Here is a 137,438-nt window from a genome sequence, read left to right on the forward strand (position 1 = left end):
ACTACTAATGTAATCGTTAACCTAGCATAATAAACTAATATATCGGGTTCTTCTTAATTTTTGTAGGTATAAGATAATTTAATGGTTCAGAAAAACATTTTGAATCATAATAAAAAAAATACAATTAATAGTTTATAAAGTCAAATTTCTTTTCTTAAAGTTCGAAATGTTTCAAAAATTTTTTAGAATGTATAGTCCCAAGAAGTGGATTTACGGGAAAGATATTTTTAAGGATTTTTTTTAAGTGTAGTAGTTATAGTGCACACACCCAAAATGGGCCCAAAAACGGCTGCTGTTTCTGCACCCCGAAAAGCATCTTTGTTGAACTTTTTTAGGGGCGGGTGGAACTGAGGGTGTGGCAATCGCGTATAGCGCGTGCTTAAGTAATGGGGCCCGAAAAAGAAGAAGACATCCCCAAGAAAACTAAGAAGTCAGCGGCAATTAGAAGACAAGGAAAACGAAACTGGCAACGAAAACCAAAACGATGACGAAGGCGACAGAAGAGTGAAGATAGAAGACAGAAGATGACGGTGACGAAGTCTGAATTACTCGAATCATTTGCCGGTGGGCGTGGCACTGATTGCGCTGACATGGGCATTACAAGGGGGCGTGGCATCCTGCCCTTTAACAGCGGTGTAAGTGCATGTAAAGGTTAAGCTTTCAATTAACTCGAGTGCAACTGGAGAGAAACGACTTAAGAAGCCAGAAAACGCAAGCGATTCGAACTCAAAACTAACAAGAATAAAAAAAGAAACGGAAAGAGCACAGAACAAATATAAGTATGGGGAGAAAAAAATCATCAAACTGACCAAAGTAATAAAACGAAATGAAATGAAACGGAAATGAAACTTAACGGCTTCCAAGTAAATACACAAACAACAGGCAAAGGAGAAACTTTTCACATACCGTTGCCATGCAACCGTTCTCACTACCAATTTATAGTGCTGCCAACAAATCGCAGGTCCTGAGAACTCCGGTCTTTAAAAACTTTAAGCAGAAGATTAAAGTTCAGAACAACTTTCTTAAGAAGAATGTGAAAAATAGTTGTATTTTTAAATATATGTTTTCAATTAACTCTAAAGTATATGCCCTTACTTGAATTTTGTAAAAATACTGTTAGTTGAAAAACAATAAATAGTATAAAATAATAAATTTATACCTTCAAAATCTTTTCAGGATTTTAAGTATTTTACCTTAGATTAAAATTTCTATTGTTGATTTAACAAAAACTTAACATTGGTTTTAATTATATTTCGATTAAAACATTACAAAACTAAATGATATGAAAATGTATTCAAAAACTATGTAACATACATAATACTTGGCCGCATTGCAACCAAATTGGCATCACTGCTCTCGTGGCTTATTGCATTCCATCAGCTTCTTACCACTTTATGCGTGAGTGTGTATTGTGTTTGTGTTTGGCGCTAGTTAAACTTTATCAGGGCGAAAGGACTGGGGTCGGAAAATCGAGGAAGCACAAGGAGATACAGCGCCAAAGTTTGCGCTCAAAACAAGCAAGGATTCCTCCTGCATTTCGCAGGACCTTTCCCCTCGCCGCCTTCTCCATTTCGCATAAGTCCTCTTCGGGAGTTTTCGACTTCTCAAGTTCAGACTACTATCCCCATCTCGCTCGCGTTTAATGCCAAGTTTTATATTAGTAAGAAAAACAGAAGCATACATTGACTCGCTTTTTACTTTCGACTCCATTTTGCCATGTGTCCCCATACCCATTCCCCATCTCCATCTAAAAGTCAAGTTAACTTTAGTTTATTTTATTCGATGCAACACATATTTTTCTTCCTTGTTTTTCTTGCCTCTGCTGCTGTCTCTAGTTTGGCAAGAGTGCGTAAATTTTGTTGGCGAGTCCAAGTTGTGCCATATAAAGTTGCTAATGAATTGAAAGGTGCCACAAACTCGGCCAGTACAACATATAGTTATCCAGGCACAGGGAACATGTACAAATTTCCCCCTCTTAGCCCGAAGCAAAAACGGAACTGATATTAAAAGTTCATAAACCAGTCAGGTCTCGGATAAGTTCACAAAGAACTTAATCGAATAACCCTTAACGCATTTTAAGTAAATTTATTAAGAATAGAGGAATAAAAACATTATGTAGATAACTTACAAGTTCAACAACAAACAAACTTGTTAAAAAGTAGATTTAGTTCCCTATAATCCCTTTAATTAATTTAATCTGTTTCCGACGGCTAATAAAATCAATTTTCACCCATATGCAATATTGAAATCTATTTAATCTCCTCTCCCACAATAAAAATTGGTTTTCTCAGTTACAAAAATGTCCATGTGTGTAAACACAACCGACGAATAATTGTTTAATATGTGCTTCACACAACTAAAAATCAAATTAAATACTTTATTAAATTTATTATTCAGTATACCGAACAATGACAATGTCATTTATTATGCAAATCGAATTTGTTGTAGATTGTTAGACAATAAAACTTCAAAGTCAACAAACTGACAAATGAAATTGGCTTTTAGCTCAGTGCTTCCGGTTTCTCCACAAAGAAAAAATACTGTGGAGAGGAAATTGTTTTCAGCTAAATTTGCATGTAAATATTGCTCGACTTTAAATGCTAATAACATTATTGCATTTTATGGTTTATTGTAGCACAGGCGCTTTTAAACCAGCATGTAATGCCAGCGGTTTCTTGAAATATTGTGGTTATATTTCAGTGCTTAGTGCACTAATGTCCATGTGTGTCTGGCTAAAAATAAACTGGGACCAAATGTCAGTTTATGGGGCTAAATCCACTCCACAATGCAGCCCCAAAGTACTGGCCATTACTTTGGACCAGGACAGACCGGAGATGGTCGGTTGCCTAGCTGGCCAAGATTATAGCACACTTTAAAGGGCCCGCTAGCTTATATTGCACTTAATAGCACATAAAACTAGAACGTGATAATGCAACGCACCATCCAAAAGTGGCCATAACGTGAAACGAGATGAAAGTAAAACCAAAACAAACACAAAATAGGTACACCCAGGAAGCTGGAGATAAAAATTCATGAGTTGAGCAGGGCGGGAACTAAGATTGTATATTCCTGCGCATAATTGGAGTTATTAACATACAAGTTATGGCTTCCACTGCCAGCTGTTTAAAGTAGATAAAAGGACGCAAACAAGGTTTTGTAAACAGAGACTTATAAAGAATATAAGGTACATTTTAAGAAATAAATTCACAACCATAAAAATACGAATTTTCAATTGATAAATTAGTTTAATAAAATATTGATACTGATTCTTGACCAATTTTAATATTTTTAAAATACCTTAAGAACTCACTTTATAATATAAAAGTGTATATAGATTTTTCTTGTAAAAGCACAAGTAGTGCAAGCATTTTAATTCATTTTATTTGTTTCAATAAATCAAACACAACATTTTTAAATGGTTTGTAAATTCTTAAGTTCAACAAATTTCTTTACTCACTCAACCCGCCATTGCCACCCATTCTGTTGAGCTCAAGGAAGTTACATTTTGTAAGCTATCAATTATACCGCTACCAGGATCTTTTAATTTACCCAAGTCAAATTGAAAAATCCAAATGTAATCCTAATCCTTGGCCAAGCTCAAATTTGAAGCATCCACTCACTCTGATTAGTTTGCTCTCATTCCTTCGATGGTCGTCAGCCACAAACAACATTTCATAGTCCTTCGGGGCAGTCTTTTTTTCCCGTTCCATTTCCCAAATAAATATATATATATCACCCATCTATCATCGGTTGTAAGCCCTGAACTTTGGCCACAGCAACCACATCATTCATTATTCGGGCTGCCGATTTCGAGAGTGTCCTCTTTTTGCTTAATTGACAACTATTTCGTTTTTTGTGCTGCGCTGGTGCTTAAAACTTCCACTGCCATGTCAAATGTCAAAGTGTCCAGTGAGGGGAATATATGTAGGAATACGCAGGGGTAAAAGCAAAAACAAGAGCTAGCAAAACAAATTGTCAGCCAAGAGCAACCGCAAAGAGATCGAAGTAAACAAAAGGACGGAAATCCAAGACGCATTGCACACATCAGCAGTTCAAACAGAGCTCAATTGAGCGTAAATTATCGGCTGAAATGGGCCCCTCCGGCCACGCCCACCATCAATCACGCCCCCACACTTTGAGGGACTGGTAAATACACATACAAATTGGTCGTTTCGATTGAAATTTTTGCCACTTGCCGAAAGCAAAAGTTTTGCAAACAAACAAGTGTGCAGAAATGACCAAAATCAAATCAATTTACGACTTGAAATCTGGTAAACATTTCACTCCACAACAATAGCTTTGCACCTTCTCGTTCCGAAGACTTAAAGAGGTCTGATTGTCAGTTAGTCAGTCCATTGCAGTCATTTCCTCATTCACTCAGTCAGTCATTCAGTCATTCGGAGTCATTCGTACGTTTTGCTTCGAACCACAGACACAAAAATCATTCGACTCTTACTACCCATGTGAGCACTTGTGTCCATCCTGCATTTCCTTTATGAATGGATACTTTCCCATTTGTCTGCTTTAAAATTGCTGGTTTGGTTGTGCTTTTCTAGTGTTCACTGTTCTATATCGAGCTGAAAAGAGTATAGATTTCTGTCTGGATTTATTCGTCAATGCGATGTTCTGTGCTTCATTGCATACTTTCTGACACCGTAATAAATTAGAAATAATCTATTATGGATAATGAATATATCAATTGGATAAATATAATAAGTGCAGGGATAATAATAATAAAGATAGTACGAATATGGCTTATGACAATAAAAATATATATAACCACTTTTAAGTTTATAAACCATATTACCGTTTTTTTCTTACACAAGCAGGGTCTTAAACAACGATTTCAATTTTACATCTGGTATTCTTTCTCAACTACCCTTAATCTCCACATAAAACGGAATCGGATTTTAGAGACCCTCACGAAATTCATGGAATATAAAATGCCAACTTCTCGCAAAGTTCCTCTGGCCCCTTCCATGGGGATTTTAATTTTTCAGGTTACAATACAGTTTTGTGGTTTAGCCCTTCCATTGTTTCACCCAATTGCTTTCGGGTGCACAGACCCAATCCCTGCGATGTGTGACAAAATAAAGTTTAGTGGAATGGGGATGGGGGATGGGCTGGGGAAGTGGGTTGAAAATCCTTTAATTGACTTTGGTGTTTTGTCCCGAGCATTTGGAGAGAGAAGATGAGTGGCAGCACGATTTCTTTGCCGAGTATCCATCGATGAGTCCCCACATTTTGCTGTTCAAACTTTGCCTTGATTTTTTTATATTTTTTTTTTGTACTTTTGCTTTCTGCCTTGGCAAGCATTTTATTCTATTCCAGTTTATTTTTGCATAATCGATTAGTAGTATCTGAGCGAAAAGCGGGACTAAGCCAAAGCTGTCAGCTTGCCATGACACATGGAAATCGTCATCAGAAGGAGCTCAGCATACACAGCATCCAACCCACAATAATCATCATTCTGCGCTTCCTACCATAATGACTGGCCTGAAAATCTATGCAAATTCCGGAATTGGGTAACATTTGTTGACAATTATAGATACTCACAGTGATGGGCTGCATTTTGGGGGCTATAAAGATAAAACAGAACGGGATCCGGCATGAATATGCCGAATTTGTATTGCAGGGGCGTCGTAGAACAATGGCAGCCGCAAAATGTTGGAAAATTCTGTGCCTCATTGTTCGCTTGGATCCGAAAGTGTTAGAAAATACAGCAGACATCAGATAAATATATTTTTGATAATATAAAGAAATAAAATATAAGAAGATATATTTTACAAAAGTAAAAACAAACCAAAACCATTTTAAAATGGTTGTGTTAATAAGTTAAAAATTATTCTATTTTGGTGCCATCTTATTTAAGCAAATTTTGTTAGAAAATATTTATGTTCTGCTCAGGAAATAAATTACATAATAATATTCAAACACCATTTATGCTTTTATTGCTGCAGCTATACATTTATGCCTTGAGCTGTTTTTAGATTCACCCACATATGCCTGTATTGATAGGGTTTTCCTTTTCATGCCTTTTGTTTGCCCCTCCTAACGTCGTTCAGGCTAGCTTCTATTTCTAGTTCAACCTTTTGTTGAACAGATTTGCTAAAGGATTCCTAGCACTTGGCCCCTTAATTTATGGGGAACATCCTACACTTTTCATGACCCAAAAATAGAGTGTTTTTTGTTTGGCAAATGGTGTGCTCGTCATTAGCCAGTTTGAGTTATCGTGAGGTCTACGGATGAGCTTTCAGGTATTTCACTTTTGTTAAGTAGATATTACACACAAATAGAGTAAGCCTTCAAGTAAATTAGACTTAACTTAGAGGTCAACATTGGTTTGTTTTACTATTTACTTAAGTAAGTGTCTGCGTCAATTATTTTCGCAGTGGCTTAACATAATTTACAGCTCTCTCTCCACTTGTCATTAAATGGAAAATATTACTTAATTAAATTACAATTTAGTATGAAATTCAAATTGATTAGCACTCCACTTAGTTGGACAGCTGCTTTGCATAATTCATATATATTGCATTGCAATTGCTCAATTATGTATACGCCATGTTGGTCTGCAGTTTATTCATAATTTTCGCATTAAATGTGACGAGGAAAAACGAAGAACATAAAGAAACGGATCAATAATTTATGAACAAATAAAATACATTACCTGTGACAGGCGTTTCACTTTCAATTCAATTGACAACAGGCAAAACGAAGTCACTTAAATCGTGAGCACAACATTTAAATCAATTAAAGTTTATACGAGGCATACAGTGCAAGTCAAGGAGATAAGATAGCCTGACAATATTCAATGAGCCAGCTTTTTAATTAATAATGGAAAGTCTCAAAAATAATTTAAAAATACATACAGAATTGCATCTATAAAAATTAAAAAAAATATTTAAGCACTTTAAGGACTAGTTGGCTTATGAAACGTACTGTTTTGTGCAAGTGACAGGCAGCAAATTGAAATCAAATACAAAATTTCGTCCTGTTTCGCTTGGAAAAATTAATAAATAAGTCACTTCAATTGGCCAAATAATTGGTATGTACATGGACACAAAAATAAACACAAACAGGCACGTGTGCGCTCACACATTAAATAAATATACATTTAAATAAATAATTGGACAGGATTTATTGCAATTTTTTTTAAGCCATTTACAATCCACTTTCTAAATATAATTGGCAAATGTGTAATTTTAATAGCAAACTGCTGTATGAATATTTCTGCGGTTTGTTTAATTATATTTGCATTTCAGCGGGTATTTTCCGCGAATGTCAAACTGTTTTTTGGGGTGTGGAAATTGCAGAGCACAAAGTAAATCAGAATTGCTGCGGAAATAGTGCTAAAAAGTTGCCTGTTCAAATATTTTTAATGGTTATTTAAACATTTGTATGCATTCTTTTGTGGTAATATAAACATTTGGCGGAAATTCATTTGATTTGGGGTGAAAAAATAAAATAGAATTATGTTTTAAGAGTGCTTAACATTATTTCGGATTTCCAACGACTTTCATAGGTTTAGGTTTCATTGATGTCATACTCATACGAGCTCGCTTCTTTTGTCCAATTCACCTCATTGTTAGAATTCGGGTGAGCTGAATCCTTTGCAATTGGTCAGCTTCTGGTGGACTCCTGCAGTTTTTCACTAACTTTCCTTTTGAGTCCCTTGACATATGATCCCTGTTAATGCAAGGGAGCTGGAACTCAGCAGCAGGATATTGAGGCATGCCACTCACTCAGCTCGATGTTGGGGCGAGTGACATTGATTTGCCTAATGAAGTGATGCATGCACGTCCTTACATGGCCATAAAGGATTCCGCTGTATTCGGTAATAATGCAACAAGGGAGTCGCCAGAGCCAAACCTAATCTAAGGCCCCGCGAATATTTGCATGCGTTGCTTTGAAGCCCCGCTAAATCCTTGCGTAATTCCAATAACTCCGAAGCTCATTGGGCCAACGCTACACTGAACTAAAAACAAAAATTTAACAATGTACTTGGCTTATATGAAGTGGGTATATTTACGTACATATTAAATTTTTAGCATGCCGAGGTTCCTGTTCTAAAAATGTTTAAATACCTATGGATATACATATATATATATATATGTATATTATATATTCAAAATGTTGTTAAGTAGAAAATTGGAAATAAATTATATATGTATACAATTTGGGAAATAAAAAATTTTAAGTACATACTAACTTATTTTAAAAATATTAATATTAATATTTTAATAAATAGTAATAACTATAATTTATCCAATTACTAGTAATTTTTTCAAAATGAACTTAAGTCTATAAAAATTAACACTTATACAAAAAACTCTTATTAGAGAACATTTTACTTTTGTAATTAAGATTCCACTACTTATTGTTTTGAGTGTGTCGGTGGACATGTCCAAGGATAATGAAATTGACCGCAACATTATTCGGCCGAGTGTTGCATGTGGCAGGTGGCAAGGGTAGAAATCGTATGGGGGATTTCGGCAGGTGTAAGTGTAAGCTTATTGCGGGCTTTGCCTCCGTGTGAGTGTGTGGGAAAAGGGGCGGGGCTGGGAGGAATTTCGGACATGTAATGCAGAAGGGTTTTGGGTTTGGGTCCTGTGCGTGCCGCTTGACAGAGCTAACATTTTAATTGTCATGAAATATTCATTTGCGGAAGTTGTGGGTCGTCCCCTAACATGGAAATAGTTTTTGCAAGAAATGTCAAGCTTTGCTAAAAAATGGATGGGTTTCTTTGTATTTCTTGAAATATACACAAATTTCTTTACATTACATAAGCTTTAATTTAGTACTAGCGTTTAAAGTCAAAGGAAAAGATTTTATGATTTAAAAATTCAGTCAAACCTTTAAGTAACATGTAAAAATATTTACATGTAGTGTATAAAGTATAGTAAAAATGGAAACTACTTAAAAATATTTAGAGGATATGTCAATAAACTACAAATTTTCTAGTTAATATTCAAGCTTTGAATTAAGGACTAAGAAAAATGTGTTTCTAAGAACGAAACAAAGAAAGAAATCCTGGAACTTTTTAACCTCCCCTCTGGCTGACATTACTCCCTATTAACTATTTAAGGCGTGACAATAAAGGGGAGTCGGCATGTTCATAGCCGAATAGCCGAGGAGTCTTTAAAGTGACTTTGGGTCGCCATTTAAAACTTAGGACAGGCATTATCTTCCCCGCTCCCGACTTTCCTCCATTGTTGTTATTGCTGTTTATGTGGGGGCGTGGCGTCTGCTTTGTTTGTCAAGCGATTAAGTTGTAATTATGCGATGCTACGTGTCCAAGGGACTTGCAATGGGTTTTTGGTTTTTTGATTTTCTTTTCTCGGTCTTTTATTTGTTTGTTGGTTTGTCCTTTTCGGAATTCTAGGATGGGATTATGGTCGGCGATGCCTAATGAGTTGACATTAATGGGTGAGGCATTCGAATTTATTCTATATGAACAGAATAATGTCAATTGCTCTGGTTCAAAGGTGAGAAGAACTTAAAGTTCGTAAGGGGAGAAAAGCGTAGAAAGAGTTTAAGGACAAAGAAAGGCTTGTTAAAAGCCAATTAGATCTGGTGAATGAAAGGGAAAGAAAAAACAGAATGCAGAGCCGGGGGAAAAAAGTGCCACTGACATCCATAAGTCAAAAACGAAGAGTAGACCAAAAAAAACCAGATAGCAAAAAACACGAAATGGAGCTTAAATAGACAATGGAAAAAATCTTGTAACAGAGAAGCCAATATGAAAAAATGAATAAAAACTTAAAAAGAAGTCGATACTAAGGGTTCCAAACCAAAAACATGGTTTCTATATTTAAACACCCACATAACTCGAAAGCGAAATTTAAAACTAAAAAAGTTTTAAAGTAAATATAATATTTTAAATTATACAACAACAAAAATAATAAAAAGTTAAGCTAATTATAATTTACGATAGAACTACACATATGCTTAGCTTTTGCTTTACGATAGCCATGAGTGAAAAAATCCCCAATTAAAAGTGGGAATCAGAAACATGTAGAGAAATCAATGCACCATAGGGGATAATGAAAACCAACCTAAAGAAGAAAACAAAGAAAACTGAAAAGAATCATTAATTAGTTGCTGTCTGTAACAAAAATCGTAGCATACTTTTTGGGTATTTGGCCCATTTGCAAGCAAATGTTGAACATACCACGACAATTTTAAAACCCACAACCTTGCAAACCCTTATTATGGTGTAAATATTTAAATTTTGTATTTGTATGAACATGAAAATCCGTTTATCAATTATACAAATTATTCGCATTTAAACCGACAAAATGCGGACTAAATAAATACGAGTATTTGCGCTTAAATCAAATCAACATGCCTCCTGTGTTTTAGATTAAAAGGTAAATAAATAATACACTGGCTAATTAACATATGGAAAATGTACCTGATAATAGCAAGGTTGATGATTTTAATGACAGAAAGAGAGCTGCTAACTGGCTTTAAATTTTGAGTAAACAATTTGCGCAATTAAATATGAAATCGGCTTAATGCCGGAAGATTAGGCGAAATTATTTACATTTTTCAGGTGGGAGGGCTTGTGTCTGCGTCACGTTTGGCAAATTAAGATATCTTCCCAGTCGTATGTGTAAATATTTAATGTGCTAATTTTTCAGCCATAATTTCCTGCGTGCAGAAAGAGAGGGGGAGCTTAGGTGCAAGTGGGATGGCAACACACGTGCTGCTCCTGGTGGCATTTTCCTGCCGACGCTGCTCCTTCAGCCGGATATCCTTTTGTTGTCGAGCGTCTTCGACTTTTATCGCTGCTAATAGGCCACGTCACCTGCGAAAAAGCGGAAAGCAAAGGTGAGGCCAAAAAGCGTGGAAAATGACTGACGAGAAGGGCCAAAAAGAAAAGACAATAAAAAATCAACTGCTGCCTTGAGGGCTCAAACTCAACAGCAGTCGCAACTCAGTCAGCCCCACAAGGAGATAACTCAAGCAAAAACAACAGGCAAAAAATAAACAGACAACAACTGGGAACAGTGATCGCATTAGGTACAAATAAAACTAATTTTTAATAATATTTTTGTATTTAATAAATAAATGTTTTCTTTGATTTATGAACACTCAATTAATACAAGCTTTTTAATTTGTCTTTTATTTTTATAAAATTTAATTAATATATATAAATAATAAGGTATTTTAAAATTTAATAATATTTAACAGCTTATTTTATTTTTAATAAATAAATTTGTGTCTTATATTTACAGATATTAAACAGATTATTCAACTTAAAGTAATAAATTCTTCAAAATTGTTGTAATACATTTATATTTATGTATTGAAAATACTTCAAAGTTGGTATTTAGTTTAGGAATCCCTGCAGCAAATTCCATGCATGCAAACTGCGAGTTATGATTGGCATATTTAAAAACTTTTGAAGTATGAAAGTGTAAAAGAGGAAGCAAGGTGGTAAGTTCAAGTTTATGGAAAAACGCATTCACATAACTTGCAAATTCCCGGGTAACTTGCAGAATCTTTGTAGCCCAACTGGAACGAGAGTGAGTTCAGGTATTTCAGGGACTTGTCTTAACACTCAACTATTTAAAGCTGCAAAAATGCTCGTATATTGCCCTCACATAATTAGTTGCGCTTAAAGTTTTGTGCGTCGGTCCTCGTTTTTTGTTGCGTTTTTAGTGGGTGCTCATTCCTCGAGAGGATGTTTGGCATGTAGGTCAGGGGGTAAGCTACGGTCTGCTTTTGTGTTTTCTTTTTATATTGTTTTTGTTTCTGCGGTGCGTGGTCTCTGTTAAGTTTGAAGTTGCCAGCTCTGTAAATCCAAGCCTTACGATATTCATCTTACGATATTCGTTTGTTCTGTTAGCTATGTTTGGTTTATGTTAGTTAACAGTTTGATGTTGCAGAATGTTAACATGGCTATCTTACGATATTACATACAAATTAGGAAGTCTAAATGTTAAACACTTGTTTTTTTTGGAAGTATTTAGTAAATATTAGACTTTAAATGTAAAAATAAGAAAAATTAAATAAGAGTATAGATATTTTTTATATATATAATATCTTTCTAATCAAAAATTTATAGATAAGCAATATCAAATATTAGTATATTAATCTAATGTGATATATTTCTTAATAATATTTACAACTGGTTTTATTTAGATGTCGATAAATATTAAAGTAGCCAATGTAAATAACTAAATAAACTTAAGGCCACAGTAGCTAAAGCTGCAATAAAAGAAATCATAGGTTATAGGTAATTTTTTCAATTGCCTTTTAACCTGAGAATAAATAAATAAATAAATAAACTAAATAAGAATTGAATCAAAAATTAGTATATATAATTTACTAATTTGGAATCATTTTTTTTAATTAACTAAAACTATTTTTTTACAGGCTAAAGTGAGTCTTTAAATACTTTTAAAAATCACATAGTTGGTAGTGGAAGTATCTTTACTTCCGAGACTTAACAACTGCTTTATTAACATACCATTTATTTATTTATAGCCTTATTAATTTTGCATAATTTCCAAATGGCTGCCCAGCGGCTTCCTACAGCCAAATTATTACCAGCACTTTGCTAATTTTGTTAGCTAATTGAAAGCCAATAAATTGGCCTGCATGCCTGGCCACTGAAGCAAGGCGAAAACGGACTTTTAGCGAGGGTTTAATGCACCCCCGAAAAAGCCGAAAAAAATTAAGGTATTAACTTGGCATGCAAGTAATGCCTGTTGGCCAAGTTAGCAGAGGGTTAAAAGCCGGTTAACACCACAAAAACCCGAAGTTCCTCTGTTGCGTCGCTGCATTGGCTTCGGGAAACGTCGCTGTTAGGCGTTTACAGTGGTCAGGGCTCGATTTCAGAGCCCCGATTCTTGGCTTTCAGTCACCTGTTAAGGCCCAAGCGCTACGAACGTCGACGGAGTTTTTCCGGGAAAACGCAAGAGGGAAAAATCACGAGAGTGCGTACGGTTTTGTGTGTGTGTTTGTGTTTATTTCTGCATGCTTTTCCGCTCTTATCATTTGCACTTGCAAACATGCATTCTATGCTAACTAAGAAAAAAAAAAAGAAAAATGATGTTAACACCAAAATCCTGTTTGAAAACCAGTTTTGTATTATTTTGGCTTTGATTTGGCGGCGACGGCGGCGAACAACGGTTTCCAGCTGGTCTGGTCCAGAATTCTTGAACGCGCGCCGTGACGTCGCCGAGTTCTATGGTGTGGATTTGGCCAAGAAGACTCTATGGCCAAGAAGAGACTCTATCAATAGAAGTTTTTCATTTGGTTTACCGTTAGGCGGCGGGTCTAGTTTGCTGTTGTTGTTGCTGCTCTCGAGTGGGCAGCGCCAACGGAGCGTGCATCATCTGGGTTTAGAAAGCCAGAGAATCCATCGTATGGTACACATATACACGAATACCTAGTCTCTCCATCTTTGGCTCCTAAATAAATCAAGAGAAAAAAAAGAGTCTTAGAAACAAAAACCAGTAACAGCAGTGGAAGGCTTAATTAAATTTAAAGCACACACTTATGGCCAGACTTTTACAGATTGACCGACTTCTTCTTGCAGCGAAACCATTCGAAATGTATTAAATCCGTTAATTGATTTGTTTATTTGTTGTTTAAATTGTTGCGCAAAATTGGATAAACACTTCAGTCAGAAGAGTAAATAAAACGAAAAACCTTTGGCGGCTTGTTTGCATATAATTATGTGGCACAGAGGAATTGTATTTCTCCGTAATTGAATGCCTATAAATTAAAATAATATTTTAATGTGTGGAAAGTGTAGATTTTTGGCACTGACATTTAATACTTATTTATTAGTAGCATAAATTAATGGTTATTTATTTCGGAAATACGAAATGCATTTTCATTATCTTTTAACTAAATTTTAGGAATTGTTCTTGAATTATTTAGCAAAAGCAAAGACAATAAATTTGTTTGAACATATAATCAGTTTTAATGACATTATTGTGTTTAAAATATTATTTAAAAATGAAATTACTGTGTTGAAAATGCAATCGCTTAGTCCTTACAAAAATATTTATATTTGTTATTTCCATATTAAATTATAAGTTACTTTTATTTAAATTCGCTTTGCATTGATTTGCCTAACTGTAAAAAGTGTTAAATTGGTTTAATTTCATCTTTCTATTTGCATTCATATTATGCCAGAGATAATCAAAATAAAAACCAAAGCTGAAATGCAACTAAAAAATTCGCTTTCATAAATGCTTACCAACAAAAATATTGGTTTATAAATTAAAGGCCAAAAAAATGAGAGCGGAAATTACTAAAATTTTCGAATGCAATCATAATTATTACTCGCAGCATTCCTGCCGAGTTTTCATTCTTTGGGAAAACCACACGAAAACATTCCGGTGGCAAACAGGTTGCCATAAACCCGAGAGCAGCAACAACGCCAAAAGGGAAAATCAAACACGTGCACAGAACGGAAAAGGTTACCAACACAACAAAAAACAAAAAAACAGCAAACAGCAGCGGTAACAGCATTAAGTTTTTACCTTTTTTCCCTTCATTTTGATCAAACACAGAGAAATAAACCAAATTTTAAAACCGCGCGATAACTGAAAAAATTCAAATATAAAACGGGGGGAAAATAAAAAAAAAACGGATATAAAGGAATTTCAAGCGTTTGGCATTTTGTCAACCAGTAAAGGGCCAAGTGACGAACAAAAAAAGGAAAAAAGCAGGGAGAGGCGCACAAGTGGCTGCAACAAAGGGTCTGCCGAACCACCGAACCCGCGACCTCTGACACCCCTCCTAAAAAAAAAGAAAGAAAATCTACCTTTTGGCCGGAAAACGCTTGTTTCAGCACGCGAACGAAAGAGACAGGACGACTGCGTGGGAGGGAGACAGCGAACAAGAAACAACAGCAGCAGCAACAACAAAACAAACAGGTGAGAAGGAGACTTGCATGAATGAATGAATGAATGAATGCTGGGGTGAGGGAATGAGGCATTGAGGGAGGGCGGGTGTGTCGAACTGAATGAATGAAAGCCGCAACTGAGTATTGCGGCCCGGTACAGTGATCACTCGAAAATCTGGATTTTTTAATGGGATTTTTCTAATACCAATAAAGGATGTTAAAAAAACTGACCAAGTAATTTTCAAAGTGTTAATGAATATAAAGATTGATATTTAGAGGAAAAATAGTTTAAGTGTTGTAGAAACTAAATTGATATGATATCATAATATTGATAAATATGTACATTTAACATTATTCTTAAAACTGTTGTGTAACATGTTATGGAAAAGCATGTTTAAAAAAAATTCACGTTACTTTAAAATTTGTAGAAATTATATTTCCTTAATAAAATGTGCCTAAAATTCAAAATATAAAATAAATGTATTTTAAACATTACATAGACCTTCTAATTTTACGTTTTTGGTGAAAGTATAGGGTCAAAACATTAAAAAACGTTAAATAAAACATTTTAAACAGCATGAGAACAAATGAGATCAATTGTTTGATGCGTTTTACTTTTGAAAACTTTTTAGCCCTGTTTTTGCACATACAATTTTTGCAAGTTTTCCCTGTGTATGATTAAATTTGTTTGTTACGTAAAAAATTCTTAAGTCTCAAGAAACCAACACCAAGGTTACTTAGGGAGTGCCCACTGTTGTTTTTTTAGTGCAGGGTGCGATGGAGTGATTGAAACTGATAAAGAATTATAAAAAAGGCTTTCCTCGTGCAGGAGGATTTTCCCAAACAATTCTCTCGCGCCGCGGTGGTTTTTGTTCCATTTGACTTCCCCCCTTGAAAACAGGGAAGCCTGCTCAATAAGCAATTAATATGCACAAGTGTCTGCCCAGCGAGTTTCTACCGAAATCTCCGACTGGAAATGGGCGCGAGTTTTGTCTGTGTGAAAATGGGAAAAGAAAGAAAAACCGAGCCCAGCGTGGCACATTGTTTCGGTTTTCCACGCAGTGTTAAGAGCTTAATTTAATTCAGAAAAGGTTTTTTCCTCTGGATGAAAATTGAGTTTGGGTCTGTCAAAGAAGAAACAGAGAGAAAGAATACACAACTCTTTTATGATTCAATAATAAAATACATTTAAAACATATTTATTAAATCTTGTGTGCGTTGGAAATTAAATAACATTTTTTCCACCAATTAAAGGAAAATGACTTCCACGAATTGAAACCATCCATGTGCTGCACTGCCATTCATTTGAATCCAAATCAGTTCTTATTATCTCAATTGAAATTTTCCTTTGAGTAATTTGAGACCAAATTTGATTCTCTACTCAACGGTGACTTCCATTTTCCGCTGGTATTCCACCATTCTTTCAGCTTACCCCAGTCACGATTGCAACTTTAATCTATGGCAATTTATATTTGCTTTTGTTGGTACTAAGCAAATTCACCCTGAAACACACACAGAACTATTATGGCGAGCAGGAGCGTAGTAAAAGATTTTTCTTGAAGGGGCTTTAGTCCAAAGAAATTACATTTAAAATAAATCTGAGCATGCAAAGCCATATGTTATGATTTTTAGCTGGTAAACATAAAATATGGCCCCTTTCACCGCGCCTCTGACCTTGGTGGAAACTCTTCCTGAAGTAGCGCGTAAAGTTAACCAGGAAAAGTTGCAAAAAGCATCAGAAGGAATGCCAAAAATACGCAAAACAAAAGAAAAACGAATTTCGAAAAGAAAAACAATGCCATGGAAGAACAGAAATAATGCGCAACGTATTGTTGTAGCCAACTCGATTCCGGCGAGACTCTTGTGAAATATCGCACTTTGCTTATAGAAATGGTTATCTATGCTGGAAATAGAAATTCAGGAAAAGTCCGAGTAAACAAAAACACAAACAGTAACAAAACGTATGGCAAACAAAACGAGGAAAACCAACTCGCACAGACAAAAGTAATGTGAAACACAATAAAAGTGTCTAACTGTATGAAGAAATGAAAGTCAAATGTGTGTGTGTGGTTCAGGGAAGGGGGGTTTCTTATATATATATATATAGTATGTATTAAAGGGGTCCCCCATTTCCGCTTTACTTCTCACATCATCTTCGCCGGTTTCATTAGCGGCCATAGAGTTTGTATTCTCTTTCGTTGATCTTGATCGTGAACTCGAAAATATTTAGAAAATGTGTTAAAGCCATGGCCAAGAATTTGAAAAAGACGTGTGAAGCGTGCGGGGGGTTTTTCGAGACTCGTGTCTGGGTTTTGAGAAGAAAGCGTGCAAATTATGGTTTCTAGGAAACTGGGTGCCTGACTGATGAAGACGGCCTACCATGCCACCACCTGTTCCATCGAATTTCGTACTCCTCGGGTACAGTGGTTGATATAGCAATTAATGGTTGAATTAAATTTTGATTGGTGGGTAATTATATTATTTCTTACTAAAGTCTACGCTTTAGAGTACTTCTTTCTCATTGGTTTGAATTGCAATTGAAGGGGAAATACCACTTATGTATTTGGCCACGCTTATCTCTTGAGCATGAAGCTTCAACAATATTTTTTCTATTTAAAAAAAATGAAAAACACATTGGTTCAGATTATTTTCAAGAGTTAGCCAACTTTTATTATAAGTTTTAAATTTTTTCATTTTAGAAATCTTACAACCGTATTATAAAGAAGAAATACTATCTTTATAAGATACAAACTTTTGAAAATTTATATAAACTACAGTTTCATTCTTTGACTCTCACAATTTATCATTTTGTTCTCCAGCATTCTGAGAATTTAACAATCCATCTAGCTATAAGTCAAAGTGTTTCCCCCAAAAGTCATAAAGCATTTCCTTTGGCTAACTTGGTCACCAAAGCCATAACCACTTCCTCGAGATTTTTCCCACTGTCAGAGGGGTTCCCTCACAGATAATTGAATTATGATCGGGGAGTGTGTCAGGTGGGGAGAAGCGGGGCTTACAAAGCTAATGAACACAAACTGAAGGGTAGTCGAGTGAGTCAAGAAGACAGGGCCAACAGCGAGGTGATAATGATTTAGGTGTTCATTATGATAATGATGATTATGCTGCCACTCAGAAGCGAATGGAAAATGTTTGAGAGCAAGAGGAGGAAAAAAGAATAAGTCGCGGCAATGAACTCGAAAAAGAAATGCAGACAAACAAACAAAAAGAAATGGTAGAAGAGGCATGCATAACTAAGTAACTGCCACAAACAGCGAAAGAAAGAGACGGCAACAGGGCGAGCGAAAGAGACGGCAGGACACGCAGCATGCAACTGCAGTTGTCAGTGCATCATTATACAGCTGAGATTTCGGTTGGCCTATTAGAAGGATGGCCAGGGGCAAAAAGTTTTCATCGCTGCAGCTGCAAAATAATGCTGGTCTACACTGAGAATAATGTCCTTTGATAACATTATATAAATTTATTAAAAATAAGACAGAATCTTAATTACATTTTAACAAACATGTCGGGAAAGAATCAGTTCCTCTTGTTAGTTAATATTATCCTTAATCCAATTGCAGTTGATAACTAGAACTATTATCATATTTTCCTTAAGTGCACCTTTAAGATCCATCTGTATCATCTGTTTTTGACTAAAATGTAGTTGCTAGAAGAAGAAAAGAAGAGTAATATGGAAAAAGAGAGGTCATTCATCCAGCGTTTACCACGCTATGCTATGCCCAACCCCCACCCCCTCGACTTTATTAACATATTTCTCTTTCCCTTTCTAACCACCTCCCTTTTTTTGTTACCAAGTGTTGCTATGGCCTTAGTTGGTGTTGATCTTTGTGTTTCTCATCTCTTTGTTGTTAGTTTACTTTTATTCACTTTTTTTAGACTGTCTAGCTATTTTGGGCAATTACTTAAAGTACTTTGCTTAGTTAGGAATACAGAGATATTAGGGTTGGCTTTAAACGTCTTATGAGAACCTTTGGCTTTATAATAAATACCTGGAATAGGACCAAATTAGGAGTATCCCTTGTTAGCTTAGTAAGCTATTTTTAAGTATTCGACCACTTTTGTAATAAGACCAAAGTTCTTGAAGGGTATTCCCTGGGCGAATCCTTTTGACTGCCCCTGTATTTTGCTCCCTTTATTCTGCGGTTTTATTCCGTCCTCATTTCCTTCGCTGCGCCCACCATTCACAGTGGCTTGGAAAAAGGAAAAACGTGGCAGGAGCGGTGGAAGCTGTCGGGAAAAGGGTCCAACTTGGGTCCAGAATATCCCCTGACCAAACTTCTCACTGTCGTTCCACGCTTCTTTTACTGCTGCCGGTGACGCTTGCTTTTATGCATGCCTGTTTTTTCTGCCATTTCTTTTACTTTTTTCCATTTTGGCCTACGGTTTTTGGCCAACAGGAAATAGCCGACATTAGACTGGGCTGGCACGTGTTTATGTTGCTTTGCTGTTATTCTATGCTCCACGCTGGGGCAGGAAATGCGACAGAAAAATGCATTTTCAGTTGCCATGGAATTTCCATCCTTTTATTCACGAAAAACTGTTGGCAGTTTCGCATCTGCTTCCATCTCTCATTCTCTGCCTGCCTTTTTTTATTTTATTTTTAGCTCCCAGCGTTTTTTTTAAGCGATCCATGTTTGTCTTGCTTTAGATTTTATTTTTATTTCGGTTTAATCCAGTGGAGAAATATATCTTTTATATGTGAACAGAGTTCGAGAAAATTACGCTTTTATGCTTCACCTACCAAGCCAAAATAAATGAACGGTTTAACTTATTTTTTTATTTTTCAAACGAAATTGAAACTTTTATGGTTAATAGTTGCCATAAAAGCAACTAAACGGTTTTTTTCTTGTTAAATTTTTAATGCTTGGGAATAGTGTACTTAAGCTCGCTTAAGCCGGTTTAACAATGCATTTTTATAGGAACCATAACAAAAGCATTCGTAGTACTTAAGGCCATCAGGAATCCATTTCTAAAATGTAATAAAAACTAAACAAGATACAAATGGAATTGCAGAATGTACAACTAATAACATATTAAAAAACTAAATTGCCTGTAATATTTTTTATGTAATATTAATTAAATAGGTTTTAAAATTTCTACTGTTCTAATATTTATTGTCTTTTATTGTTTTGTTAACCACTAATTTAAAACAATAGTGTTATCTAAAATACAACTTATTCCAACCCTCTGACCATTGATTTATATCACCCCCCACTCATTAAGAGAAAAGTCTATCGCCGGGGGCTATTTCAAAAGTCACTCTTTCCGAAAAAAGTGCAGCTGCATCATCCATTTATCCAACTATCCATCTAGAATGTGCTGCAGGGCATTTTCCTTCATCGAGGTAAGAAAAACAAAAAATGGAAACAAGAAAAGCCAAATGAAAAACTTTCTAGCTTTGTTATCTGCTATCTCTCTTCTGTTTCTCTGCCACACAGTTTATATTGTTGCTCATTTGCATTATTTTAATTCATTTCATTTTGGATAATCGCTAAAAGAAAACGGGGAGAGTGGATAAAAGAACTTAAAATTGGTGGTCTGTATCAATAAATCAAAATGAAAATGAAAACGCTGAAGTGAAAATTGTTACGGTTCTTGGGGAGGCAGTCGTTATGCAGACTGCATACACTTAATTAATTTCCAAATAAAATGGAACAGAAGACCCACAAAATTGTAGGGCTGCAATCCATATGGCAAAACTTTCAACTTACAATTCAATTTATTTTTCAGCAGAAAAACGATAAAAAAGAACTGAAAGCAGAACAAGAAATAAAGAAAAGCAACAAAGGCGGCGATAGAGCAAAGGTAAAAAGACAAATTGCAACTTTTGAGGCACAAAAATCACAGTTAGCAGATAGTTTTACCCTCAGTTTTTCCCCAACCACCCACTTTTCCACTTCCTCCAAGGACACAAAAGCATAAGACGAAACTTTGTCCTGCTGCCAGGACACTTGAAACAAATTGCAATTTGTGCCTTTGCCTACGAGGCGGGGTTAAATGGTTTCCCCTTTGGTTTTCGCTGGGAGGATGTTCGCTTGGGGTCTCCAGTGTTGCCTATAAATTAAGTGCAGCAATTAATAATTAAAAAAGCGTGTTAATTAGAGAGCCACACACAGGGCCAAATGAAAAAAGAGGTCGAGAGTGGAGAAAGATAGAACCCATAGAGTGGAGCTCAAAATGTTTCAGCTAATTGCGATTTCAATTAGCCGCATTACGAAAATCCTTTGGTAAATTCTATATAAACTAAAACGTATTTTAATGGCTTTTTAAATTTGGATATAAAGGTCTTTCAGTATAAATAAAGACATACTTAGGAATAAAATAATTAGAAATATTACATCTTAAAATCCTTTTAATTAATCATTTCTTGTCATTTGACTTAATAATCCACAACCATAAATTCCCTAAATTAACAATATAATGAATGATCAGTCAACAATCTTAGTATTAAATTCGTGTGAATAAATTGAGCTTGTCACATCAGCAAAACTAACTCCCTTTGTTATGCTCACTTATCCATGTTCATCGCTTTGTCAGCCCGCATACAGTCGCTCGATTAAGTTTATCTCCACTTGCAGTGCTTTCCAGTATTTCCTTTCAAGGTGGCTGGGAACTCTTGGCCAACACTGTGTGCTGGGTGTTTTATCATTAAGGTGGCCATTTCGCCTTCCTTCCGCTTTGTTACCACCCGTCCTTGCGCGCCATTTCATAGCCAAAAAAAACATTTTTCGCTGACAATTCGCTTGGCCAAGTTAACGGGGGAATCCCCGCACTCATATTTCATTTCATTGTGCCCCATTTCTCCACCACGGGATGGATATGGATGCACCCAGACAGAAATGGCGACTGCTGACTGCTTAATATTTCACCGGACTTTGCTGGTTCTTTTATTACATAACTCGGATTAGATTTGGTCAGACGAAGAAGAAGAGGGGACTTACATACATATGTGCTGTCTGAAATCTAAAATGCCCCTCACGTCCACGGGCTTTGCCTAATTTAGTTATGCATCCAGGCACTGTACATACAGCCCCACCGATTCATAACCACCGAACCATTGATTATTCACAATCAATCAGCGTATTGAGCCGGGCCTATTCCCGTTACGAACCCATTTCCCGTTACGCCTCCAATTCCTATCCCATTTCCATAACCATATATCTCTCTATCCTCTTGGAGGCCACAATTAGCTGGCCACGCCATTCTGTTCTTCGATTCGCCGAATTGCAATTGGATTTGGCTGTGCCAATTAGTTAATTAGCAGATAAGTGAAATAGGGGGTCGAGTGATGAGAATAGCCAATAAACGGAGGAAACAGCTATGCTAATAAATTAGCCAAAAATAATCTACAATCTAATGCACATTGGATTTAGAGGCATATTTTTGGAAACGATGAAGAAAAGTCAACACAATACAACAGAAAAAAAATAATAAAACTATTCATTAGAATAATTTTGCGGGTTAATCAGGTTTAAATAGGTATAAAGCCAAAAAAATAGTCAGGTTCTTCTATATATAATTATATAAAATCATAAATAATTCCATGCCAAGTAAATCATTTTTGTGGACTTTGTAATTTATTTTATATATGATTTATACATAAAATAACTCAATCTCTTAAATTACCATGTAAGTTAAGAAGTCAGATGTTTTTATTGGTTGAGTTTTTTAACCACTAAATAAACACTAAAACCAATCACCTGAGGCAACTAATAATTCGCAGTTATTATGTGCGAAATGGCCAATAGCAAATTGCTGACTTGTTCGACAACCATTTAATATGTAAAGACCAACTGCAGTTAACTGCATTCAGTATTCATAAGTTAAACCAACGACATTTAATCGAGATCCAGAACAAAGCACAACAATGCCCAACGCAAATCGAAACAATCCAATACCAAATACCAACCGAATCGACTAAAACCCATTGCAATTCACAGACCAACAAACAAAATAAAACAAAGGCTAAGCGGCTTTGGTTGAACCCCAACCTGAAGTGCATTGTGCAACCCTGCGTATACGCAACAATTAAGTCAGCAATTCTCAGTGGCTTTATCGTATTTAATTTATTTCCTGGCTCACCTTGCCACATACTAGAGTCGAGCAAAAACAGATTCATTTTAATGAAGTACAAATACCAAAAAGTTAGCAAATAAAACAAACTGTTGGCCAAAGTCTTAGATTAAAACCAATTTAAATGAGTTGAGTTGGTTTTTAGAAAATGAAAAACAAAATAAAAACTGCCCGGAAAAATTATGCGAATCCAAACTGACCCAAATGGAAAATCGCTGAAAACAGCAGCAGCGAAAAAAAACCACAAAACATAGTTTCTAATGAGGCAAATTAAGCAAACGTCAAACAATTAAAGCAAAGCCAACAAATGAGCGTGTAATTATTTTTTAATTAAATTCCATTTAGCCAAGACTCAGGTCTGCGAGACCGCGACAGTTGGCCTATGCTGGCCTGAAAATTTGTGTAAACTTTTGTTTGCACTTAGTGTTTGCAGCAGGTGCAACAGGTGTAAATTACGACAGCGGCAAGCACACAACTACAAAAAAAGGGTGACAGCCAGTAATCGCAGCAATCAACTCGAAAAACAACAGCGAAAACAAAAGCAACTCAAAATCCGTTTCCGCCACTGAAAATTAGTGAATTTTGTCAGCGTCAGTGGGTCAACAAAAAGCCTTTTGGACAACTTGACGGACAGGGGTCAGTAAATGGTAAAAATAGCAATGGGTTAAAAAACAGAGACGGCTGAAATACAAAGTTATGAAATGCAATTAGTGAGGGGAAAAAGGGAGACAATTTAAGTTTTATTAATAAAAAATATGGAACTATCTAATACTCTTGCTAAGATTTTTGAAAAACTGAAAATATTTGTAGAGTATTTTTCCTAAAAAAATTCAGATTTCCTTTATTTTCTAATATTTAAAATCCTATATCAAGTCCAAATAAAAATATTTTAAATTTGTACAAAATCACCTTTTAGACCATATTTGTTGGACATATTTAAAAGTCATTATAGGTTACGCTATGGCTTTCTTTGCAAAATCAATCGTGCGAATAGTTTTCCATGATACTACGTACATGTTATAAGAAAAAAGCAAAGTAGAGATGACCAGACCACGTTTTCAAGTCAGGGATCAAAGATGATCGTGATTTCGAAGACTGCCACGAGTCGATGGCGAGCTAAATACTGAAAAATAGAAAATATAATACATCACCTTTACTCTCACTCTTTTTCTGAACCAGCCTTTTTTTTGTAAAAATCAAGCTACTCTCTCCAAATAGAGTAGAGCAATTAGGCAGCCCGCTGCACTTGTTATTTTTCCCTCTGTTGTGTTTATTCTGAGCTGGCAAGACAAAGTTATAATTTGTAGTATTGTTATTTGCAGTCTGGTTGCCAGTTTTTTTTTTCTTTAGCAATCGAAGCTTGCTAAAAATTGGTGAAAGTCAGTGGAGAGTAATTTAGTCTTTCGCAGTCGCTCGTATGCGTGCAGCGATTTTAGTTGTATTTTATTTCAGATATTTGCCGCTTGTTTTATTTCGTTTTTTTTCTTTCTCTTGGGTTTATGCCTTGTGGGAGGTGCTGGCACTCGATTGAGCCTTCTAGAGTGGAGTGAACTAGTTTCCATTTAATAGTTATAGCCCAAGAGGCACTGGCAAAGAGAGCATGAAATGTGCAACGAATTGTGGCAGCCGCACAAAAAGATTTATTGAAGCCGTTGCTGCTGGTGCAGCTATTAACAAAATTACTTAACAAGCGGCCGAAAAAAAAAATAAAGAAAAAATACTACGTCCAGCAGCAGCCGCAGAAGCAGGAACTCCCTGAGTTATTGCCAGTCGGCTGAGTTTCAGTTTTGGCCAGGCTAAAAGGCTAAAAGGGTGGGGAGTGTGTGCAACCACAGGAACTGGGCGACAGGGAGCAGGCGACCTTGTGAGGCGGCGATATATTCTATTTAATTGCATTCGCGGTTCAGACCAAAGACCAACGAAGACCCGACCATAGGAGACTCTAAGCCGTTGTCAGTATTTTCGGGGCTGGAAACTCGGATTCGGGTGCCGCCTTCACATGTGCAAAAGCAAAACTCCCAGCACAGTGTGGAGAATGTTAAGCCCCGGATTACAACGGACATCAAAAGTGGGCGGCAACTGGGCGCTTTGATTTATGATTGCACAATAGAAAGATAGAGGAGCGAACTCTCACATACGATTGTACGAGTGCCTGAGCAAACGTGTATTTAAGCCCTCTATGGAGTGCAATCCGGGGAGTTTCAAGTGAGGGGCTTACTAGAAGAGGCCCTAAAAGGTCCAATGAAATTTTCACATTAGTGTTTTGTAGAACTACCGAAATATTCAGTGCATAAAGCAAATTAGGTACTGAAGCTCCAAAAACTGGTATTCCCACTAATCAAACATAAGAAAAAGTTTGACCAAAGAAGTAGATTATATTTTAGTTCTATATCTCAGCTTATAGAAGACCATCATCTGCCATATAAATTGGTTATAGAATGTTTTCATATTTAGAAACCATTTTTTTAAGGGGTATTATTTACATGCCTTTAAAAACAAGTTGCCAGAATTTTAAGAACATTTTTATAAATCATTTAATTAACCAACCTTTTATTCAAAATTTATATTTAGCAATGGTTAAGAATAATTATGGAAAATATAACCAAAAAACATTAATAGGAAATTATATAACAACATTTTAATGAATAAATAACTTAGCGAGGAGAGTTTTAATCGATTAGATATGGGAAAAGATATAATAAATGAAACATTTAATTAAACTGCGGTTACTTCTTCCGCCCATTTAAATACCCTAACAAATCTGTAAGCCCAATCGAATTCCCAGCAGATGATCGGGCAAAGAAACCATTTCCTGCACCCCACATTTGCCATTGATTGGGATTTCGCCGCCCATCGAAACCCTTTCCAGTCCGCCGCAGAAATGTTATCGCCGGCTTGCCTTTTCTATGTTATAAATTTTCGCTAACGACGCCCCTGGCACTAAGAGGAGTTGCTTTGTTTCGCTGGCTGTTTTCTATTTGATTCCCCCCTTTTTTTTTTGGGGAGGGGGTAGCGAGAGACTATCGTCCAGTCGCAGCTTTGGACAGCAGCAACATCGCGGCGACAGCAGCAATATCGCAGCTACAGCAGCAACATTCAGCAGCAGCAGCAGCAGAACCAATTGCGGTTGCCGCCTGCCAATCGGCAAAAGTTGACGACCGCAGCGCAGCTATTGAAAGGCAATAAAAACAGCAAAATCAAGTCGGAAATGAAGGGGGCCAGAGGTCCCGATTCCCCTGGTTTTGAAGGACACTGCCAGGCGATGCAATTTGTTATTTTGAATTTTGCAATTTTCGAGTCGAAACTATTTTTCGCACAGCAAAAGCAATCGGAAACGCGGGGCACACAAAGCAATGAATGCGCATCCAGATTTTTTCCCCTTTGCTCTCTGTTATTTAATTAAATGTTTCGCGAATTTTTGCCAAGGAGAACAGGAGTTGGTAATTCGTTATACCTTAAATTGAGGAGTGGGCGTGGCAGCGGCTTTGGCAGCTCTATTATTAGCCACAGGATTGTTAATGATTATTGGTTGCATGGAAATGCAGAAATCAGCCATTTGCTTCCAACTATTTTTAGTGCCCATCATCATATTTCCTTTGCTTCACCACCGCAGTTGCACTCACCTTTCTTGAGTGTCTGCTTTTTTAGTTGGTATTCCTTCAAGGACAAGAGAGGGACAGGAAAAAATTCTAAAAATTCCCAAGTCAAGGGCTAAATAAACTTTGTCGCTCGGCCAAAAGAGCAAAAGTGTTTGACAATCGAACACTTGAAAAAAAGAATGTTTAAAAGACCAAAAAAATATATTTAGCAGTGCAAGCACTCTTATTTAGCCATAAAATAATTTAAAGAGACTTACTTTTAAATGTGAGATATTCCTTTTTTAATAACATTTTTTGTGAGTCTAACAGGTATACTTAAATATGTAAAACCAGAAAATTATATCTAAGCAACGACTTTAAAGCTTTTAGCATTTTTATAAATTTTAAAAACCATTTTAACAAGATTTAAATGTCTACTTAAATCTATATCTCAAAGTTCCTTGACCTAATAGTGCTTTCTGCAAGTTAAAAGCGAGCTTACATTTTATATTTCAATTTTTATAACACAATCATCCTGACAATCAACTTCCGAAATGGATATTTTAAGTACCCAATTCCTGATTTTTATTCCCTGTGCAAAGCAGCTCAGAAAGTCGCATCCCACTAGAAGCATCTATCGCCTTTCCCCGCTCGCTACATATAGATGTCTATCAATTTGAGCGCTGCTATCCTTGTGCATATCCCTTAGCCATAGCTCACTGTCGGCAGCTTGTCTGCCCCCCCTTTCAGCGCCACCCTTGCCTTCTGCTTTTCCCCTGCCTGCTTTCTGTGTAGGAAATTTATTGAATTTAATATGCATATTGCACGAAAAATTTATGCATTTTTTTTGTTTTTGCCATATGCCGGTAGCTTTCTTCTGACGGAGAAAACTCTTACCCTTTTGTCATTAAGTGTTATGCAACGTCAAATTGTTTTTATTGTTGTTGCCATTTTGAGCCAGAGATGGAAATTTCAATTTGGATTTTTGATGGAAGTGAAAAACGCTTGAAAGGCTAAGGCAATTTTTATGTAAATTTTGGGTCTGTTTTAAAATTTATAGAACAATAGAAGATTTTCGTTAGCATGGTAGAGTATTGTTTACGTTTTTAAATTAAAACAAAACTATGCTAAACAATTTGCGAATAAAAAATAAGGGTGTAATAATTAAGATTTAGGTTTTCAATATTCTTACTAATTTTGCTCTCATTCTTTTCTTCTCTTTCTAGGTAAATTTCTTTAAGCAGGCAAAAAAAAATACAAAACATATAACAGGTAAACCCTCTAAACAAGTCCATTAACTTTGAACCAAAATGTAGGAACAATCTCCACATTGACCCAAACTTTGACCCACTGCGATCCCAAAGAGATTTCAACTAATTACGAGTGTGTGTCACTTTTACAAACTTCTCTCAAATGACCCATTAAGCTGGACCATTAATATTTAGCCCAATGACCCTGCTAAGATGGCGAAAAAAAGCGAGAAACCCGAGAGGGAAACCAAATTAAAATTAGAAACATTTGATCAACACACTAGTGAAACACTGAAATTGCGCATAAAACAAAATAAATAACCAATTAAGGCGGCGACGATGACGGGATGTCGGGGAAAAGTCCTGCGGAAAAGCCTGTGCGAAATTCATTAATTAGCCATAATGGTCGCCCAGCCGCAGGGGGCGTGGCGGAATAAGGGGCCGGAAATGTCCATTGGCTATTGGCATATCAGAAACACATGTCGCTTGTCATGTGTGCCAAATGTGGCATGCAACATTTAACTGCAGAACAACAACAGAAGCTGCGTCAACGGCAAACTGGCAACAAAACAGAGCCATAAACGCGGCTAATTGCCAGAGGAATGCCGCCAGAAGGTCAGGTCATGTCAGTGCGGAATGGCACTTGGGGGTCTCTGATTCGAATACGGGCTGTGCTACATTACACTGGAAGGAAATTAGGAACTTAAACATTTTTTTAAATGTAAAAAACAAATTTTTCGGATTACAAGTGGTCAACATAAATTTTTGATATGCAATTAAAGAAATTCGGGTAGATATTTTCAAGTCATTTAATAATAATAAGATTTTATTCGATTTTCAAACTCATGAAAAAGTTCTAACTGTATATGTGATATGTATTTTATTCCAAATTTTTAGAATTTTTTAGTACTATTCTACATAACTTAAAAAACATTTCAAGAAATATTTTTTTCATGTAATGACTTAAGTATAATTGTACTATACCATCATGGAAATTTTATTTGGCATACTAACATGTTTTTCTTATAACCTGTATAATCTAGCAATTTTCATTTGCCCCATTATCAATTTTGTTTTCATAACCTGTATTGATCTGGTCAAAATCAACTTCCACAATTAAACCTGATAAAATCAATTTGAAATGCTTTCGATTTTCCCACCAATTTTCGCCTCTTTCCTTTCCTTTTGTCGAGTGTAATGGGGCACGCACATAAGTAATATAGTTTGGTATGTGACACGGATTGGCAGATTCGACCGGCGTATGGCGCGTAAATTGCTGAAGAGCCCAGATTAACCGTTAATGGCCACGAGTGTTGGATGCCACCGATGTTTTTGTGAAGCGTTGTTGCCACGCTTTTTGATTTTCGGTATTTTTCGGCATTTAGTTACGCTTCCCAGCAACGTTTTCAACTTGTTTGTTGGTCAGTTGCTTGAAGCCAAAGAGCTATCCAATTCCCCAACTCTATTGACTCGTTCGAGATTCGGGTTTTCTTCTCTTTGACTCGGCCAAGACATAATAATGATGTTTGATGATGCGGTAACTGAGATGAGATTCCGTGCCGCCGTTTACTCCATTGGCAATTTGCCGATGTTTATATGCCTATTTGAGACCGTTTTTCAACTTGGCTTCATTCTCCGATTCCAATTTCAATTGACTTGTACAGTTTGTACAGCCATTGCAAACGCAAGTCGAATGTATAAACCTAGTTGGCCTGTTTGCCTGTCTGGGGAAGTTGGGGCATTTGGAACCTGCAAGCCGACTGCACTTATTTCTGTGTATTTGGGCCATCGGGGACCCAAGGGGCGAACATATTCCGGAACGAAATGAGCTGGGGGAATGCAATTTATATGGCACTCATTAAGGAGCAATTGAAATGGACAACAGGCGGGGAATAAACAATGTTAGGAATTAGAGAAACGTGTGCTACATACAATTGCAACTTAAATTGTTTCAATGTTCTGTGAATAAATAAGAAGAACTTACTTACAGTTTGAAGATTTGCAACTAAAATTATTTGGCACAGTAATTGAATGAATATTGTTAAATAGTACAAGTCAGTACAAAAAATACAATCTTGTAAAACTATAAAACACCATTACCAAAACATATGTTAAAATAGCCCTATTTTAATAAAACATTTGTAAACAAGCCGGGCTATTTACTTTTTTTGTTATCATGAATATTGTTTTATATACATTTTTTTTGATAAACTAATTTATTTTTCCTTTAGTTCAGTTTTGAATTTATATTTTCCGACCCAACCTATTTTACATAATCCAATCAACACCAAAAGGGCTTCCAACACTTAACACAAATGCGACAGGAGTTACAACATACTCGTAAATAAATAACAAAGCCAAAGCTACGAAAATTCAAGCTGAAGTCATGCGTATTAAATACCATGGAAAAACGAAAAAGACTAAACCAAAATCAAATGCAAGGGGAGTCGAAAAAAATAAAGACCGAAATCGACGAGCACGAACTAAATTGCAGGCAATCATTTGGAAATACAAAAGCAAGGCACTAAAAAATAAAGAAATAAAAGTAAAAAATTCCCAAAACAAACCGGAGAGTGTGTGCAGTCACGATTAAAAGTTTATGTGTATGCATGGGTATAACTAAGCGTAAACGATTGCAGTTAGTGATTCATGTTACTAAATACAGCTATATTAGAGCCGGCACATTTATCGCCATCGATATCTTTCACTCGCGAAATGGGGGGCAAAAAATTGTGCCACTTGTGTAATTATTCCATTTGACATGAGCCATTCGGAGGGGGACAGGGACACTCTTTGATTTACGGCGATCAGCCAGCAAACGAAATCAGTGCAACTAACAGTGCAACCTGTTTGAGCCACGGAAAACAAGTCCCCAACTGCAGCAGCCTGAAAATTGGCCTGCAAATAGCCAGAGAAATCCCATCACCCCTCTTGTCTACCTCTTAAAATCTTTTTATTTCTTCTGCGAATACACAGAGGAAAATACTTATTTGTGGGATTATTCTTCACTTTCATAAATCCTACAATTTAACCATATTTTAAAGTACTTTTTAAGATCTAAGCCACTAGACTATAATAACTATATATAACTTCATCGTTTGTTGGAATATAAAGTTTATATTTAAGGAAATAAGACTCTAAAATAATTTTCTACTAACTTATTTATTTATTTAAAAAATCATAGAAACCTACAGCTCAACAATGTTTTACGAATTTATATATTAAATCATGTTAAGGCTGCCATGGCTTTTTATAATAAATGCAGTTAGTCATAAAAAAGCAAGTACCATAAGGCGTTAATTTTATTTCACCAATCTTTTGACAAGAATAATTTTAGACTACTGTTGATAAAGTTGTATTAATCTTTCCTGCCAGACATATAGACATTTTCAATTTAATTAAATTAATCTGTAAAGAACGTAATTTGTCTTGTTTATTTGGACAGCAAATAGAGTTTCTCCATGTGTTCTCTTCCTGAACTTCCACAGCAGCCGCAGTCAGCGAACGGGATACTGGACGTTTTGGCCATTGACAACGATTAAAAACAAGTTTCCCCCAACGGCCACGCCCTCGTGCGCCCGCCGCCCCCTTTTCGGGACCATGGGCACCGGCACTTGTCCACCCAAGTTCCACTCACTTGTTTGCTTAACCGTTCTCGGCCACAGTCGCTGCCTCAGCCGACGTCGACTGCTCTGCTGACCCACATACAAAAGACATTCAATCGAACTGTTTTCTTTTTAACCCCCTCTCTTTCTGCCACAATTTCGCCCCATCCCGCTCCCACTCGACCGTCTCTTTCGTTTGATGGCCTTGAGTGGCCGAAGTATTATGATTTTGATGGAGAGCCGGGCTCAAGTGGGTCCAAAGGAGCACTTCGAGGGGCAGCTAAGGCACTAAAATGATAACTTTATCTGCCTGGAACTTAAAGTTTTCTGGTCAAATACGAGTAGTTACCGCAATTTCAACACTTTATTTAACAGGGTTTTTCATAATTTCAAAATAACAAGTTACATTTGCTCTTTTACATTTCATAGATGCTAGAGGCCCAAAAAATTCTTATAACCGGCAAATTGTATTTAAAAGCATACTTCAATACAACTCTGGTCACACCAAATTGGTGAAAAATGGAAAATCTTTCTTGATTTGCTCTTTGAAACTTTACGAAACCATTTACATATACAATTCTAAAGTGTTCATTTAAATAAATAATTTATTAATGTTGTCATAATCAATAATTTTATACAAAATTCTGTACAACTTTTTAAAGTTTTTTGGGCAAGTACGAGTAGTTACCGCAATTTCAACACTTTATTTAATAGGGTTTTCGTAATTTAAAAATAAAAAGATACATTTGAATTTTTACATTTGAGAGATGCTATTTACCCAAAAAAATTCTTCTAATTGGCAAATATTATTTAAAACATACTCAAATATAACTCTGGTCACACTAAATTTGTGATAAATGGAAAATCTTTCTTGATTTGCTTTTTGAAACTTTACGTAATATATATATACATATATATTTCAAAAGTGTTAAATATAATTTAATATTTGTTAGAGTTGTCATAATCACTCATTTTATAAAAAATTCTGTTAAACTCTTTAGAAGAGTATTTTTGGTTCGAATTTTCCTTCCTTTTCCCCTTTTTTTCTTGGTATAAATAAACATTGACCTGTGCCGAAGAGCATGTAAAGGTGATGGGGATAGTCGGTGGCAGCTGGCGAGTTTTGTCGTCATCAAACCGCGAGGTTTGCGTGTGTTTGCCAGTTGAGTGTATGCAGCTCTGTGTGTGTTTGAGAGTGTCTGTGATGATTTACCGTTGTGGCCTCCTCTATGCACATACACATGGCCATTCTGCCGCTGAAATAGAGCCAAGCTTCGAGGGGGTTTTCGGCCAAAAGTGGGAGTCCGACTATCCTCCTCATCCTGATTCCAATTCTGCTGACATTGCTGTAGCTGCAGTTGTTGTTCTTGTTGTCTCTGTGTGTGCCCATTTGAACGTTAGCTACACATAGTTGGCTTGTTAGCCAGTTGCAGAGTGTACGGTACTCTGCTCACTCTCAGGTGCAGAAAATAAGAGATCTGGCAAAAAAAAGGGGAGAAAAACCCCAAACTCTCTGTAAAAGCAAGAGGAGAAATGTTTCAATTTCTAGCCAGAAAAAAGAGTTCATGGCGTAATGGCTTAACTAAGAGGATTTGTTAACACAAACATAGCTTTATTCATGAAGGCTCGTTTCTAACGGCACTCCCTAAAATATAACCTTTCGGTCACACTGATTTCTTGAAGTTTAACATTTTGGTCACACTCAAACCGTTTTCAATTTGGTCTTTTTTTTGTATCCATTTCCACTTAATTACTCTGTTGCCTTCCATTTTCATAATCTGCTCCTATCTTGCCTCTGGTCACTCTAACTACTCCCTAAACTCACCTGAGTCTCACCTTTGGTCTTTAATTCATGTAGAAAATTTTCGTTGGCTCCCTGAAAATGATTCTGATGGACCATTTGGAGTCTTCAAACGACCGCAAGGGGAGCCAGAGCAGCCCCATCTTTCACAAAAGAGCAAGTTAGCGAAATGAATAAAATGGGAACACGCACAAACAAAACACACACACTTTAGCTGGGCCGTTGAATTCTCATGTGTTTGCCACGCCCACACAATACACCGGAGGGCGTAAACAATAGGTAACAGCCAAATGAAAAAAGTATGATGATGATGATGATGATGATGTGAAGCCCGCAAGTCATTGCAGGTGAGGGATTCATACATATGAAAAGGGGACGTTCGAGGGGTCGGAGTAGCCCTAGTTGCAACATAAGTATTAGCTTCATTTTTGCAGCATTTAACTTGGCCCCCTCTCTTTGCCCGCCTCCCCACTCGTTACCCTTTTGCCTTTGTAACTTTGTTTGCTGTTTTCTTCTTCTACTGCTGCTACTGCAATTTTTTTTGTGTGCAGTGCCGAGCCTCAAATGAATTGAATGTGAAAAATTTAAATGCAAACAGCCGCAGTCGACGCAGCAAAAAGAAGAAGCTGCCGGAACACTTGGCTAAAAAATGGAGTCAATTAGTGAATATAAAAAATAGTTCTGAAAAAAATATTAACGTACCATTTTAAGACGTAAAAAAGAACTAAGCAAACAGAAAGTGAGAAATTTAGGAACACTCAAATAAGACTCTGGTCACACTTACTTACCATAACCTTTTTGCTTAGCTCTTATCGTTTGCCTGGTCACTCTAACTCCTTGAAATACATACTTTTAACTTAAGCCAAATCTAAAAATGGTACTTGCATATTCTTTGTATTTTTAATGATTATTTTTCTCAGTGCAGGCTTGCCCTGTTCGCGTTTTTCGCCCTTTTACCCCCCGTTTTCCTCTGTGATGTTTCTGCTTGCCTTGCATTACACAAGTCGACAAGCCTTACCGCTCCTCCACCCAAAACCCCCACCAAATCTCCCACTCAGCTCAGTCTAGCAAAGTTCATTGTACCATCTCGCTTAGTTGAAGAGTCTATGAGTCCAAAACAAACGATGCTTTTGATTGCCAACGAGAGGGTGTACTCAAAAAGGGGGGGAGTTGTTTGTTAACGCCGCCAGAGATCGGGTCAAAGACTCGGCGTTAGGCCTAAGTTGGGGCTTTTGGTTGGGGCCAACGCATTGCTCTGAATTTTATGTTCCCATATTTATTATGACTTTTTTATCTACAAATTATTCAGGTTTCTCACCTGGTTGTTGGAAGTAAAGAGATCTCATTTCGTTCCTTTTTTAAACGCAATTAAAATTGTATAAATTTTATAAAGTTGTTATCAAATGTAGATAAAAACCCTTTTCTTAATTTAAATATCGGATAATATCTAAAAAATGATAATACAATGTTGTAGTTTGCCTCTCTTAACCTTTTCTAAACACTTTCCTTGAGCAAAAACCTTCATTTGCCAATCAAATTAGTGAAATCTCTTTGAAGACATGTTGTCTACCAGTTGACAACCAAAGATCTTTTCAATGATCTTTTACTGTGATGTTCATTAACAAGACATTTTTACGCTGAATAGATTTCATTTCGTTTCACCTCGCGAATCTGCTGAGCAAACATTTCAGGGCGAAGTCTAAGCACCTTCACAACGATTTGCTTTTGAGAGATTTTTGTGAAACTTTCTCAAAGAATTGTGAATGGCCACACAAAGTTGGCCACAAAAATTAGCACTTGAAGATGTCGTCAAAGTGCAAAAAGAAGATCTGCAAATTATAAACTCGCATTCCACCTACTCAGCGGCAAAGTGCGTAGCATAATTATACATTTTATATAGTACAAATGGGATTTACCAAGGTTAAATGTTCGTGAGGTATTGTAAGGATTTTATTTTGCATTTAAGTTACCTTTGCACGAGTGTGTTCCACTTCAGACTGACAACTGTTGGCAAATAATTTCCCTCTCCAGTTAACCCAGCCTCCCCCTTAACCCACTAACTATATCCTCGAAACTCTATTCATTATTCTGAGCACGCGTACGCCATGAGTTTTGTGGCTGGGTTATCTGGGCACCCGTGCTCTAGTCCTAGATAAGGACCCTCTTGCAGCCCCGTCCCTTTTGGCGTATTTACTTTATTACAATGTGTGACCCCAGTGAAAACGCGACAGGATTCCTTTATGGGTCGCCAGTAGGCCATTCATAACTATTAAGGCAAGTGTTGGCTTTTGGAAACTAAAAGATTTAGGCAAAGCCCCAAACGTTTGAGAAACTTTCTTCTTAATGATCCGTAAACTTAAGTTTGGTGATAATTGTAGCTATACTTAGTTGTGGGTGTATTTGTTTTAAATTTAGCAATTTAGGAGTAAATAAAATTTAAACATGAACTAGAAATTGGATATTTTATTATGATTTTACTGTGTCAATACGCCATGTTCTTGTTAGCTAGTGAAAGTCCTTGCATAACGCAATTTCCCTCTGCAGTTTTTTGTCCAGGACATGAATAACGTATACGCCGCATTGGACCAAAATCTCTTTTTCCCCTCTCCCTCTTTGTATTCCCTGCACTATATCTATCTGCACCCTCGATTCCCCCATTTCCCAGCATATTCCTTCAGTCATTTATCATTTCTCCTGGCGTTGACACTTTCACTTGTTTCACACAATAAACTGAACCACAACAAGAAAAACGAAACTAGGAAAATAAAAAACCAAAATGAACCATTGACAAGTCAATTTTTGTATAGGTCTCCACCCGACAGAAAGCTCGTTATGGCCTGTCAAATTTATTAGTTTCAATATAATTTGACATCGAGAAAATTTGTACGTTTACATTTACCTAGTTTGGTCCCAAAGGCATGGACATTTATCATAGCTATTGACCTCTTCTTGACTTGCCAGCTTTGTTTTATGCTCTTTTCTGCACTTTTTTCCATATTTTAAATGTTGGCTCTTAGCTGAAATTTATGTTTATTGCACGGTGGCCTTGGCCAGAAATTATCATAAATTGCACTGTCATTACAGCAGCAGCAGCAGCAAAAACAACGAAAAAATGATGCAAAATGGTACCATAAATATGAAAATACTGTTATTCAGCGTAATTGCGGCTTACTTTGGTTCATTTTCGGTTCATGGCAGTTCATCGCTGGATCAACGCAGTTCATTTTCAGTTCACTCCAGTACATTTCACTGACATTCAGTGAAATTTTGCTTTCATCTTCGAGCCGCGGCGGTAAAAACAAAAGTAAAGCAAGAAATTAAAGAGCAAAAGTGAAGTCAAGACTCTGTCCATCTGCTCCGCTTTGTATTTCTGCAATTTTCACTGCCTTCGCATCTTCTTTTTATTTTGCTGTTACATTTTTGTAATGCTTTTTGATGTCTTCATTGTGCGAGCGCACTCGCTTTTTTTATTGGGTTATTATTTTTACGTTGCTGATGAACTTAATTAACATTTGGCACGACTTTCAATGTCAATGGCAATGGCAATCTCACAGTGCTCTGCCGCACAAATGCCAGCAAATTAGTTAATTTCTTTGATCGCCAGATAAAAGAAATAGTTTGCACTAATGATCCGACATAAGTGCGGCAAATGATGAGAGAGTTTGCAGATTAAAGAAAGTGATTTAGGACATGCAAGTACAAATTGCACTATCTTTTTGAATAAATGCACAGGTGAAAATTAACAGAGGTGCTAAAATCAAGATTAATGACTTATATCAGTAAAACAAAATGTTTGTAATAATAATAATGGCTTTAATAATTATTAATATAGCTGCAAACCTCTTATAATACTTGTAAGTCAAATTATTAATTCAATTTTCTTGTCCTTACATTTGCTCAATTTGTTTCCTTGCTCACTTCACTCAATTTGTGTGTCATCAATGACACTTACATCGATGTACACTCTTACGCACTTCAGTAGCAATTTAGGAACTGCTAGACAGACCAAAATACAACAGCTCCCCCAACAAATGAACCCGAACGCATTCCCAACTCTAAAATATCTACGTACATATATACTTTACATTTAACAAGCACTCAAGTGAAGCTGAAGCTTACGAGCCAATGCACTTAAGTTTATTTGCTTGGGGACAGGACGCCGACCAAGATGGAATAAAAAAGAGTTGGAATGCTAGAGGGATAGATATGGTGGGGATCCCGAAAATAAGAGGAACTGGAGCCCAGCCCATTGGGCAACATCAATCCCACAATGCTACTTATCATAAGCATAAGCGACAAGGTATGCACATTTGTTTACAACTCACTTGGCTGGTCACACTTGACCCGCCATCCTATCTTTATAACCCACCCCAAAACCCCATTCCCATCCATATCTTCATCGTCTTGGCATCTTCAAGATACACGAGAGTCGCTTAAGTTTCCCTCTCAAGAGGTTCCACTCAACGGGCAGCATAATTTATTTGCCGTTTTCGTTGATGCCTCTACAGTCTTATATTGATTAGTTGTCAAAGATGCTGACCTTGGCTTTGTCTGGTGATCCAATCGATAAAAAATTTGAAAACTCACGTTTTAAGCACTTCCTCGTAATATTTTCGGGTACAGTGAGAGCCATAATTTTAGGATTGATAGAAAAATGCTAACTTTCATTTGTTTTGACCCGGAAAAAAAATCGATAAACTTTTGCAATTGGACCGATTTGTACGATAACCACATTTTTTTATATTTTGACTTTCTTTAGCTTTAACATAATATTTATTATTAAAAGGTGTTTATTGTCAAGCTTATAAAAATAAATTTTATGGGTTCCATATCGAATGTTCAAATTTTTTAAATCATAAAAGTATACTTTTATTTATATATATTGGCCTTAAAAATCTGAAACTCATTGTATTTACCTATTTCTTATGATCTACCCACATTTTTTCGGTTCATCATCGAAACTGACCAGCATCTCAACCATCCAAAGCCCCATCTTATTTCTAAGCATTAGCATCACATACCGGAATTCGTGCCATTTTTTAGCTTTTTGGTTTTTGGTCAACGTTTTAATCCGTTTCTGCGGCTTAATTAATTTTGTGTTTCTTTCTATCTCTCTTAAGGATACATTTTACGCTACATTGTAGATGTTTTTCCATTAACATTTTTGTTGTTTGTTTGTGACTTGCTCAACTCTTCGACATTAAAAGTTTCTGCGATTGCCCGGCAAGTTTTTCGCTCGCTTTTTTTATTAGAACTCTATGAGTTCCGATTGGGACAAAAACTTTGTCGGTTGTGTTGCATAAACAGGAAATCGAATGCCGAAATGTCGATTCGATTGCTATTGCTGGTAAACATAACAGTCTGTTATGATTATTTATCATTGCCTGATTTGTTGGGACAACATTTGTATTGTAATCATCTGCTGCGGGTTTTGGGGTCTGACTGGTTAGATGCTCTGTTTATTTATAGACGGATGATTATGATGGTATTATGCATAATTTGGCACGAAACTGCTTAACTGACGGAAATCGGACATCAAACAGTGATTGGGTCTTGATGTCTAAGGCCATCGAAATGCTTAAGATGGAACGGCAGAGGCTGAGATATGAAATTCTAACTTTATTTTGGGGAACGTTAGTTCTTTATGGTAACTGCTGGTTGTTAACTTTACTGTTATTTATAGCAGGGAAATTTCATCGTAACATGTTATTTGCATAAACTTTTACTTTTCAATAGACTAGATAAAGCGGGTCAGGTTTTTAACGGGTCAAATCGTTACAAACTTGTTCTAAATGGAAGAGTTTTGTGAAATGTTTTTTACTTTGGTTTAATTTGTTGTTATTTGTTCGAATTTTCTATGATAAGCCAATGAGTTTTACGGATTCTACATTTACTACTTAATTTTAAGCTTCTTGGTTGTAATTATGTTTTATGCAGACGTAGTGCACTTAGTTTCTATCGATTGGCTTAACGTTGTTACCATACATGAATTACAAATACTCGTACTGTAAAGTTTACAAACTGAAATCATGATTCCCCCAGGGATCTAATTAGACCAACACCAAACTACAGCATCCAATAACTTATTCATTTATTCTGTTTTGCATGTAGCTCGACCAATGCCCAAATAATGCATCTTCTGTCACATTCCCTACATCAATATAAATCATCTTTGGCTGTCCATGAGCTGACAGCAAATCTCTTAATGTATACAAATCATATTTTCCAATTCTAGCGCTTGTAACCTTCATCTCCAACCGAAAATAACCCATTCTCCCTAGATCCCAAAGGCATCGCCCAATTCACGTAGCAAATCACTTTACAACTGTCAGACAAACAATGCCAACAACTGATGGCCAAGAGAGGATTGAACAGAAACTGTGGCCAAAATGTTTGAAAGGGAAAAGGGGTGGCAAAGGGCATGGGGACAAGAGGGCGTGGCAGATGAAAGATATCTCTCACCGGATCCTGTTCAGGCATTTGACTTTATCACGCAAATTGATTGCTTTGACCCGAAACGATTGACGAAATTTGATTGATAACTTATTAAGTTGCCCATTGTCTCTTTGCGTGTCTGCGTGAGATGTGGGCGGGGAACGCCCCTATCTAATTTTTGCATGCTGGCAAAACTTTTGTGTGCTCGTTTTTTGATTCACGCATGAGTGAATGGCTAATAAAGATAAATATTCAAGATGCCAGCTGGAAGACTTCCCCCAATTTCGCCTCTCGTTTTATCTGCACTTGCCCAGCAGCAGGTTTTCGGTTTGAAAAAATAACAAAAACACAGATTTAAATCCACGAATATATCACTTTTGTGGTGGCTGACATAAAAAAATATGACAAAAAAAAAACCTTTAAGTTAGCTCGTTGAAATATATATTTTTTTAAAACGCCCAAAGGCCAGACAAAGCACCAGAGATGAGAAGCCCAAAGCCAAAGAAATTATTGGCCGGACCTGAACACCCTAAAAAAAGAAGAAAAATAAACATCAGCATCAACAACAAAAAATGCTAATTCAAAACAAGCAGATTTTGCGGTTTATGCAAATGTCCCTCAGACCAGAAAAATACCCAAACAAGTCATAACAGCAGAGCAACAGCCACAAAAATGCCTCTCGTTTGTATATCTTTGTGTTAAGAATATAGAAATAAATAAAGATTTAATGGACCTACGAGTTTAACTACAAGGCGGTTGAAATTTTTTAGAAATTTATAAGGAATGCAGTCCAATTTGTATAAACCAGAATGCAGGTCATGTATCCTTAGGTAATCTTTTAATAATAGTAATAAAATGTAAAGATGAAAAACATTAGATTTTGGTTTGGGCATTTAATTTAAAATTTTATCCACAATCTCGTCATAAATCATATATCAATCGATTGCTTAGGTAAGAGTTCGTATAAAACGAAATATATTGGCAAGAAAACAAAATAACATTTTGCAGAAAATACAAGCAGACCTTAAGTAAAATGTCTCTCAGCTGCGTCAAACTGTGCAGTTCAAGGCTATTTCGTCTTTGGCCCCAAGTCATTTTACTTTAGGCCACAAAAAAGTTGAAAATAGCAGCCAAGATAATGCCGAAAATGCCTTTCTTTTCTACTTTTTTTTTTTTGGAACTCCTATGTTTATTTAACACACTCGCACACATACGCACATAAAAGCCCAAAATGAGTTTGGCCCAAGAGCAATAATTCATTTTGACTTCCATTCTCGGCTGCCTCTGATGGAAAACCTTTCTCCTCGTTCTATTGCCTTCAAATTGAATTCCAACTTAAACATCATTTGGCTATTTTGAAATGGAAACGATTTCGCATACGGGAGAGTGTTTGTGTTTGCTTATGTAAGCCTGCCTGCTGAGCTGCGATATTGATTACGTTTTTTACCAGCCAACTTTGAATTTCTGTTCATTAGATTGGTTTGATTCATTTTCAATTTTCTATTTTGTTTTTCAACACACGATGTGTGAAGTCCTAAAAATGTATATTTACTTTTCACTCAATAAATGAAACAAAAATTTAAGTTAAGCTGATGATTTGACTTTTACACAAAAGGGAATTGAAAAGTTGACTTCTATTTGATTTCTTTTTTATCGTGTCAATATTCGCTGTTATATCAAAGTAATGCATTAAAGAAGTATTTTATTTACAGTCCCTTGACCGATTCAATGCAAACTTCTCCATTACAAATATTTGACTATTTTGCTTTGGTTAACCACAAACATTTTGCACAAATTATTTGTCTTTTATTTTATATTTGTTTATCACGATTTAGTTACAAAAGAACTTTTCTATCGGGCTTTGTGTAGAAATGCCGGAATTTTGTCGCAAAACTTTTCCTGTTGCCGGTTTTTTTTTGGTTGTGGGGAGGGGAAAAACCGCAAAATGGAAATGCGGGCAACATATTTTCCACTCTACCCACAATTTCCATACAGCTATAAATAATTTTCAAGCGTATCTATTGTTTTTTGATTTTTAGAATAGCAAATCAAAAAGTTGCCATTACCCACTATTAATATTAATCACACAAAATCACTTCTTTTCTTTTTAGGTAAGTCTACAAAGTTTTAAAGCGCCAGCAGTTATTGGAACTTGGGAAATCGCACAAAGATAACAGAGTGCCGCAATCTAAGTTGGTTATGGGGTAAGTGAGACGTGGAAATTGGCTCAACAATTTGGCTCAAGCTCAACACTTTCCCCAGCCCCCATCACCTCCCCCATTTTCCGCCCACTCCAAGTGTGACCTTCAAAGAGCGACAACAATGGCGCATCTTCTTCTCTTCCCATGCTTTTTTTTACCGGCGCGGTGTCTGCCACTTTTTTGGGTCATTTCCGCGATTTGATTTTTGGCTTTTGCTTTCCACTATGTCGAGATCGAGAGACTTCCGTCTTAGCCTTGCACTCAGACCCCAATCTGAAGTGTTTACTGTTTACACTCATTTTCGTTTAAATTTGCATTTTAATTTATTTATCCAACGTCTTTGTTTTTCTCTCTGTTTGTTTTTTTCCTTTCTCGCCTTCTGCGGTGTCCATTGCACAATTCATGGAGTTGCAGTTGACTTTATTGCCGCTTTTGTCTAAGACGTCTGTCATCGATGCACAAAAAGAATGTTTAGATCATTTAGGAAACCAAATGCTTCAAAATTTAAATTGCTTTCAAAGCATATAAAGCTGCAGAGTGACCATGCGGCTTCAAAGAATTTCAGTCACTATGCAAGGTCACACTGCGCCAGGCAATTTAGTTCTCTTACAAAATGGTTTTTTCGCTGTGTAATGCTGCTATTCGCTGTTATTTCTGCCATTTGGCAAACTTAGTCCATTTCTGTTTACATTTCGCCTTCCGGCTTCGCCCGTTTTACTTGCAATTTATGCACTGACCTGTTTTCATTAAAATTTCGTTGCCGTTGTCTCTCTTTCTCATTCTGCTCACATTGCAGCCTCTAATTAATTTGCGCGTTCACTTATGTGGCCTTAGTGCCAAGCACTTGTTTTTACCATTTAAGGGAACTAAAAACATCAAATGAAAGTTGTTTTTAGCAGTCAAATGGTTTTATATAAATGTTCTTAAAAGGCATGCTAATTTATACTACTTTTACACCGATTTTAAAGAGTAACTATATTTTTCATGAAGAAAAAATTAAACGACGAATAAAATTAAACATAAATTCTTGCATCACAGATATGCTGTTTAAATATTTTCAATTCAATAATTCATGTTTAACATGTAAATGGCATCTGACTAATATGCTGAATAATTTAAAATTTATGTCGAAGGAAGTCCGCTCTTGTAGTTAACATTTGAATAAAGGGTAGATGACAGTTTTGCCATATTTGCGGTGTCCTTTTTTTACATTCCTGCCAATAACCTTTAACCAAGCAGGGCCAGAAATGTATTTATATTTATTCCTGTCATGTTTTGTAACCGTTTGCTTGTTTCAATTTATGGCAAATTTATGCATTTAATCGTTAGCCCATTAAAACGATCCCTGACAGTCCATTCAAGTCATTCATTTTTAGCCCAGCATCGGATGCAGAAACAAACTCACACCCGATCTGGACAATAAAAAATGTTTATCAATCCCTGCCACAAGCATGCTTCGAATGCTGCAATGCGAAGCCAAATTTAAATGAGCCGCAAAGCGAAAATAAATGTTTTAAAATATATTTCCTCGCATATATGTATGCACACATTGGCTGTAGGTAACTGCGTCAATTAAAACCTCACAGTAAAAAGTGCAATCAATGATAATTCCAAAGTGTCGCACACAGCCATGGAAACTTGAAAATTAATGCTCTTGGCCAAAAAGTCCATTAACATAAATCGCTTACAGTCAACATATTTTATTTAATTCTCTTATGGAATTACACGGTGATGCAATGAATATTAAAGTGTAGTGTTCTTGTGTGTTCCGAGATTAAAATATGTGATGATGGGATCTAGAGCAAGGGAATCTGTGCATATTCATTATTTTACAAGGCAAATCTTTTGTCGTCAATTTTGTAAGAGTTGTGTAAGCTGCAGTTGGCAGGAGAACTTATAAAACATAAATAATGCATACTTTGCAGGAATAAAATATTTCTGAAATGTATTCAGTATTATAAAGGCTTTAAACATTTTTTTGTATTGAATAGAAATTAAAATCAACCAAAAATATGCTAGCTATGAAACATTTATTGAAAATTCATTGTCAAATTAATTGAATGAAATTCAATTAGTAAAATGCAATGAATTATATTTAGATTCAAATATTCATGGTGGCTATCAATTAAAATCCTAATTCAAGTGGCATGCATAAAATCATTAAATGTTTGTGAGAAATGTTTTTAAATCATCTTTTTAAGAATACGCTTTTAAAAAGATAAGCTGTACCCTTTTTAGTTACTTTTTAAGCTCCATTAAATACCCATTTTACTGATTTTAACACTTTAATCTCTTTAATTTTGTTCAGCTGCCAAATAATAATGATGAGATAATTAGTAAGTAGTTATAGGGTAGGGTCCTATGTCCATCCAGTGTTCTTCTTGGAGAGCACGACCTTCTGCATGTGCTCATCGGCGGTGTGGGTGGTGTGACTTCCGCCCGCATGACGCGGAGTGCACTTGACCATGGGAACACCGGAGGCACCTTTGGTCCAGGCACTCGTCGAGTGGGGGAACTCGTCCTTCCGATAGTAACCCATGATGCCCGACTTGCGGATCTGGCCCAACTCATAGGTGACAATGGGACCCAGACCGGTGGAGCCCTTGGCATTTGGCAAGGAGGGTACCTTTGATCGTTCCACCGTTCGCATCACACAGGTGGTATCGCAGGCCAGACAGGCCAAATCCTGCATGACCTTGACCCTTCCAGCAGCCGCAGCACAATCATCATTGGTCATCTCCATGTACTTCTGCAATGCCTCGGCTATCATCTGCACTCGCCGCTCGATCATCTCCCGGAAGTCCTTCAAACTCAACTCCAAAGCATCAATGCCCAAGGTCATACGCAGATTGTCGATAATCTGCAGGACATTCTTCTCATTCAAACTCACAATGTGCCGCACTTCGCAGAACATCTGCTCCAATCTGGCCTTGTACTCCTCGAGCTGCTCCAGCGACACCTTGGTGGCCAATTGCTGGAAGTCCACCTTCTCGGCCAGCAAAAGTTCCACCTCTGTCTTATCGATCTTCACCTCATCCAAATGGGCAGAGGACTTTTTCAAGATTTGTATCTGAGTCACGCAATCATTGAGGCGAATCAGCATGCCACTGGTCACCTCCTTATTGCTGGCCATATAGAGCTTGATGTCCCTCACTGTTTCCCCTAGATCCTTCATCATGTCCATGAGTCTCTGGGAGTCCTGTTTCAGCAGGGTAGCTGCCAGCTCATTGACCTTATTGGTGAGGGCACAAAACTGGGACTTGAGATCTAGGAGCTCATTTAGCATTTTCTCAGGGGAATAGCAAAGGGGCTGTTCCAGGCCAAGTTCCTCTTCCTCCTCGGGCTTCTCCACTTCGGTGGGCGCACTGGACTCCTCCTGGACCTCCTCCTCCTCCAGGCACTCTTCCTCCTCGGCCCCCACAATCTCACCACTGGACCAACTAACCGAAACCTCATCCCCGGTCGTTCCCATCAGAACCCTCAATTGCTTGGCTATGTGACGAAGTATCTTAATCCTATGCGGATTCGGTTTGCGATCGATCAGCAAATGGGTCATATTGTTCACCTGCTCCATGGTGATCTTCAGTTGGCCGGTAAGATTGCTCACAAATTGTTGCATCTCCATGGCGGCCTGCTCCTTTTGCAATTCGATCTTGGAGAGACGTCTTTCCAGACGGGTTAGATTATTGGTCAGTGAACCATCAACTCTGGCCTTTTCGCGGGTGGAGGATCTGGAGGAGACCCGCGAAGCCTGTGGGACCAAATCTTCTGCCTTGGCCTCGGCTGATTGCTCCATTTGGACTTTTGCTGATCCTGTTTCGTGTTCAGCAGCCGGAGGTTCATCGGGAGCTGGAGTTGGAGCTGGAGTGGGCTCGTGGGTGGAAGCCACTGCTTCTGGCGTAGGCGCTCCAGTTTCCACCGGAGCAGTTTCAGCCGGAGCTGGTTCTTCCGGAGCGGGCTCCTCTGGAGCAGCTTCCTCTGGGGCAGGAGGCGCCACAGGAGCCTCTTCAGCGGGCGGCGGTGGAGGTGGAGCTTCTGCCTCCTCAGCTGGTGCCTCATCCGCTGGCTCGGCAGCGGCTCCTTCTTCGGCATCCGCGCCAGCAAAAAGGCGGAACTTCGAGGTGTTATTCAAGGTCACTATGAAATTAATAAAATAAAATAATAAAAAATTATTTTTGAGTAGCCTTTAACATTAAGTTTAAATGATATTAAATACATTTTATCCATTTCGATTTTTATTAATTTTATTTACATTAATATAACAATTATAGTAAATTTAAAGACAAACAATTGATTTTAATAAAAAATTATTTGTTTTTAACTATAAAATACTTACAGAAAATATGGCTAGTATATAATCTAATAATTTCTACCTGGATTGAAATATTTTCATACTGAACTATGCAAATTAAATGCTGTGTATAATATTGTTTGCAATTTAATTAGTAGATATTCATTTTTTAAATTCCATTTTATATCTGTATACTCAACAGTTAAAAAAATTATTCTCTTAAAACGATAAAAAACCTTTCGAATAAAATAAATATAATATAATAAATATAAAAATCAAAATGTAGTTAAAACACTACACAAAACACACACAAAAAAAAAGATTTTAAAATTCATAACATTTGTCTACAAGCCTATCTTGCTAACTACTAAGAATAGTGACTATCTAGAGTCCTTTCTCTACTCACATAAACTGCTTTGCAAGCGGACATTGGCCGCCATATAGTCCTCCTGCTCGACGACCTCATCCAGGACCTCCAATCGCTGGGCAAAGCACGTGAGCAATACGTGCAGTGCGTAAAAGTTAACATGTCCCGATTCCGGGGAGCCAATGGCCACGTCTATAAGTTCCTTGTAGGTGAAAGTCATTTTGGGCGAAAATGTTCGAATTTAGAGGCAGTTCTCTCAATGAATTTTTCTCCTTTCCGGAAAATTCCAAATAAACAAAATGTGAACTGAACAGAATGAGCTTGTTAAGTGGAATACAAAATTATATAAAGAGTTGATGGAAAATTCAGAGCCCTGTGTTTTCGGAGCAGTTAGTCTAAGGAGTTTACTGGTAAATATGGTGAACTGTTTCAGAATATTAAATTGACATATAAAGCCAAATTTGATGTAACATTTTTAAAGGAATCATTTTACCATTTTCTAGCACATCCCTCAAACTATTTAACAAAATGTTATGGGGGTAAATCAAAATTACTTTACTTTAAAATATTGTTATTAATTATAGACGCTTAAATTGGGTTACTCAATCTCCGGTAAACTCCGCAGAAACGATTTAAATTATGCATTATTAGGTCGGTGTGGGTAAATACGAAATGCGTTTTACTCAATCTCCGTTTTGTGGCTGCGAAAAAATGCTTCACAGCTATTAGGGCTCAATTAATTTTTACACCATTTTGTGTTTAATATTTGCTGCGCGGGCAGTTATTATGATTACGCTCGCTTAATGAACATCATCAACACGGTTAAGTTTAATTTTATGAAGCTGCTTCTGTTGTTTTTATTTTTTTCTCTCGTTTTTGGAACCAGCGGCAGCAAACAAAGATGCAAAATGATTGCGGTGTGTGAGTGAAGATGATGCAATTAAGTTGAGTCGTCGAAAAGTGGGAAAGCCTTGGGCGGGCAGCCAAGACAATGTCTTGCAAATTGTGATTGTTCTCAATCCGATTGAGACATTTGGCCAAAATTAATGTTTCAATTAGTGGTAAGAAGGCCAAGAACACACAGATTTATGTCACTGGAGTGGGAATCCTCTACAAGAAAACCAAAAATGTAGCACATGTGCGATAGTTCGGGGGTAGAATTCCCATTTGTCATGCCTGCAAACGCAAACCATTTTCCCTCAATGTGCGGGCCAATCGACAGCCCTCAAATTGGTTGGTAGTCAATGTTTGTGGCCTCGTAAAATCTAATTTAAATGCAAACGCAAATGTCAAAAATTGTAGAATTAAAAATCACATTCGGTTTGATTCGGGCAGATAGACAGGCTACACATTCCGGCGCATCCAGTTCAACTATTGCTGATAGGGAGTGTATGTAGTGGCTGGCGGTAGACTGGGCGTATGCGCAACATATTTTCAGCAAACTGTCACATCGCGTATACGCAATCAGTCGGCAGTCAGTCAACAGGATGCCACATATTGGTAAAAATTCACACGGATAGTAAAGTCTAAAAAAAGAAAAAATCAAGTAGGGTGGAAATGTAAGGTGTCGTTTAAGGAAATACCCTGTTATAAAGCTATTATATGAACTAAATAAAATCAAAAGTATTTTTTATTGTTTTTGTTGCCTTTCAACATGTGTTTCTTTTTTGTTTGGATAAAACATTTATAATTCATAGTTTATCAATCTCTAAATCCAATTTGGTGTTACCCTTTGGCCCACAGGGTATCATGAAAAATGTCGAAAATCCCTGGTTATCTGCGAGATGCGTTTGAAAGGTTTTTACATCAAACGTCAACCATGTTGATTGAACTGCCTGAAAGCTGTACACCCCTATAGCCCAATTCCTCATCACATACATATATATTTACCCATTTGTGTGGCCATCAAAAATAACAAATTTTTTACCAATGGCAAGCTAAATTTCATCAATATCAAATGCCGAACGACCAAAAAAGTCTCAGCCCAGTATTGAAAAATATTAAAAAGTGTCAGGTTTTTGCTGTCATCAGATTATAAGCTTCATGATGTCGGACAACCGGTTTAAAGTTGAGAAGTTATAAATAAATTTTTGAGCAAATAACTCATGGTTACGGCAAATATTTCATTACAAATTGAAATTCGTAAAGTTTCATTTATATGCCATGCGGTTATTCTGTTTAAAGTATGCCTTTAATTTATGCGCAGACATCAAGCGACAGGAAGGCAGCCGAAATTGCAGCTCAGGTCGCAAAAAGAGTTGGCAAAAACGTCCAGACAGAATCGCACACATACATACATATAATGGCTTTTATGCAGGAAACGGAAACGGAAATATGCGCAATTTCTCAACAAGACAATGTCTGTTGGTAAAACAAAAAGAGAGTAAGAGCGAACAGAACAGGAACTTCTCCTTGTCATTTTCATTTCTTCAACTTGCCTCAGAAACTGCTCAAGTTTTCCTCACTGTTTGAGTTTGCCTCAAATGTTTCTTTGTCTTGGGCGAATTTTTAATATTAAACAGGATTTGCCGAATGGAAAGTAAGTCATAGAGAAACTTTGTATAATTATGCAAGTGTCTGATAAAGCTGCTGGAAGTGTGTGCGAACAATTTATGCATAATTAAAACTTGATTATGCGGTTTTCCGGCCTGGACTGCGTTGGAGTTTTCCTTAATACTTTTTTAAATGAGTTTTCGAAACTGTTTTGTTGACTCTGATTAAGATTTAAAGTGCTGATTTTATTATAAAATCTATTTATCGTATGCAATTGGCTAGGACAGCAGTCTTTTTGTATATCACACTCAATTGTTGGCCCTTCCACATGAGCAAATTAATTTAATTTGTCAATGGCACTCCTGCTAAGGGTCTACGATTTTATGTTTCTGCCAGCTAAGTAAATCTTGTGCTTTCAAGCATTTGTGCAATAAATAAATTGAAAACCATATCTTGTCAATTACTGTGCAGCAATGACTTCTTCGGCAAAGAGATGAACAATTAGAGATGATTTGCATTTGCCACTTGGGTCAAATGCGCAGTGAAGAAGCTAATTCCCGATCTGGTTTTATGTTTTCACCAGCTTCTTCTCCACCATCTATCGTTACAATGGGTCGTAAAGCCAAGTCAAACGACTTGACTTTCTGCCTCACAGCAAGTAGCCCAAAAGCAAGGCAAAAGCAAAAGCAACTTCAAGTTGGCTGGAAATCTCAGTTGGTGGCGAACAATGGCCGGCGATAAATGGCAAAGTCGCAATAACATTAACCGTTAGCCTGGCCCACCCCCAACCCCTTTTTCCCGCCCCCATTGCGCTTCCTATGCTTCTTCTTCTTCGGGCCAAAAATGCGCCAGTTGACCCAATTCGTATTGAAGCGCGTTCCCAGCCAACTCAACATCAACTCTTTCAAACGGATCGGATTCAATCGCCACAGCAACAACAACGACGGCGATTCCATTTTGTCTCTGCTCCCATATTTGGAGCAGCACACACAGACATGCACAGAATGTTGGGGAGACAATGCACTGAGAGAAATTATCAAGAGCTGGAAATATAAATGTCTTCTAAAATCGTATTTTTAGCTTAGGGCATCCATTGTACATTATAAAGGGCCAAACTTTGTTTAGCTATATTTCAATCACCAAAGTTAAATTTGTATATTTAAAAAAATCGTGTCCTAGCACCATCTTTCTTGAAACCGTTTGAGTTATATTCTTTCCATTATAAAAAGTCGTATACACAGAGAAAATTCTGACGTTCTCGTCTGACTTAAAAATGTTCTTAAAAATAGAACGACATTTTTAAGTTGAAAATGGTTTTATTTTGCTCGAATTAAGTTAAATTGGCTGTATTTATGTACATTGTATATCTCAACAAATAAACTATTAGTTCAGTCCGTAGTGTATACTTAAAAGATGTTAAATAAACTCAATTTAACTTTTCTTTAAGAACGAATGTTCTCAATTCAAGAGCAATGTTCTTGGATATTTCTTTCTGTGTAGTCTTGTATATCATAGCATCATAATAATTTTTTTAATATTTCTGGATCACACTCAAGAAAATGTATAATAGTCCTCAAATATTATTAAATAATCATCACTACCTATATGATACTGAATGAATTACTAAAATGATATAAATGAAATACCAAAAATACTATTATTCAAGATTAATATTCTGATATATTAAGCAATTTCGTACATGCAAGTGGAATTAACTTCAGAAAAGTTCTAAATTTTTATAATGTATTTCTCTCTGTGTAGTGTTGTGTGTTTTAAGCAGCCCATGCTGGCACTTATTCCACATTGTCTACTACTCCGCTTCTCCCCCCGTCCACTGTTTGTGCGGCAAGCCGCTGACGTAATTTACTTGAACATCGCCAAATGCATTTCCTATTAGAGATGCCCAAGTGGCTCAGGCAAACTGGCAGTAGTAAGGTGCGTTCGGCGTTACGCAAAAACTTAAATGGCAAAAACTGAAAATGGGTCAGTGAGGGAACGAGTTATGATGCGATGGTTTCGGTGGAAGTGGGTCAGCGTACTTTTATAGGCTTTGATTGATGGATTGATTTGAGTTTAATGTACTGCTTTTTACTGTTTTCTCTGGCTAATTTAGAAATGCCTAAGGAATTAATTGTTATGCACAACCATGTTTGAAATGTTGAAATTTCTAAGAGCAATTCAAAAATTTTTATTTTGTTACCTTTACCAATTTGTACAAAAGTTTAGGATAAGCCAAAGAAGCCAAAGTAAACCTATATTATTTTTAACAATTTAGATTACCTACTTTTTAATTGTATTATTACAACATTTTTAAAATATATATATATATGTATATTTGAATAGATGCTTAAATTATTTTTAAAATTTATTTTCCCTAATAACAAACCCACTCCCTTTCCCATCGCTATTTAAGAGCAGTGTAACCCAACTCAGTAGCCGAAAATCCGACCGCAGTTAACTTGGCGCAAATGTTTGCGAGGCCAAGTGTTCCCCTAGCCAACACTGCGTATGTGTGTTTTTGTGCCAGTACGTAACTAACCGAGACTCTTTATTTGTCTACTGATGGAGTTACTGTTGTTGTACAGCCCTTCCAATTGGATTTCCAATTTCCTTGACCATTGAATCGTTCCATTTTTCATTGAATTCTTGGCGAAAGAAATTTAAACTTTTCCACTCCGCTTTCGACGTTGCCAATTTAATTAGCCATTAAAAATGAAGAATCCGCGTTGAACCGGCAAAAAAATCAACGGACACGCGCCGCATATTTTTCATAAATATTTTGTCTGCTCCACTGGCACACACTTACAATATTTTTTATCATTAAAAAAAGCGATGCCCGTCTTTGCGGGTAATTTATATTTATGCCACATCGGTCGGATGGTAGCGAAATTTACGCAGATTTCTTTGTGCCTCGGCGCTCGACACTTAAATTTATTTATGCTGATATGTGAGATTCGCTTCATCATCATTTCCCCCCTACTCACCACCACCCCAGAATCTGCCACTTAACACCTTTCTGGCAGCATCTGCCGCCACACCCAAGCCATGTTAATAAATGTCTGCGTCTCAGCCTCCGGACTTTGGCCACCCATCCGCATACCATTTTCATGGCAACCTCCTGACAGATGAGTTGATCTGCGTAGCCTTAACTTCGTCCTCATCGTCTGTCTGGCAAGAAGGCGAACTGGATATTACAAACTTTTTAAAGCTTTAAGTTGAGCGAAACAATTCCCATCCGAATTGCAAATATTTGCTTCAGGCGAGCAGGGGGGACAACAAAAAAACATCAACCCAACAAACAAACAAGCGAACAAGGTTTACAAGACTCATATCAATAATCCCATTTTGGCAGATACTCTGGTTTTCACTTGAGCAACTGGAAAATTGGTTCAACACGAGAAAAGTAATATTTCCCCAGCAGTCAAACCAAATTAAATTTGTTTTGCTCTTGTGCTGGCATGACAGAAATAATCGAGCGGAAAACTTAATGACACTTAAATGGGAGCTTGATATATGAAGCAGCTTATTATAATCCAATTTCAACCACTAACTGTTAGGAAAAACAGTAATGATTAAAATATAAACAACAAATTTGCCTTATATTTAATATTATAACTAATATAAAGGTGACAGTATCTTAACTGAATTGAATATAATTGGATTATTTTATAAATTTTTATCTGTCAGCAATATCATTAAATCCTATAGAAATCGGTTTAACAACCAACGATTAGTCCCATCCCCACATAGCACATTAGTTAAGGTCACTTACTCAAGCGGATGTTGCTTCAAAAATATTAGTAACCAATTTATATTTTTTAATGGCCCAACCCTGATTAACATATTGCCATACAAAGAGATGATTTCATCGGAGCCACAAAAACTGCTTGATTTCAAAAATGAAATGAAGGCGTTCATCCGCTGCCCCCACAAAAATACCCATTACGTTGCATACATCATTATAGATATATCCAGCAAAAGGGGCTAATTGCTGGCAAACAATTGCCGTCTTCAATTACAATTATTTACCATCACTTTGCAGAGCTCAAGTGCCAATAGTCTGGCAGGGAATGCGAAAATACGAGGGCAGGTGAGGCACTTGAATTCGCCTACGAGTATTCATAATTTAAACTCATCTTCATCGCATACAACAACTGAAAATTTGTAATAAGCCGCTTAAGATGCGTGCTCCCCCAGATTGCAGTCACAAATATACGAATTTACATACTATATGTATACGAAGGTATGTTCACAGGTGAGACGGGTCTGCAGTTGACAGGAAAATATGAAAGAAGACATCGGGTAATCCCACCTGCCTTCACCTGAATTTGTCGCCACTTTTGTTGTTATTGCTGATGGTGCTCTGCCAAGATTTGAGCTTAATTTTCCATTTAATAGAATATTTTCAGGCATGTGTGGCTAGGGGTTTTAAGATGAGGTTCTCTGATATGGGGGAAAAATATTTTAAATTACCAAAAATTTTTATCTTTGATTAAATCATCTTAGTAATTTGTAATTTTTTAATATTATTATTACTTTTTTAGGTATTATATACTACTATACTTAAATCTGTTAAAAAAAGACTTATTTATAGTTTTGCAAATGTAATCCTCAAACGTAAACAAAAATGTTGTACTTATTAATATTTTTCAAGTTTTTAGCAACTTAAAACAAATATTTTAGTTATTATTCAATAAAGTTTAAACGCATTAAGGGATTTAAAAGCAATTATCTTTTGAATATTTTAACTTTAAGTTGTCTCTTTCTTTACAATTTATTATTCATATCTTCTTTCAAATCAAAGAGTATCTCAAAACTCCACCACTTGTTGACTTTTTTTCTGTTTCTCAACGCGATTTTCTTCTTTTATTACTCACTTTTAATTATTGAGTTGTGAAACTTATAATCTGCGGCGATTCAGCTCGGCTTTTTTTCAGTACGCTCTTCTGCAATGAATATGCAAATTTGTGCAGCTTAGCGGCGATGGTGGATGGGTCTGGGCTTACTTTGCCGGCTTTTCCATGGATATCTCACTATGCCCCATTATTATTTAAGGTCTCTGGCACTTGGCGAGGCTTTTGCATATTTTATTGTGAATTTCAGAGAGAGAATTTAGAGCTAAATTATGGTCTGTGGGTGGGGCAGTGAAAGAGTGCTTATCATTGCAGTTTGTTGGCTGAATAATTCATGTCCCGAAGAGAAATGCAATCGCCTTCGTTGCTCGAAAAAGGACTTGAAGAGTTTTACTTTTATGATTTTTTTTTTATATATTCCAGATGTCTTTCTCCGTTTCCCAGTCGATTCAATAGAAAATTGAAAATCTCAGACCGAGTGTGTGGGTGTATGAGTTTGCTATAATTCAATTTTCTGCTCGAAATAAAAAAGGGGAAAAGTTTCATTAAAATTCAACTGCATCAGCAAGATTGTAACATCCACATACAGGCAAACAGAGGTGGACCACAAAACCGCCAGCAAATCAATTGGAAGCGAACTTCACTTTTCACCCACTCCACCCCCTTTCAAATCAAACCATTTCATGCCAAATTGAATGCAAGAATTTAATTAAGCCTTCGCTTTGGCTTTTTTGCAATATTATTTTATTGAATATACACAAAATACATATCTGGCTGCCTCACATATGAATATCATTACAAATATGTTTGGCTGACTACTGCATGCACAATTTATTCTTTGATTTATTGAATGGCCACTAGCAACGAATTCGCATAAAGCAGCCAACAATAAATTCATTGATTGTGGTCCTTCGGTGGATCGATTGATGGCGTCATAAAATCATTGGCAAGGTGTCTCACTGGCAGAAAATGGCTAATGTGACAGGGGAATTTGAGATAGTAAAGATGTAATAGTAAAGTAATATTTATGCTAAATCCAAAATAAATTATTATTTAAATATAAGCAGTATAAAACCAATAGTAATTTAAGCTTTTCTAAAAAAACTGATATTTAAAAAGCCATTTTATTTATGTAATATTTCTTAAGACCTAATAAATTCAGCCATAATAGTTTTCTGCAGTTTCGAAAAATATCCAACTCGAAACTACGTATTTCCCATAAAACTCACACGAAATTTAGAAAGCGGTAAGTTGCAAAGTTAATCTGCATCCCACATCCTATTACCAACAACTTTAAGCCTTTAAATGGATGCGAGCGTGGAATGTGGAAGCCAGTTGGTTTGAGCACTAACATGCTGCAGATCCCCTGCATTTAAGCACCGGGGCAAGTGCCCCGAAAAGCCCAGGCACTCACATAATTCCTGCCCTCAAATGCAGTAAATACAAATTTATTTTACACTCTTACATTTTTGGTTCGCCAAGGAGGCAGTAGTTTTGGCGGCGGGAATAGGATAGTACGGCTGGCAACAGTGTTGCAGGCTTTACGAGGCAACAACAGGCGGGCACAACAGCCGACATGTACACAAAACAATTATTGCCCGTAGGTAATTTAGTGGAGAAAACATTACCAGCAAAACCCGAGGAGCAAACGACTAGTAGAAATGTTTTATGTCTGGGTTTTTGGGTCCCTCGATTCCGCCCCTTTCTCCAGCGGTTTCTTGGCCCGCCTCCTCCTTTTCCACTTGAAGTGTGCGCTTAAAATAATTCCAGTTAAACATGGCCCACAATTTGCTTATGGCCCAGACTGGCATTTTCCTCGCATTTCGGCAATTGCCTGGCCAAAGTTTGCTGGTTCAAGAAAAGTAGCAGAAGAGCTTTCCTCGCTTTCCTTGCCTGTCATTCAAGTCGAGTTTCCATGCGGATTTCTTTTGGCCTTAAGACTTGCGGCTGCAGAAGTGATTATGTGATTATATGTGGCCCAAGATCTCAGAGGGCGATTCCTCCGAAAATGATGAGCGGAGATGAAGGCTAAAAGATTGTGAGATTGTAATGTAGTTAACTAAAAATATTTTTATTTCCTTTCTATAGCACCAATAACACCAATTTAAGTAGCATAATAAATATTTGATTTTAATATTATTTTTTTAAAAAGTATGTGTATAGTTCTATTTTTTTGTGTGGAACTTCGAGAAGCAAATGCAATTTTTTCCAGCTTATTTCGTTTTAACATTTGTAAATTTCCGTTTTGATTTTTATTGCTGTCTGCTATACCTTCTTTCTTAAAATCTTCTATGAAGTCTTTTTTTTTTGGATAAAACTATGTCCTGCTTTGCTCTTCTAATTTGATTAGTTCTTTTATAGTTTACTACTACATACTTAAAAAATAAAAAATCTATCATTTCTCCAGTGACCGAAATAAGTCTTAGACAAAAGCTGTACTTTCCGTAAAGGCTCCACAAAGTCTCAGTTTCTCGCCCGTGACAATGGCCCTCATGAACTGCGGACCCAGATACAATCCCTTCTCTGTGCTCTTCGTATCCCCATCCAATCTAATAATATAATCCTTGCTGACCAGTCGATCGGCCATATCCTCCTCCAATTTGGGTATGAGGATGTCGTACAAAGTGCCATCCCCAGCTGCTGTCAGTCTTCGATTCACAATCGTACAACAGTTCTCATTGCGCAGGATCTCCTCGAACTGAAGTTTCACTTGCTGAAGGGAGCTCCTTTTGGGATATCCCGATAGGCGTTCAAAGCACTTAAATTGATAAAACCGACGTTCCAACTCGGCAAGGTCATCTAACAAGGGTTGTATTGGAGGAAGTTGATCCGAATGAGAGCGTGAGAGGCGGCAGAGATCGGCGAGAAGTTGCTCAATCTGAGGGCTAAATAAATCCTCCAGTTTAGCATTGCTTAGAATGTCCTGTAAGAAAAATAATATACAATTTTGTAAAGAATGATTTAAATTTAACTCACAATTAGTTTTAATATTGCTGAATGCAGCAAGGGAACTATGGTCAGATTGTAGATCTCATGCATTTTTCGAGTCTCCATATAGTGAAGCACCTTCAAAGCTTCATTAGTGTCATCAAAGAGTCTTTTTTGTCTGCTTATAGGAACTGCCTGAGCCTGTTCCCAGACTTTTTGCCATGTATTGCCCTCAGTGGTCATCCGAACACTTAACTGATGATGCACCTGACCCAGTTCTGAAAGAAAATGTTGTATAGTAAACATCATTTTACTTATTCAGACTTAAATCTCTTACCATCAGTGACCTCCTCCCAATCTTTGGGACTATACCAGCGTATAAAGTCCTCCATGGCGCCCCTGGGATTGGCAGCCTTGAAGGCTTCCATATCGGAAAGCAGGGAAGTACACATCATTTGGGTGGTCAAGCCGGAGCCAGGTCCCAATTTCAGCATGACTTCGGCATCGTCCTGCAGCTGATCTTCGGTCTTTGGAACCGGATCCTGGGTTTCTGGTATATAAAGATACTCCTCAGGTTCCTCCAGTAATCGCTCATCGTTCAAACGCCTTAGTCGACCCTCGGGTTTCAGACTAAGAACTGATTTCGTTGGAGAACCAGAGCCGGCAGTCAGATCATCGCAGTCAAAGAACTCGCCCTCGTCGTCGTCCTCCTCATCTTCATCCTCCTCGGAACTGGCTTTTCTCATCAGACCCTCGGATTTTCGTTTGCTATTCGCCTCCCGTTGCACGCGACGTTCCACGCAAACGTTGAGCATCTGTAGTTTCTGGTGGAGCAGACAGGTGCGCGTGTCGGGAAAGCCGGCGGAAATTCTGGGGGAAATTCAGAGGAATTGGAGGTGTTAGCATGTTGAGCGGAACCAGAGGTGTTGATACATTCGCTTAATTAATTAGGCTTATGTTGTATTTTGGGGGCTATTTATATGCCTTATTTGATTTCAGTAACTAAGCAACTCTTTAAATTAAATAACTCTGTTTTATATTGAGTTAACCTATTGATAGAAACTACCTGGTTAGATGGTTTGCTACCATTTTCATATTAGCTATACACTTTATAGAATTCTGTGTGTTTTTGCTTTTTAACCTTATACTCACTTATAATAACAATCTTGATTATATTTTTTCTGAGCATCAGAGTTGACTTATTCTTTGAATCACCGTCTTCAGGTTGAGCATTATACGTTTAAGATTTCATCTGCGTCTTAATCGGTGCTTTTCATGACTGCCTGGGCTTCCCCCCACCTGGGCCAAGTCTTCCTCCGCCCTTTAAACATATCAGTCACATTCTTTGGGGCAATCTCAGACTGTGCCTTGACAATCAACCCGACAAAAGGCGGCTATAAGCGAGCTCTCGGCCAAGTTGCCATGCATATATCAGGCCAAACTATGGGAGTGTATACATATCTATGCCCCCGCTGCTCACCCTGCTAAGCCAATTGATATTCACGCTCATCATGGCTGTCAACGCGTGCGTGGCCCTCTGGTCTTGCATAGCCAATGAGCCCGAGAAGTGGTGGTGGAGGTGACTCAGCCAAAAGAGTTCGGTGAACTTTCGGAGCACAGTGTAGAGTGTACCATGGCTACATGTGCTGCATTAAGGGGGAAGTGAGTTATTTGGACCACGACAGCGGATGTTGGCCAGGCCAAAAAAAAAAAAAAGAAGAGGAATAGGGAGCCAGAGCCCTGCAGCTCCTGCACTTGGCATTTGCATAAAAGTTGCCTTATTAGTGGCTGCGTGGACAGCTGCAGCAGCAGGAAGGGAGCAGCTGCTTAAAAGGTTTTTAAAGTGGCTAAAATTGCACTCAACATGGCAGCAGGAGGCCCATAGCTAGCTGACAAATGGCTCTTGGCTTTTATTGACCTAATGCTGGCCACTTGACAATGCCCAATCTCTAAGCATTTGGCCATCTTCTGGACACTTTCATTTTAGTTGCAGTAAAATAAAAACATCAAATGTGCTTCAAGTCATTAATTCTATGTCTATGTTTTCTGGGCCACCACCCCCCAAACAACATCATCGTTAAAATGGTCCAATAAACTAGCCAGAGTTACGTTTATTTTTGTGTGGCCAACAGAACAATTTACTGGGCTGCAATGGCTAGAAGGATAAGCTGCGGTTAAATGGAAATTGTTTGTTTTTTTGCCTAAGCACCAAAATGAGACGACAAAAGCTGGAATATTTAAAAGGGGATTTAGTTGGGGTTATTTATTTAAGAAACCAAGGATTTTCAAGGAATTTATGGGATAAGCCAAGCGGTCGGAGATGTTTTGTTTCCATAAGCTTTTATAAGTGTTTACTTATTTTTTAGCATTCTACAAGCCCTAACAAAAGACGCTTTAATATTCATTATTTAAAAACGATGTCCCATAATTGGATAACCCCAAAATACCTTTCTAACCCCTTCCAAAGCCCAGGTAAAAGTTAATTCCATCTTAGAAATCCAAAATTAATATGCCCTAAAAAGGGCTTCAAACTTCATCGGCTCAAGCTCAAACGGCAACCCAATTTTTGGTGTTGGTCGCCATTTAATTCCTGTGGCTAAGCTGACCCAAAATATGATCAACCTACGCACTCACACCTAAGCCACACTCCAACCCAAATAAACCCAAGCAGTTCTATATATAATCCCATCTATATATAAACTTTTCAATTGACAACTTTTCCCACAAGAGCTAACCAAAAAAAAGAAGCAAATTCACTTTTTTCAACCTCAGAAATTCTAATCCACTTAAATGCTTAACAGCATTATGTGACCTTAAGCCCACAGCCGCCCCCAAGGCCACGCCCACAAGAAGTATGCCCGGCTTTTGTTAAATAAAACTTCAATTAAAACATTTTTGTGCCTAGAGGTGTGTGATGGGAGCAGAAGATTGCCCAACTTGGACCGAAAGGCAGGTGGATGAAAAAAATCAGGCAAAACAAAAACAGAAAGAAAAAAATTAACCGCTCGACCATTGTCTAAAAATGCAAATTTGCCAAGCCACCGACCACCAAAAAAAAATTTAAAAAAAGAGTGAATAATTAAGCGGCCACAACAAAAGAAACAACAACACTGACTGAGAGGGATAGAAAAATCATTTGCACCTTTCAAGTTTTTGGGTGAGAAAACAAAAAGTTGAGTTTTCTCTAAATACCCTGGGGAAGAGTTTAAAAATGTAAGAACAAAATGTTTAGGGATCTTAGCTTTTGCAATCAATTTAATTATTTTTGTTTTTTAAAAATAAAATAAAACAAAAAACATAGTTTGTGATACTAACATATGAATATTTCTTTAAAAAAAGTTTTCTTACTATGTATTAAAAATATAAGTATAATAGGGCAATTAGGAATGATTTGGAAATTCATAAAAAGTAAATTAAACCCAATTATTTAATTTTTTTAAACAAAAATATAATTTCCGTTTTGAACCCATTGTTTTAGCTTAAAAATACTGATACTGTTTTCATTAAAAAATAAATTTGCCGAATAATAAAATTAGTTTTAAAAAAAATTATAGCAGACTCATTCTTCTATAACGTCTCTTTTTAAACCAATTTTTATTGTTAAAAAAAAATATTTTTTTGTTTAAAAAAATAAACAAACCTTTAGATAAAAATATTTTTGTGGCTGCCTTTTTGCTGCGCAACTGTACTCAATTGTTTTTCATTTTTCATTTATTCACTCGGCCAGTAGTTGGGCTGCACTTCTTCCTTTGTTTTCCAGCTGCAATTTTCGCACTTTTCGCGCATTAAAAAATTTAGTGATGCAATTAATACGCAGAAGAAAAACAACAAAGGCGACTCGGCGCGAATAAAAGAAAGGGAATAAAATGGTGCAAGAATTTTTTAATTAAATTTGTGGCCAGACAGTTGAGTGAGAAATGAGAAATGAGGAACGAGAGCTGCAAAAGTGTGGAGTGCACAGTGGAGCTTGAAATATTTTTCTGCCTTCTTCTTTTATTATTTTTTTTTTTTTTGTTCGGATTTAGCCACGTAATGCAATTTATAAGTTGAATTAAGGAAGAGAGACAACCCAACAAAAAACCCAAAATGCCATGAAAAATGAAGTCAGGCGCATCGGACAATTGAAACATCAACCTCAGCAGCCTCCTCTCCCTGGGGGAAGTATCTTATGGATTCAGGGAGGCGTGACACAGCTGCCGAGATGAAGAAAAAACTATCAATCAAAAGACAAAATGTTGATTATTATTTGGAATGCAGCGGAGCGTGCAGTTTAATTATTATTCTGCGGTTTATCCGGGAGTTGCAGAGGAGGCATAAAAGTGGTCGCGGAACTTAATTTGCAATCGAGTAAAATCTCCATAAGCTTTGGTTTGAATTCAAATTATACGGGAAATCAAGTACAAATAGATTTGATTGATTAGGGCACGAACACTTAAATGAAACATATTTTCAAAATATTTTTTTACTTTAAAGGTTTTTTTGTGTACATCTTCGACAATTAAATTGATTAATTAAACTGAAAATGATTTATGAAGCCTTTATACCAGACTATCTTTATTTGTTATAAAAAAAATCAACTAAGGTCCATTCACCTGTTCTTTTTCTGCTTGAAATCTCATAATATAACAATGACCAGCGAGAATAAAAAATTGTCTCAAGCAATACCAACCGAAAAAGAGAAAAGTGTGTGTCATTATAACTCATGATTATGCAAAAAGGTCAACAGCTTCTTTGCTGACCCTTAAGTCATCACCTATTGTTTGCATGGTGGCCAAAAAGGGGATGAAAAGGGGGGTTAAAGGCGGGAAAAAAAGAGGGGAACGTCACGTGCTTGGCTTTTTTATGAGGCGGCCAAATTAAATTAAATGGCTTACAAAAAGCTACGCCGCGTAACACTTTTTTATTTGGTACGTTTGGCGGTTGGTCCTTTTTTTTTTTTGGTTTTTTGAAAAGAGCCCCTAAAGGGATGCAAAGGATTTACTCACGCTACGTTCATCATCCCCGTTTTTATGCCTATTTTATGGCCCAAAGGAGGAGCCGGAAAAGTGACTGGGAAGTGAAGCACCTCGTTTGACAGGGGCAGCCAGGCGGACGGGCAAATTAATCAAAACTAAACTGCCCCAAGGATCAGATCACGGCAATGGAAGGGGGCGCTCCTTTCACGCACTGTTTGTTGTCTAACGAGCATGAAAATGAAATTGAAAGTAGCCTGCCAAAACTGATTGATAAAGCTCGTCCACTTGCACTTTCCATGCTGAGAAAAAATATAATAAATCATGGCTGAGTTAGTAAAATAATTTATGATAAATATAATGTTATGATTGAAATATTTAAACACACAGAAAAATATAAATTATGATCTTTAATATACTTGTTGCTATCTACCTATTATTTGGAATGTTCAGAGCTTTTATGCTGATCACTGAACACCTCTTAAATAATTTTTCAAAGAGGTTCTGCTTTTTTTTCTGTGTATTTCGTGTCTTATACATTTACCCCCATACCAATCCTTGACCAACTGACCAATGAAAGATACTAGAATACAGGGGCGGAGATTTGCCTGCCAGGCGACAGTATTAATTGGGTAATTTATGACCCGACTGGACCAGACAACCTTCACTTTTTCATTGAGCCCCCAGATTCACTCTCTCTAACTGAAACTACGTTTCTCCTGTTTATTTGCAGCTCTATGCCGGCACCAAGATGAGACCAGGCCGAACGACAAAAGCTATACCAGCAGCGACCACGCCCCTGCTCCTGCTACTCCCACTAATCCTGGGAAGGGTCGGATTGGCCCACGCCCAGTGTCCTTGGCAGAGGGATGTGCCCGACCTGCAGACGAGCTGCATCTGCGCCTACAATCTGGGCAGGGAGCTATCCGTGCAATGTGATCAGGTGAGAGTTGATTCGTTATCCCATATAATGATATTATAGGTAAAATATCATGTTTCACTGTTATTTATTATTTAAATATTTAAACAATTATATTGCCTTATTTATTTACATAAAGATACATAATGTCTAAAGATTTTATGATATTTAAATTGATATGGCTCGGTGAAATATGTAAAAATAATATTTTATTTCATATTATATAGTAAAATAATCCTTTAAAATAATTAGAAAAACCTTTAATGGCTTTTAATGGCCAGAATTTAAGAAACCACTTCAAAATCCTTATAAATTAAGAACATAATTCCTGTACTGGCACCATAAAAAGTATAGCTAAGCCATAACTTATAGACCATAAGCAAGGACTGACCTCGGGCACTTGAACTTTAATATAATATAATGTGATGATTTTATCGAATTTAATCCCTTTTCTAGGTGGACTTTCTGCAATTGCTGGATGCGATGAACAGCCATGCCCGCCTGAAGCCTGTGGATTTGCTGTACGTGAATAACTCCACGATAACAGAGTTGCCCGAAGCCATTTTCAGCAATTTGAGCCTGCACAATGTGCAACTCTCGAGCTGTGGCATCCAGAGAATAGCGACGGGTGCCTTCAAGGGCCAGGAATCGGTGCTGCGGAATCTTAATCTGCAGGATAATCTCCTGGCCGATGTGCCAGTGGAGGCACTCAAGGTCCTGGGCAAGCTGAACCTGCTGGACTTGTCCAAAAATCAGCTCAGCCACATTCCCGACGATGCCTTTGTGGGCCTGACAAAGCTGTCAACCCTCAAGCTGAACGATAACAATGTTACCCTGGCTGCCAATGCATTTCGGGGACTCGAACAGAGTCTGAAGAACCTCAATCTGAAGGGAACCAAGCAGCGAAAGGTGCCGGAAAGTATTAGGGGTCTGAAAAGCCTGGCTTTTCTCGATCTCTCACAGAATGGCATCAAGAAACTGCCCGGTGCGGGTGGCATTCGAGTGTTCGATGGTCTGGACGCGTTGACCGCCCTGAATCTGGAAAGGAATCTCATCCAGAGCATTGGCGAAACGGCATTTGCAGGTGTACGAAAAACACTGAGCTCACTGAGTTTGCTCAACAACCTGCTGGCCGAATTTCCCATCGGTGCTGTGCACTCGCTGAAGGAGCTGCGTGTCCTGGACATTGGCTTCAATCTGCTGACCACCCTGCCGGAGGCCGCCTTTCGGGGAAATCCGGGCATCACGCTGCTGGCCCTGGACGGAAATCCACTGAGCAGCGTGCCCGAAGGCGCCTTCGCCCATCTGAATGCCACTCTGCGTGGACTCTCCCTCGGAGGCAGGTTCCTTCACTGCGATTGCAAGCTGCGATGGGTGGCCGAGTGGATTCGGAATGGTGACTTACAGGTGAGTGGATGCGGGATAAACTGGTGGAATTGCGCTCTACAGGGTGGCATATCTGTATAAACCAACTTCCAAGCAAAAAATCCCATCTAGGTGCCACAGAAACAAGAATATTCCTAAGCAGATCATGCAAATGGGTTATAAACTTATATTTTTATAAACATTTTTATAATAACAATTTTCCCTATTTTTTTTTATAAGGACAAATTAAGTGATTTAAAAAAAAAAATATTTTTATCCTACATTTGCCAACTTAAAATTCCTACAAAACATAAATAAAACATATTAGACCTACCCATAATTGCAATAACTTTTTAATTTACTAAACGTCATGAAACTTTCTTTAAAAAAATAGCTTAAAGTTATATATATAAACATAAATGACAGATGTTAGCCTCTTTTCCGTAGCAGACCTTAGCACCCACATATTTTTATGACACCCTGATAAAACTCGTTGTCAAATGGCCCATTTCCGATTGGATCTTTTGCTTGGCAAACTTGCTAACGTTCGTTTCATTAACTCGGCAACTGTGTTTGGGTTTGCTTTTTCCCAACCCCAACTCCCACGCCCACCCCCAGGTTACATCACGCGAACGGAACCCCCAGTTTTGTGGCACCCCACCACGTTTCCGGGACCGGGGCTTCTACTCGATTCAGCCGGAGGAGCTGAGTTGTCCGGACATTGCCGATGCCGCCCTCCGAGGACCCGTCGGCCTGGCCGACAACCTGAAGCCAACTCTCTCCTCATCGCCCGATTCGGTGGAATATGAAACGGGCTTGGGCACGGGTACAGTGGGTACGGGTACAGTGGGCACTGGCACTGCTGCCTCCGCTCCGGTGACCAGCAGTGTGAGCAGCTCCACTTCGACAACGACACCCACAACAACCACAACGACAACCACACCGGAGCCAACAACCAAGAGGAGTACGGTAAGTGGGCAGGTGATAAAACCAGGAGGCATCGTTAATTTAACAATTGGGGGGGAAATAAAATAAAATATAAAAAGGGGGAGAAATATATCATGGTGGCGGTTCCTCAGCGACACTTTGTCAAATAAATCAAGAAACATCAAGCGGGATGTGTCAGTTGTTCACTTTTAAAGTCGTATATTAAAGAAAAATGTTGAAAGCCTTTAAATCATTTTAATTAATTAATTATTAATTATGGAAACAATAAGTTATGATATCATGTATTCAGTAAGTTAATATTTAATATTCATAAATCAAGAAACTTTAAGCGGAATGTGAGCAAAAGATTATTAATGAGAATTTTAAAAGTTCAGCAACATATTTTAAAAAAGTTTTTAAAACCTTAATGTTTTTATGGAGAATACATAAATAATGATATCCTGAATTCAGAAATTAAAAATTTTAAATATCGGGAAAAACATGTTACTGTCTTAAGGTGAATTATAATTTATGTATGATTTAAAGCTTTATAAAATTTATAAACATAGGTATATTAAAAACTAATAGTTCAATAAATTCTATTATTGATCTCCTATTTCTTCCCAATATTTCAAAAATTCCCCTTTACAGACTCGTCCTCCGACCAAGTCAACTACAACGATATCGGCCACCACAGCGACATCTCCCACATCGAATCTCTCTGTCAACGGAACCGGCACAGTTCAGGCCACCTCCATCACCACCAGCAGCAGTTCCTCCTCCTCATCCACATCCACCGGCCATGGGAATGGCAAACAGGCTCCAGGATGGCGCCAAGGAGTGACCAATGGCAATGGCAATAGTGCCGCAGGAACTGGAGGCCTTCACAAGCCGCAGAGGCCACCACTTGTCCTGGGCTATCCACCCCAGAGGGGAACTCGCATCGACGATGCCAACGAGGTGCAGGTGAAGCACGCCTTCCGGCAGGATAGTTCCGTGATCATCCAGTGGGATTCGGATACGGCGAATATCTTGGGATTCCGGGTGGTCTATCGACTGTTCGGCGAGAAGGCCTTCAAGCAGGGACCACCATTGGAGTCCAGCGAACGTGAGTTCAAGATCAAGAATGTCCCCGCCCAGGAGTGCATCATTGTGTGCGTCATCTCGCTGGAGGAGCTCCATGTGACCCCGGAAACGGTTCCCTATCAGCAGTGCCGAGAGGTCCGCACAGTCGCCTCGCAGGCCTCCAACATGGACAAGATAACGATTGCGGCCAGTGCGGCCATTTGTGGCACCATCATTGTGGCCGTGATTGTCTTCATTGCTGCCAGCAGGTGCGTCCCTATATATAGCATATATATATTTCAGTTGTTCTTTAAGCGACTTTCCCCTTTCCCTTTCACCAAAGAGTTATTACCCAACAACTGAGCCACGGACAAAGCCAATTGCTGTGCAAAGTGGCTGGCTGATTTATCGCAGGTCCTTAAGTCGTTGCCACTTTTCTATACAGTCTATTTTGGCCCCATCGCACTGCGTAGAATTTGCTACGCTTTATGCTCTCCATAGTATCTTCACACTTAATCATCTCCAAGTGCAACCCCATTGTACTCTTGTTGGGGATAGTGTGATTTTTACAGGATGTTTATTATAAATAGCCATGGGTTACCGAACAAAAAAAGGGTGGAATTTTTAGAATTTTAACAAAATACAATTTTTTTAGAAGGTAACAAAAAGTTCCCAGCTTAAAAAATTTTCCTATAAATACTTTTGACAAAAATTATACTAGAACCCAATCAATCGATAGTTAATACCACATGTTATTATTCCCATTCCACAGATATTACTTCTTTTTCCAAGAAATATTATAAAGAATATTTCCCTTTATATGCAAAGTTTTATTTTTTAAAAACAGTCCCCAGCGTAAAAGATTTCGGTCCAATAACCTTACTTATTTCAGAGATTTTTTTAATATTATCAGTAAAATTTAAGATTTCCAGGGCATACCTGTACAAATTTCTTAAATGGATAACCCACTTTTAAGACCCTTAATTAACTGCAACAGACATTCCGTTTTGTGGAGCATTAGTATATGTTTTTTCTCTAATTGTTACAAGATAAACGATGCAATTATTGGTTTGGCAAGGGTATTTAGGACCCCTATTTCGTTCTAGATCTCATCCTTTCCCTATCCTATTTTTTTTTGCAGACGCTCCCGCAAACTGCAGAACAGCCAGCAGAAGAGTCCGCTGCCAATTGGAGGTCTGCCCGTTAATTGCTGCGGTCCGACCGGTTCACCGGGACCACTTGGCTCCATTGCAACGCTATCGGCATTTAACAATCACAAGGTGAGTAGTTCCCCCAGACACTCCACTCTACACCACTCCACTCAATAACCCCTTGGCCTAACTGGTGGAGGAGCTTGCCAAGAAATTGTTGCCACTTCTGGCTCCCGACTGGCTGGCTAACTATATAACTGGCTGAGGGGCTGAGGGGCTGACTGGCTGTCCGGATTGTCAGATAGTTGGCTATCTGGGAAATGGAGAAGTAGGGGACTGGGGATGGCTTAGACCATGACTACGGGAAATTGGCAGCGATGCGATTTGATGACTGTTGATTGTATTTATGGGGGACAACAAATTAAATGGAGCGCGGCTCAGATAAATACTATGGAAAGAGTGCACAAAGTATTTCAGATTTGCCATCTTCTGTTTTGAGGTTTTTTGGCAAGGCTGCTTAGCCAAATATATTAAAGTAAATAATTACTGATTAGTGGAATTGGCGGGAAAAAATTCTTAATTTAGTCTGGAAATGGAAAGCTCCTTGAACCTAAGCATGGAAATAAATAGAAAGTAACTTAAAACTTTAAACTGCAGTCGAAATTTGATATGATAATAAAAGTTAGGTAATAAACTGATTGGCCTTTATATAAATTCAGATTGTAATTGAGGGCATTAAATGGTTTTTGTTAATAATTTTTTTATTTTTACTATATGTAATTCCTTTTTTGCGAAAAGTAACGAGTAATATAATGTATAATAATAATATAATATTTTTCTATGATCTCTCACTTTATCACAAATCAATAGATCGTTCTGTATAAAAATATAAACTGTCATTAAAAAGTTTAAATGATTATAGTAAATATTTTTATTCTTAATGATGATTTATAATAAAACATTTTTTTATGAACCCTCACTTTATCAGGAATGGGATCAAGTCTCGGCCTACAGTGGTCGCTCGATACCGCGTCCCCGGATTTATCCAGTGGAACAGCCAGACGATATGCGTAGCCATTTCTCCGGAATGCCCGGCAAAGTGGGTAAATCAAGGTGAGTAACCCATTTTTAACCTTCCGCAATCCACGGCGAACCAAACATTTGCTTGCCCTGCATTCCGAGCTTCTTGCATTTTTTACCAAGGCCTTTATTTTCCATATTATTTATTCCGTTCGTTTCGATTGTTTCATTGTTTGATTATGAATTATGCATAATGCATCATACACACGCCCACGAAAACCAACATACAACGCACACACCAACACACACATTCAACTACAGTAGATCCCTGGCGGATGGACAGTCGCAGCATAGTTTCTCGAATAATTCGCATCGTGGCTATTTGGGCAGTGCCTTTCCCTCGAATCTGGTGAATTCCCGGCCGGAATTACGACAATCCCGGCAATCCCTGGCCGCCGCTTCGGAGCGAATGTCCCGTGCCTCGTATGCGGGATCGATTCATGGGGGCGGAAACGGAGGAGGCGGTGGCATGGGCGGCAACGGAGGCGGCGGTGGCGGCAACGGACTGCCCGTGAGCAGCCTGATGGCCATGGGCGGCATGGTGGGCGGCGGCGGACCGGCCAGCATCGCCTCCAGCGCCCGAAGATCGAGACCGCGTTCCAGATCCCGCGAACAGCTGAACACCACCCACATACATAACCATCGACCAGGAAGTCGGTAAGTAGAACGGCCCACAGGAAACCCAAATATAAACAAACAACCTAATTAAAACCACTTCGCACCCACTTCAAGACGATTATCACGGCTCACAAATCACACATCCTAAATTACACTTTCAGTTCTTTCTTTTATGTTTCTTGTTTCTCAACTTTTGCGTTGAAAGTTCTTTTTTTAACTCATTGGTTTACAGCTTTCGTTGCTGATTAATTTAATCAGCTTTTTTATGCATTGGGCGGGGCTTTGATTTATTAGAGAACGTCTCAGAAAGATTTCAATGTCAAGCTTCAAGATTTCTAACGACGGAAAGTTCTCAAAAATCGTGGGAAAATAGACAAGTATTGATTAATGGCTTTGTGGTTCCTCTTCCAACTTTTTATTTAATCTTAACCTTGAACTTTGAAATCATCAAAGCAGATGTCTACTTCTAAATATTTTAGTAATGATTTATGATTCGAGAGATAGCTAAAATAATAAGAATATATTTTATTCAACTGCTTGTTTTTCACAGAAATCGATAAACGATTGACCTGTTTTAAAGTAATTACAATTCCCATTTAGTTTTCAATCCGATGCAGTAAATGACCCATTCATTCGCCAACTTTTCCAACCCAAACCAAAACACTTTCGAACAACTTCCTCGCCGAGCTTTATGTTCAGCCTTGATTGGCAACTATCCATCGCCGCAATCAAATCAAACTTTCATCCATGTACGAAAAAAATTCTGTAACTACATTGTGTACATGCATTCCTTTCACCACTAACCCAAAGTCCCCCGAAACCCCCCTCCTAACACACCCCTTGTATAAATTTTCCACTGATTCCATTAATTTTAATTGCGTTTCGCTTGGATACGAGCATTTTTAACTGCACAAAACGCATGGGGCAATGCGTTTGTGTGGGACTAGTGAATCTCTGATATAATCGATACAAACAACTGGTATGGTTTGCTATAAATCCCATTGCAGATACTCGCAGGCGGGATCGACGCACACGCTGAACAACTATTGCGATACATCGGACAATTGGACGGATCACGACATGGACATCTATATGGCCCGCAATCCGACGACGCGAAACGGTTTAGTGCCATTATGAGGGCGACTTACGTTGTCCTGATATTTCAATGTTGTATTAAACTGGGACGGCATCTTCTGACAATATCTGACGCCGGCCATTGAGGGGCAAGGGGGCAGGGGGCATGGTCGGCGTCAGCAACAGCAGCAGCAGCAACAGCAGCAGCAACATTTGCAACAGCAGCATCAGCAACATCAGCAGCAACTGCAACAGTTGAGGAATGAGCGACATCAACAACGACACAGAAACAATCAGCAATTGGAGCAGCCATATCAGCCAGCACAGCAGCAACATCAACGATTACACTACTATATGCCGCAGACAGAGCGTTGCACCTCGCCCCCCGATGTGGTGCCCCGGGCAGCCAATTTCCATAATAGCAATACCACAACTACTGACAACAGCAACATCAGCAGCAGCATCAGCAACCAGCAACCATCGCCGCTGGCTGCGTTGACAGCAACGCTAGAAGATGCAACAGCAGCAGCAACATCTAGCGAGGCAGCAGCAGCAGCAGCAGCAACAACAGCTAGTGGCATTGTTGTTGAGAACTATTTTAACGAATATGAACGTCAGGAAATCATTTATCATCATCCCACAAGCAACAGTAGCAAAAGTAGCAACAATAGCAGCAGCAGCAACAGCAACACGGCAGCAACACGCCAACTTCCCCGCAGCAATGCCTTCCGTTTACAGTTACCCGCAATGGCAGCGGCAGCGACTAACAATATTTTATATAATATCAGTAATAACCATGATGCAACCGGCAACATTGGCAATTATAAGGCGCATACGTTTAGTGATAGCTGTAATTGTACATGTAATTGTAGTCTAAGCGAGGAGGAGATGGCACCTGTGACAACAGCAGCAGCAGCAGCAGCATCTCGAGAGGATGAGGAGGAAGCCGGCTCATCCTTGGCCAGCACCTCGGTGTCGAGCATAGAACAAGTGCAGCAGCAGCACCAACAGCAGCAACATCATCCCAAGGAGGAGCAGCAGGAAGTGTCCTTGTCTCTGAACTTGACATTGGCTGACACTGGGACAGAAAGTGCACCAGATCCAGCAGACACATCTGCAGACAGGGCCGGGCCTTGAGTGCAGCTCCTTGATGTTGCTGCTGCTGTTGTCACCGGGGCCTCTCGGAATCTGCATAATGCATAACAATCGCATGGGCAGACGTTAAAGTGTAGACACAGAGGAGAATAGATATTTTTATATGCTGTTTAGAGTGCAATAAATACAACTTTCCCTAGTTCTTTCTTGCAATCTCAGTTGGAACAGAGATATAATGTTGAGCGATCAAAGAACTACAACTTAAGTCAATATTGGTACTAATTATACTTAATAGCTATTATATCGAATTAACTAATGTGTAGCGTGTAAGGAGGCAAGGTCGTTTAAATGCTGGGATAGACAGGCATAGAAGTCGCTGAGAGAGCACAAAAAAAGCAATATGTATATAATTTAGAATGAGCAAACAAAACCAGTCCTATAAGATGTAATTTACACAACCGTAATTCAAGTTTAAAGAGTTTCAAGATAGTTAAGAGCCAAATAACCAGTTGTAATAGGTCAAATCAATTCCTCACACACTTTTAACATTTAAAGCATTCCCAACAACATTCTCTAGTCTGGACCTCTTTTCATTTCCCCAATTCATTTATATTTCACTCTATGTTTGTCTATCCCAGCCTTAGGGCTGCTTACCCATTCCAGTAGTTTTTGAACCAACCAAAACCATTTTACTGCCTAAACAGTTTTAATTTAACTCATATTGAAGTCCGTTTCAGTTCGAAATCGATTTTTAGTCTCGACTTGTTTCACTTCGTTTTGTACAGAAGCTTCAATCGAAACATTTGCGTGCTAAGTTCTATCTTATGTTTATGATTTCTAATTTTTAGTGAGATTTTAATAAAACAAATATATTGAAAATTTATCGTTTTATTTTTATTTCTATTTATTTGCTTCCTAGTCGAGCGCCTGTACATCGTTGTATATAGAAATTCGTAGGCTTAAGCGTTTGAAACGATTTTGGTTTTAGCCTTATCATTATCATTATCGTTGGAGGGGCAAATCCGGACAAACAGTCCGGATAAGTCCGGGCGAAACACAGTTGACAGTTAACAATATTTAGTGCCCGTGGACAGGATTTCGCAAGAGATCCACAACACGTCCATGTCTGGCACTAGATACTTAGTGATGTAAGCTAATATCTACTCTATATTTACTCTATACTCTATCCCTAAGAAACCCAGTTATAGGCAAGGCTTTGAGCATTAGTACAGTAAGCACAATTTAGGTGGAAAACGGGAGCAATTATTTAGAACAACCAGTAAACAAATATTCCAATACAACGTAGGCAATAAATTCAAAGAAATTTTCCGTTAAATGTTTCACTTGTAAAGCAAGCAAAGGAAAAGTAGAGGAACAAATATCCGACACTAGTGTAAGAAACTTTAAATCAAATTTAGTGTTAAACAATTAAAACTTAATTAAACTGCCTTAGCACATTGAGAACGATGAAGAAAAAAAACGAAAGCACGTGCTTCAATTTAGTTTAGCTGCACTTGAGAAAAAAAAACGAAACACGAAACCAAGAGATGAGTAATATTTTATGATAATCGGAGACACCAAAACTGCCAGCCAACCAAAATAAAATATATATCTTTAAACTGGAGGTAGGCATAGTAGGTAAAGGAGCTCATCTCTGACATCACACTGAAAACGAAGACACCAACCGATTTTGAGGAAGACAACACCACCAACCCACAAAGTTAGACTTATAGTACACGATCCCATATTAAATGTGCGTTATATTGTTAAATATAAATCCAATTCAAGTGTTAACTTTGCGGCTTCACAGATTAGCAAACTAAATTTACTAGAAAATTTACGAAACAATTTGGTTTTTGGTTTTTAGTTTGTACGCATCAAGTTCCAAATAAAGCATATTTTTGTTACTATCTGTTGGGGTGATATTGTGTTTTACTTACCCTGGTACGGTTAGGGAGTTATCCCACAGCAATCGCAGTTGGCGGGTAAAGGCCGCCCACACTTGAGCCATGCCCTCAACGCTGCCCAAGTGGGCGTGGCAGGTGGCCAGGAGACAGCTGAGCCGACAGACCAAGGAATCGGGAACAGCGCTCTTGATTCGCATGGGATCGAACTAAGAAGTGACAGAAATAAGGTAAAAGGGGATAAGTATACAGCTTTTTATTTGATTTATTTTATAATTTCTATTAATCCTTATTATTATAAAAGAATCGAAGTCGATTTCCGTCTTGGTCCTTCCGCCCTAAACATAGCACAGGTGTGCACTAAGTAAGGATTTTATGAAATTTCGTTCCAAAGGATTTCCAAGCCCTCTTCAAGATCGCAAAATATTGATTTGAAATTTGAATTACCCACATTATCAACCATTAGAGTTGATTTTATGAGCCTTATGTGGATGGAATGGATTAAGTGGATTATGATATGGGAAAGCTATTTACTTGGTTATGTTTGTGGTTGAGGAAAATTATAACCCCCACTCACCTTATCTTTGAAGCTCTTTTTGGAGTAGGGAAACAGCGCCATTTCGGGATGCATATCTGGGAAAAGATAGGCCAAAAGTTCGCTCAGTTCGCTTTCGGTCATGGGACCAGGCAGTCGTTTTGTTAGTCCCGCCTGTGAGGGCAACTCGTAACTCCGTTCCCGGCGTGTAGTCAACTTGTGTTCGGTAATGCGATCTAGGGGATTAGAACCCGCCTCTGCTCCGCTGCTCATACCCGAGAAATTCCGGCCCACAAAGGACTCCAGGGATCTAGTGACCCCGGCTACAGGCTGATAATCTCTCAGGCAGCAGGAAAGATACGACGAGGCCTCCACGGAGAGGTAAACCTTACCAAGCGGCGCCTTGGAGGGCACAAAATCGCTTCTCTGTTCGCTGTCAAAAGCCACGTGTTCGGATAACTCTGGCCAGGTGTAAACCAAATAGATTTCTGTGCAAGACTCGGGTGTATATCCGTGGGGCAGAGAGCAAAACTGTTGAACTTCCAGGTGCGAGACCTCTCCGTCGACCACTATATCCTCGGAACTGAGGCCATGATCGAATGGCACATACATGGGCATGCGGATGCGCATGGTGTCCAGAGCATATGTGGTGCAAACGGAGATCATGGCCGCCTGGGGATAGGAGGTGGGCACCTTTTCCCTGAACAGGGTGAGCAGACCCATCAGGAAACGGCACTCGGGCGGGGCCTTCTCCAGTCCAATGAGCCGGAAATTGGTCCTCAGTGCGGGAGCTAAGGCCACGCCCGTGTAGAAGTTCCATTTGGGATCGTAGATCTGCACAAAGATGGGGACCACACTCTGAACCTCTGCGGACACGACGGCAATGGCGCTCAGAAAGAAATTGAACTCCGAGGTGGACTTCATGTAGTTGAGATTAGGATTGACGGGATGCAGGACAATGAACCGCCTGAGTCCGTAGATCCTGGCCAGAATATGCAGATCCTGGGAGCTTCTTATCGGGGGTCCAAAGCTATTCCCATTGGCAATGAGGTCATGATGGCAATTGGTTCGCTGCAGACAGGTGTTCTCCTTGACCTTCTCCTTGGCCAGTTCCTCGTCCGGCAGGATGGCCTGATGGTGCTCCACTTGGATGCCATTTTTCAGCATATCCAGCGTCTCCTTCTCCACTTTCCACTTGCAGTTGTAGATTTCCTCGGCTTTGAGACACCTGCCCACGTCAGATTCGGCGGTCACGTCCCATTTCTGGAGGATCTCACCCAGCTGGGCATTGAACACCTCCCAATCGGAATCGGCACTGAAGTTCTCCCGGTAAAATTCACTATCGTCGATTTCCTCGGCCATTTTTAAAGGATTTTAAGGAGCTTAATGCGTATATCAACAAAAGACAACAAACTAAAATCGTAGACAACAATGGACTAGTGTTGCCAGATCTTTGGTATTGGCTTAAACAGCTGATTGCTACGGCAGCCCTGGAAAGTAGTGTTGTAAAAGGTTTTTTATATTTTACATATGAAATTAAATTTATATTTAAAGATAATTGCATTATATTACAATGGTAATTATTTTAGGCTATTAAATGAATGTGAATAATAGTTTCTTCTTTCTTTTATAATTTAATATGTTGCATAGAATTCAAGCGATGAAAATTCTGGTTTACTATGGAGTTACCTTGACTTATCATTGTCCATTCCTGTGAATATATTAACACAACGTGGCAACACTGGCATAAAAAAGAGCAGACGTTTGTTTACAAAATTAACTATTCAACAATTATCAAACAAAGAACGATTTACCCTATGAATTTCCCAAGAAGTCGTGCCAAAAACTTCACCCCAAAAGAGGAAAGGATTCTGGAAAACCTAATCTTTTACCATAAAGACGTGATAAACAGCAAACAGAATGATTCGAAGATGTGGACCAAAAAAGCAGAGGCCTGGAAACAAATTGCCAATGATTTTGCCATACAATCGGGAATGGAACGTCCTTGGCAGGCTTTGCGGGAGAAATATACGAATAACCAGCGATTAAATAGACGAAGGTTCCTCAATGTAAGAAGCGAAGATGGTTTACTGGATGATACCAAGGGTTACGATGGAAACCTAACCATCGCAGCAGTTTCTACGCTTGTGGGGGATCACAGAGAGGAAGAAAGTAAGTTTAGAACTCGGAAAAACCCTATTATAAGGCACAGAAACAGTTCCCAAAAAATGTTCTTATCTAAATTACACTTATCCCAAAAAATAATTGGCAATGGCAACTTTCATTGATAGATCTTATCCCTAGAAGGCAGTGGTTCCATCTCAAAACCCATTGATATTAAAAAATATTTTTTAGATTTCAATCAAGGTTCTAAAAATAAAGTTCCTATATATCATTAACCAGGTAGCACCGATTTCAAACGCAGTGGTTCCATCTTAAGACCCATTAAAATTAAAAATACCTTTTACATTTCAATCAAGGTTCTAAAAATAAAGTTCCTATATATATTATTAACCAGGTAGCACCGATTTCGAAGGCAGTGGTTTCATCTCAAAACCCATTGAAATTAAAAAATATTTTTTAAATTTCAATCAAGGTTCCAAAAATTAAGTTCCTATATATTATTAACCAGGTAGCACCGATTTCGATCCGGAATACAATCGCAGTAACACCTTATCGAGCACCTCCAGCGATCATCAATTCCAATCGGAAAACTTTCTTCACTCAGTTGTGAAAATAAAAGATGAGCCAGCCCACGATCCCATGGATTCCATCCAATCCTTAACTTTTCCGAGCGATGAAAAGCTTAATCTACTTCAGCTGCAACAGGATTTTTACAGATGCGAAAACGCCCGGGCAGCCGAGAAGCATAAACTTGGTATGGAAAAATACAAGTTGGAGCTGGAGCAGCGGAAAATCGAGATAGAAAAGTATAAACTGGATGTGGAGAAAAATAAGGAGGAACTAAAGGGTATACGCCTGAAAAACGAACTTCTTGAAATGGAACTTTTGGAACGACGGGGTAAATTCAAGGATATTGCCCCTAACTAAATATAACTATATTATTTTATACAGTAAGATGGTTTAATGTTTAATTAATTTATATAGTATATACTATATATCTAGTCCTCACATAAGATATTAATTACAGAACTCGCAAATTAATGTGTTAATCAAAGGGAATATTTTTGTTTTTGATATCTCCAAACATGGTTCCATTGTTAACAATTTAAATTTAAGCAGCTCCGTCGTATCCCTCCTCAATTCGAATGAATTCTGGTTTTATGCTCGGCCGTTTTGTTTGGTTGTTTTTATTAATTTACATCGATCCATTCACTATGTTGTCTGGGGCTTAAACGATAACAGCGCTATGTGTGTTGCTCCTCTAGCCGACAATCAGGAGGCCCTCGTTGGGGAATTCGTGGGTGGGCACCTCCAGGTTGAGGGGCGCCGGTCCCTTGCGGATTCTTCCAGAGGCGTCGTAGTGGGAGCCGTGGCAGGGGCAATAGTAGCCGCCCCAGTCGCCGGCATTCGCGATGGGCACACAACCCAGATGCGTGCACACTCCGATGACCACCAGCCATTCGGGCTTGATCACGCGTTGCTAAAAGGGGAGGCGGAAGACAATATTAGTAAAGTGATCATAGTTTATGTAACCATGATAGAGGAGGTAGATGTTCCACTCCATGGTACCTACATCATCAGTTTCCGGATCGCGCAGCGTGGATGTGGCCACTCCTCGCTCGGTCTCGATTTCCGCGGGGGTACGATGACGGATGAACAGCGGCTTTCCGCGCCACTTGAACGTCACCGACTTGCCCTCTGGGATGTCGGCCAGCTTGATCTCGATCTTGGCCATGGCCAGCACCTCGGCGGAGGCGCTCATGGATCCAATGAAGGTGTTGACCAGACCCTTGGCCGCATAGGCACCGCCCACGGCTCCGGCTCCCACCAGCAGGTAGGAGAAGGCCTTGCGCTCCTCGGCGGTCTCGTTGCGGCGACGGCTGTCCTTCACGGATTCCCGGCGGTATGGCGAGAAGTCGGGCACCTGCAGGTCGGTGTGTGCCTGGCGGTTGGCTGGAAAAAAAGAGGGAATCATTATTTATCCTTGATAACATGAGAGAGGGATTATTTGGTCTATCTTCTGGGGCTTCACGAACTATTTTGATGTTTATACCGACAAAAATGTACTGAAAACACGTAAGGGATGTAGTATTATTAGTTTGTAGTGCAGTTTTCTCAGTTAATTTGAATAGTCCTTGCTTGTTTTGATGGTTCCCAAGATTAATGTACCTTATAGAAAATGTTTCTATATGTATTCTATAGTTTTCTCAGTTAATTTAAATAGAATTATTGAATTCTTGCTCTGAATGATGTTCTATTGTTTGTTTTGATAGTTCCCAAAACTGCTGTTCCTTATAGACGTAGTGTATGTAATGTATGTAGTACTAGATTATTAGATTGTTTTCTGTTTTTCATTTCATTTAAATAGATACAATGAGTTCTTGCTCTGAACGATGATTGCTGTAACATGTAGTTTATTATATTATAAGATTGTATTATTTTTCTCAATTAATTTAAGTAGATACAATAAATCCTTGCTTTGACTAAGGTTATATTGATGGTTTTGATGGTCCCCAAGATTGATGTTCTTGATAGAAATTGTTTCTATATGATATTTGAATAGATTCAATGAGTCCTTGTTCTGAAAGATGTATGATTGTATGTTTTGAAGGTTTCCAAGATTACTGTTCCTTATAGACGTAATGTATGTAGTACTGGTTTATTAGATTGTATTGTTTTTCTCAATTTTTTTTAAGTAGATACAATATGTTCCTGCTTTAACTAAGGTTATATTGTTTGTTTTGATGGTTTCGAAGATTGCTGTTCTTAATATAACCTGTTCGAATATTTTAGGTGTCCCTAAGGTTGAAAAACCTAAATGGTCATATCTTAGGTGTTTTCAAAGATATGTGTACCAAACTTGGGATACAATTATTATGAATCTCAGAGATGCTGTATCCCAAGTTTCGTTCAAATCTGATGTCGCTAACCCATAGATACAATGGTAACATTGGGTTTTCTTGTGAGCCTTGCAATTGTTGTTATTGTGGGAGGTTATGTTGAAATTACGTAAGGAAATTTGGCAAATCTCCTTGTAGATGACTGCAATTTGAGTCCTGGCTGCATTTTCCACTATTATATTATGATTTTCCCTGTTTTCCTGCTGCGTTCATTATGTAATGGTTGTGTTTTTCGCTGGCACCTTGCAGAATCCACCTCGCAGAATCTTACCCATCGAGTTGACGGCCACGGCGCTCGCCTTCAATCCCGAGGAGAGGGCCTGGGCTCCGCCTCTGACGTAAGCACGCGACACGGCGTTCATCATTTTGTATGTTTTCGTATAAATCTAAATTATCACGAAAATTTCAACGTTTGTCGCTTCTCTGCCTGCTGAGAACAGGGTTGCCAGACTGAGGGGGAGCAGTGTTGCCAGACTGAGGGGAGCAGTGCTGCCAGACTGAGGGAGCGGTGTTGCCCATTTAGCTATTTTCCTGCTAAATTCAGCGACTTACATAGCTTTCTGTTTTTGACAGTAGTCACGAGCACTTAAATATTTAAAAGCTTTGGACAGTAAGCAAAATTAATTGAAGTGCTTACTGTCAAGAGGTTAAATATATGCAATTACATTTGCTTACTGTTAAGAGGTGGCAACTATAAAAATCTTTAGGAGTTAAGTAACGGTTTTTTAAATCAAACCAAAAATAATTATATTTTTTAGGCAGTGGCGGATCCACGGGGGGGGGGGGGGGGGGAAATTAGGGAAATTTCCCCCCCCTTGGAACCACAGAACCTGAAAATTTTACTTGTTTGCTAGAAAAATATTCTTTTGACTTTTCAAATATAACCACTTTGTTTACCTAAAAATTGGGATGGATAATTTTTGTTTTATAATTTGTACTGTATGTCTCTCGCAATAATAAGTTTGAACCCCAAATCGAAGAATAAGTTCAATTTCCCCCCCCAAGAATCGTCTCTGGATCCGCCACTGTCTTAGGAATATGAAAATTAGAAAACTTTTAGCATAACCTCTAATGGTCTCAACCACAGGTTTTTACTGTAGACGTAGGTTCTATTAATGTAGGAGTTTTAAAATTTATGACAGCCAATAAGCTTACAATTTAAAATTATTAAATATTAAATACATTTTAATGATAACTATTAAGTTTTTCTTTTTTTCGCTAAAAATGTTCAATATTTCTTCTGAAATCATAAATGTTACAGAAACGTTCATATATATCATATATCTTTGATTCTGTCAACTGGATTAATATTTTTATTTTTTTAAAGAATCCTATTTAAATGGTATTTAAACCGTTTTGAGACCATAAAGAAAATCTCAATACTCATATAAATATTCTTCATAAATTTGAAATGTTAAAAAATTCCTCACCCATTCCACCGTAATTATTTTAATTTCTATTTCAATGAAAAGAAAATCCCTCGTCGTATAAAATGGCATTTGTTTCACCTTGCCATTCAATCCTTTCAACCCCGTTTTACCCTGCCCCGCAAAAGGTGACTTATACAGCTTCCACCCCTGTTTAAGTGAAAACTACCTTTTGAATGGGCAAATGCAACGGCTTGGATTTTCCACAGATGAAAAGGGGTTTCCATGGCAAACCGGTTGGTCAAAGCACCACCAACTTCAAGGGAAAGATAATGATAATGTCCAACCACCGGACTTTCACAAGCCAGTTTTCCACTGCACTTTTCCATTTTCCCCCCCTCAGCAGCATCATGATGTCATTGATTAGCCTGCGATTGATGTTGTTTATTACATTCAGGGTTGTTTCGCTTAGCTTAATTAATAAGTGTACCTAAATTATTGTTATTCTCTTCAGCTGATCTCATCTAACGCATAAAATGTCTATAAAAAATTGCATAAAAAATAGCTGGAGCATGAAAATTTGTTATGCGCATAAAAGTTGGCAGCCCAATTTTGGCCAAAACTTTAAAACCAAAAAAGCGGCCCGAAAATGAAGGCAGTAAAATGCGTGGAAAACTCTCCCGCAGCCGGCTGAAATGTAATTCCTCTGGCGCCAGTCCTGTGATTATCGAAAGTAGTTCTTTTTGATGTCGAAAGTTTGCTGCCACCCCTCAGCCTCTCTCCCCTTTTCACTTGGTAGGTGGCAAGTGAAAGTGAAGTGAAGGCGAAAGTAAACCCCTCGACCCCCTCAGAGGTTCATCTATTTTCCAGCCGGAGGAGGAAAATCTGCGCACATAAAGGCGTCTCTATGTACTTGCCAAAAACACACACACATAAAAACGGGGGCCTTCACGGAGGGCACTACGGAAAAGTGCGTGAGTTTTTGCAAAAACAAAAACAAACTTCAAAATGTAGTTAGGTTTGGAGGCAGGGGAATACTCTGCTTTTATAAAAATCTATTTAATTTGTTGGCCAGGTGGAGGTTCAATGAATAATAAAATTATGTGTCCTTCTTATAAAATGTAATTTATTATTTCTTAAGTTTCCTTGAATAACAAAATTTAAAATCTTTTTTAGAATAAAGTGTAATTATGTTCGCTTCTGTTTTTAATTAAAACTTTACATAAGTATATGTACATACTTTTACATATGTTTTTGATGATCTCTAAAAAATGCAATTTAATATCAATTATTTACAAACTGTAGCATTAAAAATTTTGTTTCCGCTTTAACTTGAAACATTTAAAATATTATTTGACTTGTAAAAAAAATTGTGTCTTTTAAATATAAACAAATATAAACGTCAGAAAAAAAAATTCTACGAATCTACAAATATATTGCATCAACAGAATATTTATTTCTTGATGTTTACACATTTTATATGTATTTTTTAACATTTCCCAATTCTTGCTTATTACCCTCCCAACATTATGTTAAAGTCCAGATAACTTTCTTTTTTGCCAGTGCGTAGGCCAGAAAAGTTGAAACTATGCCGCGTAGGCGACGTGGTAACGGCATCTGCCCTTTCCTTTGGATTTTCCACCCACTCCCGAATTTCCCAGCCACCACATCGCCCCCGAACTCTCCAAAAACTCAACCGCATCCCCACTCCGAACTTAACTCTGTCAAGCTTCGACTGCGTTACACTTTTCAGCAACTTTTACATGGGAAACTGGCGCCAACTACAACAGCAGCAGCAACAAAAACAACGATTCAACCCTGCCCCAGGGCATCCCCCACCCCCTGCCACTACCACCCACCACCCACCGCCTGCCCCCGCCCCCATTTCACCCATTTCTATGTGGCGTGTGCAGCGTTGCGGCTGCGGCAGCAACAACAACTTCAGAGGCAGTGGCAAAAGCCAAGGTACACTGAGATAAAATGTCATTCAAAATAATAACGCACTAATTAATAGATAAATATAATAAAATCAAAAATGATCTACCTATTTTTGAATTTATTAAATTTTTCTATTAACCATTTAATGCTCAATTTGAACATATAATAAGCAAGAAAGTCTTGTTACATAAAAATACCAATTTATAATTATTTTCCTCATTATTTTATAAATAAAAAAACAAAAATTCATCAAAAATATTAAAAAGGCTTAATAAATTAAGACTATTTTTTGAGCTTACATCTCTTTAGATATTTGATGTATATTATTCAATCCTGTTTAATCTTGAAAAACCAACTTGTGAGTTTTTTCGTCTTGATTTCAAGCACGTTTCTTCTTGAATAGTTGAGAAGACGAATCCTCAAGTTGAGATTTTCAATTTTTTTCGTTCTCAATGTTCTTTGTGAGCTTACATCTCTTAAGATATTTGAAGTATATTATTCAATCCTGTTTTATCTTGAAAAACCAACTTGTGAGTATTTTCGTCTTGATATCAAGCACGTTTCTTCATGAATAAGTGAGAAGACGAATTCTCAAGATGAGATCTTAAATTTTTTCCTTTCTCAATGATCTTTGTGAGCTTACATCTCTTAAGATATTTGAAGTATATTATTCAATCCCATGATAATTTTTATCATTATTCTTTAGAGAAAGTTTTTAATTTCTATAGTAAAGTTAAAAAATAAAATTTTATAATTTATTTTTTCAAAATAAAATACAACAAATTGATTTAAAACTTGTGTTTTTATCTTTATTACTTTGACTTACTATATAAATATTATATAATAATATATAGGAAACTATTAATATTTTCTTATTAATATTTTCTTATCAATATTTTATGTTAACTGTGTACCGGCGACGACATAGCCTGCTTATCGCAACATCAGCCAAGCAGAAAGCTGAGCCCACCCACCCAGAGTCCCTCTGCCTCGCCGAACACCACCCCCTTGGAAAAGTTGAAAGTGGAAAATTGTGCGTGGCAGGCAAAAGTTTTCTGAGGCCCCTGACTGACAGTCTTTCACAGATGCGGAGGCGCAGCCACGCCTACTGCCATCCTATATATATATAAAATATACCCCTTCTCTACACCGGCTTTACCCATTTACAAAAACGAAAATTAAATGAATCAGAATCATCTGTGCAGCATCAGCGAGGCAAGGAAGCCGCAAGGAGCTCGGAAAATTGTGTGCAGCGGTGCTTGGATCCAAGAATTTGGCACAGCTGGCGGTCATTTATGTGTTCCTTCAGCCGACTTCTTTATCTCCATCTCCACCGGTTGGGTTTTTGCATTTGAAATGATTATTTCCCAGCCTCCAGCTTCCGTTTTTTCGGCTCTGAAAGAGGCTCAAGTCGGGCCATTTTTGGGCAGTCGGATTAGGTGACCATGACAATGGGCCCCTGTTTGTTTTCATATTTTATTTTTGGCCGGGGTCGAGGGAGGTGGCTTTAAGGCATGTGAATAATGATCCTTCATCGGGTATTTTTGGCATTCCGTCAGATTTCATGGTATTTCTTACTGGTATTTAAGGTCTTATTGATGATTAGGGCATACGGGCGAAGCTTAGAAGGGCGAATCCATTTTGAAGTAGTTTAAATAATGCTCATCAATTGTTTGTCTTATTAATTAATAAACTAAATTATTTTTTAAAATGCTTTTATAAAGTATATATATAAATGTATATATAAAAATAAAGCTTCATATTTATGAATATACATGTTTGATTAGGAAATATTTATAGAACTCAGGAAAAAAAAACTTACAAAACCGTTCTTTCGATTCTCAAAATCTCATTCTCAATATCAAGAAGATGTGTTCTCGAACTGAGAGATTAACACTGTCTTGAAGTACAAAATCTATGTTATTTCTCTTTTTCAAGACTGCTTTATCTTGTGAAACCAACTTGAGAATACTTTGGTCTTGATTTCAAGCAAGATTCTTCTCGAAAAAGTGAGAAGACGTATCCTCAAATTAAGATCTCATGATCTAGAATTTTGTTCGTTCTCAATGTTCTTGGGTGTACCTAAAAAACTATTTTTATTAAAACACCACATCTTAAATATAAACATAGGTTAATAGATTTATAATAGCTTCTCAAGAAAGTACTTAAAATACCCTATGCCTACTTAGCTAACCGTTAATCTTGTGTTTTCCGCCCAATTTTCTAGCCTTACCCAAGCCATCTACTGTCCATATCCATTTCCGATCCTTATTCCTATTCCTACCCCATCCCTATATCTTTTTATCTTCTTCTCGGCTTGAAAGTTTGTCAACAACTCGCGCCTTGCCTCTGGCTAGGTAAAAAGACCAAAGTTCCTCCGGCAGGATTTCGTTTTTATTTCGTTGGGTTTAAGCGCGAACGAAACCTGCCCTAAATTCGGCCAAGCGGCTTAAATAAAAAGCGAGGAAAAGCGGGCAAAAAAAGCGTGAGGCACGCGCAGCAGGAAAGCATCCTGCTGGAGGAAAAGGCCAGGAAGGCGATATAAAGGAAACGACAACGTTGCGTTTTCCCCAACCGAAGGCAAGAATTCTTTTCCTTTTTGCGGAGGCGCAGCACGCATAAATCTACGGCCCCAAATTACATTATTTTGTCATTTTCCTTGGGCGGCCTACCCTCCCTTGGTGATTTTCTCGACCGCTGCAGTGTCCTGTTTTCGGTGTCCTGTTTTTTCCACACACGCCCGCCAGGCACATAAAACTCTGTCAAAAATAAACTTTCAAGAAGGCGCAAAAGCAGCAACAAAAATGCAAAAGCTCTAAGGGCAAAAGTTTTTCCCAAAAAAAAAAATAAGAAAGGTAGAAAGTACATTATATGCAAGCAGTAAAGTAGGTGGTGGCATTATAAATGGGGGGTTTGGGGTCTCTTAACTTTTTTGCCTGGGGTGTCGACGGAAAGTGAAAGTAAATGCACGACGTCGACTGCGCTGCTTTCTACCACCCCCCCCCCTTTTCTTTGCCAACCCATTTCCCCCTGCAAGTAGCCAAGGACATTGCGGCCATTAAAAATGTAGCAGCGAAAGCTTTGCTAGCCAACTTTTCTTGAGACAACTGCAACTTTTCTCTCTCTCTTTGGATTTTCTGCATTGTTTATAACTATTTGGGGGAAATGCGCTTGCGTTGGCTCTCTTGGTATTGTATTTATATCTCTCTCTCTCTTTTTCTCTGTGAGAACTTTCACTTTCCTCGGCTGCCTTGTCCTTTGCCTTCAACTTTCACTTTCACCCTGAAAGTTCGCCGACATGGCTGCCTCTCTTTCTCGCCGGATATCGCTATCCCTGTCTATCTCTCTGTGTGGCAACTTCCTGTGTGGGCTTCCGGTTTTGTTTTTACAACTGATAAGGCCTCCTGCCGGCGCTTTTGGTCCTTTGAGCCCGCTCCGCCCCAAAAAGTATGCTATGCTATCGGCTCTCTCACTTTTTCCAAGGCGACCAGCAGGCGCCACCTCTGCTTCTTCTTCTATTATGGCTGTGCGTTGCAAGGATCAAGGACGTTCAAGAAAATCCACGGCCAAGAACGAAAACAAAAACAAAGCCAAAAAAAGGGGGGGGGAGCGGGGGAAATGAAAAGTAAAGCCAAAGTAAAGTAAATAGAAAAAAATGCAGGGCGTTTGGAGTTTTCTGGGGGAGGATGACTTTGACACGGGTTGCTGGGTTTGAGTGGGGGTGGTAAGCCCCCTTTCTAGACCCCCCCCCCCCCCTGAAAATGTGTTTTTTTTCGGCTGCAGCTTTTATGTACTATGTATATATATATTTTGGCCAGATGTGCGTGCGCCGGCGCCTATATAAAACTTTCTTTTTGGCAGCGGTACGGGGAAAGTGGGGGTGTATTTTGGGTGAATTTTTCGGGGGGCCATGGAATTTACTGCAGTCCTTTATGGGCGAAGGAAAGAAGCAGAGTAAGAAGGCTGGGGAAAGTGGGCTTGGGTGGAAAACTCACACCCATTGGCACCCAGACATCCACAGACCACTCGCTGCGTTTGTAATTTTGGCGCCTTTGTGCGTGTGCAGCGGTTGAACTGCTGGAAATGGAATAGGGCTAAAATAAGGTTGGAGATGTGGCAAGATGGTCTGGTGGAAAATGGGTAAAGGGAAAATTGGGACTCTTTGGCAGCTGGGGGATTGTACAGTGACAGAATGTAATTTGATATATTTTCGTGTAGGCATTTCCGATGCGTAATGGCCTGGGATATAGTGAAAAAATGTCTGATTACTTAAGGCTTAATCGATAGTTAATAAAGTGAGTGGGAATCCTTTTGTCTGCGGAAGTCACACAATTAATTTTTAAGAAAAGTAACTAAAGCTATTTAGTAGTGACAAAAATTAAATATTCAGAGATTTATTTTATTCTGTGCGATTTAAGATCTATTATACCTTTGGTCATTCATTATAACAGCGTAAATTAATTCTTAAGCTGTCGATTTTCATTAGACTATTGTTAGGAACCCTAATTTAGGATATTATTAGAAAGAAAATTCAAATTAATACAAAAATAATCCATCTTTTATATACATCTCGAATACCTTCTTACTATTATTTAAATTATTTTCTAAAGTACCTCTCGAATACCTTTGCAATATTATTTTAATTATTTTCTAGGTTCTGTAACATTTTTACTATCACATATTTAAGTATAAGATTATATATTATATGTATACAATTATTTGTAAGTGTTTAATCATGTTTTGTAAATTTCATTCAGAGATTTATTTTATTCTTTGCGATTTAATATCTACTATACCTTTAGTCATTTAATATAACAGCAGACCATAAGTTTTAAATGTCGCTTCTTAATAGACTATAGTTAGAAATCCTTAAATGTTTGATAAGAATATATAAATTTTTAAATAAAAGATAAAAATAAAATACCTATCCATCTTTTGTATAAATCTCGAATACCTTTTCAATATTATTTTAATTATTTTCTAGGTTCTGTAACATTTTTAATATCATATATTTAATATCATATATTACATGTATACAAATATTTATAAGTGTTTAATCATGTTTTGTAATTTTTAAAAACCCATTGACAGCTCCCACATTTTCTTCCAGTGCAGCAGACACATTTTCTTCAGTGTTATGTGAGTGACGTCGCCTCCACTGCGGTTATTCTTGGTTGGGTTCTATGTGGCATATACTATATAGCGCAGGGAGTTGTGGTACATAGAAGTTTGGGTTTCTTGGTCTTCCAACTGCCCGCTCCCACATTTTCTTGTTCGTGTTGCAGGCCAGCCTTTCAACAAATTGCGTAGTTCGGCCTTTTGGTCTTTGTTATTTCCTTCGTGGGAAATGCAAGAAAAGCGAAAACATTTTCCCCGGCCCCACAAGTTTCTTTGTTGGCATTTACCGCCTTCGGCTGTTTTTTCGCCTTCTTCAATGTGGGTCGTCTGCTGCTTCTTCTCGGTATTTTCTTCGTATTTCCACGGTTTTCCTGCAATGCATAGTGATGAGTGTGTTTGTGAATGTTTTCTGTTGCGGCGCGTTAGTTTAAAGTTTTTTCTTCTTTTGGGTTGGAAAATGGGGTGACGGTTGAATTTTCCAAGTTGCGGCCAGAGCATGATGTTTTCTTCTTTTTTTTGTGGCGTCCTCTGGTTTTCCGAGCAGCGGTGAAAATTCTCTTTGAGATTTGAGGTTTTATGTTGTCAGTTCTCCCTCTTCTACTTCCGTTTCCTCTTCATCATCTTTGCTTTTTTGCAAACAGTTTCCACGGTTTTCTAATAAAGTGCCTTCGTTGGCGAGTGGAATGAGTTGTAGGCTTGGTTAACTCGAAAATTAATTGCAATTTTAAAGCTTTAATGGTAACCAAGTTAGGGGAAGTCAAATAAAATGAATTTAAATATAATATGTATGTATAAGAGTTTTTTAGATGATATATATTTTCTTATTTGAAATAAGTATTTGAAGTAAAAGGTTTTCAAATATTTATTTAAAAAAAAATGGAAAAATGTTTCGAAGTTAGGAAAATATTTGAAGTAAAAGGGCTTAAAATATTTATTTCAAAAATTTTACTAACTTTAAAACATTTTTCCACTCTCAAATATTTCTAAAATATATATTAATATTTTTGAATGGTTTTTTTCACAAAATATGTTTTAAATAATTATAGTTTTAATTTTCTAACGACCTGGATTAGAAAATGATAAATATATTTAAAGATGATAACGATGGTAATCGATTGTCACATTTATATCACCATGGGTTTATCTTCAACTTTAACTTATGTATAACTTCTGTAAGAACATTTCCCACTGATACTTTTAATTAATTAAATAGAAATAGATTCCTTAAGTGCTTCCACTTGTACAAATGTTGCATTTTGTCTTTACCATCCCCTCCAAGCCCGATTAAAAACAGACACCCCAACATTTCAGCTATTCCTGACTTTCCACTTTCAGTTTCACGTAAAATGTCAATCACAACATTGCCTGCTGTCTTTTTGCCCCCATCTTCCCCTTTTAATCTCAACCCTTCCATCTGCGAAAACCGAGGACAATTAAAAAACCTTCAGGATTAAATGTATTTGTAATTATGTATTAGCTGAAAATGCTGTGCGAGTTTTCCGCAGTCTTCGCCTTTCATTTTCCTTTGAGCTTTGATGCTGCGACTCAGGTTGTTGTTGCTGCTGCTGCTGTAATTGCTCCTGGGCTGATAACAAACACCAACACAAATGCAGACGCACAAATACCATATCAGAGGTCTGCAATACATAGAAAATCCCGCTGCTATGTAGAAGATTTTGGTCTTATATATAGGGCAGTCAAGGGAAAGGACGCAGACAGGAAACACAAGAAGCAGGCTTGCATTGACAAGAAACGTACACTTGGAATATTATTTATAGGTATTAAAATGAAATTTCAAACTCCTTAGCTTCTAAAAAAATAGTTTTAGGAAGAAACTAAACATTTCACGTTGCTAAATTTAATTTATATGTCATATATAAGATAATCTAATCATAGATAATCTATCTTAAAAACCCTAAAAATGTATATATTATTAACATTAGAAATGTTTCAAAAATGGATTTTAAAAATATTCCAAAGTAATTCGAATGTTAGGTATGACGAAATTAGAAAGCACTTATAATATTAATTTTTTTAACAACGAAATAATCAGATTATAAAAAAAAACTAGAACAGTTTAAAATATTAATATTTCGATTTTGAATATTTATACCCGTTACTCGTAGAGTAAAAGGGTATACTAGATTCGTCGGAAAGTATGTAACAGGCAGAAGGAAGCGTTTCCGACCCCATAAAGTATATATATTCTTGATCAGGATCACTAGCCGAGTCGATCTAGCCATGTCCGTCTGTCCGTCTGTCCGTCTGTCCGTCTGTCCGTCTGTCCGGATGAACGCTGAGATCTTGGAAACTATGAGAGCTAGGCTATTGAGATTTGGCGAGCAGATTCCTGAGCTTCTTACGCAGCGCAAGTTTGTTTCAGTAGAGTGCCACGCCCACTCTAACGCCCACAAACCGCCCAAAACTGTGGCTTCTACAGTTTTGATGCTAGAGTAAAAATTTAAACTGAAATGAATTGTTCTCATCAATACCTATCGATTGACCTAAAAAAAAGTTTGCCACGCCCACTTTAACGCCCACAAACCGCCTACAAACTTCAAAAAATCGTAAATATGAACGCGGATATCTCGGAAACTATCAAAGATAGAGTATTGGGATTTCAGATTTAGATTCCGTAGCCTTGTACGCAGCGCAAGTTTGTTATGCGAATATGCCACGCCCACTCTAACGCCCACAAACCGCCCAAGCCTGTGGCGCCCACAATTTTTATGCTAGATTAAAAATTTTAACTGAAATGTATTGGTCTCGTCAATGCCTATCGATTAATCCAAAAAAAAAATTTGCCACGCCTACCCTAACGCCCACAATGCTTAAATCTGTCTTCCGCCGGTAGGTGGCGCATTTAAATCTCGCTTTGCTGCTTGCATATCTCCGTTTCCCTTTGGTCCCTTTAGCTGAGTAACGGGTATCTGATAGTCGAGGTACTCGACTATAGCGTTCTTCCTTGTTTATCTTGGATTCTTTTTAATTTTGGGGTTTACTTTTTAAATCAATATAGAAAAAATATTTCAGCTAAACTCTTATGTAACAGAGGTATTAGAAATGGTAAGTATTAAATAATTAAAAACTAAAAAGTTGTATCTGTTGTTTTTGTTTTTATTATATTATATTATTTTATTTTGTTTAATATTCTTTTTGTTATTATTATTTCCTTCAGTGTAGTTGAAGCCTCTGTTCGGCCTACGCACAAATACAATAGCAACCACACTCACACAGATGCAGAGTAATTATGTTTCCCCAGCATCTTCTTCTTATAACCCCCCCCCCCCCCCCCCATTTAAGTCGTTGGTATTTTTAGTTGGGCAGCTTCTTCCCCTTCTTCGCCCCCTTGTTTTCAGTGCATGAGTATTATTCCCCGTCTCTTTCTCCCTCCCCATTAGCTATCTCTTTCACACCCACTGGCTATTGACAGGGCGCTGCGGCTCAATTGAAATTTGAGGATTTTTGTCTCAGTGCCCTAATTAATTTTACGTACCATGAAAATCATTGTTTGTTGCTTTTGCTTGTATTTTGTTGTTCGTCGCTGTTGTTCTTTGTTGTTTTGTTGTTATGCGTAGTGTACATGAGCATAATGCAAAATTGAATGTGTGCTGCTGTCTTTGTTAGTGTTGGTGGTAGGGATAGAATCGGAAAAAAGGTCAAGGGTGAGATGTGTTTATGCTCTAGGCTATGTCCTATTGTAATATTTTTATTTTACCTTACGATTCCATTAAATTTCTAACTCTAAATATAGAGCTAAGATAAGGAAACATTATATATTGCATCAAATCTATGCATATACGTTTTTTATTAATAATATCTGTTCTATTTTCCTTATTTAATATATTTAGTTGACCTTTTCTTTTCAATATTTGTAAAGACATTTTTTATAATTTTTACTTTGTTTAGTGACTTTACGTTTCTGATCAACTGACATAATTAAAGATATTTCTATAGATCTTTTTCAATGATTCTTCTGTTGATCCCTTCTATTGTTTCCTTTTAATAGCAATCCTCTTTTAAGGATTTTTTTCTCTGAGAGAGAGTCCTTCTCCTGTTGAATATTCATTTTGTGCATTTGCATGTTTAGCACCCTGAACACACTGTTCCACAGATTTGGCAAGAAACCAAAGCTCCGAATCTGAAAATTCCAGCCAGAGTTTTGCTGCCCACATCTCGTTGCTGGGGAAATTTGAGAAAATTAGGTTATGCCTTTCGTTTTCCTTGCTTTTCCCCGCACCTGAAGCGCTCTGCTCTCCGTTTTCACGATTTTTCTCCAAGGTAATTAAATGCTGGCCGACTGGACCGCAGTTACCAAGGTGGAAAATGGTAAGGGGATGGTGCTTGGGGACTGCTAATCAGCAATCCCAGTCGATCTGGTTTTGCCTTTCGGTGGGCGGATGGGTGGTGGATATTATGCAAATACCCAGCGACGGCGTAAATTTTCTATAATAAGGAATGTGGAAATGGTTTTTTCATTGCTGCATTTGGAAAATATGTTCCCGGTCAAAGCGAAATTTTAATTAAAACTTGGCGACTTCAAGGCTTGAGTTGCATTACAAATTAAGTTTGAAATTTATAATATTGGATTAAAGTCTATAACTATGTTTCTAGCTTTTCTCCTTAGATTTCTGATTCTCTTCGCTTCTCAATTTTAAATTGGTTTCTATGGCAGCCATTGGGGCACATTTTTGTGGCTAATTAAGTGGATGTTCTGCAGCTTCTTTAAAATATACAATTTTCTTTTTATAAAAATCTTTTTCCCTAGTCTTTAAGGCTCTTATTTAACAACTTTTGACCACACTTCTCTGCAACATCTATGATTTATTCACTAGCCGCATTATTTATTGTCTCTTTTGGTGGGTTGTCGTTATGACCATTAAATTAATTGCAATTTATCGATTTTCAAATTGCAATCTCAACGGGCCATAAAAAATATCAGCCCCAAAACATAGTCCGTACAGAACCTCCTCTCAAACTCCATCGCATATCATCACGAAAAAATGCCGCAGCACGACCAGATAAGGGGCAAAAAAAAAGTCCTAAATAGTATGGGTAAGGAAAAAAGGACGAGAGGTTTGGAAGCCAGGATTCTAACTGGGACTGGGTCAGGATCTGGGTGCGGGTGGCTTTTTGCCAGCGGCCTCAATGCGTTGCATCCACATCCACATGGTAGGTGGAAAAAATCGCGGCCTCCAGTGTATAGAAATAAATTGTTGGTCTATGCTGCAAGGGGAAAGCATCAGACACTGCGTATACGTAATGTACGTAATGGAATGGGTGAAGGCGAAAAATCAGGGGGGTTGGTAAATGAGGGGCTAACGAGAGTATTACTTTGTAGATGGGTAAAAGGGTATGTCTTGGGTATGGTAAAAAATACTAAAAGTTATCAAAAATTGTTTTAAGATTTTAGGTTAAAATATAAGTTACTTACAAGGGCTGAAAACTTTTTATTATGCACAGTTGTGTCGTTTTAAAATTTTTTCCATAAGTAAATAATAATAAATATTGGGTACTTATTTATTATAATAATACAATAAAAAGATAGGACTCTTAAAAACGTAATGAATGCTAAACCAAAGATATCCAATAACTTTAAAAAAAAGTGATTTTTAGACGGTGGTTTATATATAATTTCATTTTTTACAATACAATTTAGTTTATAATTACTTGCTAGCATTATATAAATAAATAAATAAATAAACAATCGAAATCCAGGGATACCTAATTGGTTACAAAGTTGGTTACAAAGTTTATTTTCAAATGAAATCTTAAATAAGAAAATTAACAAGTAAAATGGAAGATCAGGAAATGATATCATCCAAGGATTAGGGATTACATAACTTATGTCTAACTATTTATTTGATTATATTTATACCCGTTACTCGTAGAGTAAAAGGGTATACTAGATTCGTCGGAAAGTATGTAACAGGCAGAAGGAAGCGTTTCCGACCCCATAAAGTATATAAATTCTTGATCAGGATCACTAGCCGAGTCGATCTAGCCATGTCCGTCTGTCCGTCTGTCCGGATGAACGCTGAGATCTTGGAAACTATGAGAGCTAGGCTATTGAGATTTGGCGTGCAGATTCCTGAGCTTCTTACGCAGCGCAAGTTTGTTTCAGTAGACTGCCACGCCCACAAACCGCCCAAAACTGTGGCTCCTACAAATTTAATGCTATAATAAAAATTTTAACTGAAATGTATTGTTCTCATCAATACCTATCGATTGACCCAAAAAAAAGTTTGCCACGCCCACTTTATCGCCCACAAACCGCCCCCAAACTTCAAAAAATTGTAAATATGAACGAGGATATCTCGGAAACTATCACAGATAGAGAATCGGGATCTCAGATTTAGATTCCGTCGCTTTGTACGCAGCGCAATTTTGTTACGCGAATATGCCACGCCCACTCTAACGCCCACAAACCGCCCAAACCTGTGGCGCCCACAATTTTCATGCTAGATACAAAATTTTAACTGAACTGTATTGGTCTCGTCAATACCTATCGATCGACCCAAAAAAAATTTGCCACGCTCACCCCAACGCCCATAACGCTTAAATCTGTCTACCGCCGGTAGGTGGCGCATTTCAGTCTTGCTTTGCTGCTTGCTTATCTCCATTTCCCTTTGGTCCCTTTAGCTGAGTAATGGGTATCTGATAGACGAGGCACTCGACTATAGCATTCTTCCTTGTTTTAATTGTATTTTTTTTAAGGAACAAAAATGAAAAGAGTATCCCTTTATTCGTTATATATTTTGTTCATAAATCTCTTACCTCCTGGTCAACAGGCAGCTGGAGCAATAATGAAAAATATATGTGAGCACCATTAAAATACATCAGATAGGCATAGATCACATGCTCAGCGGGTCTTCCTGCGTGAGTGTGTGTGTGGTCCTGGGTGTGTGTGTGTGAGGGAGGTCCTGCTGGTCATTTGCTTGCCACATGCATTGACATTGCTGCTGTTGTTATTGCGTTATCTTTGCTGTCACAGCAACGTCAGCCGATGTCCGTCCATCCTTGTTTTTTTTCTTTCCCATATATTCTTGTTTGTGTGGGTGACACCCCCATGGGGGTGCGTGTGTGTGAGCGGGTGGAAACAGGGGGAGTTGGAGCTGGGTTAGCCATATATGCAGGCTAAAGTGGATGGCTCGTTAGTAAGATGTGAGATGGCTTCAATGTAACTTTAATGAGGTGTTGCCTGGATTATGGAAAAAATCCCACAACGAGGAACAGGATTTTTTCTACAAGACTTAACCCACATTCTGAGAAAATCTAAAATTAGTTTCTTGTATTTTTATAATACCATTTTGTAAATTTAAAATTATTTGGAATCCAGACTGAATCACATATATATACACAGAAATAAATATTCAGGTACATTGTTCTTGAATTGAGAGCATTCGTTCTTAAAAACCGTGTAAATACATTTTGGTATCAATGTTCTTAGTATTAGAACAAAATGGTGAGAAGAGATAATTTAAATTGAGTTTATTACGCTACTTTTTAAAAAGTTTACACTACTGACTGGACTAATAGTAAAGTAAAGAAAAGCCAATTCAACTTGATTCAAGAACAATGAAAATATTTTCAACTACAAAAATTTTGTTCAATTTTCATCTCAGGTAAGAACGTCGGAATTCTCTCTGTGTATTATATTATTTTTCTATAGATTTTAAAATACTTTCCTTAGAAAATCCTAGCTTGATACATTATCCTTGTGAGCTAAAAATATTCAGAGAAATTGGCAATTTGCTAATAGCCCGCCTGCACTTTCTGTCAATATCCCTTAAAATGCCCATGTCCACTTCCTTGGAACATAGCTTTTTATGAGACAATTTTAAGTAGCTTATCTCCAAGAACTCCAGGTCCTTCCATCCTGCAATTTAAACTTGGAATCCAAGCTCAAGAGCCACTTGACGTGTCCTAGTTGTTGCCAAGCGAAGAAGTCAGCAGAATGGGAGTTCTAAACCCCAGGCCAGAGGCAACTTTAGTTCGCATGTGTTGTGGTCTTCCATCACGATGGAAGGAGGGAGTCCTCAAAAAAAAAGAATGTTAGTGAGGGAAGTACGATGGCTGAGGCCCATCAAGTATGCGCACTGTTGGCCCTGCCAACCAAAACCAAACCTACGGAAAAGCGCAAAAACTGAGCTAGGGGTAAAAGTAGCCGTTGTGTTGTGAAAAGTGCCACGTTACTTGGCCCCAAACCTTTTCCCCTACCCTACTGGGAATTTTTTCTCTTTTTTTTGTGCCCCCACCGAAGTGCGTGTGTCTGCATTGTAAAAACTTTTAATGGCCAAAACAGTCAGGGCTCCTTTTTCGAAGCGTAGTCTGCCTTTTGGCCCCCTGGGCTGCTGCATATGTGAACCGCAGGTGCTTGAGTCCAAAAAGAACCCCCATCTCCCATCCGCTTTTAATATTTCGGCAACAACTTTACAGCTGTTACCTCAATTTCCCAGCTATAATCATTAACATTATTGCTCCAGATTGCTGGAGGAATCACTGGCTTTAAGATATTTCCTCCTCCTCTTGCTCTTTTTCTGTGTTTTCACTTTCACTTTCTGCGCCCAATGCATTTTCAATATACAGTTGACAACGTCGACAATTTATTTGTGCTGGAGCCATAAATCAAAAATGCGTAAAAATTTTTACTTCGTTCGCATCGGACAGGATGAGGTACGCCCACAAGCCCCCAGCCAAAAAAGGAAAGGAAAAGTATATATATAGGGAAAGGCCCATTATCATCATCAACAGTCAGCAAAATGGCCCAGGCGGAGGTGGGTGGTTTTTTTTTTTGAGGGGGCAGCAGCATTTGGAATAGCAACAAGCAGGCGCACCTGAAGCTCACAATTTTCTGAGCGAGGGTTGCCTCTGGAGTTTTCTCAAATAAAACAAAATATATGAACAAAATGTAATACATGTACTATTCAAATATTATTGGTTCAAAACACTTCAGCCAAAGAAATACATTTAAACACATTATTTAATTGTTATAGAAAGTATATTTCGTTTTTAATATTTTAATAAATGAAAGGCATGAACACTTTTTTAAAAATGGATATAATTAACTGCTACAATTAAGTACCTACATATTTTTTTAAATTCTTTTGCTTACTAAATTTCATTGCCAAATTGGCAAATGAAATAATGCTTCTCGGAGCAAGGAAGATCATTCATTGATTTCCGTAGATCTTCCAAGGACGAAATATGAACACAATCCTCGTTCTTGTTGTAGTTGTCGGGTTGACCACTTCTCCAGGGCAAATATGTGGCATTTTTTCCGGTAGCCTCTGATACGTATTCGCCCTCTGTATTCAAATCATTGATGCCCAGCCAGTAGTGTTCTGGTTTAATAAGATTATTATCAAGTTCTTCAAGTTCGCTGTAGTCTTTAATAGAAGCTAAGAGACCGCCCATTTCACGACACGTTTCGATAGCCGTATACCAATTTTGCATAACTTCTGTCTCAATATAGAAGTATCGGGTGCCAATCCTTTTAAAATTTGCCATTCCCATAAGAGCCTTTTTAATTATTTTCACACTCTGCTGGTCATTAATTTGTTGTAGGTTTCCAATATTTTTTTGCATGTCTGTCTGAAATTTTTCCAACATATCTAGAACTGCTCTGAAGTCCTGTGGTTTGCCAACTTCCAGTATGGACCATTGTTGGAATTTTGTCTGATTCTTTTCTGCTATATGATCTTCAATCTTTCCAAGCCTCTTTTCGATGTTCTCCAGCAATGTTTTCTCTTCTTTTCTGGCAATAATTTGATCGGTCGAATGACCTTGAATTGACTTCTGATTACCTTTATGTTGATCCTGCACCCCTGTCAATTTTCTTTTCAACACCGCCAATTTAGAAAGAGTTTCCTTTAAGGCATCTGAGGTATTGCTAGTGCACATTCCATACTGAGTACCGACATAATCTAGCAATGGGAATAGTTCGTTCAACCATTTGCCCGTGCGGTCTTGATCCGCATTCAAGGACTTTGCCTGGGATGCATTTAGACTCAGGGCAACGAATGCCACTATAATGTACGTATCGAATTTGAACATTGTATACTTGAAAGCCACTATTGGCGAAATTCAAAAGTGGCGAAATTCAAAAGGGGACTGACTATAAACTTGGAAACACTCTAGCTTTTATAGAACCCTGCACTGATAAAAAGACCAATTTCAAAAACTCAATGATTCATCAAATCTGCAAAATGACTTCATACTACTTAGAAACGGAAAACAATAAAGCATTTTTTTACGTTAAATGACTGATGAATGAATGAATAACTGATTTGATTATGGATAACAAATCAAAATACTTCTTACCAGTATATATATTGTATATAGATTGAAAGAGTATATTGTATTTTTCCGAAAGTAAAAGGTTGAACGAATTACTTCCGATACAATAAAATAAATACATTCTTGATCATGATAACTAGCCCAATAAAAGATTAAAACATCAATGTTTTGCCTTTAATTGAAGGTATATTTATTTTGAAGTTGGTAAAGTATGTAACAGGTACATCATAGTCGATGCATTCGACTTTGTAGTTACTTCGTATTATTTATGTGATTATGATTAAAAGAGGCCTGCAATAGCGATAAGAAATATTTTAAAATTAATGGCTGATTCCTAATAGCTGAGGCACTTCCGTTCTCTCTTGCTTTTAATCTGGTTAAATAAGACTTCATGTGAAATTTAAGGTCTTGAATGAGTTGTTGATTTTTTTTAGATACAGTTTCAAAAAAACCCGTGATTTATTTTCTCTGACTAAACCAAACCAGTAACGGGTTTCACCCCGCTGTATTTTGGTTTTACAACAAAATTAAAAGGCAATACTTTTAAGTTCATTGTTGCAAATAATAAATATTGAAAAACAGAAATATATGCAGAATAACTTTATTTGTAACATTTTCAAGTCTGCCATTAGATACATCCAACTAAGAATCATTTGATAAACTGAAAAATGACATTAAATCATTATTTTGATTTACTAAACTTCATCGTCCCATTGGCAAATAAAATAAAGTTTCTCTGTGCAGGGAAGATCGTTCATTGAGTTATGTTGTATCTCAAAGGAAGAAAGATGAACGCAATCCTCGTTACTTTTGTCGTTATCCGGTTGACCGATTCTCCAGGGCAAAAATGTGGCATTTTTTCCGGTTGCCTCTGAAACGTATTGGCCCTCTTTTCTCAGATCATTGATGCCCAGCCAGTAAAAAGATGAATCCTTAAGTTTATTATCAATATTTTTGAGTTCCTCTTTATTTTCAATGGAGGCTAAGTAGCCGCCCATTTCACGACACGTTTCGTTAGCCATATGCCAATTTTGCTTCACTTCTGATTCGATATAGAAGTAACGAGTGCCAATCCTTTTAAAATTTGCCATTCCCATAAGAGCCTTTTTAATCTTTCTTTCCATGTACGTCTGAAGTTCTTCCATCCTATCTAGAACTGCTTTAAAGTCCTGCGGATTGCCAACTTCCAGTATGGACCATTGTTGGAATTGGGTCTGATTTTTTTCTGCTATATGATCTTCAATCTTTCCAAGTCTCGTTTCGATGTTCTCCAGCAATGTTTTCTCTTCGGTCGAATGATCTTGAATTGACTTCTGGATACCTTTATGTTGATCCTGCACCCCTGTCAATTTTCTTTCCAACACCGCCAATTTAGAAAGAGTTTCCTTTAAGGCATCTGAGGTATTGCTAGTGCACATTCCATACTGAGTACCGATATAATCTAGCAATGGGAATATTTCGTTCAACCATTTGCCCGTGCGGTCTTGATCCGCATTCAAGGACTTTGCCTGGGATACATTTAGACTCAAGGCAACGAATGCCACTATAATGTACGTATCGAATTTGTACATTGTATTCTTGAAAGCCACTATTGGCGAAACTCAAAAGTGAACTGACTATAAGCTTGGGAACACTCAAGCTTTTATAGAACCCTGCACTGATAAAAAGACCAATTTCAAAAACTCAAAGTGATACTACTTAAAAACAGAAAACAATATAGCCTTTTTTTATGTAGAATAAATAACTGATTTGAAGCCTTATGGATAAAACATTAAAATTCTTCTTATCAGTATGTATATATAAAAAGTGAAAGAGTATATTGTATTCTTCAGAAAGTAAAAGGTAGAACGAATCGCTTCCGATCCAATAAAATAAATACATTCTTGATCAGGATAACTAGCCCAGTCAAGCTAGCTAGACTTCAGAAACTATAAAAACCAGAATGTTATTTAGTATACAGATTCTAAAAATTCTTGCGTAGCGCAAGTCTATTTCAGTAGAGTAAAACACTACCGCTTGCGACGCCCATTTATTCAAAGATTTGTTTCAAATTAAAAACGTAATTAATACAAATTCAAGGAGAAAATTGTTTAAATATAAAATATGAATAAACAATTAAAACATCAATTTATTTTTAAGTTGGTAAAGTATGTAACAGGTACATCATAGTCGATGCATTCGACTTTGTCGGTACTTCTTGTTTTTTATGTGATTAAAGGAGGCCTGCAATAGCGATAGGAAGGCTAAGTCCACGAACAGCAATTAAAAATATTTTCAAATTATTTGCTGGTTCCTGGTAGTTGGGCTTTTCCGTTCTCTCTTGCTTTTAATCTGGTTAAATGAGCCTTCATGTGAAATTTCAGCTCTTAAATAAGTTGTTACTTTTGGATACAGTTTAAGATAAGCCCGTGATTCCTTTTCTCCACTTACGAACCTGGGTTTTTTTTAAAACATTAAAAAAGATTAGAACGCTTACTTACAAACCACTAACGGAACTTAAACTTCCTCAATGTGGTGCGTGGTTTCACCCCGCTGTGTTTTGTTTTTACAACATAATTAAAAGGCAATACTTTTAATTTCATTGTTGCAAATAATAAATATTGAAAAACAGAAATATATGCAGAATAACTTTATTTGTAATATTTTCAAGTCTACCATTAGATACACCCAACTAAAAATCATTTGATAAACTGAAAAATGACATTAAATCATTATTTTGATTTACTAAACTTCATCGTTCCATTGGCAAATGAAATAAAGTTTCTCTGTGCAGAGAAAATCGTTCATTGAGGTTTGTTGTATCTTAAAGGAAGAAAGATGAAAGCAATCCTCGTTACTTTCGTCGTTATCAGGTTGACCGATTCTCCAGGGGAACTTTTTTATGAAATCAAAAATTACTATAAATAAAATTAAACTAAATTAGTTTCTGGTGATATTTAAAAAATTGAAAGATGAAAAATGTCCTTACCTCTAATATACCATTCCTTGAGTAAATTGTGTGGTTATAGCACTATTTTCTAACTATTCTTAATGCTAAATATATTATATTATACTGAAAGCTGTAATGTTGAAGTTTAATAGTCTCGAAGCTCTCGAGCTGCCCTCGCAGAGCCACCCCTTTTGTGAATATTTTCGGCAACAACGTTGCAATAACAACAGCAGTGGCAACACGCACACAAACACAGAAGCTGCAAGAAAGCGAAAGGATGAGGAAGAGGATTCAGAAAAGGGGAGGTGAAAGGTAAGGAGAAATGTAGAAGGGGGCGTGGCCAGGAGGTGGGCAAGAGCCCCAAAGGTGCGTACAATCATTTTATTGATTTATATGCCGAAGCTATTACAACTGACATTCGAATTTTCCAACGAACTTTGGATGGTGAAAAAAGAGATGGGGAAGGGGAGGGGTTCTAAAAATGGCAAGGGGAGCAGCAAAAGTTGCGTGTGGCATGAAGCAACCCGAATATAACCAAAAAATGTCTGTTGTTGCTGCTGTTTGGGCCAATGTTGCTGAGTGCCTGCTCATGTTGCTGCCTCTTCTGAGGATTTTATAGCTGCCCGATTCGCTGTTGTTTTTTTTTGCATTGTTGAGGCGGACTCGTGGCCGAAAGTCCATGTTGCCCCAGCAACGTGCAACAGCAACAACAACATAACTACAGCAAAAGCGGCAGTGGCAACATCTTTGAAAAAGCAAGAAAAGATGGAGACGCAGCAGCAACACAGCCACAAAAAAGCAGGAAAAGTGGCAGCAGAAAGCAGAAAGATATGGTACTGGCAGCTTCTTTATATACTTGTCCGTAAGACCCCCCTTCCCCTGCCCTTCTGCAGAATCAACCCCCCTATTTTCTTTATGTGTAGCACACTTTTAGGCGAGGCCTTTGTCTTTTTAGTTTACTTACTTTTGACAGGAGGGGCGACGGCGATGGCGACTGACTGAATGGTAGGCGTTTTCAGAGAAAGCAGGAGAAAGGTCGGAAGAAAGATCTCGGCTAAAGGGAGGGAGAAGCCGAGAATCCTGACAGTCTGACAGCCCACTCGTTACTTTGACAACAACTACCCATGCCACTTGAAAAGCAGGCAAAAACCACTCGACTCCCCATCATCCCCCAACTTTTTGTATCCATGAGATACTTTTGCGCGCTGCGCTTTTGCACTTTCACTTTCGCTTTCATTTTCCGTCTTTGGTATACATATAGCTCGTAATAACGAAAAAATCAATTCCCTCCCACTTTTCTTTTGCACTCCGAACACAATGTCACTGGGCCAAAAATTAATTAAGGTCGCTAAAAGGGAAAGTATCTGTGGCGCTCTCGCTGCCTCTCTTTCTAACTTTCTAACTGCCTCTGTGTGTGTGTGTGTGTGCGCGAGCTCTAATTAAAATTTATATATTTATATATGCGCGATAAGTTTTTAGTGGCTTACTTCGAGTTCGACTTCTTCGGCGTTTCCTGCTACATATTCATCCTCCAGCGAAGATTTTCTGAATTTGACAGGGGACGACAACTGGCATGCGAGTGTGGAAATCCGGAGTCAACGCGAAATAACTTAAAATATTTATCAATCAATTAGATAGGGACTTTAAGGAAAAATATAATTAAATAGGTATACGATTTCAAGAAACTTTGAGCTTTAAAAATAATGATACAACTTTTAAAACTTTAAAATAGTGTAAAATGTTGTAAGCAAATAAAGTCAATAAACTATAAAAATAGTATAAAATGTGGCTAGCACTACATCATAAATTAAACTCTTTGTACTAAAATTAAAAAAAAACAAGGACTAAATGTAAAGAACCTATTGTATCTCTTGATAAATATCAAATACAAAATCACATCTCGCTAATCACCTGTATATGTTTATTTCCCAGTCAATTTATAAGCGATTTAATTTCTATGATAACCTCACATCACACTATCGCAAAAGTTGACATCACGCCCCAAATCTCTGACTGAAATCTCTCCCCCAACAACTTGCTAACCTCTCACCAAAAACCCATAAAACTGTCGTAAAACAAATATGACAAATTTTTAGCAAATTGTAAGCCAATTTGAGATATTAATTACATACATCGTTAATTTGTGGCATTACAAGCACGACAGCTACAGGAGGGAGAAAAGGCCAACCCTTAAAGGGAAAAGTAAGAAAATAAAAGGAAATCCATAACACAGTTTTACTTTTACCACCGCAAACGCACAACTCCAACTCGAAAGTAGTGAAAGTTATGGCCAGGAAAAAAAGTAAAACTTTCTGGCACACTTTGTACATGCACACATACAGCAAAAAAAAAAGAGGGAAGGCAGGAAGAAGACACACTTATCCTGGCCAAAAACTGGGATAAAGGACCCCACATGCGCTTGTGTATGGGTGAAAAAGTGTTCAAAATAAAGGGGATAAACATGTTGAAATTTATTATATTTAGTTGTAAATATGCGTGTGCGTGTTAGCCCCCCGAAAATTCAACCGTACTTGGTCTGGCGTTAAATGAGATATTTAACTCATTCGGATGCTGTTGGCTGATAAGCAAATTCAGGTCAAGCCCTTTTTGGCCCATTCCCATTTTTCCCCTTTGGCCGTTTGTGCCCCAAAATAGGTGAATAATAATGGGCCAGTTCTGTTTATAATTTGTTTTCATTTCGGTCAGCAAAAAAAGTTTTATTTTGCCTCACATTTTGCCTACATTTTGAAAAATATAAGCATAATTACTTGCTATTTGATGTGTGTGTTTAAAATCAGTTTAATTTGAAAGTTTTATTATGTGACCATAATAAGTTTGCCTGGGTTTGGGCTTTTTTTGCTGTAACAGATTTTTAGCTGTGCAGAAAGTATAGCATACTTTTTGGTTTAAAACAATTTAAGCAAGAAAAAATATTTTATCACGCTATCATAAATAAATAATACAATTTATTAATAAATGAATTAATTTATTATTAAAATTAAACAGTAGTTGCTAAGGATGCTAAATTATAGATTGAAATATTATTAAGCAAAATAAAATAGTTAAATTACTTTGTTTTTGTATACTATACAAGTAAAAACTATATAATTATATGTATTCCTAAACGTCTGCTGAAATGTAAGATTAAATTTAAATTTCACAAATAACTAGTATATTTAATATAGACATTTACATTTTTTTTCTGTCAAACCCCTTTATATAATCCATTGTTAATTGCATACAATTACCCCCAATTTATCGTTATCTGGCCCTCCTGTCTGCCGTCTGTCTCTGCCAACTCAACCTATAAAAATGGTTAATATATGTCAAAGCTAAAAACTAGATAAAAATAACCAGCAGATGACATTCGGCAGCTAGCATACGCATAGTTCGTCGGTGGCCAGACCTAGACTAACATAATAATCATCATAGATTATATAGAATCAGCCACACGCTTCGCCAACCAGCCCCAGAAAAATAATCCAAAACAACAAACTAAGCAAACTATCAAAATACATACATTTGTGTACATATAGACACATGCGTTTGCCCGAGAAAAAAATCGTAGTAGTTGTCGGCGAAATAGAACGCACGATCGGCCAGATAAGATTCGGTTTTTTAGTGTGGGCTTTCTTTTTCAGACGGTTTTTATAATATACTTACATACCTATATAGAGAATCATAGAAGAGAGACATAGTCTCCAAGCTTCGATCGAACCACGCACATTTTCTCTGCTCCAAAGTTTCTCGCCAGTTTATGCTACACTTAAAAAAGTTTTTATATGGATTTCTTTAATTAAATATTAGAATCTTATGAATATACCTATATAGCCAATATATAATTACAAACATATTCAAATCAGTCAAAATATCTTAGACTTTTTCTTTGATAGGCTTTAAAAGATAAATACTGAGCTAACATATAAAATACACAAGCTTTCTTAAATATTTTTTTATAACATAATATAATAAAACTGTAATATGTTTTGCACTTTAAAATGAATATAACTAATTTATAAATGATCTCTACAGAATACAAAACGATTCAATCAATTTCCAAATTATCTTTTTTTTTGTAGGTACTTTACAGCTTTTTTGACCTTACAAATTTGCACTTGATCGAACGCACCTATTAGTGGGTCTCTTTCTATTTCTCTCCTATCTTTATCACCCCTCTCTTTTACACTCCCCCAAAATATATAGATATCCTTATCTAGAACTATACACACACGAATAGTTCTGCCTTGCCAACAATAGTTATAGCTTATTTTTTGTAGTTCTCCGGTTGCCTTTTTGGTTGTTTTTTATTTAATGGCTCATACCTTGAACTTCACCGAATTTTGCCATTTGTTTTGAACACTCGTACATGTGGTTGTTGCTGTTAATTTGTGTGTTTTTTCGCATTTCTATTTCGCGAATGCTGATAGTTTGTTATTGTTTGGCTCCTCATGCGTGGGGGTGTGCGAATTTGTTAGTGTTTTCCATAGTCTCGGGATCGTAATCAATTTTGTTGCTGGTGCGAAATAGTTTTTGATGATTTATTATGTGGATGCCTGACTCGGAAAAAGGGGAATACGAAGATTGGATTGTCGTGACTCATAAGCTCTATAAAACTGAATTTTCTAATAATAGTTTAAGATGCTAAGTTATGGATTAGAGAAGATAAAATTTCAATAATAAAGTCGTCTTTTTTTACACATATCAATAGAATAATAGCTTGTAATTTAATTTATTTAATGTATTTTTCATTAAAGGTACTACATATTTTTCAAGTCAAGGACCCACCCTAAAGATACCATATTAAATATCAAACTTAACTTAACTATTGTTGATCTTATGGTAATGGATTATAAGTCACATGTCAATATTATTATTATTATATATAATAAAATGTATTTTCATTTCTGTAAGTTTATTTATTTATGGTATCAATATAAAAAGATAATTTACAATTCCCATCCCAAAGATCCCATATTTAATATCCAACTTAACTGTCTTTGATCTTATGGTAATGGCAATGTATAAAAAGTCACAAATCAACGAAATAATAAATTGTAATTTAACTTATTTGATGTATTTTTTACTAAAGTTGCCAAATAAAATAATTTACAAGTCTAAGTCCCGCCCTAAAGATATTAAATATCCAACTTAACTATCATTGATCTTATGGTAATGGATTAAAAGTCACATATCAATGGAATAATAAAATGTAATTTCATTTGTGTATGTTTTTTTTAGGGTACCAATATAGTAAGATAACTTACAAGTCCCACCCTAAAGATCCCATATTTAATATCCAACATAACTATCGTTGATCTAATGGTAATGGTAATGGATTAATAGTCACATATCAATGGAAAAATAAATTGTTACTTAATTGATTTAAAGCATACTGTATTTAAGATACCAAATAAAATAATTTACAAGTCTGAGTCCCACCCAAATATACCATATTTAAAACCGAACTCAACTATCGTTGATCTTAAAACAAATCTTTATTTGTCCTAAGGTTAAAGGCTATAAATCTTGAGAGTCGAGACTAGTTGGCCACAGCTAAGAATATTAAAATCAAGCTACAACCGATTCCAAGAACCGAAAGTGTTCTTACTAGCCCCATTCTCGATTCCAAGACTCCAAAGACCCTCTAACTTGGCTCGAAAGGCGAATAAAAAAATAAAAAGCGGCCATAAATAGTCAAAAGGAATGGCGGCACAAAAAATGCGTATATATTTGCATTGAAAATGTTGACCATCTATCCATCTCTTTCGCTCCATCTGATATGCGTGTGTAAGCGTTTCTTTTTTTTTTTGCGTGCAGCCCAAGTTTTTAAGGGGCCCCCCCCAAAAAAAAAAGAAACATGAAAAACAGTCCGTCGAGAATTCTGCGTCCAAATAAATTATGTTATTTTTGTGCAAGTTTTTCGACTGCCTCCACTTTTTGGACTTGGGACGTTGCGTTTGGCGTGAATGAACTTTTCAAGGTGAAACTAGAAAGAATAGTCAAAGTGAAAATAGAGAGAACGTCGGCAGAGGCAAGTTGCAAAAAAAAGAGAGGAGAACAGGAACTTCTGCATGAGTGTGTGTGCTTGTTTCGGTGGATTTGCCTTAGTGTGTGTGATTGGGATTGAATCAACAACAACAATCCGCATACGCATGCACAGGAAAAAAATCTAGCACATAATTAAGCCACATCAAATTTTATTGAATGAATAAAACAACATCTTCTTTAAAATAGTTTAAGCTATTTACATATTTCACAGTATATACAATTCAAATAAAATATTTACCAATCAAAGAATTTTTAAAAATATAACTCTTATGCCATATTCTTAAAATCACAATCTTATGATACGAACAGTCCGAAAATTTTCAGTTTTCGTAATAAATATTCCATTGTACAAATAAGTAAAAATACATATAATATTATATTTATATATTGTTTATTTATTTATGAAGAGCTTACCAGTAGTTCAAATTTTGACAGCTAAGACCTTCAGTTAAGGATTTACAATGTTTATAATAATATTATTTTATTTATGTCTACTTAAGGTAGAACGATTAAGGAAATGTTAATTTTTAAGGAAAGTCTGAGGAAAGAATAATTATATATGATGTTCTCATTCTAATGTAAATTTAAGTAAAACTGCTTAATATGTTATATTTATATAATATTTATTTATTTATGAAGAGCTCACAAGTAGTTGTAATTAAGGCACCTAGGACCTTCAGTTTAGGACTTACAATGCTTTTATTATTTTTCTGATATTTATGTCTACTTAAGGTCTAAGGTCTTAAGATCTAAGGAAAGATTGATTATATATGATCTTCTAATTCTTATGTAGAATTAAGTACAAATACATAATATATTATATTTATATATTATATTTTGGATTATTCAATCAATATATAATACTTTAATACATAAAATACATTAATACAAAGCTTTTGATTTTTACAATGCATTTTATAATGATTTTTTTAAAGTAATAACCACACCGCGTATGGTTTATTTTTCCACAGAAAGCCCACACTGCGTATGATATTTTATATATAAATTTATAAAAATATAGTACTATATTATTTTCACAGTGCATTAAACTTCTATCTGTTTTTTCAGTTTGGCGATTAGGAAAGAGTCATCGCTTGCAAGTCGATGGAGGATGGAAGATGATGGAGACCACGCATAGAAATAGAGAATTGCGAATAGAAACTGAGGAGCCAAGATTTGCTAGAAAAACTTTGGCTTGGCTTTGGACTCGCTTCGTTTGGCTTTTGCTCTGGCTGAATCTTGTTATTCTTCTGGTTAAAAAGTCATTTTTGTGGGCTCTGTTGTTTCTGCGTTTATTCTTGGACCCGGGCTGCCCCCTTCCTCACTCCCCGTTGCCTTAACCCCTGTTCACCACTGGTTTTGACTTTTTGCCGATGCTTTGCACTCCCCAGTTTTTTACGTTTTCAAGCCTTAACAGCAGCCAAAGATTCTATTTTGTAATTTAAGAAATCATTCACTTCAAAGTTGAGTTAGAAATTTTAAATGCCTATTAATATACAGGAACTACGTCTTATATTTCTAAATCGAGTTACTAATAATTCAAATAATATCATAAATGTATTGCAATAATCTTCAAAAATTTTAATTTTAAATTTTAGAACATATACAATTTTTGAGCATGTTAGAATTACATGTTTTTAATACAATATATCTTCTAATCTAAATACTCAGAATTATTTATTGTAAATAAATGATCCAGTTCCATTTATCTAGCCCATCAATAATTTGCTTCACTTCCAAAAATATTCATTAATTTGATATTTCGTTCAATGAGTTTTTGTGCTTCGCCACTCAAGAACCAAAGAAAAAACGAGTAAATGGTGAGGCCCACGCATTTGAAACTTCCTATAAACCCCACTTTTCCGTTTCGTTTGCCAATCAATTTGCCAGCGTATAAAAACTTTTGGTTAATTAATTGCTTAGCAGCCGAAAGAACCAAACGCAGCAACAAAATGTATTCAAACTTCACGCATTTTCGGATATCGTAAAGCCCTCTATTGTAGTTGGTATGCATAGAGTGGAATGATCGCCTGTACAGTTTTCAAGGTTATCTCTTGGGCTAGGCCTATAGTTTGCGAGAGAATCATTTATGTATATGCAAATTAGATGGATTTGTATGCAGTATGAGGGGGGATATTAATGGGCTGTCTACTTCCTACGCATCAAATGGCTGGGATTCAAAAAGTGCGTTGATTTAAAAATATTTATGGGTTATTTATAAGAAAAGTAAAAGTTTTTGGTTAAGGAAAGACATAAAAGATTTAAAAGAAAATAATTATTTTATTATTATTTATTTAAGTTCAGAGAAGAATAGAACTTGTTTGATTTCTACACTTTTTTTATTGGTCTTGAAAAAAGTATTTTGCATAAATGTGCGTGAAGTCATCTGCGGCCACAACTTTATTGTTTTTCTTATTGTTTTTGTGGGCGTTGAGCGCAAATTGAAATTTATGCCTTGCTAATAGCCTCCAAATGAATACATCTGCATAATGAGAGGCATTAATTGAATGCCTGTTGAACGTTGAGTGAGTGTTGCAAGAACTTTTTGAATAACATTAGAACAAGAGAGACGTTCGGGAAAATAAATAATAATATGATCTTTAATAAAAATTATAAAATTAAATAAGATTGTTTTCTAAATTCATAAAGAAATAATTTACGCTGATCATCAACCAAATCATTTAAAACAATACATCTACTACTTGGTGGTAAAACAGCTTTTATAGAGAGGCAGTTCTATAAAATCGTTTTAAAAATGGTTCCTTTCCATTTATTTAAATAATACTTTATCTAAAGGAAATAGGTCTTGTTAAGCTATGGAAACTTTAGAATCATCCGTCATTTTTGCAGTTCGTGTGCGATCCCCAAAATGAGGACAAGCAAAGAGAACCGAGAAAAGAGATTTGGCATTTAAGAAAGGAAGTGCTTTAATGCTGATTGGTGCAGGCCGAACCCACGTCGAAAATAACAATATACTCGTATATAGGGAGATATGGCCACACAGACTTGTGCAAACACATGTGCTGGATTTCTAATGAAGTCAATGAACTTTCCTATGCACGATGCGGTAATTTTTTGCCTCTGCTTTCGCGAAATTTCGCTTCGAGTATTATCTCTTTTTTTAGCGCCAATTTATTATTTGCCATTTTTTGTGGTGTTTCTACGGTCAGAGTGCAATGACTGCTGACACAGCAATAACAATGATCAACATAAATTAATATTTTGACACGAGCGTGGGAGACAATAAATTTAAATCAATAGCGGGCCCACAAATATAGAACACCTAAAATACTATAGATACAAGCACTAGTCTATAAATCTATTGATTAGTATGAAATGTTAATAAACATAGCTCTTTAAAAAGTGACAGTATTGTTATGCTTTTTGTTTATCATTGGCCCAAAAAAGAGGTCGTAAAGGTTAAAAATAAAATTAAAACTTCACGTTTAACTGTCTGAGATATAAACATACTTATAGATATTTTTTGTATCTTAGGTTTTTTTTTGTGCGTACGAAAAGTAAAATTAGAATTTATGTGCGTACGCCGCGAATGGCTAATCATAACAAAGAAACCGAGTAAAAGTTGTTTTCAATTTCTTATACATTCTCTTTCGCCCCTCCCCCTTTTTCCCCCCTTTCTTACACTCTTTCTTTCTATTGCTACCTCAACATAAAATTCGGGGGGCCTCCATAGTTATTCAAGGTCATGGGTTTAAATCATTTTTTGATTCAGAATATGTCCCTTGATAAGTAAAAATATAAAAGTGTTTAAATAGAAATAGGAAACATAGCAGGGTCTTTCAAATTCTTTGAAATTTATGTTGATCAGAAATCGTATCTTTAAAAATAATTTTTTGATTCATAATATGTCCCTTGATAAGTAAAAATATAAAAGTGTTTATATAGAAATAGAAAACATTCTAATCATGAGTATTTCTGTTGATACCTCAACATAAAATTCGGGGGCCTCCGTAGTTATTTAAGGTCATGGGTTTTAATCATTTTTCGATTTATAATATGTCCCTTGATAAGTAAAAATATAAAAGTGTTTAGATAGAAACAGAAAACATAGCAGGGTCTTTTAAATTCTTTGAAATTTATGTTGATCAGTCCATTAATAAGTACAAATATAAAAGTGTTTAGATAGAAATAGAAATCATTCTAATCATGAGTATCTACATATGTATCTCTTCATGAATGGAGTATTTTTCGATGACTGACTAATTGCTTTATTTTTAAGCTTGTAGAATTTATAAATACTAAAAAAGATACAAAATATAACCGATGCCATAAATTACTTTTATATTAGATTTCCCAATATTTCTAGGTGGTTACTCTATCATTTAACCCAAACCATCTTACTATTCTCCCCTTTCTTCATAGTTTCTTAATTTTATTGTGTGTCTTTCAAATGCAAAAAACTTGTTCAACTTGGACTTTGATGAATCGCCATCGTTTATTATTCATGCTAACTGCACCTCCCCCAATTTCCATCCCCATACCCACATTTTCCAAGTCCAATCCCAAATATCGGAGGCTAGAAAACAAAAGTCGCTGAAATCAAAGTGCAGAGTGCGTGCTAAGAAGCCAGCAAAAATAAAAAACGATGAACGAGTTGCAGAACATATGTACAGAATATGAAGGTGTGTGTGAATGGCGATGTAAAGAGCATATATCAAGTATAGTAAATACCAATTTAGACCAACAAACCCAATGAGTACATTAAACAAATTTATATATCCTAACTATTATTTTAAAAAAACTGATCTTAAAGAACTTCGTACTATAAAGCTTAAATAAAATAATAAACAATTCTAAATTTTATAACATTTCATAGTTATAATATAGGGTTTCATAGAATTTTTGAAAACCTATTATTTACAAAATGTTAAGAATTTATAAAACCCTTATTTCGTAGTTATTATATAGGGTTTTATAAATTATTAAAAAATTAGATATATATTTTTTATAAATTTTATATTTTATATTTTTAAATTCTTAAAAAATTATATATATATTTTTAAAGAATTTATAAAACCCTATATTACAACTACGAAATAAGGGTTTTATAAATTCTCAAAATTTTTTATATAATTGGGTTTCAAAAACATAGGGTTGTATAAATTCTTAAACAATTAGATATATATTTTTTAAGAATTTATAAAACCCTATATTATAACTACGAAATAAGGGTTTTATAAATTCTTAAAATGTTGTTTATAATAGGTTTTCAAAGAATAGGGTCTTAAAGCTTGCTGCAATAAACTTATAAACAATAATTCCCATTAACCAAGCTTCACTGTACCCGCCACTTTGTTGATGGCGGCGTGGCGTCGGCAACATGCGTGTATTGCATCATCAAATTTAGAAAAACAAATTCCGCACACCACCAAAGAAATGAACCGCTCCCGCACACACACACACATAGAAAACCCAGAATTTGCCGAAGGCGTTCGGCGAGAATCGGGAATAAAAAAAAAACACTTCGGCTTTCGTGCGTTTTTCGTTGCGCTTTTGCTGCTTTTATTTATTTTTTTATATTTCGTTTTTTTATTCTAACCCACACGTGTGCTGGTGTGCGTGCGCGTGTTGCGTATTTATGCTGATCATGGATGGAATTTTTTTCATACATTTTGCACCAATACAGTGGCAGAACTTTTGCCGCGCTTAATTGCGCTGCGTCGCCTACTGACTTTTTTTTTTGCTTTTTTTTTGCCTTTTTTCCTGATTGTTCTATGCTTTATTGTTGCCATTTCTTTCGAGCATTAGAAAGTGCAATAACCTCGTGGCGAAATTTCTCGGCATTTGAGCAGTCATCGCTTGACATTTGGCCAAGTAGTTTGTTTATTTTCACTATTTGCGGGCAGTCAACGCGGCGTATGAGTTATTTTTTAAGTAGACCTGTGTTTTTCCCCGATTTTCACGCACTTGTCCAAATAGCGTAAGCTGATGATTATTTAACATAGAAATTTATCTAGAAATTAAGAACAATTTTATTTCTTTTTTTGTTTTATTTTAAGAAATTCACTTTATCGGTCAATGAACATGCCCTTCAACGCGTCGTATGCGTGATCTCTTACTCACTCTGTGCAATCACTCATACGACATGTGTACACAGAGAGAATTCTGACATTCTTATTCGAGTGCATTCAATGTTCTTAAAAATAGAACGAGATTTATGAAGATGAAAATGTTTTCATTGTGCTAAAATCAAGATGCATTGGCGCTATTTACATTGTATATCTCAACAACTAAACTATTAGTCTAGTCACTAGTGTATACTTATTGAAAAGTTGTTTTATAAACTCAATTTAGGTTTTCTTTTCTCACCATTTCGATCTAATATTGAGATAATTGACACCAAAATGTACTTGCATGGTTCTTAAGAACGAATATTCTCAAATCAAGAACAATGTACTTGATTATTTCTCTCTGTGTAAGGGCTTATCTCAAAAAATGCAAAAACTATGTAAGCCTGGGTCTTATGTTTTAATTTATATTTCAATTTTATGTTTTATGCTGTTATAATTCCAAGAACTGTAAACCCATAAATATAATCACTTGATGTTAGGCGCATAAAAAATCGCAAATCGTTTTAAAAATGAGCTCACTCCGATTCATTTTTGTGCCGCACGCATTCATCAACATCACATGATGCCTAGCAAAAAAATAATATAATAGTTCCCCCTTCTTTTTCTCGTTCCCTTGCACATACATAGTGCTAGAACTCGGCAACCATTTTGCACTAAGCCATAAAAAAGAGGAATACCTGAATTCGGGCTCCAAAGTTGTTTACGAAAGTGCGTGCGAAGGGAAGGCAATGAGAATTATTCCAGTAAACAACAACTGTTGGGGGGAACAAAGCAATATCTGCTACCTGCAGCGTCCCACACAAGCACACCTTCGTAAAAAACTCATAGACAAACTACCTGTCATTATAATTTGCGCCTGTTCTTTGCTACCCTGTAATAACCGAGTTATGAAGAGTATCTTTTTAGAGAAAGAAATATATTACTTTCATTCTAAATCTAATTTAGGGCCAAGAAATCTTTAATATAAAACTCATTTTGTTCTATGTTTTGTCGAAAAGTATACCTTATAATAGTATTTGAATTTATATAAATGTACATATATTAATATTTGTTTTTATTTCGCAACAATTTATTGTTAATTATAATTGTAATTACAAAAATAAAAGGTTTTATTATATTAAAACTTTATCGATTCCTAGATTTTTGAAACTGAAATATACATTTAATTTCTCTAAACATTTTAGCTCCATTTCTTTGGCAAATATTTTGTAAATAAATAATATATCTATGGAACTTTAAATTCGATCACCCCAGTCTAATATTCTCACACATTTTTAGTAGCTTCCCTTCATTCCATATTCTCTCGTTTCCCGTATAATTTTTTTATTTTGCTGCTCTATGACATTTCGTTGTTTTTTATATATTTGCTGCCCGTTCTCCACGCACTGCGAGTGAAGAATCGAAAAATGCGAAAAGGCTCAATTAAATTGTTTTTATTTCGGCTGCTGCTGACAGAAGGCAGCAGCAAAAAATTCAAATAAAAATGTATAGAGAAAAAAGAATGAAATTGCCTCTATCGCATTTTCAAAGTCAGTAACCCCCTAACCTTGGAAGTTCTATGGGGCTAGAGTGCGTGTGATCCATGATCCGCGTGTGCGTTGCTGCTTTTTTGATAATGGAACGCAGCGGGGTGCTCAGTCATGATAAATATATTTACTTACATACGTATGTTATTGTACTACTTTGACGTATCCAAATCCGGATGAGGAATTGCTAAAAATTTAAAAAAGGGATATGATTCAATAGCCGGAAACAAAATATTTATTTAAGAAAATACTTAAATAATTTATTTAAAATCTATTAAAAAAATGACCACATATTTTCTGCATTTTTAACTCATACAAATTTTATCAACTTCTTAAAGAACGCAGTACTTTGTTCATAATGATAGATTTAGTATTTGATTTGTGTAAACTATAACTGAATTTTTTTATCTTATTTAGTTTTTTTTCCCTTATAGTCTATCTATATTTTTGATATTTTAAAAACATCTGTTTTTTTCATTATAGTGTGCAAAGTGCGTAAGCTGCATGAAACAAAAACTCAACCAAAAAAAAGACATAAATGCTTGTCTCTAATGACAGGTGTCGAATATTTCAGTAAGTTTTGGCTTTTGATTAATGCCTTTTCCGTCTCATATTTTGCCTGTCTTTTAGTCTTGCAATATTTTGTTGTATTTTTTAAATGACTACTTTTAGTGAACTTACTAAGTGGCAGACACAAGTGACAAAATATTATTAGAAGGTGAATAGTATTTGTCAATGGGGTGGTCTGTTGTGTATATTTTAAAACATGCGAGTGATTTATATCGGAAAATTCTCATGGTTTTATATTTTCTAAACTGATGCAAAAACTACCACATATTTTTCTATTTCTTAAGGCGATGAGTTTGTTTTAAAGCCTTTTAAAATCTTCAATTTTGTATGTAATAATAACAAGGTAAGATGTATCTGATATTTATGTTCAATTGCATAGTAATCATAATATTCTAATGAATAACAATTATATTATTTAATATTAATTTGTATTTTACTTATATGAGTATATAAAATTATAATTCAATCAAACGTTTTCATTACTTTTGCTTATCGCGCTGTAATTGTAGCACTTCCACGAATCAAAGGCACGAACATATTTGCGAACCCAGAGATAGACGCTCTTACTCAACCCGCATTCGTATATCTCCCTGAATTGAAAAGGTTTTTGGGCAAAGGGGAAACCCACGAAATTGGAAAGGGAAATGTGGGTGGAATTAGACACTCACACACAAACAACTGTTTCATAAAATTTAATTACTCATTCACACTTGCCTTTTGCTTTGCATATTTTTGTAGGTGTGACAAGCACGCGATTTTCTTAGCCCCCCTTGTCTATGGATCTTTGTACACCTTTGTCACTCCATGAAGCCCATTTTTGAGCTTCTGTTTCTCGGCTACTTCATTTTGACTTTGATTTGTTGAGCTCCGCTTTGGACAACGACATTTAATGGTGACAAATGTACGAATATATATGCTCATATTTATATTCATGTGCGTGGGCAGATTTCTTTAACGCCCGGGACCTTCGTGTCTTGGCCCGGCCAAAATGCATTGTTGTTTGGGCCTCTTGCTCTTTTTTTTCTGGTTTTTGTTTACGGCTTAATTACGGACCCACTAATTACGGGTCGAGTGTCTCCCTGAGTTATGGGATTTTGATTTACAGTTGACAGTCGCGATGGAGTCGCGAAAAGGGAGGGTTCTAAACTCGAGATTCTAGATTAGCTTTCAGCGCTCGAGTGGTAGTCATATAAATCAGAAAAATATCTGAAAAGTTAAACGGTTAGGTTAAGATTATTAAAAAAGCATAAAAAAAAAAAGGCGATAGTATTTAATTTTAGTTATTTATTTAAGATACATAAAGTCAAGCCTTATAAATAAACATGAATTATTCTGAATTGCATTACCAAGGCCTTTAGTAATTTATAGATTTACATAGATTAGTCGATAAGATTTTAATTAATAAAGACTACAGCTGATCTTCTGAACCTATAAGCATTCTTGTCACATAAAAAAGATCTTAAAAAGCCCACTAAAAACTGGCCTTGCAATGTAAAATATTTGTAAAATGATCTCACCGATGTTTGGAGCTGCAAGTTTTTCTTAATTTTGCTTGTTGTCTTTGTGTTTGTTCGTAAAGTCGCTCGAAACGCAGCTACAAATAAAAAATCGACAATGGACTGACCTTGAACACCACAACACGTACTCAAATATATAGACTCAAGCATTTTTCTTAAGGGCCCCCATATCTTGCCTCCCGTTCTCGCTCACCAAAAACCCTATAAAAAGTGCCCTTCACATCGAAAACTCAACAACCAAATAAAATCAACAGAAACAATCGACAAATGGGTGCTTTTGTTGTTGTTGTTGCCATACTATCAATGGGTATATCAATTAAATTTATTGTTGTAGTTGCTGGAGACCTTAGCCCTTCAATAAAGTGTGTGTGTGTTTATATTTTTCATTCGGACCAACTTATTTCCGCACTCGGACCACGAACACGTTTTCAAAACACGATCTTTTTGTTGTGCGAGATTAGAGCTGTTGAAAAACTATGAACACAATATTTAATAATTTTCGGTGGCGTTCTCAGTTGGAAAATGCCTAACAAAGAAATCGTTTAACTTGACAGGTTACAAAAGTCATACAAATATTACGTTAATCAAACTTAAATTTATATGACTCATTAGAAACTCATTCTGATTCATACCTAAAAATTATTATATTGTTATATGGTAATAAAATTGTATTAATTATTCTAAGTCAATGTAATAAGTAAAAATGATAAATGATTATCAATATCTAAACAATTGTTTGTTCTCAGTTAAACAAATCAAAATAGTTTGTAAGCTTGACAATTTTTTTTAACTTTATTATTGGCTCTAAGAAACACTTAAAAGTAGGTATATATAAAACCCAAGAAAATAAAGTCCTTTTTACATTCAAAAAAAAAGTTGTAATAATTCTTTTGTTTTTAAATTGACACAAATTATGTTGCTTGCAGTAATATTTAGTTAAAATTGTTAAGAAAACCTTTTTCGGTTACCGGGTAAATTTTTAAATATTCAGTAAACCTTTTAGTTCCCACCTTTCCCTTTAACATGCACAGTCAATATAAATAGATGTGTTCAATTAGTCACGTAAAATATTTTTCATAATTTCCTTGGGAGCCTGAGCAGCTGACTTGGGTCCGCCTTAAAAATATGCGGGTTTCCTTTTACCAAAATTTGTAGCGTGTAATGACTTTTGAAGCCCCCTCCCCCTTCTACCGTTTTTTGAGCTGTTAAAATATTTAAATTGAGCCGTAAACTTGTAACCTGTCGGCTGTTTTCAAGGTTGGCATTCGATTGGCCTCTTGATGGTTTTTGGTTTCGGTTTGTGACCTCTGGCGATGCAGGGCCATTGAAAAACCGTTGGAATGCCCAATGCACGTGAGTCTACTATTTGTTTTTGCTTTTTTCGGGGGTATCCCGTATCAATATCTGAATTTTACTTAATGCGCCATTCGATTATTGAAGCTATTGTTTATCCAAGTTTTATGGTTCCATGCATTTGCGTCTCATTACACGATGATTTGGAACTCGATTTATGATCGAGGAAGGGAAGCGACTTTGGGATCCATTAAATATTCAACAACTAGCGGGGTCAGGTAAACAAGATTTTAATTACGGTAATTGGGCTTGTAAGCTTTATTTGAAATTATAGTATTGGAAATGGTTCAAAGTTTGGTTAAAGGAAATAGATCGGATATGGAAATAGATGGGGTGATAGAAAAGTTGGAGTTGTATAACGAATTGGAGGTTAGAAGTATGGTAATTAAATCTCGGCTGTAAAACGGCCTAATTATTTTCCAATTTTACTATTATCTATTTTTTTTCATTTATTGATTTGAATTTGTAATCTTATATATTTATATATTATTTATTATTTAACTTTATTAACAAAACGGCCGCAATACCTAAAATTAACTAGGTTATTATAATTTGAATTGAGTGCCAGACCTGTACCGAAATTCTGGGTATCATTTTAATTAGAGCCAGAATTCAAAATTTATTCAAACCCAGTATACGAATATATTTATAATTGTGCCTCTAAAATGAACATATTAATTGTATAAATAATTGTATGGTGTTTCATACAGCCTCAAATCATACAATATGTATTTGTACTTGAGTATATATTCCCCATATATGCTAATGCCAGGCAATACATATAGTTTGCAGTGCAAATAAAATTCAGTTGCGTAAATAATGCGTATCGCTGGCCACTTCCCCTCGAAAAAACCGAAAAAAAAACTAGCTTGCTGAGCATTTATAAATTTCAGTCAGCGAACCAAGAGCATTAGGCATTTTGATTAGCAGCTGCAAAAACTACACACAAAAACCCAAAATATATACATATGTACAATCTAAAGTCAACGAAAAATGCGTAAACGCACTAGCCGAAAAAACCGAATGCTAACGAGAAAAAAGCGACTGAAATTCAGTTGTCGATGCGATGCGTATAGCCCTGAACATAACCTTGAGTTGGGTTGACTTGTGTCTGTAGTTGTAGTTGTAGGTGTTGTTGCTCTTTTTATTTAAAGATTCGTTAATTTTTTTTATACATTTTTTTCTTGTTGAGCTTTTGTCGAACTAAAATGCGTTAGAGCGGGATGGTGAGTGAAAAATGCGTTACGCACATGAGCAACGCACACAAATACTTGTGCACTCAACTAAAAGATAGAGGCGAATCACACAGATACTATATATACTAACACAGATACAATTTACACGCGATGGCAACCGAAAAACTAGCAACAACAAATTTCCAAAATTATGCGTCGATGTGACTTTTATTTTAGTGGTCACATAGCCTATCAAATGCGCTTCTAAAATATTTCCATTGCTTATACAAATTTTATAATATTTTAAAAGACTTATTTTAAGCTTAAGAAAAATCAAACTTTACAGGCATATTGACAATAAATAATTTTAAGTATAGTTATGTAAATATAAATTAAGAAACTAAATACATTTGATTAACTTGTGTTTCTTATAAGATCTGATCTTTGTTTTATTTCCAAAAAAATAAGGAAACATAAAATTTCGTATTTTTGTTACCTCTTAAAACTTAAAATTTTGTTTTGCAAAATTTGATCTGTTACACAGAGGTAAATATCCAAGAACATTGTTCTTGAATTGAGAACATTCGTTCTTAAAAACCTAGTAAGTACATTTTGGTATCAATGTTCTCAATATTAGAACGAAATGGTGAGAAAAGAAATGATAAATTGAGTTTATTTAACTACTTTTAAGTATACTCAACGGACTGTACTAATAGTTTATTTGTTGAGATATACAATGTTCATAAATAACTTGATTGGAGCAAAATTAAAATATTTTCAACTTAAAAATGTCGAACTATTTTTAAGAACATTTTCAACTCAGATAAGAACTTCAGAATTTTCTCCGTGTAGTTTGAATTCTTTTACGATTTCATTTAGGGTTTTGTTATATAATTTAAAACTCGAATTCATATAAATTTTCACCCCATTTTTTATTTAATTTGCGATAATATCTTGAGTAGCTGATCTCCCAAGCCCCCAAAGCCGAATCTTTGGAATAGAAGCCTATGAGCGATCTACGAAAATGAAGCGCAAGAGCGAAATGCGAATGACGAGGGGGCCGAAAAGAGAGGGCAAAAGATAGAAAACCGGGGGACAACGAAATCGAAATCTTTTGCCGAGCGCATAAAATTCTGCGTGCGGTTTTTTGGCTGCTCCTCGAGCTTGAACTCTTCCTCTTCCAGCTGTTTGTTCGACCTGGGCTTTAAGTTTTTGGGCCCAAAGACATACTAGAGGCCCGAAAAAACCAGAAATACATATATTTTGTTCAAACATTTGTGTTGCCAAGCGTCAGTGAGTTTGTCTATGTGAGAGGCCTGAAATCTGTTGGCTTTATGTGGGCCTGAAGATTTGTTTTTTTTTTATTTTATGTTAACTCAACACGCATTTTGTGCGTAAGGTCGACGCAGCTTCAGCGTACAATAACCGGTAATTATATAGCAAAATATATACACACGCGCATTTATTTAGTTGCGTATGACTGTGCGCTGCAAACTTTGGGCCTGAGAAAATCTCCAAAAGATACATCAGCAGTAAATAAATCTCTGGACATTTCCGCATTTCAGTTGTCCACCAATTTACAGACTTAATTTTAAGCTTAAAAATGTTGCTGCAATTTATGGCCTTTGAAGATTTTTGAATTCCCAACGTCGAAAACTTATTCGAGCTGCAAACCAACTTAACGAATGCGCAGCACACTTTTACTTTCGTTGAACTTGACGAAATCCGCTGCACTCTTAGATTATTTTTGCTACTCTCTTAGTTGGCCAAAATAAGAGATTTTGGCAACTGACCTATGGATTTTTATTCTAATTCAGTTTTTAAATGAAATTGTTTAGTTTTTGTTAAAGTAATATAAAAACAAGGAAGAACGCTATAGTCGAGTACCTCGACTATCAGATACCCGTTACTCAGCTAAAGGGACCAAAGGTAAATGGAGATATGCAAGCAGCAAAGCGAGATTTAAATGCGCCACCTACCGGCGGAAGACAGATTTAAGCATTGTGGGCGTTAGGGTAGGCGTGGTAAATTTTTTTTTGGATCAATCGATAGGTATTGACGAGACCAATACATTTCAGTTAAAATTTTTTATCTAGCATAAAAATTTTGAGCGCCACAGGCTTGTGCGGTTTGTGGGCGGTAGAGTGGGCGTGGCATATTCGCATAACAAACCTGCGCTGCGTACAAAGCTACGGAATCTAAATCTGAAATCCCAATACTCTATCTTTGATAGTTTCCGAGATATCCGCGTTCATATTTACGATTTTTTGAAGTTTGTGGGCGGTTTGTGGGCGTCCAAGTGGGCGTGGCAAATTTTTTTTTGGGTCAATCGATAGGTATTGCTATGAACAATTCATTTCAGTTTAAATTTTTACTCTAGCATCAAAACTGTAGAAGCCACAGTTTTGGGCGGTTTATGGGCGTTAGAGTGGGCGTGGCACTCTACTGAAACAAACTTGCGCTGCGTAAGAAGCTCAGGAATCTGCTCGCCAAATCTCAATAGCCTAGCTCTCATAGTTTCCAAGATCTCAGCGTTCATCCGGACAGACAGACGGACAGACGGACAGACGGACAGACGGACAGACGGACATGGCTAGATCGACTCGGCTAGTGATCCTGATCAAGAATATATATACTTTATGGGGTCGGAAACGCTTCCTTCTGCCTGTTACATACTTTCCGACGAATCTAGTATACCCTTTTACTCTACGAGTAACGGGTATAACAATGAAGGATTTTTATTTTTTAAAGAAATATCTTAAGTATCTTTCTGAAGAATATAATATAGAAAATCTTAATTATTTATCTAAACTATATTAATAAAATTTTACGAATAAATTTATATTCAATTTTTTTAAATAGTTATAAAATTTAGAGGCAGTTAAAGCTATGTTTATTAAAAATTTGCCTTTTATTTCTTGGACCGAAAATCTCTTAAAAATAATTAAAATCAAAACCTTTAACCAGAACTTTTCAGTTTCATTCCCTAACCCCTCTCCCATAAAAAACCCCACAAAATACAGCCAAAATTCATTATCCTTATTGATCAGCTGACATTTGTGTTTCCTCTTTTTTTTTAAGGGGGATAAGTTTCTGTCAATTGTCCTCGTTGTTTGTAGTTGTCATTGGCATTATTAAGGCGACAATTTGTAGGGGGATGAACACCAGAATGGGGCTAAGTTAGTCCAGAAAGTACTTAATGTATTGACTACCATAACTGAGGACCTCCTTCATTCCCGCCCCCCAAAAAAAAAGTCTCAATTGAAATAAAGTCTTTTATATCCCTCTGGTTTATTTTGTCATTGACTTTCGCTTCCTGACTTTGGCGGTCACTGGGAAATGTGTGCCACATGTTAATGTGTTTGTGCCAGGATTGCTGCCAGGACCCAAGATCCTTAAAAACTGTCAGGCGAACTTTTGCCTTTGACAGCCTTGTTTTATTGCCATTTTATATTTTTGACATTTATTGGCAAGTTGTTTTTTGAAGTGTCCCCCCACCAATAATGAAAACTTGTAAAAAAATTATCAGAGTGGAGTGGTTTGTTTTCTCATTTCATTATGATTATGATTTAAGAAATGGATAATGTCTATTAAAATAGAATTTAATCTATTTTGTTATTTAAAAAAACATTGTTGTATTAACAAACTTGATACAAATATACCTATTGGAGTGGATATGTTAGGGGTAATTATACCTTATTTGGTATTTCTTATTTGCTGTAATTTTCTGTAATATCATTTAAAGTAGTGTGACCTCCATTTGCACCCAACTGTATCTCAGCTTTATGCCTTCATCTTATTTACTCCCCCTCAGTTCCATTTACACCCCTCTTAAAAGCAGTTCCTTGGATTTCCCTGGCTGGTATCTCTATCAGCCGACTGACATCGAGTTAGAACCCTCATTTCTCCGCCCTTTCTTTCGCGAACCCTCCTTGCAGTTTTTTTTTTTGTTTTGGCCTTTCGCTTATCAATTTAATGGCCAACTGGCGTCAGCGGGACAGGCCCAAAAACAAGGCGGCTGAAAAGAAAAATCTCCCACAAATGTCACAAACAGAACTCGAGGGCAATGTCAGAGGACACAGTGCACCACAGACACAGATATATGTATATTTATACCATATATTTTTCGCCTGTGAGTTAACCATTAAACCCCCGACCCCCGACCCACAGATCCTAAAAGTTGTCAGCGTCGCCAGAATGCAATAACATTGTCTGGAGACCAGAAAAGTAGGCGAAAAACAAGTCAAAGATTAAAAACAAGCGCATGAAAAAGAAAAAAAAATAAGAAATACACCCACACACACAAAAATGTATATGAACTATATAGATGAGATTTGTGCTGTGTTATTTTTATGGGCCGTCAGTAGGCGCCAGGATTCCTGCTTCCTATAGCTTCCCATAGGCCTATGATAGTTTCCCAGCTCCTCTTCGGATCCCCGTGGTATTTTGGCCCGGTTTCCTCCAAGTCAGCGATTTTCGCCTTCACTTGCACATTTCATTCCGTCTGATTGGATTGGTTTCTGGTTCGGTTTTCAGTTAGGATTGGATTGCCCCGGCATTTCCTTTCCCTTTCACTGACTTGTTTTTCACATCATTTGCTTGTTTTCTGGAGGAGCAGAACTTGGAACTAATTTGAATGAATTTTTTCTCTTGCTTGGGCATAAATATACCATTTTTTTCTTAACTTTATTATCATATTTTTGTTAGGCGGCAAAGCAGGCTGTTAGAATCGTTAAATGTAGAAATATGGAACCAGGAAGCAGAAAACAAAGGACCCATAAAACTATGATGGAAATGGTCATAAAAAACTATAAATAGGTAACAAATTTTGAACCATATTACATTTTATTCGTCCTGAAATTAATTTTACTTGTTTAGGATAATGATAATCAGGGAAAAGGAAGCAAAAGAGGTATAAAGCTATGATGAAAATTGACATTAAAAATGTTTAAGAAATATATAAGAACAAGGTATATTTTGAATCAGACAATTAATTTTACCTTTTTATGTTAGTGATAATGGAACATACACTGGTCGGCATATGTATTTTGACAAAATAAAAGTTAAGTATACTCATAACTTGAATTTACTTCTTGTAAACTATAGGCATCAATGGAAAGGTAATTTCAATGCCGTTTGAATGATACAATACATTTCTTTACCCATTCAGTACTTATTGAAAAGGACAAATTTGTGTAAATCAACTTTTAAATTTTTTTTTCAAACTTTTTTCCTCGACTTGAAAACTTAAACTTTTTGATGCAAAAAGTTTCTTCAAACAAAAATAATAGTAACTGCAAAAAGAATTTTTCAAAAATCATTTTGCTTATATTTTTTATGATTTTTTGAAGGTGACAATGTCGGAAAAAATTTGTATGAAAAAGAGAAAAATATGGCTCAAATGCCTGTTTTTAAGCATTTTCAAAAATTCATAAAAAATATAAGAAAAATGATTTTTGAAAAATTCTTTTTGCAGTTACTATTGTTTTTGTTTGAAGAAACTTTTTGCATCAAAAAATTTAAGTTTTCAAGACGAAGAAAAAAGTTTTTAAAAAAAATTTAAAAGTTGATTTACACAAATTTGTCCTTTTCAATAAGTACTGAATGGGTAAAGAAATGTATTGTATCATTCAAACGGCATTGAAATTACCTTTCCATTGATGCCTATAGTTTACAAGAAGTAAATTCAAGTTATGAGTATACTTAACTTTTATTTTGTCAAAATACATATGCCGACCACTGTATATTAAAACATGATTTTTGTTGAAAACCTTTTTCTTTTTTTTGTTACATTTATAATTAAATTTAAAATTGTTATTAAAATCATTATTAGATTCAATTTGTTGGCCTGAAAAATTAACAGTTAAAATGTTTCTCAAACCTAAAATGATCTTGTAAAAACCCCATACACCAGACGTACATAACTTACTATAAACTATAAACTTAAAGTTAATTCAATATCTTATCAATATCTATCAATATCTTATCAATAAACCGATTAAAATCTCATTTCGATTACGTTAAACGATAGATTGTCAACAAATGCGCCAACTTAATACTATCTTTTGGCATTGTAACTATATATTTCTTACCGACTGACAATCAGCTAAAATACCCATTATTCCAATGCCACACCTCCTTTAACCCGAATTGATGAGACACGACAACAAAAAAATTATAAATGAAAACGCAATTTCCCTATAAAAACATCCATTGAGCCCGGGCCAAACCCTGAGAAACGCAGCCAATAATTAAATTATTTAATTTTTGTAATGAATTTTTATTTCACTTGTGCGCATTAACGCAAAAGGAGGCAACAAGAATGGCGAATTATTTCATGCATGTTACCCCAAAAAATTTCCATTAATATGCAATAAAAAGAAAAGGAGGGTAGCGTAAAAAGGACTAACTAACTACAGTCGAGGCACACAAAAATTTATGTGAAAATAATAAAATTAAAAGGAACTTTTCCGTGGGCTGGCCAACGGTCCCACATGGCGTATGTGTGCCATGATTTTGAATGCCATTTGGCCATTAACTAATAATATGGAGAAAGGGGCAGGTGGGGGTGTCCTGCAGCAGCAGGTGACCTGCGTGCTCAAACAAAGAATTATATTACGCATACGCCGCCTTGGTTTCGGTTTTGTTGGGGTTTTGATTATAGTTTCGGTGGTTTTTTTTTTGTGGGCGCAGCTACATATGTGCACGTACCAGAAAAAGCTTTTGCTGAATTTTTGATATATGATTTTGTAAATTAAGAGATTTTTTACGCATTGTAGGGATATGAATGGGTATATTAGCTAGGATATCATTACAATGGCTCATCAAAAGGTTTGAAGACAGTTTTTGTGCTTTTAAAAACACACATTTATTTTTGTAATACTTAAAAGTTGTACCAAAGACTGACTTTCTTTATTTATGTAGCACTTGGTATTTAATTAAAAATCTTTGTAATGGATCTTCAGAAGGATTAAAACCGTTTTTGTGTTTTTTAAGCCATACAACATTTAATTTTTGTAATATAAAAAAGTTTTACCAAATATTGGCATTCTTTATTTATGTAAATCTTGATTTTTAAAGCCAAATGGAATTAAAATTTTAAAATATAAATTTATTTTTATGTTTGGAATTAAGTTAGAATTTCTAATTCATTATGCTTTTTAAATAGTTTTCATGAGTTTGGAGTTTTTTAACCACTGTTCAAAGGGTAACAAAATTTCGATCACAAATGTTGTTGCTTTCGATTTGTCCCCACTTGTTTGATTTATTATTACAATAGTTTTTACGCACATTTTCCACATTTCATAGTCAACCGTCCTAGAAATGCAAATTAGTATAATTATGTTATACTTTCCGCATTGCGTGAAATAAACCGAAAAGAGGAGCCGATGAAAGGTGGCCAAGGAGTGCAGCTGTTTTACACACACCCTTTTGTTGTGTGATTTATGGGATTTCTATGCCTTCAGTCGCTTTTGATTAATTGGCCCTCGACCGCAAATAAAAAAACCAGAAGTAGTAAAATGCAAAATGGTCAAACCCAGGCAAATGTAATAGTGGAACTTTGTCTTGTAATCAAAAATTACAAAACTAGTTGGCTACATTTCCGGCATTCACAAGACAGGCAGAATGACCTACCCCATAACCAAAAAAACAAAAAAAAAGACCGAAAAAATAAACATCATGAACTGAGCACAAAATGATGAAGAACAAGAAGCCGCAGTGGCAACAACAATGGACCATTAATTCAAATGCTGCCCGAACCAGTTCTTGGGCTCCAAAACTTACAACAAAGCCAGAAAGCAAATCAAAAAACGCAGAAGCCAGCCAAATGAAGATCGCAGCAGGCAGAACTCATAGAACAACCCAGGAGGGAAAAATGGGGAAAAATACTACGAATTAAACATGTTCTATAAATAATTAAATATTAATAATTAAAATATAACTATTTAAAATTTCTGAAATATTTAAATATACCGATCCTTCATTTGGTTGAAATTAGTTAAGATTAGTTAAGATTATATTAGTTAGGATTATTTTATATTTATAGCTTACATATTTGTATAATAGTATTTAAGTTTAACGTAAAGTAAATTACCTTTAAACCAAATGTCAAAGGGAAACTAAGTAAACACTCTTTTTGAAACATAGAAAATAAGTGGGTTTGGCCACACTGTTTCTTTTCATTTTAGTGTGTAAATAGGATATTTCTTTAATTTATTTGTATAATAGCCTTTAGTTAAAATGTAATGTAAATTACTTTTAGAGCAAATATCAAGCCAACTAAAAACGGGAAACTAAGTAAACACTCTTTTTGAAACATAAAAAACAAATGGGCTTGGGCACACTGTTTCGTTTCATTTTAGTGTGTAAGTCTATATAAACCTTTTTTAATTTTTGTTTGTAAATCTTAGTTTTTTTTATATAATTGTATAATAGTATTTAATAAAAAAATAAAAAGTAAACTATCTTTAGAGCAAATATCAAGCCAACTAAAAACGGAAAACTAAGTTAACACTGTTTTTGAAACATAGAAAATAAGTGGGTTTGGACACACTGATTCATTTCATTTTAGTGTTTAAATAGGACTTTTCTTTCTTTTCTCTTAGTAAATCTTAGTTTTACTTAAATCTTAGTTAAAATTAAGTCTAACTTTAAATTATATTGAAGTTTTAAAAACTTTTTCTCTTGAAATTTTTTTTTTTCAATTGAATTTTAGATTGCTGCAATTTGTAAACTGGCAGCACCTATAATAATGTGCAGTACTGTGGGCATGGCCTTTGAGCGTATAACACACACCCCCCCCCCCCCCCATCGCTGGGCACCACCCCTTCCCCCTTTCCAAAATTAATGCGCACGCATTCCAAGCCTGTGCTTTGCTGCTGTTGCTATTCTGCTTTGTGCTTTTGCTTGCTGCTTTTGTGCTGACATTCGCTGCGATGAGGTAATCGGCAAAGTGCGTGCGTGTGCGTATGGTACGTATCTGTGAGTCGAAGTGAGAGAGCGAGTGCGTGAAAAGAGTGCGGCTCTCGTTGCACGCGCCAAAAATCCAACGCACCTCTCTTTCCCCCAAGCCCCCCAATCGCCCCATCCCGCTCGCTCCCCAGCAGATTGTATGGCCCTTTGACATCCCATAAATTTCATGTCCACGCGGCTCGTCGACAAAGATTAACACAAAAAAAAGCAACAAAAATAGCAACAAGACAAGCAGCTACAACAATTTCCAAGATTTTGTTTTTCTACAATGTCGAAAACGTGTTTGTTTTATTTTTTCAATTGTGTTTAACACTATTTTTGCATTGCGGGAAATTCTGTTTAAATTTCGGTTTTTGGATCTGATCACGCATCTCTTTGTATCTTTGGAGTCCGCCTTATAAAATATTCAATTTTTCGGCAATCTCAATAAAGTATTTGATAAATGATTTAAAAATACAAATAGGCTTGCGAATGAGGCACTAATTTGTTAACTCGATTAAGTTGTTAATTTCTGCAGATCATAGGATCGAGGAAGTTTTATAGAGTTAAATATGCTAAGAATATATATTCTTATCTTTCTTAAATTTTTAATACTGTTCGCAAAAATATGATTTATAATACATTTGAATGATAGTTATTTTTTAGTGTTTATGTTTTACTAAAGAGTATCTATTATAAAAAAAATATATATATCATTGTTTTATTCCAAAAAACTACTTAAAATAATATCTCAGAATTCATTAATTTAATTGCAAATATTTTCAGCATGACCTATTTACAATCCATTTCAAAAGAATTGTTTTATTTTCATTGAACAAACTATTTATTTTGTAACATAATAAATTATTTGAAGACACAGAAACTAAATTCTAGTTACTTTATCTATTTTAAAGTACTTAATTATATCACAGATAATATATTATCCATGCATTTTGCAATTAATACATTTTTTGCATATTTTTGGCATGCGATCCATCGCCATTTTTGCGCATCCAATGAGAATCGCCTGTTGTTGCGAAAATGTGCAAAAAGCTGGTTCTCACACAGATACATTCGCACACAATACACTCTCGATCAATCGAATACACACAGATGCAATTCCGACACAGATAAGAAAGGCAGAAAGAGATAGAAAATACGTTGCAAAAAAAATTGCAATTATACTGGACTTTATATTTGTCTCTTTCTACCACTTGAAGATCGCTCTGAAAAGAATAACCAAAGTAATTAACTACAAATTAACCACAAATTGACAGACATATGATAGAAATACTTTTTTTATCTTACTCGAGGCATGTAATAGACAAAATGATTGATTAACCCGAGCCCAAGGGCTCTAGTATCTTTGAGATGCGCAAATATGTATATGTATCTCATAGTTCTGCGTTCGCCCAAAGTCATTAATTTGCAATTAGTTCGCAGGCATAAACTGTGCACGCGTGGGAATCGAAATTGCCTGCGATTTTCCCCAATCGCGAAGAAACTTTTAGTGAATCTTCGGGGTTCTCCAACCCAGAAAATATTAAAATGAGCTGAACTTAACGGGGAGATTTCTTAACCATATAGTGCGTGAACAATTAATTAAGCAATTTGCTCAGTGGGTTGAGTTTAACTTGGAAGTGGAAGTCATTTAACATTTACTTTTTAAGTAGGTACAATTATCTTAAGAGAATAATTTAGAAGGAAATTTTGTGGAAAATATGTTAAATTATTTGTTAAACAAATTTAAAATTGGTTTTCTTTATGAACAATAAATGTAGATACAATATTATACGTATACAAACAATTGGTTATCAAAATGTACATATATTCATTATGAGAATTATGATCATTGAAATTCAAATTAAAATGTATATAATAAAATTGAAGAGGAATTCAAAAGAGATTACTTTTTTTTTTGGGTTTGATTTTGTTTTAATATTTAATTTAAAATTTTAAAAATATTTGTTTTTTTATTTTTTAAGCCTTATGTCCAGATAACCGGTCAGAAATCAATAATTACTTTCTTGGCTCCAGCAACTTTCGTTTTTGCGTAAAAGCATCATGCAAATAATACCTTCCTCAGCATTATTTCCCGCCCAGATTTTAATATTCACAATTGCCTTTTGCCTTCTGATTGCCCGCTCCTCCCCAAAAAAACCCATTCCCAAAACCCCTCGCCAATATCTTAAACATCTGACACACAATTGAATTCTTCCGGTTGCTGTTGCAAGCACAAAACTTTACGTCATCCACCCCCTCTACGAGTCTTTGGAACCAGCAATTTGGCTCAACATTTACAATTCATGCATAATAAACAAATAAAGAAAATGTTGAGAATTGCCTATGAACATTTCTGTGTGTCTGTGTCTTTGATTCGGTATTTCTGTTTTCCTCGGCTGCCGCTTTTTTTTGTTGGGCCCATTAAATTGTGCAAGTCTTTTTAACTTTTCTTCTGCATAAAATAAATATAAATAAAGAGGAGAGGAAATGCGGAAAAACAAAAATACCCAAAAGAAAAACTGAAAAACCTTTGACAATTGTGGCTGCTAAAATGGTTATTCGCTGGTCTTTCATATTATACGAATGTTTTTTCTTTCTTGTTTCAGCCTCTTTGGGTTTTTAGTTAATTTAATTTATGGTTAATTGGGTTGAAGGTTCTTGTTTTTGGCCACATAATGGGATTTTGTTATGATGTGACAAGCCTGAGAGGATTTTCCGTTTGCCTTTAGGGAATTGCGGGTAAGCTGATTTTATATAGAGTGCGAAAATAAGGAAAATTTGTAATAGAAATATATATTGTTTGTATTTTTTAATTAGTCACTCTGTTTTTAATTTACCGGAAATGTATTAATCCCTTTCAAGTAAACCCATTACCAAAACCGACCTTTTAATTGTGGAGATCATTCTGCTAATTACCACTAACACATTTCATTGAATAGCTTTTTCCCCGCTGAAATATGGCTCTTACATAACTCGCTCGGTGGTTGCACACAGCATCGATTGATAGATTGCATTCAGAATCTTTCCCAACCCGCCCAGTGGGAGGCAAGGGCAAGCCCGAAAAGAAAAACAACAAACGGAGCAAAGATCAAAGGGAGAACAGCAGCAACATCATCAATGTGAGCAGCTGAGGCAGCAGCGCCATCGTTGCAACATCCACCGAAAAAAAAACACACGCACTCACATGTGGATTATATGCAAGTGACCCAATTTTCCACTCAACGAAAACGACATCAACAAAAAGCCAGAAGCAAGCTACAAAAAGTTGTGCGTTAGAATTGCATTTGATCAAGGGGAGGAAGTGAGAAAGGTAGCACAAGGGGACTGCAGCAGTCACAACCAGTCAAAATTAAGGTACAGTGGGCCTCACATAAGATAACACAAGAGAAAATGGGCACACGAATAGTAATATCATTTGAAATGTCTTCTATGGCATTATAATTCCCAATAGTTTCTAGCCTTGCATCAATGCAACAGTTAGCATTTCTATGTTTTTTTTTACTTACTTACTTCTTACTCTTTTATTATTAAGTCTCAATGAACTCAACCCAGATAATTTAGAAAAAATCTTACTTTTCCTAAAACCTTCAAACCTATACCACAAAATTTAATAAAATACCCCAAATGTACATAAATAAAAATTTACCAACTTAGTAGCTAAAATACAAAGAACAATATGTAATCAAAAAAAATATTAGACTTAATATCATTAACATTAAAAGCCGAAGGCCTTGTTGCCAGCGCTTTACCAACTAAGTTAGTCTAGTTTTGTAAACTTCTCTATCTGTAATTATAATAATAATAATATTATTAAGTTTTCTACACATCCATAGATCACTATATCAGTACTATTAGAATACTACAAAAAAAGGTAGTATAGGTTCAGAAAACGGGCACAAGAATAATAATAGCATTTGAAATGTCTTCTATGACATTATAATTCCCAATAGGATCTAGCGTTGCACAAATGCAATATCCAGCATTACTTTATTTTTTGTTGTTCAATGGAAGGCTTTAAAAACCTCCTCTTACTCTCTTATTAATAGGTTCCCTACGTATGCATAGATCAATGTATCTGTATTGTAGAATACTACAAAAAAAGTATTATAAGTTCAGAAAAAGAACGCAAGAATAATAATATTAGTAGAAATGTCTTCTATGACATTATAATTCCCAATAGGTTTTAGCGTTGCATAAATGCAATATATAGCATTTCCTTTTTTTGTGCAATGTAATGGCTTTAAAAACCTCTTCTTACTCTCCTATTATAAAGTTTTCTACATATCCATAGATCACTGTATCTGTGTTCTATTTTGCATGCACCACCACCCGAAAAAAATCCTCACCTCTGCACCACTTTCCCCCCCTCTTCACAATCGCGTCGCATTGTCTGGGCTCTGTTGGGTTGGATTTAGTTCGGTTGTTCGGTAGTTTGGTAGTTTGGCATTGCTGATGATGTGTATCTGAACGTCTAACGTATCTCTTCATCTAGTTGGAGTGCGTGTGCTTTGTTGCTGCAGCGACAACATGCGTGAGTGACCCAGTTTCCCCTGACGCTCATCATTAAATTACATTACCCCTGCCCTTCTATGGATCCATCCACCCGCTGTTTGCTCTAATTCACATAGCCCTCTATTTCATTCAGTTAACATCGAACACATTGGGTGTTCTTTTCGGTACAATAAACGGAATGTATTTCTAATGGGGTTTCAGTATTGTATTACATTTTAAAGTGCGTAGCGCGAACTTGAAAAAGTGGTAATCACTGTTGTGATTTTTGGAATTGGGGGCAATAAAAGCATTATGAAATATATTTCAGAGCTTTTGAACAACATGTTGAGCTAAGAACAACTATTTCTGATTTATTAAATTCCAAAACACATCTATTACGTGTAAGTACCAAATGTAGATGAATTTGCAGTTAGTCCTCATAATATATTTAAAAATGTTTAAGGATCCCCTATTTTATGTAATTAAAAAATAATAGGGAAGCTGAAATATTTTTCATATGCAAATGAGTGCTGTCAACCCACTCAAGTTCATTCACCCAAATCATAATAATCGATTCACCGGGTCGTGCAAGGTAAACAAATGAGGTTGAATGAAGAGTGGGTATACAAAAAGAAACCTTTATAATATGCATGGGTAAGAGTCGAAGGTGAAAAGGCAATCAATGTCGTCGTCCTAGAACTTTGCCTTATATCCTGGTTTCTTCTCTACTTTCCAAGTCCCTCCACCCTACTTCCCCCTTTTTTTTTGCGGGTAATAGAGCATTCAACTTGGTCCCAAAATCAGGACGGGAGCAACAGGAGTTACCGGGTCACAAAAGACGAGCGCAAAAATTATTACATTAGCCGGGGCTTTTCCTTTTTCCCCCTGGCCGTCCTGTAAGGTAGTAAAAATTATGTGTAAAATGTCCTTGAAACCCTTTTTTTTATCTTTTGTTGTCTGTCTTCCTTTTCTCCGCATTGTTTGTTTTCGTTCGCTCATTTTCGCCTTACTTTTGAATGAATAAGAGGATTCTATAAAGACCGGCTTAAATACGCAATAAGTTCTGGGACTGCGTCACAGTTTTTTATTGAGCTTGGTAAAAACTTACAACAATTGTAATATATTTTCGGTTCGGGGATGTAAAATTAAATACTTTAAAGGTTTTCAATTTGAAAGCATTTTTCTGCCGATTTTGAGTTGAACTTCTCAAGTTTCCCCATAAAACTGGATTCAAATGAACAATAAAATGCAGTGTCCAAAAACAAAGAATTTCCAGCCTCAACATAAAAAAAAAGCTGAAAAATAACAAACATATTGAAATACATACACTCACACAATCGAATTGAATTTGCTGGCGAAGCTACAAAAACAAATGATATCATCTTATCTGGAAACGCAACCATATTGATATGGCAAAATGGGGGGGTGGGGGGTTTTCAGGGAGGTGGGTTTTTGAAGTGGGTGGGATGTCCATGAAAAGCGAGACGAATGTGTGAACATTTGTTTGCTTGACGGGCATTACAAAAACACAAATACCAAGCCAAATGTCAAGCATAATATTTATTTTTGTTGCAATTTTTGAAAAAACCCAAGAGGTTTCCAATATTGGGTTTTCAAATATCTTCTAAAAATATATTCTTTGAATACATTTAATTATATAAAGAAATTAAATTAAAAAAAAATAAAATAAATTAAAAAATTTTTAATTCTAGGAACATTTTTTGGGGGAAACTATTAAACTAGTCTTATTTTGCACAGTGATCTTGAATTTTTTTCTCTACCGAAAATCCTTTAATAAGGATTCTCTATATACTTTAAATACTTTTAATTATATAAAGAAATTCAAAAAAAAAATAATAAAATATGTAATTCTAGGAACATTTTTGGGCGGACTATTAAACTAGTCTTGTTTTGGCACAGTAATCTGGTATTTTTTTCTCAAAGAAATTTTCCTTTCCTTTTCCTTTAATAAGGATTCTCTACCCCATGCAACCATATCGCATGGCCCCAAAAAGTAATATCCTCTGCAGGGGCATAAAAATGCAGTATACACACATAAAACAGTGTATTTTTTTTGGCGGCCCCAAAATCCAAAGCGAAAAGCACAAACAAGCAAACATATTTATGTACAAAATACACAAACAAACAAACAAATATAGCCGTGCAAGTGTATATATTTATATATAGCCGAATGTAATTGCCAAATAGTGTACATAGGCGAGCCTACGCACTCACGCACACAAACAGGCGTTGTAGAAAGAGAGAGAGAGAGAGTGAGAGAGGGAGAAAGGGCAGCAAAAGCAGCGCAGCAGCAGCAGCAAAAGCAAAAGCAACTTTGCAGCGACGTCAGTTTGAGTACATAACAAATAAATGCTAAAATTTTTCACGAAATACCAAAAAACGCACACCCAAAAATGCGCGCACACCAATGCAAACACCCACACAACCACAACGCACGCGCCCCACACACAGATACTAATTTTGCAAGTGTGTGTGTGTGTGTGTATACAAAAGCATACAAACGCAAGCTGCAAAAGTGCGTTCGAAAACAGAATTTTGGGGCTGTGGTCGCAGGCCCAGAAAGTGGAGCATATAACGCACAACCACCCACTCCCACCGCCCATCGACCACCCCACACAGCACCCCCTACCACCCACCACTCCCAAAAATGCACTGAAAAAAAAACCAACTTAATATTTAGTCGAATATTTATATTTTTAATTCATTTAATCCAAACAAAATTTAAAGAAATTCAAAATAATCCAAAAATGAGAGTTAAAAAAGATCAAAATGAATTCTACATAAATGAATTCTGCTCATTTAAATTTAAAATTAATCTTTAAATGTAATTAATCACATTAACTATTATTTATTTTAAAATTTAAGTTTATTTCAACATAACATCTTTTTTTATAAATTTATATTTTTTAAAATTTTGAATTATAAATTTCTTAAATTAATAATTTTTTTTTCAGTGTACCGAGCTGAACACAAACTTGTGTAGCTAAGCAAAAAGTTGTGCGATGAAGGGGAAGGGGGAGCGATAGGCCCAAAAAGTGCGTGCAGTACTGCAAAAGCAAAGGGAGAGCCAAACGGAGAGAAGCCCAGGGGTGGATTTAGGGGGTGGGAGGTGGTCCGAATGGCGCCCCACCAAAAGAATGCAGTGAATTCTTGGTTATGAGAAGGGTTTTGGCTTAAGATATACAGTGGGTTTTTGAACGTCTCATCTTGAACTTACATTTAAATGTATTTTACCGAAAAAAAGTAAATGCAACTATTAAGATCCTTACTTAAATCTAGTTTCTCACTTTTTGTTTGAAGAACATATGGTTGAAAATCTTAAAACTATCATTAAAAAACCTTAAAATTATAAAAATATATGTATTATGTCAAATCTTCTCAAGGATGTTTGTCCATTTAATTTTCAAATACATTTTTAAGGAAGCTAAACTCAAAATGTGATAACATCTCATCCTAAAAATGGTATGCAATTGTTTTTTAATTGAAATCGCATAGGAAACCGAAAAAGGAATATCTTAACAAAAAACTTAGACCTAAGCTTTCTTAAAAACCAACTGTGCACCTAAAACTTCCTGTTGGTAATTCATTTAATGGATGCCCGCGGCTTTAAATCCGCTCCCCAATCAATTTCGGCATTAATTGCCCTGCAATCGGAATTCCGTCCCTGCGTCATGCGTCGCTGCCGGCGTCGCAGTCGGCGTCGGCTGAGCGGCCATTGAATGCTGCCAAAAATACGCAATACACGCACTCTCACACACACATGCGAGCATGCACATAGGCGTTGCATTGGTGTGCGGCAGAGGCAAAGACAACAGCAAAAGCAAAAGCTTTGTTGGGCAGCAGCATAAGAGCAGTGACGCAGGCAGCGCAGTCGGCACTCCACGTGTTTCTTGAATTGCGTAAATTTTTCGGTGGCCACCTCGCCACCCCCCCACCCGTCTTAACCATCCAGCAAGCTTTAATTGTCATTGTGTTGTGTGTGCATAAAATGGCAGCAGCAGCCGCTCTCCCAGAGAGAGCGTGGGAGAGCGAGCGAGAACGTCATGCGCTCTCCATTTCTTAAGATTTTTTGCGATGGGAGGGGAAGTTCTGCCGCAAAAAGCTTGGCACTCTCTCTCTCTTTCTCTTTTTCTAACTGCAAAACAAATGCGCATTGTTATTGTTTTTGGCATTGCTGCACTGCAAAATATTTTATATATCATGATTGCCATTTTAATGATAGTTATAATAGTTAATAATTAAGCATTTAAACTTTTATGGAACTTTCAAAATGTATGATCTCTAAAAATCATTTAAAAATATATGATTGTGCAATGTAACCTTTTTACGGCGTTTTACTAATTTCCATTAAAACTTGGTGTTTTTTCTGTGTGGCTTTCCAATTTTTGCTTTGTCTTTGTTGGTTTTTTACTAAGAATCAACTTTTAATTAATCAAAAGAATAATGAATTTGAAGTATAATTGTTTCGATTGTTTAGGAATTTGATATTTTTGAAGGGAAATGCATTCAAAAAAGGGATAGTGACACTTGTGGGAATAAGGGAAGTTTTTTGGGTGAAAATTGTCCAGTTTTTTGAGGGGTTTTGTTGGGATTTCAATTGTTTGGAATATGCAAATTTTTTTTATAGAAAATTAAAAATGAATTGTACTGGGATTGGGCTTTTTCTTTTTTTTAAAGACTATTTAATGCATATCGAATTCCCATCTTTACTCAATCAATCGTGTGTTTATGCCGGTCTTAAAGTGGTTTTTCTATTATGCGCTAATCGCCTCATGCAAACCCCACAGCTATTGCATCTAGTATTTAGGGACCACCTGGGTGGAAATGCCCCGCTGTTCGAATAGGTTAAGACCAAGTTTAGGTTTGCTTTTGCTATTTCTGGGCAAGATTTCCCTAAACATTTTCCACTTGAGCGGAGCTCCTTCAAATTACCTCATGTCCTTTGCCTTATGCAATTGCGCCTGCAAAAGAGAGCGGCAGCGAGAGAGAGTGACAGAGAGAGAGAGAGAGGTGAAAGGGTGAGAGAAACTCACCCCCGGATTATAAGGATATATGTAATTTTTATCCTGGGGCGGCAGTGCATACACACAGAAAAAGACATGCAAAAATGGCATTGCAACGGTTAATATCCTTCTAAACACAAAAGAATCTTAAGCAAATATATATTAAAAAATAAATAATAGAATTTCTAACAATTTTCTTTCATTTATCTCAAAAAATCCTCATCTCCAATTTGACAATTGCATGATGCATTCCAATTGGATTAATATCGTAAAAGGAGCGAGAATCGCAAGTGGTTTTCTCTCGTTTGGAGAGCGAGAGAGCCCCGCTCTCTCTCTCTCTCTCTCCCCCACACCAGTGCAAAACGTTTGCATTTGCAATGGGGCAAAGCAAAGCAAAAACAAAAGCACACACACACAAGCTTACTTTTATGCGGCGGGGGCGACGGCGAACCAATGCAAAATGGGCGCACTCTCTGCGGCATCGAAAAACAAAAAAAACAAAAACACCAAGTCTCCGCTCGCATTTCTTCCTTCGCAACGCGAGATTCAATTCAAAAAA

The 137,438-nt window shown here is 36.6% G+C and overlaps 7 protein-coding genes across 10 annotated transcripts; 2 read left to right on the forward strand and 5 right to left on the reverse strand.

The window, feature by feature from the left end:
• Positions 1-12,913: 12,913 nt before the first annotated feature.
• Positions 12,914-69,996, forward strand: LOC119545997 (leucine-rich repeat and fibronectin type-III domain-containing protein 2). Of its 4 annotated transcripts, XM_037851993.1 has the most exons (10): positions 12,914-12,950; positions 14,661-14,906; positions 62,454-62,663; positions 63,096-64,046; positions 64,623-64,973; positions 65,583-66,265; positions 67,138-67,276; positions 68,136-68,260; positions 68,489-68,884; positions 69,853-69,996. In XM_037851993.1, the coding sequence occupies exons 3-10, from the start codon at positions 62,472-62,474 to the stop codon at positions 69,980-69,982; spliced, it is 2,967 nt and encodes a 988-aa protein (XP_037707921.1). In that variant the 5' UTR covers positions 12,914-12,950; positions 14,661-14,906; positions 62,454-62,471; the 3' UTR covers positions 69,983-69,996. The 4 variants fall into 4 exon arrangements, with proteins under 4 accessions (XP_037707921.1, XP_037707922.1, XP_037707923.1 ...); XM_037851994.1 differs by lacking the exon at positions 12,914-12,950 and having other exon boundaries at positions 14,541-14,906; positions 68,492-68,884; XM_037851995.1 differs by lacking the exon at positions 12,914-12,950 and having other exon boundaries at positions 14,541-14,906; positions 68,558-68,884.
• LOC119546000 lies at positions 44,126-46,900 on the reverse strand. Its single transcript, XM_037851998.1, has 2 exons — positions 46,534-46,900; positions 44,126-45,973 (listed from the first exon to the last, which is right to left on the reverse strand). The coding sequence occupies exons 1-2, from the start codon at positions 46,712-46,714 to the stop codon at positions 44,196-44,198; spliced, it is 1,959 nt and encodes a 652-aa protein (XP_037707926.1). The 5' UTR covers positions 46,715-46,900; the 3' UTR covers positions 44,126-44,195.
• LOC119545999 (rab3 GTPase-activating protein catalytic subunit) lies at positions 55,885-74,815 on the reverse strand. Its single transcript, XM_037851997.1, has 5 exons — positions 73,496-74,815; positions 72,955-73,127; positions 57,106-57,638; positions 56,817-57,046; positions 55,885-56,763 (listed from the first exon to the last, which is right to left on the reverse strand). The coding sequence occupies exons 1-5, from the start codon at positions 74,813-74,815 to the stop codon at positions 56,263-56,265; spliced, it is 2,757 nt and encodes a 918-aa protein (XP_037707925.1). The 3' UTR covers positions 55,885-56,262.
• A 365-nt stretch (positions 74,816-75,180) lies between these two features.
• LOC119547847 lies at positions 75,181-76,526 on the forward strand. The gene is made up of 2 exons (XM_037854877.1): positions 75,181-75,625; positions 76,086-76,526. Exons 1-2 carry the CDS (start codon positions 75,271-75,273, stop codon positions 76,502-76,504), a joined length of 774 nt encoding a protein of 257 aa, XP_037710805.1. The 5' UTR covers positions 75,181-75,270; the 3' UTR covers positions 76,505-76,526.
• A 212-nt stretch (positions 76,527-76,738) lies between these two features.
• Positions 76,739-78,931, reverse strand: LOC119547848 (cytochrome b-c1 complex subunit Rieske, mitochondrial). Its single transcript, XM_037854878.1, has 3 exons — positions 78,749-78,931; positions 77,151-77,530; positions 76,739-77,057 (listed from the first exon to the last, which is right to left on the reverse strand). The coding sequence occupies exons 1-3, from the start codon at positions 78,840-78,842 to the stop codon at positions 76,839-76,841; spliced, it is 693 nt and encodes a 230-aa protein (XP_037710806.1). The 5' UTR covers positions 78,843-78,931; the 3' UTR covers positions 76,739-76,838.
• A 17,083-nt stretch (positions 78,932-96,014) lies between these two features.
• On the reverse strand, positions 96,015-97,125 carry LOC119546291 (accessory gland protein Acp29AB-like). The gene has a single exon (XM_037852472.1). The coding sequence runs from the start codon at positions 96,954-96,956 to the stop codon at positions 96,015-96,017; it is 942 nt and encodes a 313-aa protein (XP_037708400.1). The 5' UTR covers positions 96,957-97,125.
• A 769-nt stretch (positions 97,126-97,894) lies between these two features.
• Positions 97,895-98,770, reverse strand: LOC119546292 (C-type lectin domain family 4 member M-like). The gene has a single exon (XM_037852473.1). It carries the CDS (start codon positions 98,768-98,770, stop codon positions 97,895-97,897), a length of 876 nt encoding a protein of 291 aa, XP_037708401.1.
• Between the last annotated feature and the right edge of the window lie 38,668 nt (positions 98,771-137,438).

The sequence above is a fragment of the Drosophila subpulchrella genome, chromosome 2L, assembly GCF_014743375.2.
Source record: "Drosophila subpulchrella strain 33 F10 #4 breed RU33 chromosome 2L, RU_Dsub_v1.1 Primary Assembly, whole genome shotgun sequence".
In the NCBI taxonomy this organism is placed as follows: Eukaryota; Metazoa; Arthropoda; class Insecta; order Diptera; family Drosophilidae; genus Drosophila; species Drosophila subpulchrella.

Bases quoted from the DNA above. Each gene is read 5' to 3' on its own strand.
- LOC119546000 (XM_037851998.1), bottom strand. From the start codon at position 46,714: ATGACTTTCACCTACAAGGAACTTATAGACGTGGCCATTGGCTCCCCG. The intron at 45,974-46,533 runs GTGAGTAGAGAA...TTAATTTCATAG, and splicing joins CCGCTTGCAAAGCAGTTTAT to TGACCTTGAATAACACCTCG.
- LOC119545997 (XM_037851993.1), top strand. From the start codon at position 62,472: ATGAGACCAGGCCGAACGACAAAAGCTATACCAGCAGCGACCACGCCC. The intron at 64,047-64,622 runs GTGAGTGGATGC...GCCCACCCCCAG, and splicing joins TTCGGAATGGTGACTTACAG to GTTACATCACGCGAACGGAA. The intron at 68,885-69,852 runs GTAAGTAGAACG...ATCCCATTGCAG, and splicing joins AACCATCGACCAGGAAGTCG to ATACTCGCAGGCGGGATCGA.
- LOC119545999 (XM_037851997.1), bottom strand. From the start codon at position 74,815: ATGGCCGAGGAAATCGACGATAGTGAATTTTACCGGGAGAACTTCAGT. The intron at 57,047-57,105 runs GTAAGAGATTTA...ATTTTCTTTCAG, and splicing joins TTGGGAGGAGGTCACTGATG to AACTGGGTCAGGTGCATCAT. The intron at 56,764-56,816 runs GTGAGTTAAATT...TTTTTCTTACAG, and splicing joins CAGCAATATTAAAACTAATT to GACATTCTAAGCAATGCTAA.
- LOC119547847 (XM_037854877.1), top strand. From the start codon at position 75,271: ATGAATTTCCCAAGAAGTCGTGCCAAAAACTTCACCCCAAAAGAGGAA. The intron at 75,626-76,085 runs GTAAGTTTAGAA...ATTATTAACCAG, and splicing joins GGATCACAGAGAGGAAGAAA to GTAGCACCGATTTCGATCCG.
- LOC119547848 (XM_037854878.1), bottom strand. From the start codon at position 78,842: ATGATGAACGCCGTGTCGCGTGCTTACGTCAGAGGCGGAGCCCAGGCC. The intron at 77,531-78,748 runs GTAAGATTCTGC...CTTTTTTTCCAG, and splicing joins CGTGGCCGTCAACTCGATGG to CCAACCGCCAGGCACACACC. The intron at 77,058-77,150 runs GTAGGTACCATG...CTCCCCTTTTAG, and splicing joins GCGATCCGGAAACTGATGAT to CAACGCGTGATCAAGCCCGA.
- LOC119546291 (XM_037852472.1), bottom strand. From the start codon at position 96,956: ATGTTCAAATTCGATACGTACATTATAGTGGCATTCGTTGCCCTGAGT.
- LOC119546292 (XM_037852473.1), bottom strand. From the start codon at position 98,770: ATGTACAAATTCGATACGTACATTATAGTGGCATTCGTTGCCTTGAGT.